This window comes from Onychostoma macrolepis, chromosome 23, assembly GCF_012432095.1.
Source record: "Onychostoma macrolepis isolate SWU-2019 chromosome 23, ASM1243209v1, whole genome shotgun sequence".
Lineage (NCBI taxonomy): Eukaryota > Metazoa > Chordata > Actinopteri > Cypriniformes > Cyprinidae > Onychostoma > Onychostoma macrolepis.
This window is the reverse complement of record NC_081177.1, coordinates 27,387,150-27,531,328: the sequence shown is the minus strand read 5'-3', so window position 1 is coordinate 27,531,328 and position 144,179 is coordinate 27,387,150. Positions and strand designations below refer to the sequence as shown.

Here is a 144,179-nt window from a genome sequence, read left to right as displayed (position 1 = left end):
TGGAGCTGTTAAAAATAGTGGTTTCGACCAATCAGACCAATCACAGCAGATTAGCGTCACGCAAAGGAGGGGTTTGGAAAAATGAATCGTTGAGCGAATCGTTTGGGAGTCGTTGAGCAAATAAGGTTCAAATAAATGCATATTATAAGACAATGAAAGTGTTTTTTGACCTTGCATGCATGCCAACCTGTTGCTGGGGACTCCCAAAACCAAAATATGAACCTTTCATTACCCATAATAGGGGCGCTTTAAATATCACCAATATGCTGCTCATATTTAGATTGTCTCACTCTTTTCTCCACGGGGACTTTGTTGTAGTAACGGATGGAGTCTTTTCCTGGGAAGTCCAGCTCCACCACGTAGTCCTGTCCGTCCATCTGAGGGCGCAGTCTGATGTGCTCCACACGCAGAGAGCAGCAGCCCACCGTGTCTGCCGTCTCCCCCTCGTCCTTCTCATTACCGGCCCTCAGAGCCAACTCCACGCAAACACAAACACACTACACTGTTAACTCCCAGCACACATCAAGAGCTTTCAGTGCAGTACAGAGTCAAGGGCCCAACACCTCGGGCCGTCCTGATGAACGGTCGTTTGAAATCACGTAGAAATCAGATAAATCAAAATACCTGTTTCATTTCAAGGGTCAGACAGAGGGTGGAAATGGTCTAAATTATGATTATTTCAGGAGCATAAAAATGTATTAATTATAATTATGCATTATATGTTATATCATTGGTTCTCAGCTGGTAAGTTGCAGGTCTGTTCTGATTTGTTGCGAACAACAGGTGTAAAAAATAAATAAATTCCAAATATAAATAATAAATACAGTACAACTCAATATATTTAGAATGAAAAAATAAGTCAATCAACTTTCAAATAAATTGCAACAAATAAATTCACTAGGTCGAAGTGAGTAGGTTTTGTTGAATTATTGGCTGCAGATATTTGTAATAATTAATTTTAAAAAGAACTAATATTTATATATAATTAATTTTAGCCTATATAAATCATTTTAACACATTTATTCATGTGAAATAAATGTTTGATTTAGTATATTTCTCTTTACTTATAATTTTGTAATAATTGTATTTTTGTGGTCCAATTAAAATTTGGGTCCTGAAGCACAACCAGTTGAGGACCACTGATATATCTTATAAGGAAAAAATTACTAGGTCACACTTTAGATTATGAAACACATATTCACTATTAAGAGTTTTTCCTTAATAAACTCCTAATTTGGTGCTTATTAATAGTTAGTAAGGCAGTTGTTAAGTTTAGTTATGGGATAGGATTAAGGGATCTAAAATATGATCATGCAGAATAAAGCATTGATATGTGCTTTATAAACAGCCAATATGCTGGTAATATGCACGCTAATAAGCAACCAGTTAAAAGTAAATATTGTTCCCCAATCTAAAATATTATCAATTACTTAATAAAAAAGGGTAGATTATGACCGATATCTTACTTCACTATTGAAAGTTCAATTTAGCACAAGATTAGACCAATTTGAAAGCAAATGCAGTGGATGTAACAGCTGATCTAAACCGGCCGTTGTGATGAAGTGAGACCTTGTCAATGAAGTACAGAGCGACGGCTCTCTGTCTGATCCTCATCTCTTTACTCCTCCAGTCCTCGCGGTACTGCGCTCGGATGCGCTCCACACACTTCTTCAGACGCCGCGCCGTCTCGTACTTCTGCCAGTCCTTCTCCCCCTGAGACGCACGCAAAAATCAACAGCTTGATTTTACTTGTAGTGAATTCATTTCAATGAACTGATTCAAAATCAACTCAATAATTCATTACTCAGAATTGTTGTCAGAAGTTCATTGTTTGTATTTCATACGCCTGTTTGTAAATAGACACTGTCATTCAAAGTTAGCACCATTAATCAATTAATCGACTACTTAATGATTAATGGTCCGTTCAAAATTTGGGGTCCGTAAGATTTCTGAAAGTCGTCTCTTATGCTCACCAAAGCTGCATTCATTAAAAATGCATTAAAAGAAATTTTGTAAAATAGTATTATAATTAAAAATAACTGCTTTGTACTTGAATATATAATATGCTGATTTATTATCAATGTTGGAAACAGTCGAGCTGATCAGCTTTCAGGATTATTTGATGAATAGAAACTTCAAAGAACAGCATTTATTTTTGTTTTCTGTAACTGAAAATCGAGTGCTTACTATTGTCCTTTTGCATTACTGACACTATTTTCCTATTTGATACTGTAAAGCTGCTTTGACACAATCTGTATTGTTAAAAGCGCTATACAAATAAAGGTGACTTGACTTAATGTAAGAGTCGTTGCTGTCACTTTTGATCAATTTAATGCAACACTCCTGAAGCAGCGCATTAATATAGAACGAATTAAAGGCTCTGATCCACACCAGCTCCCAGTATAGGTGTGTGTATTGTGTATTGTAGGAGCTAGATGATGACATGTAACGGTATAGTAGTGGTGTCCCATTTTAGGGGAATATTTTCACCCCTACCCCTTGACACTCTGCTTCAAAAGACAAGGGGAAGGGGTATAAAATAGAATTGGGATTGGTCCTTAGTGTTGGCCGTATCTGACCTTGATTCTGGAGCTGGGGTTGAGCATGATGTATTTGATGGAGCCCTGAATGTTCTCCGTCCACGACACCAGCCACGTGACTTTATTATCATGACGAACTTCCTTCCACCTGGTGCCTGGAGGCGGTTTAGGGTGAACCGAATCTCTGAGGACAACAGACATCAGGAGACCATCATATTCAAAATACAATTTACAGTTTTACTGCTTGTTGATTAAAGTTTTGTTTTAACTTGACAGTGAAATCTAATGTGGAAAACTTGGCATTCCTTCTGTTGAAGATCTGTATGAAAGATATTATCAGAGTTTGAGCATGACACATCTGCCAAAGCAAAACAGGATCAGGCCGGCCACAACACACACAGGAAGCGGCCCTCTGACACGCTCTCAGGATAAACAACTCCTCTATGAGCGGTGAGCAACAACAACAACAATAGCCAGCTAAATATATGGGCTGCCTCAGGTCAAGTGCTGTGATCAGCACAGCCAATTCCTCCGATTATTAACCACTAAACTAACACTTGTGAGAAGGAAGTGTGCTTAATTGCATTGTATGTGCACTTGTAGAGTACTTCAAATCTGTACTTGCAGATAATATAATATTAATGACATAAAATGCCACTTAAATGACTTAAAGGGGTCATATGATGCGATTTCATGCTTTCCTTTGTCTTTGGAGTGTTACAAGCGGTTTGTGCCTAGATAAGATCCCTGAAGTTACAAAGACTAAAGTCTCAAAACCAAACTTTATAAAAGTTAAGACTCTGCCACGCCTTCCTAAAACGCCTCATTTAAACACACCCCCACATGTCTACGTCACTGTGTGGGAAGATTTGCATAACAAATGTATACGCAATGAAAGAAGGTGGAACTATTATTCTCGCTGTAATATTGTTGCTGCCGGCGCCATGTCCTGGAGACGCTGTGTTTCGTTGTGAAAGCAAAACTACTTTGTTTGGGCTTCCAAAAGAGGACACAACTAGAAATCAGTGGTTAAGTTGTATTTACAACACTGTTCCAGAACAGTACTACGCAAATATTAGAGTGTGTGCAGCGCTTTTTACGGAGGACTATTTCCTGAACCTATTAGATTAACTATTAGTTTCTATAAAGTGGGGCAATTCCAACTTTGCAAGGACAGTCTGGCGCTTCTGACTCACAGCCTGTAAGTATGTTTTGATATTTAAAGAATTTGCTACTGATGATTCAAACGCGAGTTTTGAGCAGTGTAGAGTAGCGCTTGTTTGGCGTTTCTCCGATCACAAATGCAGACATGGTAATGTTTATGCAGTGCGGCACAACGCATAAAAAGACCGTATGAGTCATTATAATCAGTAATTATGTCCTCACTGGATGCAACAAATGCCTCGTTAAATCATTATCAATTACTTTGTTGAGCTTCAAAATACACTTATTTTGATGTGTTGACTAACATACTACACGTGCTTACATACACATGAAATGTACTTAATCTTAACTTTAACTGTAGTGTGCTATTTGATATTACTGTACATTTAAGTTAATATATCTTAAATGTACTAAACTGCAGCTTCATCATCACAAATATAACTACAAACGTTTCAATACAAATGACATAAGTTTATTTTAGTTGAGTTTTTTAAAATAAAAACATTTATTGCCCAGTTCAACCCCATTTCAAAGGCAACAGAAGTAACTACAAAATGTAATTTAAAGATATTCTTAAAGTCCTATTAAGTGTGTCAAAATTAAATTAATTATATGAAGTTAATTTGAGTTTAAACTATAACACATTTTCACACAATTTAAATTAACATGCAAAGAAAAGTATATTATTTCTGTAATAAGTACTCATTTAAAAAGTATGCTAAGTGTACTTCTTTTTCACTGGGACCTGTGGCAGAACAACTAATGACGAGAGTATCAGCTACATCACGTGTTTCTGTACATTAGAGAATCTTCACATCAATCTTCATGACTTAATACATTACATTATATACGATTATATATTATATATATATATATACACACTTATACAGACATTGTACTCCGCTGGCCTGGCAAGTGAACATGGTATAAGCAGACAGACAGACAGATAGATAGATAGATAGATAGATAGATAGATAGATAGATAGATAGACAGACCTACAATCTAGACAAGGGACTTTGAAGAAAATAAAATGTAAGTTTTCACTTTATTATCACGACATAATTCCCATCCATTCATGTTATTTCATGAATGGCGAGCACGAGGTTTCGCTTCCGGACGCAGCTCGTCTTTCTCGACCTGCAGAGTTAGCAGCACATTCAACGGACCGAACCGCAGCAGACTTTTGAATGAATGAGCGCAAAACAGCGTTTCCAAAAACCTATCACCGTTGACTGTCTGAGCATATGAACTTGAATGTAGCTCATCTGTAAATACGCACATAGTTTGTTACACAGACGGACATTTGTGCTGCATGATATATAAAATAAAGTAATATAATTCACTGCTGTATAACAGCGTACTGCGGTTATAATTCAAGTTGAAGTGACTGTTACATTGAAGTACTATATCAGAAACAGAAAATATGTAAATGAGAACTGCTTTCTGTATTTGGGCATTAACTTGTATTAAAATGCAGGAGTAGTGTATGCAACAGTTCAGACTATTATTATTAACAATTATTTCAGACCTTTTGGCATTGATGAGAACTCAGATTCGGACCTCTGAATGTAAACTTTGAGAACCCCTGTTCTACAGCATGAAAGCAGTAATAATACTGAATGCTCAGGGACTGACTTGCTGCAGTTGATGATGATGTCCTCGGGGCGGATGCGGCGTTTCAGTTTGCCCATCTTAGGATGATCCCCGCGGCCGCGGAACAGACCCGGCGGCTCGATCCGGAAGTTCCCGATCCGCTCCTTGTGATTATCCATGACGCAGTATCCGTACTCCTGCAGAATGCGCTCGTTCTCTTCTTTGATTTTCTGTAGAAACGTGACGAATTGATTGATAGAACAATAGTTAAAATAGTTTCAGCGTGTGTTCAGGTGCAGTGACAAACTAACCTGTTTCTCCTCCTTTGACATCTGTTTTCTGGCCTCGGATTGTGCTTTAAAGTACTCATGCATCTCAGTGAAGTCACATTTCTTCAGCTCTGTGATCTTTGACTTCTCCTCTGATCTCATTTCCTTGCAAGAAACATTTGTGAGATAATGTGTTTATAAGAACAAATTAACATTTTTGCACACTTCCAGCCGCTGATAAAACTATTCCTTTAAAACTGGCAATTATGAACAGTATACTGACAGCAGTAATGTGTTGAAAAGTGTGTTACCTTCCTCCAATCTTTAAAGAAGTTCTTTCTAAATATGTCTTTAGTTGTGTACTCATGATCAAGCATTTTTGCATAAAACGTGGCCACTTCCTCTGCACCAGGGCTCAGTTTCATGGCCTTTCCTGTGGACCACATGATAATTATCTCAACATCTGAAGATATCCTCATCATACACCACAATATATACTCATTGTACATGCACACACTATTTATTTTTATTTTTTAGAAACTGACTTGTGATTTGTGACTGACATTTATTTTTGTCTTTTCTAATTAATTAGCTCTCTCTTTTAAAAAGCATACTAGGTAAACTGACCCTAGTAAAAAAGTAATATTTAAAATACATTTATTTCATACCAAGTATAGTTCAAATCTATTAACTGACATGTCGATCAGGACTTAATAAAAATTATAATTATACTTTATTTGGAGTATCACTTGTGCACAATGCACATTTCGGTAACACTTTAGAATAGGGAACACTTATTCACTACTAACTACGACTTTTCCCTCAATAAATTCCTAATTTGCTGCTTATTAATAGTTAGTAAGGTAGTTGTTAAGTTTAGGTATTGGGTAGGTTTTGGGATGTAGAATAAGGTCTTGTAGAATAACGCATTAATATGTGCTTAATTTGTACTAATAAATGGCTAATATTCTATTAATATGCATGCTAATAAGCAACTAGTTAAGAGACCCTAAAATAAAGTGTTACCCACATTTCTTAATATTAATCCTAAAATGTGTTTTAATGTCACTATTGATGAGGATTGTATGATTTTTGAATAATATTGGTCTTTAAATGCAAGATATTTAAAGTATACTTGCAATAGTTCCACTTTGGCGCAATCAAATATACTTCAGTACAGCTTTAGTTGGACTTCCGCACAATTAAAGTGCATTAAGCACACAATTAGTTGTTCCAGTTTATGTAAATGTATTTGTAGTATACTTAGCATGAAATAAATGTATATCAAATACATTTTAGTATATTTATTTTTTAACTAGGGTATAAATGAAGGCATCTGGAGAAAATCACACCCAAAAAAATCCTCAGTGCTAAACATTTAACAGAAAACAGCACTTTTTACAGGCAAATTAAGTAATTGTATTGGTTATATTGATGCACGATATATCGGCCACCATATCGGTATCGGCCGATAAATGTTATTTTTTCTGTTATCGTTATCGAACCGATAAGAAAATTTGGCCAATATATTGAAGCCGATAAAAATAATGCATTATTTCCTGCAGAGGCACTTCAGATGCGCACTGTTCGCCATGATGGTTTTTAATTGCTTGAAATATTATTGGAATCACATCAAAAAGGAAAATACAGTGAAGTGCAACATGTGCAGGGCAAGTCTGTCATATTATAATGAGAACATTACTGTTAAATGGAATCTTGTGCGCCCATGTTTTAGCACGTTGTTACGGGAAGAGTGCATCCACAACAGAGCTACACATTCATGACTAGCACAGTTAAGTTTGCTTGTCCATTTGCAGCCTTTTGTGCAATTGTAGGTTGTAATATTGTGTTTATTTTATGCATATATATATATATATATATGATTTATCTCATAGGCCTATAGAATTCGTTTGGTTAATCTAATAGAGCGTTTATAGAGTGCTTCAGTGATCAACTTTAGCTCAACGCATGCAGCTCAAACAACAGCGCACAACATTAATAACTATATGATTGGGACTATCATATATATAATATTATAATGAGAACATATTATTTTAAGACACTTGTGCATTTGCGTCTTTTTGTACACAGAAGTTGTAATAGTTTATGTTTATGTTTAGCTCTTCAGCAGCGCACGCAGCTAGAACTGCATGCTGCTATTTAAAACAATGGTATTAATTTAAGATACTTATTTTTCAAAATCACTGATATATTACCGTAATAATAATAACCACCACTTTTATTTTTATCTTATTATTTTCATCAACAATATGGTTTAATTAAAATAATTTAATTGTCGGTGCGGAGGCTATTCCGTTTAATTTATCCATGGCACATGATTATTTTTTTCTTTACATGTAACTGTTAAGTAATGTTGTCCAGTGACTTGTTTGCATTAATTAAGCACTGTTTTATTTATTTTTAAGGCTGCTTTATGTTTGATTTATGTTGAAGTGTTTAATGCTTTTAGTGGCGAGACTTTTTTTGTAATCAGGCTCAAAAATTATACGGATTTAGATTTATTGGCCAACATATCGGTTATCGGCTTTCATTTATAAAGAATTAGCGGTATCGGCCAAAATTTTCATATTGGTGCATCCCTAATTGGTTATAAAAAAAAACAACAACATTATTGGTCAATCTGTAATGATTTTAGGATAGTATTGTGTAGTGTTTTTGATCAGAATATGATAGCGGACAGGTGGCGGGGTCAAAGGCCAACACTCCTCACCATCATAATAAAACCTGATACGGTCTGGCAGGGGTTCATACGGCGGGGGAAACACAGGCCCTTTATGCTCCAGAAACCTCCACTTGGAGCCATCTGTGTATTTCTCCTCTTCCCACCTGAGAAACAGAGGAAGACACAGACAAACATTGCAGAAAGACAAGAAGGGAGAGACATGTTACATTTTTTTTTAAAGTACAGGTCTGTCTCAATTGCGTCTCACCATTTCCACTTCTCCTCCGGCTCGTTTTTGGCTTTCTTCTTCCCTCCAGTGGAGTCTTTCTTTACCTCTTTGGTCCTCTTCTTTGGTTTCTTTTCCTGGACAGGTCAGATCTGACATGAGTAACAATCCAACGCAAAAGTGAAGGAGTAGATAGTTCAGGAGAAAGAGTGATGCATACCTCCCTCTCCTCATAATCACTGTCCTCCTGTTTACGTTTTTTCACTTTCTTCTCATTGTCCATTTTTAACTTTTTGGGTTTGTGTTCATACCTGCTTTACAAACAGAAATATTATGGGTTTAGCAAACGAGAGCATATGCTGAGGATGATGGGAATTGGTCCTATTGCACATACTCGTCTTCATCCCGCTCTCTCTTGACAGGTTTCTCATGTTTGATGGGGTGATGATAGCCATTGTCCTCTTCCACTTTAATTGACAGAGAGCTGAAACAAGACATAAGCAGTGGGACGCGTCATTTTACATCATTTTAAAAAGATTACACCACAGATCAAATTTATACAACAGACCTGAAAGATTACAAAGTGAAAAACCTGAAATGTTTATCTTGGTGCATATATAAAATAACAGACAATTTATATTTTCCAATGTGCAAATCAAAACACTATGACTTACAGTATACTGTTGTTCTCATAAGTTTACACACCCCTTGCAGAATGGGCAAAATGTTAATAACTGAAACACAATAAGAGGGATCATGAAAATTGCATGTTATTTTTATGTAGTACTGTCCTGAGTAAGCTATTTTACATAACATATGTTTACATATACTCCACAAGACAAAATAACAGAATTTATAAAAATGACCCCGTTCAAAAGTTCACATCCTTGAATCTTAATACTATGTGTAATTTCTTGGATGATCCACGACTGTTTTTATATTTTGTGATAGTTGTTCATGAGTCCCTTATTTGTCCTAAGCAGTTCAACTGCCTGCTGTTCTTCAGAAAAATCCCCCAGCTTCTGCACATTCTTTGGTTTTCCAGCATCTTCTGCATATCTGAATCATTTCCAAAAGTGACTGTATGATTTTGAGATCCATATTTTTCACACTGAGGACAACTGAGGGACTCATGAACAACTATCACAAAATATAAAGACAGTCGTGGATCATCCAGGAAATGAAATTAGTATTAAGATTCAAGGGTATGTAAACTTTTAAATGGGGTCAATTTTATAAATTCAGTTATTATTTTGTCTTGTGGAGTATATGTAAACATCTGTTATGTGAAATAGCTTATTCAGGATAGTACTAAATAAAAAAATAACATGCAATTTTCATGATCCCTCTTATTGTGTTTCAATTATTAACATTTTGCACATTCTGCAAGGGGTGTGTAAACTTATGAGCACAATTATAAATGAGGAACATCGCTTGTCTTACCTTACAAAGCCGTTCTCTTTATCTCGATATTTCCCATCAGAACTATGAAACTTCACAAAAATACAAAAACACACCAACAATAAGATTTATAAACACATAAAGAATGTTCAAACAGACACATTATTGCATTCATTATATTTTGTAACTGTCTGGTATGGCACAAATAAATCAACCATTTCTTCTTTTTGCTTTTCTTTGTGCTTAAGCCGCTCCTTTTCTTTCTCTCGATGTTTCTTCTCAGAAGAGCTTCTGTGTTCACTGTAAAACAAATGAAAAAAAGATGAATTTCTGCTTCAGGACACTAGATAAATGAATCTCTGGTGATGACTAATGCCATTGAAACGGGCAGGACTGCAAACTCTTACAGCAGATCAATATGCCAAAGCTGGATAAAGAACAGAGGTCAGCGTACGAGGAATAATGATTACAAACCTTAATAAAATGTCAAAATAACTGAAGTTATAAAAAGAATCACCTGTTGCCGTTCTTTGAGTTTTCTCGCTCCTTGTCTCTCTTGTGCTCTTTGTGGTTGTGTTCTCGGTCTTTATGTTTGTCCTTGTGTTTGTGTGAATCTGAGCCAAAAACAATAAAGTGTCATAAAGACCAGCGAGAAAACCAGACAGGTTTTAGGGATGCCATAAATCTCAATGAAATTCATAATAATTCATATGAATTAAAGGAATAGTTTGCCCAAAAATGAAAATTTGCTGAAAACTGACTGACGCTCAGGCCATCCGAGATGTAGACGAGTTTGTTTCTTCAAATGTAGCACTGCATCATTTGCTCATCCTCTGCAGTGAATGGGTGCCGTCAGAATGAGTCCAAACAGCTGACAAAAACATTACAATCAAACACAAGTAAGAAAAGCTGTGTTTGTAATGAGAAACTCCATCAAGATGTTTTCAACTTCAAACTGTTGTTTCCAGCTAAAATATTATTGCTTTCTCCAACGAAAAAGTCATCTTGTGTGAATCAGGAGAGAAATATGCACAGATTGAGCATCATTTACAAGTGAAAACAGTCCAGAACAGTTCAAAACAAGTATGTGGGTGGATTTTGTTGTGAGACAACAACATAAGTTTTTACAAACACGACGCTTCTTAAGACATTGACTGATGGACTGGAGTGGTGTGAATTATTGTGATGTTTTTATCAGCTGTTTGGACTCTCATTCTGACGGCACCCATTCACTGCAGAGGATCCATTGCTGAGCAAGTGATGAATGGGAATGTTACACTTTGGATGGCCTAGGGGTGAATATATTTTCAGCAAATTTTCATTGTTTGGGTGAACCTTTAATAAAACATTAGTAAAAGCAATATTGACACAGTGATACACTCTTAACAACACCCCTCAAATATCGGTGATATGCAATTACTTGATACAGTATCATGTAACTGGCATAAATGAAACTATTTCACACTACATGATGCTACATCACAATAATAATTACCATTGCGTTGTTATTATAGGATTTGTGTTGCAATTCTTAACTAACAGAAAGGTACCCTGTTGCACCATGTAAATACCATAGTATATGAATATGGTAATCATAGATTATGATAACATATATTGAGTAAGTGCACCCATTACACTTAAGATTTTGGACACTTTTAATTTATATTTAATTCATTTACACAGAAAAAACATGGACAAAATGAAAGATCAGTCTTTTGTATAGTCAGTTGTATATGACTATTTTTGCAATTATCTAGCAAGTCATGTCAAGCCTACTGTATTAATAACTGATGAAATATTTATAAGTTTCAGTTGAGAAAACGAGCAATAACCCTAGATAACATCATATTATTTAATTCTTCATCACAGAAATAAATAAATAAATAAATAAAACCATCTTTATCACCTGCTTGGCATAAAACACATTATTCATTAGTGCATGCATCGCATATACTTACTGCAGTACAACAGCACATCAATGATCTGGTCATGTACAAACACTATGTGCTGTTCTCATTCAGTTCTTCATGTGCAACTTGCTTTTGTGCTACTGTATCATTTAAGAGCACCTGATAAATGTAAGACCACCATGAAACATGTAGAACGTGATGGTTTGGCAGTGCACGAGATCGTGAAGCCAGTCCAATGACTGCATGGGGTTTGTCTGCCAGCTCAAAAAAACTCATCTTTCTTTTTTTTATTTCAATGAAATGAATGTACTATATTTTAGTTTGATATTTTGGTCACATTTTATTTTAAGGTCCAATTCTCGCCATTAACTATGACTTTTGCCTCAATAAACTCCTAATTTGCTGTTTATTAATAGTTAGTGCGGTAGTTTAGGAGTTGGGTAGGATTAGGGATGTAGAATATGCTCATGAAGAATATGTGCTTTCTAAGCAGCCAATATGTTAATAATAGGCATGCTAATAAGCAACTAGTTACAGATAATAGAGGGAATTGGTCCCTTAACTGTTGACAATATTTTGAATTCTTTGAATTTTTAGGGGATATTATGATACCAAATTATATGTATGCAGTAGTTTCAATCCATTTAATGAAAAGGAAATTAAATTATAATTTTTTTGCAGAACCATTTAACCTTTTCAAATCATGTCCATTATTTTATTAATTTTTTTGTGCATGTTTAAGTGCCAAAACTTTTATCAAGTATGAAGTAAAACATTCTAAAAAACCAAAACATTTTTGGGTCAAAAAAGACCGAAGAGCAAAAGAGGGTTAAAAATAAGCATACTTTCCAAAATAAAATTACTAAAAATAGTTCAAATAATGTAACTTCGTGTACAAACATTGTTCTAACTTTTCTAATCTAACAGGCTTGAGATTAAACCGGAACTCAAAGTGACAAATAGATCAAACTAAACAGAAAAGAAGCAACAAAAAAGTGCTTTATTCCTCTGTTTAAAGTGGGCTTATGGGTGGCCTGATAGCACCACTGCACACCACAACATGCAAGCTTTTCAGGCGGTCTGAAGGAGTGTTTAGAGAGTAATATCAGCGTACATGAGCTTCAACAGGGACTGTAAAGCAAAATAAGAAGAAACCATATTGACTGCAGGAAAAAAACAACATTTGTTTCCATAGAACTGAACTACAAGACTGTCTTTACCACTGCATTTTGCATCCACCTATATACTGAATGATTACCATATTCATATAACTCAAACCATAGTATTACCCTAGTAAACACCAGGAAATATGCCAGGTATACTACATGATGACAGTACTTTTATGTTACTAACCATAGTTTTGTCCAAACACCATAGTGAGTTACCACAATTGTTGCTGACAGACATGACAGAAACATAGCAAAAGCTCCTTTCATAGTACTGTATTGTGATTTTGCATTAGCAGCTGGGGTAACCATGTTATTTTGGTGGGAACACATCTGCTTACCACAGTGAGCTAGCAGTGACAGTGCTGAATATTATCGTTATTATCGCTGCAGTCTCTCACAGAAAAGAAAATGGCGCAGAGACTAAGTCCTCAAGCATCCTTCCCTCACTTTCAGCGCCCAAATTCAGCCCGTTAGCCTTCGAGACAGACACGATGACAGTCGTTTTCCGCTCATCGATATACTTCTCTACACGAATGTGATCTCGGTGTGAGGTATTTCAGGTGTTAAGTGTGATTTCACAGCGCTGTTTTTGAACAATAGACGGCACAGAGAGCGGCGGACGGGACTTAGTCTCTGCGCCATGTCTGCTTCATCTGCTGTGTTTCACTGTAATGAGCGCTTCATCTCTTCTCTTCTGTAAAAAACACTTACTGTAGTCCTCAGACCCAGACTGCATCTGAAACACACATTTATACAGCATTTAAACAAATTAGGTTGCATGTCAATAACACAAACGCACACAATCATTAGATATTCGCGCATAAAGCTGGCGTTGCGCCATTGCAATGTTGTCCTTTTACGTGCAATCTTAACTTTTCGTTTGTAAAGTTTACTGCAATCACGAAGCATTTTTATTGCAGATATATGCAGATATGTCCTGCGAGAACGGTTCAATATAGAGAACATGCTCGAAACTGGTACCTGGTGCCGTTTGTGCGCGTGATCTCCACTCATGTCGAGACTCTGAAGATGAAGAATGTGATGATGATGATGATGAAGGTAATAGCTGGAAATGATGAAGCTGTCTTTAAAAGCTGTGACAGAATGATGGCAGAGTTTAGTCGTCGAGCTAAGTCTGACTGTGGCGCTACTGCGCATGCGCAGCTTGCGTTTGAAAAAAAACTCGCGATTCATAATACTCCACAACCGCTGTCTAATCACAGTATTATGCCAACTTTACACTAATCTTCGCAAGTTTTTAAACCTCTTTTGATGACACCGAAATGTGTGTGTGTATCTGGTATTCCCTGCGTTAAGGGGAACAAATAGTAAATAGTTTTAACTACAGTAAACTGTAGAAAACTAACTTGTATTACTATAGTTGTTATATTACCACAGCAACTATAGAATTACCACAACAAATTAATTCAACTCCAAATTTATTTATTAAGCACTAAGTTGACCACAGTAAGTTCAATTAAAAGAATATAATAACAAATAATAAATAGAATAATTAAAAACAAATATTACCCATGAATAAACATCAATGCACAACATACAAGACAGACCCAGATGTGTAACTACAGCCACAATACCTCAGCACTCATCCCTGATCAAAAGCTAATGTGAAAAAAAAAAAAATGTTTTTAACTGCTTCTTGAATTAATTTAGAGATGATAGTCGCAAAGACACTACAAACTGTTCCAAAGCTTTGGGGCAGCTACCGCAAATGCACAGTCACCTCTGAACTTTACATTTTGATCGAGGAACATGTAGGAGACTTTGTCTATTAATGATCTCTTTGACTCTTGAACATGAAGATCAGCAATGTATACCTTGCAGGGATTTAAATGCAAAAATGTAAATCTTGAAATTAATTGTATAAGGTAATGGTAACCAATGCAACAATCTCAAAACCGGGGTAATGTGGTTGTACTTCCGAGTACCTGTCAGTAGTCTTGCGAAGTTTTGTTTGAGTACCGTAATAAAGTGAGTTACAATAATCAAATCGAGAAAAAATAAAAACATAAATAAGCTTCTCCAAGTCGATATGTGCTAAGAAAGGCTTAATCGTAGCAATCTTACGTAATTGGTAGAAGCTAGCTTTGACAACTTCACTTATTTGGGAGTTAAATTTTAAAGCACTGTCACAGATCACACACAATTTTTTTTACTTGATGTTTCCTAAAAGGGCTTAATGTTTCCTAAAAGGGCTTAATGTTCCAGCGTATCACTCATTGCAGAGGGACCAAATATAATCACCTCTGTTTTCGATTCATTAAGACTCAAAACGTTAGCAGCCATCCATGAATTCACCTCATCTACACATGCCAACAAACGCCTCAAGGAAGAATTTGGGTTAAAAGACAAATACAATTGAGTATCATCAGCGTAAGAATGAAATGACACACCATATTTATCCAAAATCAATCCTAACGGTAGCATATACATATATACAAAGAAAAAAAGTGCTAAAATAGAACCTTGTGGGACACCACAAGAAATGGGTGCTGATTGCTGATACAAACTCATGAAAAACTCTGAATTTTACATTTTGATCGAGGAACATGTAGGAGACTTTGTCTATTAATGATCTCTTTGACTCTTGAACATGAAGATCAGCAATGTATACCTTGCAGGGATTTAAATGCAAAAATGTAAATCTTGAAATTAATTGTATAAGGTAATGGTAACCAATGCAACAATCTCAAAACCGGGGTAATGTGGTTGTACTTCCGAGTACCTGTCAGTAGTCTTGCGAAGTTTTGTTTGAGTACCGTAATAAAGTGAGTTACAATAATCAAATCGAGAAAAATAAAAACATAAATAAGCTTCTCCAAGTCGATATGTGCTAAGAAAGGCTTAATCGTAGCAATCTTACGTAATTGGTAGAAGCTAGCTTTGACAACTTCACTTATTTGGGAGTTAAATTTTAAAGCACTGTCACAGATCACACACTATTTTTTTTACTTGATGTTTCCTAAAAGGGCTTAATGTTCCAGCGTATCACTCATTGCAGAGGGACCAAATATAATCACCTCTGTTTTCGATTCATTAAGACTCAAAACGTTAGCAGCCATCCATGAATTCACCTCATCTACACATGCCAACAAACGCCTCAAGGAAGAATTTGGGTTAAAAGACAAATACAATTGAGTATCATCAGCGTAAGAATGAAATGACACACCATATTTATCCAAAATCAATCCTAACGGTAGCATATACATATATACAAAGAAAAAAAGTGCTAAAATAGAACCTTGTGGGACACCACAAGAAATGGGTGCTGATTGCTGATACAAACTCATGAAAAACTCTGAATTTTTTTTTAAATATGACTTTATCCATCTTAAGGCATTTCCAGAGTTCAAGTACTTTACTATAGTATGGTTCAAAAACACTATAGTATTTACTCTAAATTACTATAGTATTTTTTTTTTTTCCATGTTGGGACACTGCAAAAAAAAAAAAAAGATTTTCTTACTTAGATTTTTTGTCTTGTTTCCAGCCAAAATATCTAAAAATTCTTATATCAAGAAGGATTTTCTAGACAAGTAAAAATTATTGATCAAAAAAATTGATTATTAATTTTGACATTTTTTTTTTCTGAAAACAAGACAATTTTTACTTCTTGCTATAAAATATCCTTCTTGATATAAGAATTTTTAGATATTTTGACTGGAAACAAGACAAAAAAATCTAAGTAAGAAAAGCATTTTTTGCAGTGCATCTTTTATCTCCATGAGGAAAACAGCTTATAAATCATATAAATCAAAGAATTATACAGAACATTTTTTTTTGAAAACCTAAAAATGAAGGGTAGGACTATAGAAAATACAATTTGTGCAGTATTGTCGTGGCCAGAAGTTTTGAGAATGACACAAATATTAATTTTCACAAAGTCAGCTGCTTCAGTGTTTTTAGATCTATTTTTTCAGATGTTACTGTGAAGTATAATTACAAGCATTTCATAAGTGTCAAAGGCTTTTACTGATAATTACATTAAGTTTATGTAAAAGCTCAATATTTGCAGTGTTGACCCTTCTTTTTCAAGACCTCTGCAGTTCACCCAGGCATGCTGTCAATCATCTTCTGGGCCACACCCTGGCTGATGGCAGATCATTCTTGCATAATCAATGCTCGGAGAGTTGTTGAATACACCGAGAATACAGTTGAATTCTCATGCTAAATGAGACCAAAGTCTCAAAAAAATGGATGTATGACAGTATTTCTATACCAAATACACTCCTTCAGGTTTTTTGTAAGTTTCAAAATGCTTTTTTCGAAGATGGTCCTGTATGACGCCATAAAGGGCGGATTTCCTTTTATGGGCACTTCTCCCGGAAGAGCTTCCACAGAACCCAGCGGTAATTTATATCGATGTCACAGCTTGCAGACGATCAATACGCAAAAGCTCATGCTCGGTACAGCTGTATGTGTCTTTTAGAAATCTAATAAAACTAAAGACTCTTCTGAGAAATGAAGAATACAATATACTACTCTACTCAAGATTAACATGAGATTGGCAGAAACTATGTGCGTTACGTCCCATTTAACACCCTCTAAACTAAAATTATTATTAGTTAGGGCTCCGGGCACCAAAGGTGGTGGAACTCTATTGTATTTGTACTGTTTTTCCAATTCTTTTTCTGCCCTAAACATGCCTGTGCCTCAGAGACTGAGGTTGTAGGCCCCGTCCCAAATAGCCCTCTTCATGCACTTGCACTCTTGCTGATTTTATTTATTTTTTTTTTGTACAATGGGTGCAGTGCAACCATGTCCATTAGGTCCAAACAGACCGGGCTGTCCATTTGTTATTTTAGGTTTCAGAAGGCTGCTCACCCTGAGTCCTTATGACCTACATAAGACTGTGTAGCTACTATTTTTGGTGAGAATCGGCCACAAGGTGGCACTATATTAAGCTAATAAAAAGCCACACATTTTCCATCCCAAATTACACAAGAGGAAGCCAAAGATGCCTAGCAGTACACACATCACCAGAACTGAGTTAGCTGCTATTTGCAATTGTTCACTTTAATAATAATTGAATAATTGTTCATTTATGATACACGTTGTTAGTAGCTTGTACTTGCGATTGTTGATCTGTTAGTACACTGTAAGAAAAATGGAAAAGACATATTCCAGGACATTATCCACAATGCGTAATTTAAACAATGCATAATTTAAAATGCAGGTAAAAACCAATATGGAAAATTCTTTCATATTATTAACATAGTAGATTGTGCCCTATTTTTACAGACTTTTCTTAGAGTGTAGCATACTAACTAACTACTAATACACTGCTTAAAGTATAATTGTTGAGAATGCGTAGTATTACTAGTTTACTAGCAATTAAAAAAAAAAAAATAAAAAATAAAAAAAAAAAAACTTACATTGTAATCATTCAAAATGTGTAAGTGTTCAATAATTCAATGTATTTAGTAGTAAATTTGTTAGTAAAATACAGTTATTTATATTTTAATATTATATTAAACATATTTTACAAACATCTAAATTAACATTTATTTTTATATTGATTTTTTTTTTTGCTGAGATTTGATGTGACAATTTTGCGTCGTGATTACGCAATGACGTCATCGCGCAATTACATCATAACGTCACTTAGCAACAAATCGACCTTCCTTTAGCAACTTTCCCATCAACAAAGTATTTCAAAAAATCTGTTTCCTTGTTTATTTTCTATTCTTTCTGATGTTGGCATTTGACACCAATATCTCTTTTTGATGGATTGACAGATTCTGGTGTTGTTTTGGTGACTCCTCCACAACTGTACAATATATTCATATATTTTGTGAGAAAACAAAATTGTATATATTTCTGATCGTATGGAGGGTTACAGCTGGAGTGTATGATAGAAATATGTATATTTGATGTGCTTTTTAACACGGAGAATGAAAATTGGAATTGTAAAGAACAACCTATTATACATTTCATTTTATTTTATTAGGAAAATACCATATAAGAAGTGGACTCATTGTAAACCAAATTTTTTGCATTTATTATTTTAAATTATATGTAAATCTCTTGGAACAAACCAAAAGCAAAAAGCACTGAAAACATGTAATGCTCTGAAATGTCTCTTCTTGTGGCATTGAATTAATAAAGCATGAAAAAAAAATCAGCCATTTACATCAATGAGAGTGAAAAGCTGTAATACTAATGTTGTCCACTAGGTAAAGATTTTTTCATACTGTAGTGTCAGTGTAAAAGATCAATAGCTTCACCTACAATACAAAAAAAAAAAAATGCAAATAAATTTATTTCTGCATCCATGGCTAGTTTGCAAAGAAATCTGTGATCTCCACCATGCTTACAGATCATTAATAGTACCATAATTTGGCACAAAACATCTGTCAGTTGCCAGACGGTATTTTTTTGTTTTTCAATATAACACACAGCATATTTCTTTAAAGGGAGGCTTAAAAGACACATTATAGTTGAAAAGACAATGTATTGTATCACTGAACTGTCTCATGATGAGCCATTGGTGCTTGGACTCAATGACTGACACAAGTGGCTGTTTTACTCTGTAACTGTTTCATGGCATAATGCAGAGGAACTCTGTTATTACACAGAGTTGTGTTTAATTATCACACAGATTTACTTGTATGGTGCATTTAAAGTTTAGCAAATGTACTGAAAACGAAATTATAAAAATGTATTAAACTAAATTATAAACGCTAAATGGCAAGGGGTCTAGTAGCTACTTCAGGCTTCACGTGTTTCTCTGGGGTCTCTGAGGTATCGTATATAAGTTCTAAGCGGAGCGCGCGCCTGACCGGAGCTCGAGAGAGTGACGTCACACACATTTACAGCGCTCGTCACTGTGACGTCACTGAGATTGGCTATAAATATGGAGCGTCTCTTCGTGCACAGTGCTGCTTATATGGCCATCTGAGTTAGCTATTATTGTTATTATTTAGTTTTTTCTTTTTGTTTTTTTTTATTTCTTTTTACTTTTAATTTGTTTTTCTTTTTTTTTTCTTTTTTGATGGATGGGTTAGGGTTAGTTATTTAATTTATTTAATTATTATTATTATTTTTATTTTTTCACATGCATTGAATTAAAAAAATATTTTTTTAATGGATGGGTGGGGGTGGTTTATTTTTATTTTTCCTTCTTTGGGTGGGTGGGTTGTTTTTCCTTTGTTTGAATGGATGGGTGGATGGGTTGGTTTTCTTTTTTTTTTTCGGGTGGATGGGTGGGGGTGGGTTGGTTTTGTTTTTATTGTTATTTTTTGGAAGGATGGATGGGTCGTTGTTTTTTCTTTTTTCTGTTGTCTGGGAGGGTTGGTTTTCTTTTTTTTGATGTGTGGGTTGGTTTTATTCATTTATTTATTTATTTGGTTGGATGGATGGGTGGGTGTTTTTTTTTTTTTGATGGATGGGTTGGTTTAATTTCTTTCCATCCATCCATGCACTCGCACAAATGCGACCACGCCAAATTTTAACTCACACACACTCAAAAAATGGTCGCAGTCTAGAGCCCTGTGATCTGCCGTCAGCGCCAGCACATAAGGAAGCAACGCAAGCACAGGTATTTACTCAACCGTGTTTTCAGTCCCCAAGAATGCTGCCGTGGACTAATGAAGAGGACATAGAACATTATTTAACAACGTTTGAACGCATTGCTCAAGCATGCCGATGGCCTACGCAAGATTGGGCATCGCAAATTCTTCCACTGTTATCTGGTAAGGCGAGAGCAGTCTACGTGGTCATGGATTCTGAGGATTCTCTAAACTACGATGATGTTAAACTAGCTATTCTTGACAAGTTTGAAATTAACAATGAGACGTACAGACAACGCTTCAGATCGTACAGTGCCCAGGAGGATGAGACTCCAAGAGAGCTGCAAATAAGGTTAAGAGACTTGTATGAGAAATGGATGACTCTTAAACATCAGACGAAAGAAGAGATGGGTGACCAGACTGTGTTAGAGCACAGTTAAGTTACTCAATCCAGAGACAAGAACATGGGTGAAACCGAACAACCCTTCTTCATCTAAACATGCAGCAGAGATGGCAGAGGCTTTTATGTCAGCGAGACAATCTTTGTATCAACCCAGACTATGGCGGAACTACAGCAACAGCCCAACTGGTAAGTCTGGGGATGGTTTGAGTAGTGGTCAGACTAATTTTAACTCAAGTACTTATGTTCCCCAAGTTAATTCGGTTATTGACTAGTAAACATCAGGGAGTAGTTAGTTGGTACAAAGGTAAATTTGTAATTGTGTGTCATGCATGTGGTCAGCCAGGACATAAGAAAGTAGACTGCCCCGTACAGAAAGTTTCCAATACTCACCTTTGTTATGTGCCAAGACCATTTCTAGAATTCAGTGAGGTAGAGTTGAACAGACACAGATAGGGAATAAGTTCTTCAAAGCTGTGGTTGATTCTGGTTCGAGTCAAACTCTAGTAAGAACTGAATGTTTGAGTGAATTGGGAATAGCAAAGCAAGACTTACCTTTTGATGTGCATCCTAAAGTAAAGAAGTCTAGACGTGGGAGGCGGCAGAGAAAAGTGGAGGGCACAAAAGTGATTGAAGAGTTGCGTAAACCTGGTACTGATTAAATTGAACATATTCCACATGATATAGTGCAGCTCCAGAGGCAGGACAAAACACTAAAATCATTGTTTGAAAAGACAGTATGACCTCTCCATCAATGTCACAGCAGAAAGATCATTTTGTAATTAAAGATGACAGACTGTATGTTCAGGGTGCTGAGGGAGAGAGGATAGTGGTTCCAGAACCAATGAGACTCAAGGTATTGCAGTCGGGACATTCAGTGCCTTGGGCAGGACACCTCGGGCAGCATAAAACCCTAGCCAGAATTGCCAGTAGATTTTATTGGCCTAGGCTCTACAGGTCATGTCCAGAGTATTAACTAGTAAGCCCAGCTAAGAAGGGTGAAAGAGCGCCTCTAGTCAGTCTTCCCATCATTGATGTCCCATTCTCTCGAATTGCTATGGACACTGATGGTCCGTTGGAAAGATCTAGGAAAGGAAATCGTATATTTTAGTGGTTACAGATTATGCAACTAGATACCCTGAAGCATTTCCTCTCAAAAACAAAGACGAGACAAATTGTTAATGCAATTACAGACCAGGGAACAAATTTTACGTCTAATCAAATCAAGCAAGTGTATTCCATGTTGCGTATACACTAGAGGTGGGAGAAAAAAAAAAAAAAAAGAATTATCCGATGCATCGCGATTCTCTCTTCAACGATTCTGAGCTTGTTTTTTCCCCCCGCATATGGCACGTGCACATTGCTTGACATTGAAATACAATATATTTATACAGGTGCTGGTCATATAATTAGAATATCAAAAAGTTGATTTATTTAACTAATTCCATTCAAAAAGTGAAACTTGTATATTATATTCATTCATTACACACAGACTGATATATTTCAAATGTTTATTTCTTTTAATTTTGATGATTAGAGCTTACAGCTCATGAAAGTCAAAAATCAGTATCTCAAAATATTAGAATATTTACATTTGAGTTTGAATAAATGACCATCCCTACAGTATAAATTCTGGGTACCTCTTGTTCTTTGAAACCACAATAATGGGGAATACTGCTGACTTGGCAATGATCCAGAAAACGAACATTGACACCCTCCACAAAGAGGGTAAGTCACAGAAGGTCATTACTGAAAGGTGTGGCTGTTTACAGAGTGCTGTATCAAAGCATATTAAATGCAAAGTTGACTGGAAGGAAGAATTTGGGTAGGAAAAGGCGCACAAGCAACAGGGATGACCGCAAGCTTGAGAATACAGTCAAGCAAAGCCGATTCAAACACTTGGGAGAGCTTCACAAGGAGAGAATTGAAGCTGGAGTCAGTGCATCAAGAGTCACCACGCTCAGGCGTCTTCAGGAAAAGGGCTACCAAGCCACTTCTGAACCAGAGACAACGCCAGAAGCATCTTAACTGGGCTGTGGAGAAAAGAACTGGACTGTTGCTCAGTGGTCCAAAGTCCTCTTTTCAGATGAAAGTAAATTTTACATTTCATTTGGAAATCAAGGTCCCAGAGTCTGAAGGAAGAGTGGAGAGGCACAGAATCCATGTTGCTTGAAGTCCAGTGTGAAGTTTCCACAGTCAGTGATGATTTGGGCTGCCATGTCATCTGCTGGTGTTGGTCCACTGTGTTTTCTGAAGTCCACAGTCAACGCAGCCATCTACCAGGAAATTTTAGAGCACATCATGCTTCCTTCTGTTGACAAGCTTTATGGAGATGCTGATTTCATTTTCCAGCAGGACTTGGCACCTGCCCACACTGCCAAAGGTACCAAAAGCTGGTTCAATGACCATAGTGTTACTGTGCTTGATTGGCCAGCAAACTCGCCTGACCTGAAGAGAATCTGTGGGGTATTGTCAAGAGGAAGATGAGAGACACCAGACCCAACAATGCAGATGAGCTGAAGGCCACTATCAGAGCAACCTGGGCTCTCATAACACCTGAGCAGTGCCACAGACTGATCGACTCCATGCCACGCCGCATTGCTGCAGTAATTCAGGCAAAAGGAGCCCCAACTAAGTATTGAGTGATATACATGCTCATACTTTTCATTTTCATACTTTTCAGTTGGCCAAGATTTCTAAAAATCCTTTCTTTGTATTGGTCTTAAGTAATATTCTAATATTTTGAGATACTGATTTTTGACTTTCATGATCTGTAAGCTCTAATCATCAAAATTAAAAGAAATAAACATTTGAAATATATCAGTCTGTGTGTAATGAATGAATATAATATACAAGTTTCACTTTTTGAATGGAATTAGTGAAATGAATCAACTTTTTGATGATATTCTAATTATATGACCAGCACCTGTATATTGTAGAAACTTAATATATTTAACTTATGGGAAAATTTGGTAATTCTGTATGTTGTCTGAGGGGTTGGCATCATCTCTTCTCAAGGTGTTTGGTCATCTCAGATCATTTAAGGGTTGGATCCAGTCTGAAGCTTCTCTAATTCCAGCAAAAACAGAGAAACAATAGAGACATAATTAGCGTAGCTGCTGTTCCATCCAAGCAAAAATGATTTGATCAACCCAAGCAAAAGAATAATAATGTGTGTTTGATCAGATATATACAAGATTATAAGATGCATTAACAAGCAAATCACAATCAAGCAGGAACAGGACTCTAACTCCAGGGCAGAAAGTCCTACTCCTGCTGCCCACATCTGACAGCAGATTATTGGACAAATGGCAGGGGCCATATGAAGTGGTGCGAAAATTGAGTTCTATCAATTATGAGATGCTTCTACACGATCGGCGAAAGAAGTATCAAGTGTATCATATCAACCTACGACCCTGGCATGAGAGAAAAGGCTCTTGGTCTGAACAGTTGTGGGCAAGGAAAGTGGATGAAGAGGAGGAAGTAGAGGAGTACTTCCCTGTGGATGAAGAAGCACTTACCTTCCCAGCAGTTGATCACTTGACCACCAAGCAGCAGAGAGAATTCAAAAACGTGTACCAGAGGGTTTGTTCAGTGACAAGCCAAGTAAAACAAATCTTCTGCAGCATAACATTAGCCTTCTTAAAACAGAGCCCATCAGACGCCTTAAAGGAGGAAGTAATAGTGATGCTGGACTTGGGGATCATAGAACCATCAAGGAGCGAATGGTGCAGTCTGGTTGTTTTGGTCCCAAAGAAAGACGGTACACTCAGATTGTGTGTGGATTTTTCAAAACTTAATGCATTCTCAGTTTTTCACCCATATCCAATGCGAAGAGTCGACGAGCTAATTGAGCGTCCAGGCAAAGCCAAGTACGTAACAATGCTCGGCTTATGCAAAGGATACTGGCAAGTGCCATTGACTGAATCTGCTAAAGAACTGACTGCTTTTCGTGTTCCTTCAGGGCTATATCATTTCCGGTTTATGCCGTTTGGCCTGCACGGGGCAGCAGCTACATTTCAGCGCCTTGTAGATCAAGTTCTCTGAGGATTGGACAGCTTTGCTGCAGCTTATATCGACGACATTGTCATCTTGGGAAGAACATCTGGGGCACCTTGCTGAAGTGTTTGATAGAATCGATAGAAACGGGCTGGTCTAGTCCTCAATGCAAAAAAAAGTGCCAGATTGCTAAGCCAGAAGTCACCTACCTAGGCTGTGTTGGGAGGAGGATCCATCAGACCACAGGTAGATAAGGTGCAAGCTATCTTGTCGTGCACCTCCAACGATGAAGAAAAGTGAGATCTTTCTTAGGCTTGAGCGGCTGGAACAGAAGATTTGTTCCCAATTTCTCCAGCAGAGCTACAGTACTAACTGATCTAACTCGGAAAAGTAGTCCTGTGAGAGTCAAGTGGACACCAGAGTGTGAGCAAGCTTTTCAAGACTTAAAGTCCTGCTTGTGTAAAGCCCCGGTCTTGCAAAGCCCTGATTTTGACCTTCCTTTTGTAGTCCAGACAGATGCATCTAAGCTTGGACTAGGTGCTGTACTGTTGCAAGGCGAAGGACAAGATCGCCATCCTGTACAGTGTGACGGATTCTAAGAGGTGGAGTGTGAGCCAATCAGGATGAAGATACAAATGTGTGAGGAAATTGTGAATGGATGTAAAGGTGTTGTTGTGAGACGGGGGTGGTGTGACGTAGTGAGCAGAAGTGAGTGAGGCCAAAGCCAACGCTGAGTAAGAGCCGTGAGCGGCCGAAATCACCTGCAACATAGACTTTGTGAATCAGGAGTATTTGTTTTGAAAAGGATTACTTGCGGTTGATCTGGATTTTGATGGCACGTTCTGCAGCATGTGCCGTTGTCGGGATTGTTCGGCCAGGATGACCGGTTTCGTTTGAAGTGGTGCCCGATGCCATCTGCAGTGCTCGATGGATTTACACACTGGTTTCCTATCGTTGTATACTTCAGTACACGAGACGAGGATCTGTTCGTCATCTTCACCTTTCTGATGTCGTCGGCGGAGCAAGGTGATTTCTGAGCTGGGCTAACTTCAGGTACCCACCGGCAGCCTCGCACTTTCACTTCCACGCAAATAAGTTGCTCGACAGTGCATACAAGCATACATACAATTAACACGTACGCCCAACGAACAAACACACATTTACACTCACGTAAAGTTTTGTTGTTGATGTTTTGTTTTGGGAACTGAACTTTTTTTTTTTTTTTTTTTTTCACCGAGAGTCCAATTCTGATGGGCTTCCTTGAAGTTTTGTTGAAAAGGAACTTTTGTGCAGCATTTTAAACAAAATCTTGCTTTATTATATAACTGTAGCTTATATTTATATTACACATTTTTGTTTTGATTCCAGAGATCATTAACAAAATAAATGATCATTAATATTATTCTTTTGATTTTTGACACAGCTTATGATCTTTATGAAATGTTCAACTGGGCATTATCATCAGTTTATATGATGCTATACCTCTACTTCATGTAAACAATGCACCTTATGTTGTATAAAAAAAACACTATTTCAACATCATTAATGAGTAATGTATTGCTTAATTAGGAGTTTATGACTGTATGAAGACACACATTAGGCATCCATTGCTAAATGCTCCTTTTGTTTATTCTTCAGTAATATCAGGCATCAGTACCTAACCTAATTAAAAAAAGGGACATTTTAAACAGTTAAAGGAAATATTTACTAACAGTAAAGTCTAATAAAACGTTTTACGAATTTAAAAAATCCAATTATGGGTTTCAGGGTACACATGCAGTTAATTAAACTCAACTCAAACACTAAACCAAACCAAGCAACATGTTCCCACTGGTTTGGTGAATTGAGATCCGAGATTGATTTTGTTTTTACATCCAAATCAGACTGAACTTCACAACTAATATGGTGTTCGGTTTAAAAATAAATAAATACAATTCACTAAATTTCACTACAAACTCTACAATCATTAAGGTTACAAATTATTGTCCTCTGAACGGTTCAGTCAAGCCCTACAATATTTTTCATGTGTCTACAAATGTATTTTTTTCCAAATATTTTTATATTTTGAAGGGAAATTTTTTTTTTTAAATTTGCATGAAATCAAGACCCTCATGACAGAATGGCAAAAGAAGAATTTGGTTCTTCTAATTGAAATGTGATACTCCCAAATAATCCTATACCAAAACATTCACTGGAATAAGTATAATTTGTCTTATACTTTTATTGAAGTAGTTGAGGACTATTTTAGCTATGCGAAACATCACTGTGGGTTTGCCTTTGATATTTCTTTAAACTGCAGCGAAGGCCATCATCACTGTGCGCTCCATATGCATACAAACCTTAGTAAAAATTTTCAACATTTATTTCATTTGTTCATGAAGTAAAACCTTAAAACTAACTCTGCAACTGGTGAAAAACATACGTCTAGAACCAACAAGGTGCCACACTGTGAACAACCAACCCAACAAGGAAAACACACAAACACCACGGATAGTTAAATAAAGGAGGAGATAAAAGGACAGAGCGATGAGACGGAGGCGTTCAGATCTCCTGAGAGTCCGTGACGGGACAGCGGGACGGCAGCGAGTCGCACGCCTGCAGTAGATCCTTCTGGCAGCGCACACAGATGTCCTGACTGTACCAGCCACGCATGGCCTGAGTGTGAAGGGAGCTGGAGCTGGAGCCACTCGACACCAGAACCAGAGGAATCCTGACACACAGAGCAGACAAACAAAGCTTCAGTCACACACAGCTAGAGCCAATCGTATACATGATCATTTGACAAGTGATGAAATCACATCTCTTTGTCGAGACACTGCAGTCAAACGTCTGATATTTCTAGAAAAATGGCCATATTAACAGATCTAATCATCTCGACTGATCTGCATAGATGCAAACTCCTCACCTTTTTGAGATCGAAGTAGGTCACCGCCTATGAGATCTGTGCAGATCTGATTTTTCACAAGTTTTATTTAATTTACAAGTTTATTTACAATGCGTAAATGTTTGCTGCGTTGGGTATTGTATCCAATCACAGGCATCTCCAGCAGCTTGTCAGCTTCTCCAAGTGTTTGTCATCTTTTTCACCCATGAGTTTGCATCCCTGGATCTGGCTGAACTCATGAGATGCATGGCAGTATTCTGTGTGTTTAGTGCGTTTATTGTGAACGAGTATTCAGACACGACTAGAAGCAGTGATTCTCAACCTCTGTGACTTGAAGACCCCACATTGGCTAACATAATTACAGCAGAAATATTAGATAAAATATCTTATAATATGACAAAGCTTCTTGTTTTTAAACTTTAACAGAAACTGAGTGTTAATATTAAATTAACCATGATTCATTTTCTGATTCCAGAATATTCAAGACTCTCATAATAATAATAATAATAATAATAACCAACAACATTCAAATCAAATAAAATGACACTTCGATTGGACTGGAAAGGGTGGTGTAGAGCTGAAAAAAAATATCAATGGGAGAAAAAAAAAAAATTGCACAAATTTCTTATCAGATTCAATAATATCTTGTGCATATATTCATCAGATCAAATTTATAATAAAAGCTCGTCTGACATATTTTAGCTCTCATATTAGATATGTCATGAAGGCAAAAATGACAATTATACTTGCAGTAGCTCCAGTGACAATCAACATTATTGGCTTTCTTTCTCTGCTTCTGAATGACGGCTGAAGTTTTGTTCAGAATATGGATTGCAAAGTTTAGGATTCAAAAATAAAGAACTTTCCAAATCTGTAATCAGATCGGATTCAATTAGATTAACAAAAATTAATGCATGGAAACAATCTAGTTTTTGAAATTCTGAATACTGATTTTAAATAAATAAAATAATGGTTAAACTTGATTGATTGATTTGACTATTAACCCCAAAGGGAAATTCAGGTCACAGCAGAGCTCACCACACAATAAATAAATGAATAAATTAAACAAGAGAAAATACTGCATTTCATAAACCAAGATTGGAGCTTGATGTCTTGAGAAGCTATTGCAATTTTTGCATCAGGTGGTCAATGAACGGACAAGTTTCCTGTTAAAGAAAGGTCTTTTGTGTACTTACTAGACCGGTTGATTCTTCTGCATTTCTGTTATTATTTCAAGTTGATATGGTCTACTCACCAGACTGAATTCCAGGACCAGCGCTCGCTCCAGAAGTTTCTCTGGCTTTGCTCGCCATCTTTCATCACGATTTGCTTGAAGAAGCTCAGAGGAAGGTTCACGCAGCGCTTGGAGGGCAGACGCATCTGATACAGGGAACACATGCAAATGAATGGCCAGACAGCATAAACAGCATCTAAAGATTCAATACAGGAGACTCCAGCCTACCTCTAGACAACACCCGGGACACACAACCCTGCGAACACACAGCACAAACGTCACAAAACCGTTTCATCGTGCACAGAATCAGAGAAACGAGTGATCTGACCTCTGACACACAGAGCAGACGTTATGCCACGTGAAATACAGGCTCCTCATTGCACAGCAAGAACAAACCTGAGAACAACAGACTTTTAGACACTTTAGATGACATTTTGAGCTCCTGAATCAGGATTGGAGGAATTCTCACCCGCCAGTCCCCATATCTCTCACACGACAGATCCTTCACATCTCCCTTCTCCTCAGAACTGTGCATTTTCATGACGTCAACGATCGTTGTGAGAACAGACCCCCTGTTACTGCTCTCCACCTTCAACAGGAAGAGATCAACAGTATTTGAGTGATAGCACTACTATACACAGGTTCTGCTAAAGTCAAATACTGGTACTTCTACTCAGTTACATTTACAAGGTAAATAATACTTTTTAACTCCATGTACACTTCCAGCCAAAAGTTTTTGAACAAGAAGGTTTTTGTTTTTTAAAAATAATATTTTTTTGAGCAGCAAATCAGCATATTAGAATGATTTCTGAAGGATCATGTGACGCTGAAGACTGGAGTAATGATGCTGAAAAATCAGCTTTGAAAGATCTTTTAAAATATATTCAAATAGAAAGCAGTTATTTGCTGTACACCGATAAAAATGATTTTTTGTGGTGAAATACTACAGAAAAACAAATGTAATTTCTACATTAAATAATTTAGTTCAGGCAAGAATTTAAATAAAAGAGTAAATTCAATATTAGTACTCAATTTAAGCTTGTAGAATTTAAAGTTTGAACTTAAGTATATTTTACTTGGAATTGTTTGTTATTTTTACAAATATTATTTAAGTAAATATCAACGTCATGATCCCGTTGTTCCCATCATGCACTTGGGCATGAATAATTAATAAGGTGATTTTTTTTTTGCTGTTTGAGATGTATTTACACTGTTTTGTGGTTGCTTTTGTTGTTAGGTTAAGTAACTTGCTGTTTTGTAACATCTGGAGTTCGTTTTTTACTCAAAATGGCCCATTCATACTCGAACACTATTCACTGATTATCACCGTCATGTGCCAAGTATTCAGGTCTCTGTGTTCATTCAGTTAATAACTATATTGAGTCAACATATTACCTTAAAATGAATAACGAGCAGTCTAATTGCTTACACACGTGCTTGTAACTTAACCACATGCTTTATAGGCATTTTTCCCCCAGTGCCATGTTTGAGTAAAGCTTACAAACCGTGACTGAGTGAAATGTACTCGAGTATTGTACGGTAAAATTAAGTAGAATTACTCTTCAAACTTTACCTGGCCACGTTAAATTTACTTATTTCCTTTACTAATTTTAGATAACTAAGTAGATTTTACTTAATTCCGTATTTAAATTTGACTTAAAAAAATATGCGTGCAAAAACTTGCAAAATAAAAATTAAGTAAATTTAACTTCTTATTTTTTTCAAGAGTACTTTGGATCAAATAAATGCAGGCTTGTTGAGCAGAAGGGTCTTTAAAAAAATAAAATAAAAAATATCTTACTAAAACCTTTTGACTGGTAGTGTGGACGTATGACTGAAATCTTTCCTCAATTATTTAAAACTAAAAATACTATTTTGCTTAATCCTAATGTGACTTCAAAAGATGAGAGTGAGTAAATGACAGTTCAATTTTGGGTGAACTATGCATAGAAGGGTTAACAGTTTTTATAATAACCGGCGTAGATGGATGAACTCAAGTCAAGCGTGAACATTCATGATTATCAGTCTAAAATCACTACATTCAAATGTCAAACCAGGACCAATCATTTGCTGATCATTTTCACTGAAAATATTCAGGTAACGGGTTTCAGAAACATATACAAGTTACTTTTTATAATTATGCATCTAATCCACTATTATGATTCTATGTTTCTGAATAAGGATGTTTAACACAGTGAGCTTAAAGACTATTGCTATATTTAACAGCTGTCAGATTTGCAGGGTTACTAAAAAAATATATATATAATTTTGGTCCCTGGGGAGGTGAGAAACCACAAGCTAATCTTATTTGAAGGTCACGATGTGTGAGGTCACGACTGAACTTTGGAACGTGTTACATTTGATGAAGAACAGAGTTTTTCTGCCCCTCTAATGCATAGAAACAGCTTTGTTTAGCACATTGGCCTTTTGTACATTTAACAGCATATCTGATCTAGCAAGCGTCTAAGAAGAGAACGTACTGCACCCCTCTTTACTTTCTCTCTCCTTTCATTTCTCAAACTTGAGATCTTTTATGAAGGTTTTTATTCTCTTCAGATTGTTGTTATTCATTCCAGATGGTTTTTATTAATTCTAGATTGATTTAAATCTTTCCAGATGGTTTTAAATGTCCGGTTTGACTTATAATGGGTCTTAACTAAACTTGTACTAACAGTTCATTTGTATGATGCAGTCATTGCATATGATTATTACAAGTTTATGTTTTATTTTCAAGTTATGATTTACAGTTCTCCTTTTTGAAACTTAAATTTGCATATTCCTTCAACCCAACCGTCTGATTCCAACGTTAGGAAAGAGTGGATGAACTTTATTTTTAATGACGATCCAGACCCCGTCAGTAAGAACTTGGTCCTTTGTTCACTTCATTTTACTGCAGATTCGTTTACAAACAAGGAACAGTTCGACGCAGGATTTTTAAAAAGATTGAAACTGAAAGATGATGCTCTGCGAATATATTGAATCTGACAGTAATGTCGCAAAACACAAGTGTGAGTAACTTTTTATTACGTGATCACTATTGCTTTATTACAGCTCGTTTTAAATGAGTATTTGTGTGTTTTAACCCAAACACACACAACTATCAGCCAATCAAAGCAGAGTGCATTCACTTCCGAGTCTACAATCCTCCTCGCCTACTCAAACAGAGCTTCTGATGAGGGGGTCAAAACTGCACAGAAAATAGCCTATTACTCCTAAATTATGATGTTTTTTGATGTAAAAATCTTGATAACATTATAAAAGTTCAAAATAACAGTACAAATAATAATAATAAAAAAGGCATTTCATGACCCCTTTAAAAAAAAAATTAGACATATTTGGGGCATTTTGTTGATATAAAAAGTGCACAGAGTAATTTGTGTCCCACCACAGAACACAGAAAACACCACTGACACGACTGCAGTCTTCATTACATACAACATTATAGACAAAGTGACGCACCACTTTGAAGAGATCCTGGTTGCAAGCAAAAGATCTGGTCCGGCGCTTTCCTGCACAGAGTCTGAAGTCTAAGAGAGATTGTGTAACTGCATGGTAATATGGAAAGATGAGATGCATCCATGTTTTTGTGGGAAAAATCGCCACCACATTTAAAGGAAACGCCTTTTGATTTCAGATCACATCATTTCAAAATCAAGAGAAAAAAAAAAAAAGAAATGTATCGACACTTTAAAATGAACCCGTTAATCCTCAAATTCTCACTACTAACAGGTGTTATAAGTTAATTGATTCATGTATCATTTATTTGGAAGTCAATGTGACAGACGTGATCTTGTCAGGTTTCAGGTTTTACAGTATTCAAAGCAACAAAACTCAAGATCTGACCTGTGAAGCTGGCATCCTGCGCATCACTTCCTGAACCAACAGCTTCCTGCACAGTCGGGAAAAACTGTTATAAACTTCAGATTTCTAGCAGCAATGTAAACAGATTATTGCAGAGGATGCATACATTAGAGCGTATCCTGTGAGAAGCGGACTTCAGCAAAGAACGCTCTTCAGCTGCTTCATTAATCGTCAAGCCATCTGCAAACAAAATTGTCAGTGATTTACCAAATTCAGAGGTTACAGAAAAAAAGTTGTGATATTGCTCAAATTTACAATTCTTTTGCGAACAAAGTAGTAACGTTAAAGGCCAGAGTTGTGGACTAAAAGGTTTCTGTACTTTTATAGTTCGGCTCTGTGTTGTGTGCCAGACGTTTGCAGTGGTCAGTCGAGCGAATCTCCTCCATTAGCAACTCATGCAGACTGACCTGCTCTTTGGGCTTCAGGCTTATCCTACGCTCGGACGCCTGAGGAAGACGAAATAAAGAAGAAATCTATGGGAATGGAAGCCAAAACCTGTTGAAAAATGTGACCCTGGACCACAAAACCAGTCAAAAGGGTACATTTTTGGAAATCAAAGTTTTTTAAAAATCTGAATAAATAAGCTTTTCATTGATATATGGTTTGTTAGGACAATATTTGGCCGAGATACAGCTATTTGAAAATCTGGAATCTGAGGGCGCCAAAAAAAATAAATAAATCAAAATAGAGAAAAATCGCCTTTAAAGTTGTCCAAATGATGTTCTTAGCAATGCATATTACTAATCAAAAATTAAGTTTGATATATTCATGGTAAGAAATTTACAAAATATCTTAATTGAACATGATCTTTACTTAATATCCTAATGATTTTTGGCATAAAAGAAAAATTGATAATTTTGACCCATACAGTGTATTGTTGGCTATTGCTGCAAATATACCTGTGCTGCTTATGACTGGTTTTGTGGTCCAGGGTCACAGATGTGATCTTGGACAAATAAACCTTCATTTAAAATTAAACAGGCAATACAGAGGGAATGGATCAGACAGTCAGAGTCTATATGACAGGGAGAGGGTTTGTGACATCAGCCAAAAAGGAAATAGTTTTTTTATATGTTGATGAGAAATTATGATGGCAAATTTAGGAATAACGTACATTGATGGATTGGCACAATAAGACATATGGTCACACAGTATCAATTTTAAGTTAAAGGGGACCTATTATGTAAAAATCACTGTGCTTGAACACAGTTGTGTGGCCGCAGTGTGTGAAAACAACCAGCCTATAATGTAAAAATCAACCAACTAATTTTTTTTATAAAACCAATAAATTATGAACAGGCTCTCCAAACGAGCCGTTTCAGATTCTCCCTCTGTTCACGTCACCGAGGGGGAAAAGTCCCGCCCATTTGTGACGCTCTCTGCCCTATTAGCATAAGCCCTGAGTGAGACGCTGCAGTCCGCCATTACTGGAGATATATACAATGTCAGCGCCAAAGAGGCTTTACAAGTGTTGTGTTTTGGGATGCACTAATGAACATAGGAGTTGCCATAATCTGCCCCCAGCTGAGCCGAGGACACTGTGGTTAAATTTCATTTTCGAAGAAAAAAAAAAAAAAAAATTAAATAAAAATCTCAGTAACATCCCCTAAATGTTTAGGAATCAATACCAATGCTTCATGCACAAACGTCAGCTCCAGACAAAGCAAGTATAATGTGTTCGTTTTCCAAATGGCCTTTCTGAAAGAGCTGCTTGTAAGGCTAATTGCTAAAGCTATCATTCAGTACGTTTACATGGACATCAATACTCCGATTTTAATACGATTAAGACAATACTCTGATTAAAGGGATAGTTCACCCAAAAATGACAATTCTGTCATCATTTGCTCACCCTCAAGTAGTTCCAAACCTGTATGAATGTCTTTGTTCTGCCGAACACAAAGGAAGATATTTTGAAGAAAGTTTGTAACCAGGCTGTTTTGGGGCACCATTGACTTCCATAGTAGGAAGAAAAAAAACTATGGAAGTCAATGGTGCCCCAGAACTGCTCTGTTTCCCACATTCTTCAGAATATCTTCCTTCAGCAGAACAAACACATTCATACAGGTTTGGAACTACTTGAGGGTGAGTAAATGATGACAGAATTGTCATTTTTGGGTGAACTATCCCTTTAAGAGTCTACCATGTAAACAGAGATTTTTGATGACCTTAATCTGGCTAAAGTCATAATCGAAGTAAACACAAATCGAATTAAGACATGTGGAGTATTCCTATTTTAGTCGCATTATCGAGGTGCAGTATAGACATGTAAACACCTTAATCACATTATTACCGTCGTGCAGGACTTTTCGCAGCATTTTGCGACAGGATACACACGGCAGCGATCAACCGTTTAACGGCGAATAAAAGAGCTTCAACACCGCTGTCATCTGTATACACGTACAAATAATTAACTGCACTTGAAGCTTTCCTAAAATTAAAATGAAACACTCAAAACTGTATATGGCATCATCACGAAGATGAACTATATGTTTATAGTGAAATTCTGGAGGAGACGTCGGATGGCGTCGCGTGGTGATGTAATGACGTGTGCCATGAATCGATCTATGTACTATAACATGTAAAACGGGAACATGAAAGGATTGTTCTAAAAGCAACTCATGTAAACACCTTAATCATAATATTATCTTATTCAGAATAAGGTAAATAATTAGATTACTGATGTCCATGTAAACGTAGTCTTCGTCTCTGTGTTTTCACTGATGCTGCCTTCAAGTGCTGCCAGAATGATCGTGAATAGTAATGTGGTAGTTAAAAGTCGCATATGAAAGCAATGGGAGTCGATCGCTTGAAGTTGTCGAGCTCATAATCCGAAGTGGGACTTATAAAGTTTGTGATAGCATGAGACCAGCTATGTTGTTATTTTAATCCCACCGTGCTCCCCGTCTGTGTAATTCATAAACATGAATTTATTAGGCACAGTGCAATCAGATGAAACCAACTACATTTTCTGTAAAGATAACAGGCTTGTACTAATAGTGGAGTGTTTGTTTGCAAAGGCTAATGCCTGAGCTTGAGCTCTTGAAGCTCCGCCCTCTTCTCCGGGAGCAACAGCTCATTTGCATTTAAAGCAACATACTCAAAATCAGTGCGGTTTGGCTCATACCCTAAAAGTGGCAATTTTAACAAGCTATAAAAATGTATCTGTGGGGTATTCTGAGCTAAAACTTCACATATATGCTCTGGGGACATCAGAGACTTATTTTACTTCTTGTAAAAAGGGGCATAATAGGTCCCCTTTAAGACCTTTACGTTTTTTTTTCCTGCCAAGTTGGCTTGACTTACAAACGCAAATTCTCACCGGTCTCAACTTTGGCCGTGAGCGGATGAACTCTAGAAGAGTCTGGTGAGGGTCTAGTTTTCTTTGGCCATCTCCTACATCCTATGGATGCAAGAACACACATTCAGATAACAGACATCAATCCAATAAAGCTCCAGTGAAATCATAAACAATATATTGACATAAAAACACACAATGAAAGAAATAAAGCCTGACTGTACAGTTAGCTGAACTTTCCGCAGCGTGTAGCGCCTGCACTGGATGTCCCGCAGAAGCTGGTTAAACGGAGGGGTCTCCGCAGGCTGTGGGCATTTGCTGACAGTCAGTTTCTTTGCTAGCGGCCGCAGCAACACACCTCTGCTCAACTCATCCACCAGATCCCTCCATGAGGACACCTGCAGTGCGATCAATGCCAGCAACTGAACTAATAAAGGACTCACTATGACACTGCATTTGAGATGTTTACCATGAAAGCTAGCAAGAAATATCTAGGATACAATCCGATTATAATGAATAGATTGATGGTGAACAGACTTTAAAACAAAACTAGGCATCATACACTAAACAGCAGAGGATCACACACTACCAGACTTTAAAGTTATTCCAATCTCAACAAAAACCACACTAAATTAAATCAATGTGTTATAAAATCAGCTCAAAATATCATATGAGATTAATATCATCCGACTGGATGGATTCAGAGCCTGAAGCTAAAAAAATAAATAAATAAAGAGTCTGTGACCATCATACACTATGTGATTTTCTATGAAATCTGTCAACTGTAATCTGCAGACTGGCTCTTTAGTGACTACAGTCAACTTCTCCAGACTGTAAACCTGGACAGAAGTCGCAGTGTTTTACACCACATATAAGTACAGTTGTGTATATTTACGCACTGAATTTAATTTATATTGGTTTTAATAAACTAGACAAAGAAATCCATTACATTAATGAGAATGTTTTTACAATGCATGAAATTTCACATGCAAGGCTTATTTTGTGCTTGATCACCAAATCTTCATACTGAATTTCAAACAATCACAATGCAAAACATTAAATCTTTCTGTTCAGATAAAAAAATTAAAATGCACAACGACATCTTTGAAAGTGGTGTTTTATTTTTTATTTTTTTGTGTGATGATTGCAGTGCTGCTTACCCAGTCTGTGGTCACTTGTGCAACCAGTTGGGTCTCTGATTCAAATAGTTTCTGCAGACTCTGTTGACAATTCACAAAAAATAAAAAATGCATCTTTAGGTTTGGTTTGAATAAGCAAACCAGGACTAAAAACAAAAAGTGTCTATTTTTTGGTTCGAAGCAAAAGGACTAAGAACCAAACTAGATGTGTCTTAAAGTCAACATGAATTCACCATCCATTTTACTTCCATACCAGAACTGCACAGAGGTTTGTATTAGGATGCACTGAGTTCTCTCACCTTCCTGGACTGCTGAACGATCTGCAGACACTGACACAACTCAACGGTGTGCGAGAACAGACTGGAACACACGCTCCTGTAGTGTTTAGCTGCCTGACTCGGATCGTACAGGCGCTGCTTACAAACCTGTCCGGAAAACAGTTGACAGAAGCCAGGATCAGGCCACATCACACCAAGGCTTACTCGGCTTCAGTGCATGCAGTAGATGAGTGATTTCAGTACGTGGATGACGTCAGCGATGCTGCAGATGGGCTGATTGCAGCCGAGGTTCACTTTGGTCATCTGACACACCAGGATCTCCAAGGTCTCGCTTAATTCACGCTCCACCTGCGTCTCCAGACCCCAGTCCAGACTCAAGTACACAAGACGGCCCACAAACTCCACAGCCTACAGACACATTGACATCTCTCAACGGCACATGCATGAATCAATGACATATTTATGATTATGTATGTACCTGAAGAAGATATAATAGCCTACCTGTTCCTCTGTCTTTATCACACATGAATGACCTACAGTAAGAGATGTTAAAAATCATTTTGTTTTTATTGTATCGATGAGAAAAATCTAAGACACAAATGTTTAAAAAATAAAATTAATCAAAAACAGCAAACTGATTCACCTTCACAATACTTTTTTTTCCCACATGCAGCCACAGAAAATTATTTTAATCCATGTCTCTTTTTTGAATTAACACACTATAGACAATAAAAGTCTATGGGGCGAGGAACTGCACTGGAATACACATTAAACGTAAAATAAACACAATGTGAATTATGACAAAGTGTGTCAACATGAAAACAACAAACAAACAAACATTCCCTGCAACGACTATAATGTAGATCAGGTAACTTCTGACTCGTGTCACTGCAAGGATATGAAAAAAGAAGAAAAATCCATCCAATACAACAAGTAATTACTTTCATAGAAATATGTATATTAATTTCTGCTTTTGGACTGTCCAGCTTGCCCCACAGACTTTAAATAAGGACATTACTGTAAACAATTTTGATTGCAATGAATGGACTGCACCACAAATACTGCGCCTCCACATGAAAAATAAATAAATAAAAAATACTATAGTGTTTTTGAACCATTCTATAGTAAAGTGTATTATACTGTATAGTATTTACAGCACTTTGTTAATGAATGCTACAGCATACTGTAGTATCAACTATAGTGAACTGATAAACTGTAATAAATACTGTAGTATACTTTAATTTTACTACAGTAAACTGTAGTATAATATACCCTTAGTACAGTATTGGGTAATATGTTTATATTACTATAGTTGTTATAACACCACAGCAACTATAGAATTACCACAACAAATTAATTCAAGTACTTTACTATAGTATGGTTCAAAAACACAGTATTTAGTATAAATCACTATAGTATTTTTTTCATAATTAAATCCAGCATTTCTTTAAACACAAATATCAAATATATACGTAACTCCTAAAGAGTGTACTGTTAAAATGTTAAATACAGACCCAGTGCACTTAACGTTACACACCTGTACTCTTCCCGGTCTCGCCGGTACTCTGCCGCAGAGAGACGCCGCCGTCTCCGGAGAACAGCACCGCCTCCGCGGCGGGACACACGGCTGCTCTCCGGGTTTGTTCACCGGGCTGATGAGAGAGTATGCAGCAGAGCTGATAACACAGAGCCCAGGCCTGCTCCTCGCTCACTGGATGATCCTGAACCTCCAGCATCTCGGCCAGAGACATCTGCTCGTTTGAACACCTGTGGCTCATGGCATATAACTCCATCATCTCCTCTAAAACACGTGAGTTTCAGCTTCTCAGCTGTTACAGAGCCAAACGCTACTAAGTTAGTATTTAAAATGTTGCTTGAATAAAAAGATTACTTCCACAACGATAAAAGCTTCGATATGTGTGCTTCTTCTCTGTAATGAGCGTAATTAACTGCACCTGAGAACTGAGTCAACCTGATTCGATTCACTTGTAATGAATCGGTTCGTTCAGACTGTGAATCAACCGGTTCAAAAATGTAGCTTTGTTTCCGCTGAAAATTTTAAAGCAATTGTATTACATTTTTTTTTTTTTTTTTTAATGTATATATACCTCGGAAAAAAAATCATAATTCTGATGGCACACATGGCTTCTGTTTGTTTCCCAAACAATCGTTGTGGGGTACGTTTGGATAAGTTTGGTGAGCGGGTACGAAATTCCGCGAAAAAAGAAAACACTGCGTATGCTTTCACGTTAGGAGTTCTTGAACACAACAAACCAGTTTTGAGATGAATCACAACATTAAAAACTTGCATTTGAAGCAAAATAAAATAGAAAGTTGTTTTAAATTGTAAAAATATTTAACAGTTTTCCTGTTTTTACTGTATTTTTGATCAAATAAATGCAGCCTTCATATCTCTCACAAACACTAAAGATCCCAATTGGGGTGTGCAGCGTGCTAACCACCCAAGCACCGAGATTTCATTTTTGTAGAAACAAATTTGGCCTGTATTCAACTTCTCTTTCCACTGTTATAAAATGAATACCAATCAACCACAAGGTTTGCATCTATGTCTGACTATTAGCCTATTTAATTAGACTGTGATTTATGTGAAAACAAATGAACTACTTTTTGGTTATAAATTGAAAGCCACTAGCTAATGAACTAAGCACACAATGAGGTCATGTGACAGTATGTATTTTGGGTCTACTGCCTCCATATCTCTGTTCTCTCACCCAACCTAAAGCTCCTGGAGCTTATTCTCTGCACTCACAGGACTTGTATACTCTTTTAGTTTCATATGCACGAAATTAACTCGGAAAACAAGCTTTTCGGCGCCCAGCATTCCATTTTGAACTTAGTACAAGTGTCGTCTTGAAATCCATTCTAATTTGAGATCACTGATATTTTTTAGGTTTTGTTAAATTAAACGCAGGGTTCTTTATTTGCATGTTTAGTGACAAAAACAAGTCAAACGTACACTTGTAAAAATAGTTTAATGCATGTGATCCGGGGGCTAAATGGGTGAACACAGGTGCCGACAGTATTAAAATGCACAATTAATTCATGATATAGCCAACGACATGGGGTGGAAAGTACAAAGTCTGATTCTGTCACATTATTATATTGTGATACTACAGACACGATTCTATTCTTAGTCTGCATCACATGATTAATCCAGAATTGATCAATATTAATAATAATAAAAAAAAAAGTCACACCAAAACAATGAAATACAAACACATCATACACAACTCTAAACGTGATCTCTAGTAGCCAACAACAAAATACAGTATCATGATTAAAAGAAAGAAAGAAAGAAAAAAGAACGTTCTGTACATGGTTATCTTGCAGATAAAAAAAAAAAAAAACAGCAGATAAAACAAGTTCAGAAAACAACAAAATAAATGTACAATTCACAGGTTTATTCATGTGTCATGATTACTTCGACTTCCTTCGTTTTGCCTGGGTGGGACTGGCTCCAGTGTTTGATTCTTGAAAGACAGAAGAAAGAAAAGGTAAATTAGTCATCAAAAACATTCATTTCAGCATTTATGGTAAACTTGTGATTTACAATGGATGTTTTTGCTTTATTAAGATTCAATGTTTTTTTTTTTTTTTTAACATATAGTTACATAGATTCTACATACATTTGTTATATAAATACACTACCAGTCAAAATTTTTGAACGGTAAGATTTTTTATGTTTTTTTTTTTAAAGAGGCCTCTTCTGCTCACCAAGCCTGCATTTATTTGATCCAAAATACAGCAAAAGCAGTAATATTGTGAAATATTTGTACCATTTAAAATAACTGCTAACTGCTTGGTTACAGAAATTAATACTTTTATTTAGCCAAGGATGCTTTAAATTGATCGTGATGATAAAGACATTTATAATGTTAGAAAAGATTTCTATTTCAGATAAATTGCTGTTCTTCTGAATTTTCTATTCATCAAAGAAACCTGAAAAAAAAAAAAAAAAAAAAAAATCTAATTTTTCAACACAATAATAAAATAAATGTTTTTTGAGCAGCAAATCAGAATGTTAGAATGATTTCTGAAGGATCATGTGACACTGAAGATTCAGCTTTGAAATCACAGAAATAAATTACGTTTTAAAATATATTCAAATAGAAAGCAGTTATTTTAAACAATAAAAATATTTCAAAATTTTACTGCTTTTGCTGTATTTTGAAGCAAATAAATGCAGGCTTGGCGAGCAGAAGAGAATTCTTTAAAAAAAACATAAAAAATCTTACTGTTCAAAAGCTTTTGACTGCTAGTGTATATCATGTACTTGCATTCATTTATATGTCTAGACATCTAACCTGTACCTTTTCCTGTGTTCGATGAGGCTGAGCCTGGCCTAGCAGCTCTTTTTCTCTGTCCATTGTCAGATGCTTCCTCCTCAGGTTCCTTGTCTGTTCGTGAGCTTCGTCGACTAGGACCTTTCGCTTTCTCAGTGGTGGCCCTTGTATCCCTGCAGAAGGAAGAAGGGCAATGGGGATATAGGAAAAAAAAAAAAATCTATCAAATGCTCAGATTGCAGACATTTTTATGCTACACATATTCTCTAGTTTTCTTTGGAAATCAATTGTTGGTCTAAACACTGAAGAAAATGATCACATCTGGCCCCTGTACAACTGAGGAATTCACACTTGCTGTTTTTCCTCATCTACCACAGATAACGTCCGTCCTGTTCATGACCACTTTACTAAAATGGCCACGCTGCCCCGTGCACGGACCCGTGCAGGGAATCTACAGGTCTGCTAATATACATACCTTGGGGCTAAGTTGACGGGCGTCTTTCTTTTCTTTGCCCATCTGTTATAGAAGTGGAAAAACAGCGGTAAACTGCTTTGATGCTCAACAACATTTTTTCCTCCTTCCCCATATTTGAGTAATGATCAAGAAAAAGAATGATTTCATGAATCATTCCATGATTATTAGTGTGTTCATGAGGGTGAGTTCATTCAGATTATCCAATAAAATTAATCCTTTTGATTGAAACACAATTAACATTCATTTTAAAATTCAGGTTATGAATAAAATTAAAATGATGGTGAAAAAAAGATAATCAGAGTCACAGTCAATAATATTGCCTTACCCTTGTTCTGATGCAGTGGTAACCCCTTGTCCTGTAAATAGAGACAACTGAAATTAGTTGACTGTGCATAGTGTTTCTCCATTTCTCAACTTCAGGCTTTATCCCTGGGAATTGCTCGGAGTTGAGCTGGTACAAAGCTGAACCAAAAGAGTTGGTTCAGCAGACCAGGAGAAACGGTCCTGGTGCGGGACTGCATCACATAATCTTGAATTAGATTAGCATTCGCTAAAACCCAAAGTATACTTCAGTTTTTCATGTAAACTAGGGTATGCAAACAGTGCATGTTACAGAAATTTCATCAGCCTAATACGCACACCCTCCTCACGATTTTAACAAAATTATTTAAGACAAAATTATTAATGAAAAAAAGTGTGCTGCACATTTCTTTGTGAAATTGAAATAGCTTTATTAAGTCAAAAATATATTGTAAAAAAAATTAAATAAATAATAAAAACCAAAACCAAATCAAATAAATAAATGAATACTACAAATAAAAGAAATCTCTTCAAATAAACCAACTAAGGCTTTGCTTGCGCTCTTTCCTAGCTTGGAATTTTTTTCTTCTTCTAATTTTAAAGAAATATAAAATGTCCACACATTCCAGCAGAAGATACACTGGAAGCAAAAACAGAATGCTCTAACTTTAGATTTGTGAAATTATGCTATATAAAACTACATTAAAGCAGACAGGCTGAATGAGATGCAAATTTACTCTCTGACAGCAGGTGGCACTTATGGAACAGCAGCCATACAGCGTTTCCTTGGCTACCACTGTAAACAAAGCAGTGCTGCGCTTATAAACACTACTTAAAGGTCCACTGAAGTACTTTGAAACACATGCTGCGTCCCAATTCGCATACTATCCATCCTTAATGGTATTCGAAAATAGAATTAATATGTCCCAAATCATAGTATGTTTAAAGTATGCTAAAGATTCCCAGATGGTCTACTACTTCCGGTTAGAATTCGAAGTGCAGATCGATGCACTCTCTAATATTGCCATTGCGCTGTGGACGAGGATTTGATTAGAACTACAAACACGCATAAAAATGTTAAGAAAACTACAAACATGGCAGATATGCGCGACCGACAGACAGGTAGAGAAAGGGATTTGAGTGAAAATAATCAATGTCTAACCTGATGAAAAAACATTTAATGTTATCCACGTTATATTTCATCTGCAGCAACACTGTGAACTTTTATAATGATACGTTTGGTAATTAACTTTGAAATGCATCATTATGCAAACACATGAGCAGAGTTCTCAGCATGAAAGACCCGCGATGTGCTTCTTTATTTCTCTCTAATACGGTAGGAAATCAAATTAAACGAAATGTGGATGCTGTTAACTGTGACAAGCAGGGATGTAACAATTACTGGTTTGATGATAAATCATGATAAAATTCACCACTTAATAAAATTATCATTAAAACCGTATTCGATTACCGCGATTTGAACATCTCATGATAAATAAATACTGTCCAGCATAAAGCACAGTTTTCAGTAACAGTCTCACGTGCGCACAGCAGCAGAGTAACTTTAGAGTAAGTTTGAGTGAGAGGAGAGAGATGTTTTAGGTGTCCGTTTTTGTGCGAGAGCAAAGGAAATCCGTGTGCGCTCGCGCATTATATTAATGTACTCGACATTTGTCATTAAAATAACGCCATGAACAGTTTCATTTTGAGTGAAAACACGGCGGAAAAGCTGGGAGGTTTTAAAAGAGTGCTGAGGGAATTATACAAATGAATATATGAATTAATTAATTATATGAATGTACCTCTGAAGGTTCTGACTGTCTTCAGAAACGATTCGATGGCATTTTGTTTTTATCTTCGCTCCATGTAATGCCTAAAGGAAGTGTTCTTAATCGCAATACTGCTTTGTCCACGGAGTTTACGGGAAACAGCTGTATTCAGCTTTTCCATATAAAGCGCCACCTGCTGTCTTAGAGTGGATTTACAGAGACTTATATTTACATTCAGCCTGTGTGCAGTTTCTGTCTGGCCAAAAACGGACCGAATTTGCATGAGGAAAAACAAGCTTATGTGGATTCTACACATTTAAACAATTCAGATAAGTTATGTAGAATTATTTATGGAGCAGATAAAATACATATAACCATTTATTAATCAATTATCATTTTGACTTAACCCTGAAATGTGAGGGTTACTTTTATATGAAACTTTTTCAAAGCTTTATTTGAACATTTACATTAGCCATTTGAACATGCTATTAAACTGTTTTCAGTCAAGATGTCATTTAAAATCCGAAATCATTGGTAATGTTATTGTTTTAGTGATTATGCAAACAAAAAGTCATTTTATTTGTCGTTTGTTGATTTTTAAATATAAAATTTGGTGAAGGGATTTATGTGTCTGTACTTTTCGAACATTTCCATCACATTTTAATAATACCGTGATAATACTGATCACCGTGATCATTTTGGTCACTATAATCATGATAAGAAATTTTCATACCGTTACATCCCTAGTGACAAGATGATTGACAGGGCAGTTTAAACAGTTGCAGGATGCACGTAACTAAGCAACAGAGCGTCCGTTAAGCCTCATTCAGACTGTCAGCCCAAATCCGATTTTGTGCATATCCGGATGGAATCGGATTTGAATAACTGACTGTCCACACAGCATATCGTAACTGTTCATATCTGATTTGCGTGTCCATAAGCGCTCTTTCGTTTTTACTGAATGTGCATTGGTTTCTATGGTAATGCTGTTGCGTTATGACTACGCTAAAAACAACAGTAACAGTAATACAGTTTGCAATACAGATGTTGTCTTACTGTCGCGGTTGCGCTGTAGTATTATTTTGTCGTGTGAGGCAGCGGCAGAAACGCAGGAAGCTTGAATGTGCGGCTTTCCGTGATGCTGTCTCTGCTACTTTGCTTTTTTTTTTTTTTTCTGGTCTCTGCTGCATTCAAAACACAAAGAGGTACGTATACTACATTTTACATTTACATTTAATCATTTAGCAGACGCTTTTATCCAAAGCGACGTACAATATGAGAACAATAGAAGCAATGAGACCATCGAGAGTGCGGCAGTATACAAGTGCCATGACAAGTTTCAGTTAGCCCAGCACAGTACACGTTTTTTTTTTTTTTTTTAAATAGATAGAATAGGTAAGTGTTAGTATTAGTTGGTCAGGTGCTGGCGAAAAAGATGCGTCTTTAGATGTTAGATACTAGCAGTACATTGTTTTTTTTCCACTTGATTTACACACAAGCTTGTTTTACGACACAAGCTTGTTTCTGCAAAGATGTTCAGCATGTTTTCTGCAAAAACGTCTGACGTGTTTATGTTTTACGTGGTGTGAGGACGTGAAAAAGCTATGCTAAATCCGATCTGACCGTTCAGACTGAAACGGATTTCCAGAAATGTGATTTGAATAGGATTCCAAACCCCATACGAATGTAGCTCGAAACGGATTTGCAGAAATCGGATTTCATGTAGTTCGTTGCCGTTCAGACTATTTAAATATGATCAGATTTCAATCGGATTTGCACAAAAATCAGATTTGGGCTGACAGTCTAAACGAGGCTTTAAAGATGCAGCTATGACGAAGTAGTATGTCCCAAAGCTTGCCTACCATTCTGCTACATACTCAAAAGCATGTACTTTTTCTTCACAAAAAGAGTACATACTTTTAGGGCATAGTATAATTAGGTGAATTGGGACGAAGCAACTGTGTTACTCTATGTGTTGACATCATTTCAACTTAAACAGGAAGACAGGGCGGGAAATATCAAGCAGTCTCACCCCCTTTTTTAAATAGTCAAAAGCGTTGTGTTTAAATGACAGTTTGGACCAGAGCCATTGAGCTCGGTTAAGCTATATTTGACAGCCACAATCTCATCCATATTGCTATAAAATATAGCATTCTGTGTAGAATTCAAATGGGTCCGATACATTTTGTGGTCTGTGCCGATTCAAACATATGATCAAACATATGATAGCACTAAACTAGACTTCTTTTGCCCCAATGGAAAGCATATTTACGCTGTTTGAATTCTTCCCTATCCCCTATATAATGCACTACGTACCATTCACCGTACAGAAAATACTACTTCTGTGAACAAGTAACAGATTTCAGCTGCAGCTTCAGCATTTATTTATAGTGTAGGGGACAGGACGCTTTGGATTCTAGAGAGCATTTGATTGGACAGAAAGTTTGATGAGAAGCTGAAGTGCAGGGTGGTGAGAGACTGCAAGTTTTCAATGCTTATATCTTGTAAACGCGAATTTTGTCATCGTTTTGGAGCACAGTCAGCACACTAGCTTATAGATATCCTTAAGGCTAACATATTCATTCTAAAGGCCAAAAAACTTCAGTTTTGATTTCATGAGGACTTTCAACATGCATGATGTATGCGGTTGTTTTTCGGTCGTAACTTCCAGAGAGAAATAGCACAGACACTGGACAAAGAAAAAACTTTTTAGCGTGCATGTGTCATGCACCTGTGTTCATGTACTCTATGAAATGGAGAGTACTTCGAAACACTTTGCGTTTGGTCATATGCATAAGTATACTTTGGGGTTAAGGTAGTTCACATGACCAGGGGCACCTTAACAGGGAGGAAGGTTAGGACGATTGCAAGGGCCCTGATCATAAGGCACTTGTTCAGCAGGCCCAGGAACCATAGCAGCACCCCTGCATGTGACTACCATTTGCATGGATAGAAACAGATTTTAATAAAAAGGTGTTTACCAGCTTGGTCACATGAAGCTTGGTCTTCTTGTGGAGCTTCAGGATGAGCTGTAAAGTGAAATAAAAAGAATGACTAAGTAAAAATCATTAACGTTTGACTAGACAACAAATGAATTTGCCTTGATACCATCAAGTAGTTACCTGAGATGCCAGGAGGATCTACAATTGCTTTTGTTTCAGCAGAGTCAGGTACACTAGTCTCCACCAGTGAAGAAGGCTGCTGTTCCCCAGAGAGCTGTGCAGGTGTTGCTGTGGAGGGGCCAGAGGTTGTAGTGGGAGTTCCTGGAGCAGCAGTGGGTGCAGAAACTAAAACTGCAGGCAAACTAGAAGGTGGTGAAGAAGTAGCAACAGGACTAGATAGGTGAACCATTCCAGGGGTAGAGGCTGGGGGCGGCATATTAGACGATGGTGTAGAAGTAGGGACTGGAGAAGGAGTGGGCACAGGTTCAGGAGAAGACACTTTTGGAGTTAGTGCAGATTGCTGAGACGCTATTTGAGCAGCTGGAACAGTCACTGGAGCAGTGGGCTGGAGTGCAGATACCGTTTCAGACGTAACCGCACAAGAAGCTTGAGTTGTGGCAACATCCAGAGTCTTTCCAATCTGAGTGACAGGGGTTCGCTCTTTTTGATCATCGGCATTGCTCGAAGAGATGCTGGGTGCGGTATGTTTGCTTACAACAGTCTGGACTGGACTGCTTTTGGCTAACATTGTTGTTGGAGACAGGGGACTTCTCCGGGCAACAGCCGTAGCCCCTGGGCTAGAGCAAGCAGGTGGAGAAGCCAATAGCTGCTGAAAGGGTGAGGACATGCCATAATGTAAGGCCGACTGCCCAACAGGACTAGATTTTGGGCCACTAGCTTCAGAGACACTCTCCTGTTTGGGAACTCCAGGGCTTGGCTGTTGAGGTGGTGGAACTATGTTTACAGGGGAAGCCTGACTTGCAGGTACTTGAACTTGAAGCTGCCCAATGACAGTGCGGCTCTGCTGAGTAGCAGCTATGCTGACAGCAGGTGAGTTTGTCGGCATAGATGTTGATGTTGGTGCAGATGGTGATGATGTAGTTGACACCGGGGTAGGAGTAAGCTGGATATTTGCAGAGACTATAGGACCAACCATAGTGACAGGTTGAGACATGACGTTAGCATTTGATGATACCGGCGTAGCCTGATAAATTGAATATACAGATCCTGCGATGAACTGTGGACGTGTTTGGGTAGGATTTTGTTGACGAACATCAGGAGGTCTTATGCTTTTATTGGGAACTGCCAGAACCTTGGATACAACAGCAGGAGGAACCACAGAAGCTGTGTTGGTAGCAGAGCTAATGGGATTAGTGGTTACAAAGACCGTGATCTGATTTTGTGGCATTGGCGCTGATGAGATGGGCCTTTGCAAGACAGTTTGAGATGCATTTGAGATGGGTATAAGATTGTGATTTGAACTTACTGAAGGGTTGGATATTGAAGTGAGACTTAAGAGCACAGTTTGGTTTGAATTAACACTTGATACAGCACTGACAGACTGCAGGTTTGCACTGCTACTGGCTACAAGATTTGGACTTGATACTAAAGCAGGTTTAGATTTCTGATCAGCTTCACTTGTAGAGAAAGAGTTGCCAATATTTGTGCTCTGTGAGACAACAGGATTGGATTGGTTCTCCTGAGCTGGTGGAGCATGAGGTCTCTCTTTCTGCACAGGTTCTCCACCCACTTGAGGAATATTTTGAGATTTCACTGACAAAGATGGGGTGCCCGTGTGGTCCAATAGCTGATTCAGAGATGTTGGAGCATCTCTAAATGCTGGTGATACAGCAGAGCCATGGTCATGTTGTGGTGTTGTCCGAGGTTGCTTTTTATCTCCAGCACGCTGTTCAACCAAATTGCTAAGCTCTTGCCGTTTGGGTTCCTGAGAAGGCACCCGAGGGCTTGCCATTTTAGAAGCAGACTGCTCTCTAAACTGAACTGCCTGATGCTGCTCTGCTTGCGTAGTCACTACCTGGCCATCTCTTATTGAATCGGCACTACCAGGTTGGGTTTGCAGAGAATTTAAACTTTGCTGTGATTCTCCAGGTCCTGCTGATGGCAAAGATGCAGAGGTAGTTGGGAGCACTGAGTTGGGACTAACCATCACGTTCTGTGGACTAACCATCATTTGCTGTGGATGTGGAGGTGATATCAATGATGCTTTGGCACCCTTCTGTCTTCCTGGGCTTGGAGTGGCAGCTTTTCTATTTGAGGCAGGGCTGGATCGACGACTATTACTGGGACTAGCTCTTTTAGCTTGCCCAACACCAGTCTGTTTGTCTTGTTTTCCTCCGGAGCTTACCATGCCAACACCTGATGGATAAGACTGTGGGCCATTATTGTTGCCACTGGTATTATTGCTGACAGGAAGAGTTGATAGGTTGGGTGGGGCCTGGCCAATTGCTTTAAGTGTGGTTGGGTTAAGACCTTGCTGATCAAAACCTCGATTAAGATTTGGCTGCCGCGGTGGCAGAGGAATGTTAATTTTTGGAGGGAAAAGACCAGCGATAGAGGCATTCAGTCTCTCAGGGGACAAATTTATTTCAGAGGGTTCAGTACTAGGTGGACGGTTGGTTGGAGTTAAAGGGTGGTGATATGGCCGAGGACTGGCTCGGTTAGGGGTTTTAGGGCGAGAACTTTGGGAAGTTGCAGGAGCACTGGAAAAATGAATATTATGTGAGCCAGCCATTGCTGCCACTTGCTGGGACTGCTGTTGGGGACTTGCTCCTGGCTGGTGGGGCACTGATAAAGGCACAGATTTCATTAAATGAGTATTAGGACCTTGATTGGGAATCATTGGTTGATTTCCATTTCCTGACTGTTGACCAATTTCAAGGGGTCCCCGGTCCTGCATGCTATGGTTTCCAGGGGTTTCCTCTGGTAGTGTTGGTTGTCCAACCTCTGAATGAGGTGTCCTTCTTGCTGGTCCAGTGAGAGGTGGATTTACCATGAGTGGCATTCCTCTGGCTTTATCAGGAGAAGGTGGAACACCTCCATGCCCTTGAAGATCGATCATTACAGGCATGTTGCCCGGCTGTGATACAGGCATTCTCTGAGATGGATCATTAGGATTGACTAAACCCTTTTGCATGTGCCCACCTTGCTGTAGTGGCATTCGATTTTTAGCTTCTTGTTGCATTTTAAGCATCATTATCATTTGTTGTTGCTGCTGCTGATGATGTTGTTGTTGTTGTTGCTGCTGCTGCTGCTGTGCCTGTTGTTGTTGCTGTTGTGGCTGTGACTGCAGTTGTTGTTGGAGGTGTTGTGGTGGTGGTTGTTGTTGTTGTTGGTGTTGCATCTGTATCGACTGTTGTGAATGAATCTGGGTCTGGACATGATGGGGTCCTTGTGATGTTCCAGCTTGACCTTGAGGACCCTGCATACTCTGCATCTGCATTTGTTGCATTTGCTGCTGCTGGATCTGTTGATGCTGTTGTTGCATCTGTTGCTGCTGCATTTGTTGCTGCTGCTGTTGTTGTAACTGCTGCTGCTGCTGCTGCATTTGCTGTATCTGTTGCTGCTGTTGTGGGGGCATAAACTGCATTGGCATTTGCTGTAATACCCTTTGATCTCCAGACTGACCAGGCAGACCTAAAGATAAAATAGTAAGTAAATAAAAATACTCTAAGTAAAAGTTATGTAAAAATAATAAATGATCAATCAAAAGGCATTAAATTGTTTACCTGGTCGATTAGAGAATTCAGAAAGTTTAGAGTTAGAGTCAATGCCACCCCCTTGATCACCTCCCAATCCTTGCATCTCTACTTCCTCCATTCCATGAGGCAGTGAATCCAGAGCACTAAGAAAGACACAAACTTTGTAGTTCTATTCAACAGTGCAACAGAGTCATTTACTCAGCTTTTTATTCTTTTATTTTTTACACTGAAGCTCTTACCACAAACCGTCAGTAGACTGTTGTCCTTCCTCTACTTTTGGCTTCTTCTTACGAGGAGGTTTCTTCTTTTTAGGCTTGACCTGGTTAGCAGCAACCGCACCTGTTCCTTGCTTCCCACCAGGACCAAACTGGCTGGCAGAAATATCACTTTGGAGAAGATTTACTAACAAGGGACTGGTTAGTGTCACATCCTTGTTCACTGGAAATCCACCAGCTTGTCCACATGGGCCTCCAATTGCCATCTGACCAGCAAACTGAGGATTGAAGGACATGCCATGACCAGGAAAATGGCCATTGCCAACTTGCATATGTTGAGAATTTCCCAACATACCCTGCTGTTGTTGCTGATTCTGCAGGTCTGGAACCATCTGTTGGCTGATATCAGCATTTCCACTACTATCTCCTAACTGGTGTTGATGCTGCTGACCAGCCTGTTGCTGCTGCAGCATCACCTGCTGTTGCTGTTGTTTTTGCTGAAGCTGTTGTTGTACTAAATGATGATTTCCTGGAAGTCGCATTTGAGGCCCATGCATCCCTAATGCTTGGTTGGGGTTGCCATTCATTGGAATTTGTTGAGACTGTTGTTGTACCATTTGCTGATGGGGTTGCTGTAGCTGTTGTTGTTGCATTTGTGCTTGTTGTGGCTGCTGGTGTTGCAGCTGTAGTTGTTGCTGTTGTAACTGCTGTTGCTGTAGTTGCTGTTGCTGTAATTGCTGCTGTTGTTGCAAATGAGCAATTTGTTGTTGCTGTTGCGGAGTCATTTGTTGCTGACCCATCTGAGATTGAAACTGTGGCATATTACCTTGAATATTAGGTGAAGGACCTCTCATCATCTGGCCTTGCATTACACCAGGTTGACCTTTTGGGCCAAAGGCCTGCTTGTTACCCTGTATCTGACTAGCTACAATGTGTTCCATCATAACATTTTGCTGTTGCTGCTGTTGTTGTTGTTGTTGTTGTTGTTGTTGTTGCTGCTGCTGCTGCTGCTGAAGCAATAAAGCCTGATGTCCCTGTCCTCCACCCAGCTGGTTTTGGTTCTGCATGATCCCTTGACCTTGTGGTGGCATCATTTGCTTGGGAGGGGTCATTCCTCGCTGCCCGGTATTCACTGGCCTGGACAAAACAGTCTGGCCCCCTGTTTGGCTTTGTGCCATTTGACTTTGGGTGGAAGCTACAACCTGTGTTTGATGTTGTGAATGTGGTACACCCATCATTTGAGTCTGAAGACCTTGCTGAGGTTGTCCCATACTACCTCCTGAGGTGGTGCCTGGGGGTTGAGCTGGCATGCCACTGTGGTGGGTCATTGCAGCACCTTGAAGGGGATTTGACTGCATGTGATTTGGCGCTGGGGCTGATGACTGGACGCCTATAATGAGATTTTCAGACTTGTTGAAACTTGATACAGTGGGGGAAAAAAGTTATTTGATCCCCTGCTGATTTTGTACGTTTGCCCACTGACAAAGAAATGACCAGTCTATAATTTTAATGGTAGGTTTATTTGAACAGTGAGAGACAGAATAACAACAAAAAAATCCAAAAACAAAACGCATTTTAAAAAAAGTTATAAATTGATTTGCATTTTAATGAGTCAAATAAGTATTTGATCAAATCTATCAATCAGCAAGATTTCTGGCTCCCAGGTGTCTTTTATACAGGTAAGGAGCTGAGATTAGGAGCACTCTCTTAAACAGTTTGTTACCTGTATAAAAGACACTTGTCCACAGAAGCAATCAACCAATCAATCAGATTCCAAACTCTCCACCATGGCCAAGACCAAAGAGCTGTCCAAGGATGTCAGGGACAAGATTGTAGACCTACACAAGGCTGGAATGGGCTACAAGACCATCAAAATAACTGTCAATCTCCCTCGGTCTGGGGCTCCATGCAAGATCTCACCTCGTGGAGTTTCAGTGATCATGATAACGGTGAGGAATCAGCCCAGAGCTACACGGGAGGATCCTGTCAATGATCTCAAGGCAGCTGGGACCATAGTCACCAAGAAAACAATTGGTAACACACTACGCTGTGAAGGACTGAAATCCTGCAGCGCCCGCAGGGTCCCCCTGCTCAAGAAAGCACATTTACAGGCCCGTCTGAAGTTTGCCAATGAACATCTGAATGATTCAGAGGAGAACTGGGTGAAAGTGTTGTGGTCAGATGAGACCAAACATTAAAACATGGAAACATTATGCTTTGGGGGTGTTTTTCTGCTAAGGGGACAGGACAACTGGACCGCATCAAAGGTACGATGGACGGGGCCATGTACCGTCAGGGCATCGAAGCCAGCCAGGGCATTGAAAATGGGTCGTGAATGGGTATTCCAGCATGACAATGACCCAAAACACACAGCCAAGGCAACAAAGGAGTGGCTCAAGAAGAATCACATTTAGGTCCTGGAGTGGCCTAGCCAGTCTCCAGACCTTAATCCCATAGAAAATCTGTGGAGGGAACTGACGGTTCGAGCTGCCAAATGTCTGCCTCGAAACCTTAAAGGGGGGGGGTAAAATGCTGTTTCATGCATTCAGAGTTGTTTACACTGTTAAAGAGTTGGATTCTCATGCTAAGCATGGACAAAGTTTCAAAAAACTATTTGGATGTATAACAGAGTATTTCTGTGCCAAAAATCTCACTTCCGGGTTCGTACAAGTTTTGGAGAGTTTTTTTCGATCGTGGCTCTTGCTGACGTAAACGACGGTGGAACTCCTTATATGGGCATTTCTCCCGGAAAAACGTGCCTGTGCACACATAGACCAGCTCGAGAGCAAGAGCGCTTCATTCAGCTGCACTGCACAGGACTCACTTGCGAAGAATGTCTCTAAAGAAGTGTGTTTTTGGTTGTGAGGGAAAGATAACCTTGTTCAGCTTCCCGAAGAACTCAGCGTCACGTAAACAGTGGATGCAGTTTGTTTTTCCGGGGCAGCAACGGAGTTTCTTAATTGTGTTTGTTGACGAACGTTTTATAAACAAGGTCCAGTTAGACGCTGGATTTGCACATTGTTTAATACTGAAAGATGGAGTGGTCGACGCAAGTGCTCATCACGCTTTAGCTCCGCTAAAAGAGAGAATTTTTCGGAGAGAATCGTAAAGCTGTATCTTTCTTTTATAAATATGATAAAACTAAAGACTTTTTGGAGATATGAAGGATGCAGTACTACTCTATAGGTACTCAAGATTAACATGAGATAGGGTGAAACTTTGTGTGTTATGCCCCCTTTAATGACTTGGAGAGGATCTGCAAAGAGGAGTGGGACAAAATCCCTCCTGAGATGTGTGCAAACCTGGTGGCCAACTACAAGAAACGTCTGACTTCTGTGATTGCCAACAAGGGTTTTGCCACCAAATACTAAGTCATGTTTTGTGAAGGGGTCAAATACTTATTTGACTCATTAAAATGCAAATCAATTTATAACTTTTTTGAAATGCGTTTTTCTGGATTTTTTTGTTGTTATTCAGTCTCTCACAGTTCAAATAAACCTACCATTAAAATTATAGATGGATCATTTCTTTGTCAGTGCGCAAACGTACAAAATCAGCAGGGGGTCAAATCATTTTTTCCCCCACTGTATATAGAAAGTGGATAAAACTTCATATTAGAATAAAAGATTCAAAACAGTATTAAAACAATCCACACATCTTACCATTGTTTGCCATGCTCTGATTATTTTGTATTTGAGGTGTACTACCTGCTCCAGTGGTAGTAACCTGTCCTTGTCCGAAGTTCTGATTAACAGGAGCATTTGGGAACCCCATTGGCATTCGTTTGGGCATACCTGCAAAATATATACATAATAAATTACATGTAACCAAATTAATAACAATACAAAATCACTTCTACATAGTGCTGGGCAGTATGACCAAAAATTTATATCACGGTATTTTTCAAAATTATACCGGTTTCACGGTATATGACGGTATTTATTTTTATCATGCATGACCGGGTGTTTACTGATTGAGAGGAAAAACTGCAGTAGATTGACTTAGAATGCCCTATTTTACTGTCATGATGAGCGAATATTGTAGAAAAATTCCACACTAAATAGTGACTAAACACGACTCATTAATACATGTTAACCAGGAGTCACTCATTTATAATCACGACATCATCTGATAAAATCAACATGCATCTAACTTTACACTAAAGAGCGGCTATGTGGTGGTTTTGGCTATATTACTTTTTTGTCTCATGCAGCGCACTGCCTGAGTAACAAACTAAAAAAAAAAAAAGTGCATAATATTAACAGACGAACTATGCTCATATTTATAATTCCAAACAGTCAGTTAGCGGCAGGTGCTTGGAAACGCTGTTTTGTACTCATTTACTGAGGAGTCTGCTGCGGTACGGCCAGCTGAATGCGGTGCTTCTCTGCCGTTCGCTGCACAGAACAGACGCCGAGAGACGTGACACTGCGCCGGGAGTCAGATCTCGCACTCGCTGGCCAGCACTGGCGACATCTTCCAACTGAACCATAGGTTTTATCCAAAAAAGCTGCTAGGTTTGTCAGTATATTCTATGGAAAAAAGCCGCTAAAAGGATCTGAAAGTTGCTAAATATAGTGCTAAAGTCACGCTTGTGTGTGTGAGATGCGGGAGCTGATGGCAGCGGGCGGTGGATATTGTGGATGAGTTCTTCTGTGTCATCCATAGACTGTAAAGGTGTGTCATCACGTTCTACTAGTTCTACAGCTTCAGAGCTATCACGCTTAGTGACATGTGTCCTCGCCACAATGCAATAGTATAGAAAAGAGACCCCCCTCAAACAGTGTCTCGTTCCGAACGTTATTTAAATAACACCGATATTGCAGTATTTTAAAAATTCATATCATAAGAAAAATAAACAGGTATTCGGTATGAACCGGTATACCGCCCAGCACTACTTCTACATTGAATATCTGAAAACATACCTCCCATTCCACCTTGGGGAACCGGTCCATGTTGTGGAATGCCCATAAATCCAGGCTGAATGTTTCCTTGCTGGCCCATCACAGCTCTTCCTGGAGATCCAACACCTTGTGGGAAACCCTGGGGGGTTGTGGGACGTGGACCAAGTTGCCCCTGTCCCTGCCCCATCATTGGAGGTGTTCCAGGTGAGCCCTGTTGGAAAGGAGATGACGACGAACCAGGGGACTTGGCTGTGAGACTTCCTTGAGGGGCAGACGAGGGAGGCAGAGGAGGCGGCGCTCTTGAGACAACTACACCTGGTGCTCCCTGAGGGACTTTGGGCTGAGGGGTTGCAAACTGGTTTGCCCCGGTCTGCTGCTGCTGCTGTTGTTGCAACTGATGTTGTGCCATTGTATTGAAAACCTGTCCGGCCTGCTGGCTTCCAAATGGATATGGTGGTGGTGGATGACTGGGCGTCTGAACAGATGCCAAAGTGGGTTGACGCTGCCCCATTTGTGGCTGTGGTAGGGCTTTCCTCCAACCTGGTCCCATAGGACCCTGGACAGGTGGTGGTTGGAGAACACCAGAGGGCAACTGGTTCCAGCCAGGGGGTACAGGCATCTGGTTGGAGGGGTTGAAAGGACCACGTGCACCACCTAGTTGAGCCATCTGAACCTGCTGTTGTTGGTGCTGCTGCTGATGTTGCTGAAGTTGCTGTAGGGCTGCTGGATTTAGCTGTCGATTTGCCTGCATGGCTTGCATGTGATGTCCCTGTGGGCCTAAGTTACCGAGTGGACCATGTCCCACTTGAGGATGTTGGAGTTGTTGTTGCTGTTGCTGTAAGGCCAGCCCTGAAAGCATGGGATCCATTGTGTCTGATAAAAATGTGAACACAAATGTGAAAACGTCTGAAAGATGAAATGAGAACTAAATCCCTGTTAATCAGATTAACACATGCTTTTAGTTTTTAACAGCAGATGGCGCTGCATGCTTTAGAAACAGCCATACTCTGCTTGCTTCCAATTCCTTACACACACTTAAACCTAAAATAATTCATAAAGTTCAAAAAGGTTAAAGTGGGTTGTGTTTACATTAATCTTGTATCAAAAGGATTCTGAGCCAAGATGCAATTACATGACTCAGGCTAATGCACAAACGCTGTCTGATATCCTTAGACTGGATCGAATCATAGTCTGAAGTTAAAAAACTGGAGTCTCCGTCCATTATACACTACTACGCGATTTTCTGTGAAACCTGTCAACTCAAATCTGCAGACTGGATCTGACTTTCAGCAGCTACCATCTATACATCCATCAATTCACCATCAGTAAATCTGGCCAAAAGTCCTAAGAATAAAATAAATAAATAATTCCCCACAGAACATATGAAGCACAATCCTCAAGAGTTCACTTAATACATGTACTAAAACTCCAGCTTGAAACATATTTTTGTGCTTTTTCAACATATAGTAAAAGACTTGCATAGTGACTGATGTATGTAGTCATGAGATCAGAGAACCCACTGAAATCTATGGTCAGAGGTGACATGAAACGCATTTTACAACAAGCTATGAACCAGCTATGAGTCCTGCCTGACGGATGTGTCTTCAAGATAAATCTTAATACACTTTGATTCAGAGAAAACAAGAGTGTGAAAATACATCTCAAAACAAACAGTCCCAATGGTGCTGCAACTACTGCATTTGCCTTTGTAGAGCAGGATGGAATATAAATAAGGGTAACTACATCACTTCTTTGAATGAAAGAATTGCCATTACCTGTCTGTGAAGGTGGCCTTGGTGCTCTTGGCTGCATTGGTCCACCACTATTCGGTACCATTCCCTGTGCTGCCATATTAGCTCCAGGAGGCATCATGGACACCGAAGGGTTATTCATACGCATTCCAGCTGAAAAACAAGTATTTCTTCAGCATACACTTTCCTAATTAAATGATTAAGTAATCCGGAAGACCTTGATTAGTTTGTACAGGTGTGTTCATTTAGGGTTAGGCAGTGCTTAATTTGTAAATTGTGAGGTCCCGGAACAAAGTGGCGTAACGGATCCGGAATGTGATTATAGAGGAGGGAGAGGTAACGGAGCATTCGTGCAATCACTTGGTGGACCAGCTTAAGTGATTAACAGCACATCAGTTGCTTCTATTAGGTTTTGTATGTGAAAAACCTGGAAAAACCATGAAATTTCCAGGCCTGGAAAAGTTTTCGAAAAGTCATGGAATTTTATTTCACAAATCTCTGTATAATAGAGTTATATTTAATCAGGTCCTGAATTTCAGTGGGGGATCGTGCATGTGTATATCGCATAGTTTTACTCATTCCCACAGCTTTTCAGTTTATAATTAGGGACACTCCTGCAAACATCTATTCAATATAGTAGGTTAAATAAGTAAATAAATCCACACAAATTATCAGATTAAATCAGTCATTAAACCGCATGAGTGACTAAACTGTACCGCGTCTTGTCTCTTTCACGCTCTCGAAAAGTGGCTTCACATCATCGCATCTCGTCTGTATAACAATCTGCTGCACACTGATCCAAGACTTTTGCTCACATTTCGGGACAGTTGACAGAACTGTGCCTTGCCTAATCGGGTCATTGTTGCATCGTCACAAAAATGTATCATTTGCACATCTTTTGAAAGTATTTTTAAGCCATTCGGTACTCGCGCACTTCAGAGCCTGTATTCTGTGCGCTCACAGTCACGTCCAAAACGCGCGCGTAAAGCCGCCTCGCGAGTGTCATATTGAGTTATTTTTCATAGTTTGTTGAGCTTAAGCAGCCAAATACACACAAAATGATGGCAAAACGGCCGTCCTGGTGAGTATCCTCGTAAGTAAATGTAAACAGTCGAAAAAGAAAATGCATGTGTGTCCGTGCATTCAATCTTGTGACAGCAGGTAGGGACTGTTCACATGTCGCGTCTTTTGCGCACTCAAATTCGTTATTTCAAATGTAGATGTATGGCTAGCGCACCCATAACTGAAGATTTTAAGGAATATATCATATGCACGCTATGGGTCAGCATGAATGTCTTTCATTGGCGCGTGAGGACGGGGATCCACCAAAATGAGGTGCCGGATTGGTTTTCGGAGGTGCTGGATCCGGATCCGGCTTGTTCCGGCACAAATTAAACCCTGGGGTTAAGCTGATGATACAGGGCAAGTTTTTGAGCAATTTTGTTTGTGCACTTTCCCACTGAGAACGGGTAACAGATTTCTCACCTGGTTGCCCATTGACGCCAACATTAACCAAAGCTGCTCAGCAACATTGCTCAAAAAGTTGCCCTGTGTATCATCAGCGTTAGAGATAACTCTGCATGACAGTGCACCTTCAGGAGTCGAAGAAAGCCGTGTTAAGTTAAGCACTTGTGCATAGTTACCCTGGCCCTGCTGCATGGGGAATCCAACATCCATTCTCATCTGACCAGGAGCACCAAGGGGTCCATTAACCCTTAATTCTTGACTTCGGCCCTGTCCAACCGCAACGTTAATGGCTCCTTCACCTGTATGAACCCAACATGCCGATCAACACATTGGCTGATTGTAGAACAAAAGCTGAAATGGAACTCATATGTAATTAAAAATACAATGTGCCAATGACGTCAAACATTAAATGAGGTCACCGGCAGAACCCTTGCATTGCCAGTGGCTCTGCCAGAGCAGATTCAACACATCCGTACCTTCAATCTGCACAGACAGGATGCCCAGATCCCGTAGCTGCTGCTGGTTGTTTTGAGCCAGGAGGCGCAGTCGCTCGGCTGCCTCTCGGGGGATGTTGAAAGTGACACGTACGCTGTTCCACGGCTCCACACGCTCGGGTTCAAGCCTCTTAGTACCTTTATTAGACAGAGATTGGAGTACTATTAGCCAACTGGGATAGGAAAAAAACATTAAAGACACCAAAAAAATCAAATTAGGCTTTTATTCAATGTCTGTTAGGTTTGAAATACAACAATGCAAGAAAAAAGCTGGACTACTAGCCCATATACTAAACACTGAGCAAAGACAGTATGACTCTCTCTCTATACCTTACAGCATTTAAATTTAATGTATAAACTTCAATGCATCTTTGCAAAAATCTAATTTTCCAGCAGCAATGAATAATTTTTCATGCATACGAGTAATAATCCTAGTTTCAAGCCAAATCTTGACCTAGCAAGAGCATATCTGGCATCCCCTTTAAGATGGTATCCAGCTTCTCCTGAAAGTCCTCATCATTTATGTTCCCTTTGAAGGCAACATAGATTGTGGAGGTTGTGGTAGGGCTGCAGGAGCCATCGTCTCCATCTTCCACTCCGGAGTCGTGATCAGTGAGCGTGATGGCTCGAGGGGATTGTGCATCCAGGAACAGCTGATGTGCCATAGCCCTTCACCAAAAGAGCAGCGTAGCCTCTGGAGACAGTGACACTGCTTAAAGAAAAACAACAAGATCAGTCACCACTGATGAGAAACCCTTGTCCTAAATATTAACTTCATAATTATATACAATATATGCTGCCATGCAAATAAAACTTGTATAGCCTACATTGGAGATAGAAAAAAATAATAAAATTTTTTTAAAGTACGTAGAAATCACCATTCATTACTACTAACCAAGAAACATTTCCATTTGCATCATTCCATATCGAAGCAGAATAATGACAATAGTTTATGAAACAAAGCATGCTGAATTCCACAAATCGAAAAAAAGATGCATTGCAATTAACAGTGCTTGCATTTTAATGCCTTGTACTTCCAGGGTTTGAATTTTTAGGTCCTGAAATTTAACATAGTTGTTTATTTAAGCTGTGAATATTTCAATTCAAAATATTCAATCTGTTTAAAAATACGATGTATAATATTCGACAGGCAAGTTTCGGTCATTTTATTTCACTTTCCAAATTCGCTGCCACAAATTCAGTGATTAAAATTCAGCAGAAAATTCAGCGTTGCGCATCCGGGAACCGCAGGAATAGCAGTAGAGCACCGATGCATGATCTCCAGCCGATGTGGCTGTTGATGAAGGCCATCTGTGGATCAAGTTGTTCATTTACAAAAACTGATTTGCAGAAATGGAGCAAGCGCTAAGTAGAAGTTTTGATTATCGGGGCCAGTATAAACATGTGGAAACGCTGATTGTGTGTATGTTTAATTCAACATCTTCACCGTTTCCCGTAGCCTACATGTAAGCAGCTTTCTCTACCACAAAGGAGATTATAATGCTCTTTTACCCAACGCTGAAGTACAGAACTAACATTACATCTGAGGAAGACATATATTCGGTTGTTTAGTTTCTGTAACTTTGTATCATGGCTTGTGTGAAGCTGTGCTGTAATACTGGGGTTCCCCTCATACGTCACACTCCAGGATTCCCCAACAGTGAACTAATACAGTGATATAAAACCTCAGAATACACTTTATTGATGATTATGCGAACTATATCGACAGTTAAGCAGATGTAGAATATGAACGAACGTGCAAGGTTTCACGCTGTTTCCCTCAGAAATCGGTTAAAAAAAACGCATTAGGCGGCTAAGTAGTGCACTAACACAATGACAGCTATTAGACTTGTTTGAGATGCGCCTCGCCTGAAATGTAGGTGGCTGCAGTGAGGGGAGGAGTGAAATAAGCGCAGTCAAGACGGACAGTTCTGACCTCTCGAAGTGGAACAGATACAATACGAGATCAAAGGCAGATATCATGTTATTCTCACTCATGTGCTGTGATGCTAATAAATGTGATATAATTTCAGTTCTGTTGCTTTTATATGAATATAAATATGATGAACAAGACACTCAAAGTGCTTGCTATTTAATCCCATACGAAAGGCGTATTTATCATCCATTTCTACTATTTTAGATTTTTATAGAAATATGACAACAATCACATATCTCGCACAGAAATCGCACTGTCATAATGTTTGGGAATATTCAAGCATAATTTAAATACATAATAGCATGAAATCAGATAAAAAAAAACATTTTAGAAGAGAACGCAGATTCACGGTTGTCTGAACCAATGAGCATTAAGTGGTGTCATCAGTCAGTCGTTTCCCATCATGCTTTTGATCAGTGCAGTCGGTGGAGAGCAACTGCGCGCGACTGCTCAATCCGACACAGCCGCCTCGCCGTCGCGAGAGTTTTTTGGCACACGTCAGCATGACATCAGAACAAGGCAGACGTAACTCTGACTTTTTATTTATTTATTTTATGGTAACTATTATTTATTTGTTTTTCTCTTTATATTTCTTTCTTGTTATTACTATTATTGAGGTATTTACTGTTTTGTATTCTGGTTGTGTATGTGTTTTATTGCTTTGACTGTATCCCCTGTGAATATTGTATGTTTAATAAAAAAATTTAATTAAATAAAAAACTCTGACACTTTTCTAACCGGCATTCATCTCACTGTGATCGGTTCTGCGCAGATTTTGCTCATCTCAAACAAGCTTATTAAAAGACCAAACTCAGATCTTAATGATGATGCAAACAGATGAGGATATGAAGTTACGGAACGCGCAAAATTGCACGTTAAACATTTCCCATAAAGAAAACACTGTTGCCTCAGTGATAATAAATGATTAAATTCAGCATCTAATTAATAAAATATATTACTGTATATTATGTACATTTAAGCAGATGAGCCCAGAATATTAGCCCACAACCAACAAGTTTCACCAAACCATTTTTTCTCCCATAGAAAACCAAGCGCGATAGTTTTAGGTTTGATATTCGCTGCATATTCGCCTGGGCTGCTTTAGGGACCGTCTGCAAATTTACCTCACAGTACAAAACGAAGTAATAATTTATTAACTTATTTAAATTGAATTATTAAAGTCTCAAGTCTACTTTATTCAAATTAATGTTTACAGTAAGTGAATAATTTACTCAAACTGACTAAATATATATTGCCAATAACTCTCCTTAGACAATAATTTCCCTAAGTATGTACACTACACAAATATTTTTAAGAAAAAAAAAAAAAGTTACAGTAATTCACCAAAATGGGATTTTTCGTGTTCCAAATGTTGTTTGTTACTACACTGTAAAAAGTGATAAGTTGACTTAACTTAAAAAAATTGAGGAAACCTGTTGCCTTAAAATTATTAAGTACATAATTTTAAAAAAAAGTTAAGTGAACTTGACAATTCAATTAACTTAATTATCATTTATCACTTTTTACAGTGTAGTGACCAGATTGACTTACTACAGTTGAAATTTTGCCAACATTTTCCTCACTGTACAATACAGTATAAAATTATTCTTAAGAAATTACTGTAATTCAGTTTGTTTTTTTTCTTTAGTTTTTTTAAATATGCTCCAAAAGTTGTAGTCATTCCTAGTGACTAGACTGACTTACTATAGGTGAAATTTTGCTAATACCTCCCTTAATGTACATAAAGTATATCAATATCCTTTGGAACATGAACAATTCTTTTTGAGGTCTTACAGATTTTTTTGTTTTTGTTTTAAATAATTGACCTATCGGTAAGCCGCTCCCCTCGAACGCAGACTAGCCAATGGCAGTCGAGTATCAGCTTCACGGGGAGCGGAACTCGGACATCTTTAGGTTTCAGCACCATAGAGAAACATTGGAAGAACCGAAGCTCACATTGGTTTTATGGGCTTTATGTTTATTTATATAAACATTTACATACAGTAAGGGAGATATTGGCAAAATTTCACAACTTACTACAACCTGTGGAACATGAAAAACCCTTTTGGTGAATTACTGTAGTTTAAAAAATATATATATTTGTGTACTGTACATACCCTAAGGGAGATATTGGCAAAATCTAACCTGTACTAAAGTCAGTTTTGTATCTAGCAACGTACTACAACCGTTGGAAAATGAAAAAAAAACCCTTTCCAAGGATCTTTTATATGTAAATAATTGTGTACTGTACATTAGAGGCTGACATTTTTTCGGGAATCCCGCGGGATGGGAAACAAAATCGTTACAAATCACGTGATTGGGACGGGACAGGAAAAAATGTCATCGGGAGTGGGCGGGACCGGGAATAGTAATGATACCCAACTTTATACAAATATACCTTTTATATAAATAAACTGTATATTTTACTTCTGAACTCAATTGTAGTTGCCCTGTCTCACTCTCCTGTTTGCTTTGGTGTGGCTGCGTGAATGATGGAGTCCGTGACGGACAGATCATTAACGGCTGGTCTATGTGGTAATACACACCATCATTCATCGACCTCAAATATGGCTTTTCATCTGAAAGATGTATGTAGTAGCAACTTTACATGGCCGCTCAACAGGGCCGGGTCTAAGGGGGGGGGGCCCCCAGATTCTTCTTGTGCCCCTCGATCATCCACTGGATACTTAAAAAAAAAAAAAAAAATCTAAACATTAAATTAGTTACATATTAAAATGACCAGAGATATAGCGCGCGTTCTGCAGCTCCCCCACACTGACAGAATTTCATGTGAAATGTTCAAAGCCTATGGACAGGTTATTGCTGACAGGATACGACATTCGGTAAGGGAATATCATGATATTATCTGTCAGAAACGTTATCAATGCTGTCAAAAACAGTATTTAACACTACACAGATCTGTACAACAGGTTAAATAATGAAATGAAATGAAATGAAATGAAATACGCAAACACTAGCGCCATGAAGAAGTCTATGCTATGTCATTCAGTACAGTAGTTAAATATTCACAAATCATGTTATAAACATTCATAAGAGCACTAGACAAAGTTATCAGCTATATAGCAATGGTTATTAATAAAAACTATAACAGTAATACATTGTTGCATGAATAATAAACAACTGATAAAATTATCCACCCCAAACTATAGTAGGCTACAGTAGGCCTATTAACAAATGAATAGGGTGTGATTTAAAAACGATCATCCCTCCAAAACAGAGAAAACATCTTCCACAAACATCTACATGTCTGTCTTTTAAAGTATTTATAGTGTATATAATGAGTTGTATTTGTTTGTCATTATAGCACGTTGCGCTTTATAGCAAACAGGGTGCGCTTTACGTCTCCGAGCGAGAAACTTCGAAACATCTTTGAAAAATATATCTATACTAGAGAGTGAAATGTCTACTTTCAAATGAAAAAAACTAAATTCAAATAGAAAACGTGTGTTAGCATGGATGATTTATATAAAATTTAATGTGTGCAATGTAGCCTACACTGTGCATAAACTGGCTTTCAGTTCAATATAATAACAAAAAACTACATTTTGGGTTTTTATTCAACTAAGGTGGGCACGCTGTGATCTGTACTATATTTTTACTGTAACTGACAGATTTTGGCCCCAAAAATAAAAATAAAAATGGGAGTGGGAGGGAATGGAAGTAATTCTTCCGGGAGTGGAACGGGGCGGGATTTTCCCCCAGTTTTTTTCGTGGGATTGGGACGGGAGAGGTTTGAAAATACACTCCCGTGTCACCCTCTACTGTACATATATATAAAGGGAGGAATTGGCAAAATCTCATCTGTAGTAAATCACTACGAGCAATACAAGCTTTACAATTTGACAGTGTGTTATTTTAAATGTTAAAAGTCATTTTAATTTAAATAATCTGGAAGTTTTAACCCAGTCGGTGGAATTGTCAGACGGCCCCTTGGGGGCAATAGCGCGTCAATGCTTTCTCCAGTTTACATTTGCAGCAACAATACACCTAGGCGGTTTTGAACTCCTTTTTTATGTCGATATAAAGTGGTTGCTTACTGTTAAAACTAATCGTGGTATTGATATCTTTGTAGGACTGTCGACTCTATAGATCAGTGGTATTGGAAATTCTGACCTCATTTGCTTGCCTGTTTATAGTTCGCATAATCAGTTTTTTAATCGGTTTTATATCACTGTATTAGTTCACTGTTGGGGAATCCTGGAGTGTGACGTATGAGGGGAACCCCAGTATTACAGCACAGCGTCACACAAGCCATGATACAAAGTTACAGAAACTAAACAACCGAATATATGTCTTCCTCAGATGTAATGTTAGTTCTGTACTTCAGCGTTGGGTAAAAGAGCATTATAATCTTCTTTGTGGTAGAGAAAGCTGCTTACATGTAGGCTACGGGAAACGGTGAAGATGTTGAATTAAACATACACACAATCAGCGTTTCCACATGTTTATACTGGCCCCGATAATCAAAACTTCTACTTAGCGCTTGCTCCATTTCTGCAAATCAGTTTTTGTAAATGAATGACTTGATCCACAGATGGCCTTCATCAACAGCCACAGCAGCTGGAGATCATGCATCGGTGCTCTACTGCTATTCCTGCGGTTCCCGGATGCGCAACGCTGAATTTTCTGCTGAATTTTAATCACTGAATTTGTGGCAGCGAATTTGGAAAGTGAAATAAAATGACCGAAATCTGCCTGTTGAATATTATACATCGTATTTTTAAACAGATTGAATATTTTGGAAGTGAATTCTGGAAGGTGAATATGAATTATTTTTAATTATGACAATCTGTGTGAAATATTTTGAATTGAAATATTCACATCTTAAATAAACAACTATGTTAAATTTCAGGACCTAAAAATTCAAGCCCTGGAAATACAAGGCACTGTTAATTGCAAAGCATCTTTTTTTCGATTTGTGGAATTCAGCATGCTTTGTTTCAAAAACTATTGTCATTATTCTGCTTCCATAATTCCAGATATATTTCTGCTTATATTCTGCACTGATCTAAGGCTCAAAGACATTCAAGAGTGTTCATAAAGATAAAATAAATATAGGAAAATTGTTTAAAACACGTGCCAAGTTATTAGAAATGTACTCTTTGTATTCATGTTGGTTTATATGGTTTCAGAAAAATAAAATGACTACAAATGTGTCATGTGGTATAACCATCAAATAAAAAGTAATAACATAGTTTCCTTAAACCTTGAATACACTAATGTTCAAAAGTTTGGGGTCAGTAAAACTTTTATTTAAAAATACTTTAAAAAAAAAAAAGAAAAAGAAAAAGAAATTCAAGGTTTTATTCAGAAAAAATATGCACCAAATTGATAAAAAGTCACAGTGAAGACTTAACATTGATAATTAACATTGAGCATATTATAATGATTTCTGAAGGATCATGTGACACAGAAGATTAGAGTAATGATGCTGAAAATACAGCGCTGCATCACAGAAATAAACATCTTACAATATATTCAAATAGAAAACAGCTATTTCAAATTGTAATAAAATATTTCACAATATTACTGTATGTAGCGTACTTTTTGATTTTACAAAAATGCAGCCTTAGAATAAAAGACTTAAAAATATTAGTGTACATGTGAGTGGACACCTCTTTAAATCACCTAAAATATAGGCCTATCTTCCCACTTTTACAAATGATTAATTATTAATTCATAAGTATAAGTTTTGAAGAGTGACCTTGCCTTGTCATTAAATGGTCAAAAAAAAAAAAGCTCTGATACTATAAGGACTCATTGACCTTGACTCACAAGGGGTCCTCTATATGATATCATTTCCTGTTATCCCCCCCCCCAGTGGCAGTATAGGGAGGGTATCAAATGGTAATACCATCACACTTTGCAAGGTACTTCAAAAATAACATGCTTTTTCAGTACTTCTTTGTTAGTGCACCCAAGACCACTCAACATTTCTTTATCAAACAAGATAATCAACTCAAAAAACACGATACAACAACAACAACAACGACGATGATTAAACGTAATATCAGTGAACTCATGTGGTAATGATAATGAGATGTCAAATACTGATATGAGGTGCCTGGAGAAATACAGAAAAGAGTTTCACTGCAAACTAACCGCGATGTAAGCTGTACATATCTAATACATAACATCTAATAATATATTATTACCCTTGCAATCATTGATGACTTAACTGAAGAGCTTCATATGGGTTTATTTCTCTAGCGTTAGCATTAGCAATATCAAAACAAAGACAAACCGCATCATTTAAGCTCACGACAAACAACACAGCATTATAATAACTTTAAAGCTCATGTCTGGTGCACGCAGTCCTAACAATAACACCGCAATGAATAAGTGAATTATTATAACGAGTTTCCTTCACTCAGGCTAATGTATTAGCTATACAAACACAGTCAGCCTCATTGGTCACTGCCTCGCTAATATTAGCCTCTCGCTTCCATGCAGCGCACGCATTTACACGTTAACTTCACGGTAATGTTTCTGTAAGGTAAGGAGGTGGTAAGATCTCACCGTTGTCAGTCCATCAGGAGTGGTTTTACTGCAGTAAACAGGTCTATGCTAGCAGACGCTAACGGCGCGTTCGCGAGGCGGCTGTGCACGTTAGTTCAACGCTGCGCGCGCGCGCACTCGCGCCGCACGGGACCGCGCGTCCGCGAGAGAGGGTTACGGTCATAAACTGTAAGGTTATGATCATATAAATATTATCGTGACAGAAACATCACCAGCAGCACAAAACGACTAAAGGGGCGGGGCGTAGTGACCGGAAGTGAAAGCGTTTCAGAGCAGCACAGGTTCCGCTTCACTTGATTAGGTTCCTTGAAATAGTTATACATTTTTATTTATAGAGTAACGACTACGCTTCATTTTGAAGCTTCATTTCAACTTTATACATAAATATATTGATTCTTCACTTTAGTTTCTATATTTCAAATTTCTTAATGCAAAGAAAGGTTTTCAAGTTAAGGTTAGTTATCAATAGTTTTACTGTATGCTTGAGTGCAATGATGCAATGCATGCTGGGGGTTATGTTTACTGTAGTTTTTTTAAATTTATTTTTAATTATGCTTACATTTGACACCATTATAAATCATTTTATTCAATTGTATTCTATATTTTCTCTCATATGACATATCCTTAGCTTTTTAAGCACATGCATAGATTATAGGTGCATTACAAAACAATGAATACATCTCAAGTGCATCTGCATGCTGAAATGAATGAGTTTGGAAATAATGCAAAGACACTACACTGTGACTACACTATATTTATTCTCCACCGCAATCACTGTCCTTGTAAAGCTACTAAACACAACAGTGATGCTGTTACAGTGCAATAATATTCAATTGTGGCAGAAAATACCAAATGTGCCCACGAACAGGAAGCTCACTTCACTTATATAATCAACTGATCGTCTCAGAAATATGTGCGTAAACTAAAACTTATTTTACTGTTTCCACACTGAAGAGAAAATGCATTGCAATTACATACATCAACAAACTGACAACCACAATCCAAAATAAAACTGTAAAAGGAAATAATCATGGCATATATTAAACTGCATCTGAAAGCATATTACTGTTTTTATATTACTATTTTACAACTGGCATTCTCTCAGCTTCATTCATTTTCGGCTAATAAAATAAGACATTTCGTTACCACCCAACCCTCAATAATCATTATATAATATGTACAATCCTTCATTCGTAAACGGGAGCATTTATTCATGTAACTTTCACTTCAAGTAACATTTACTCACATTTGTGAAGATACTTCTTCATGAAGACTTGCAAGATATGAAAATAAATCCTCTCATTAGCCTTTATCTACCTCTAATTCGCATAAGGCATAATCCTACACAACCCTGAAGGAAATACCAATTATAATAAAAAGACTAGATACTAAAATATACATTGCTGGTTAAAGGTGTGGACACACTTGACTGAATTTGTTCCTTATGATCTTATGAGTGAAGGAAAAGCAGCCAGCAGACATGAAACACCTTCAATACTGTTTATTTTACTTAAGCATCCCAAGATGCCACATGAGTTTTAATTTTTTTGAGAGAAGTGTGCTCAGCTGGACTTTAGATGAAGGCTGGCGACTGAATAAGCTAAATATGTGATTTTATTTTATTATTTTTTTTACATTTTCTGGTCACTACATATTTCACACACTTTCTTTTGTTATTTCAGTTTTAATTGCTTTACTATAATTCCACAATGTGGAAAATATCAATAAATAAAGAGTAGGTACGTCCAAATGTTTTGACACATACTGTATGTGTTAAAATAAACCTTTCCTGAAACCGTACTCACCCTCAGATCATCCAAGAGGTAGAAAATGTTTGTTTCTTCCTCAGAACAGATTGGGAGAAATTTAGCATTACAAAACATCATCCATCACAAAACTGGTGGATTACTTGTGGATTATTGTGATGTTTTAATCAGCTGTTTGGACTCTCATTCTGACGGCACCCATTCACTGCAGAGCATCCATTGGTGAGCAATTGATGCAATGCATACATCTTGGATGAGCGGAGGGGGAGTAACTTTTCAGAACATTTTTATTTTTGGGTGAACTATTCCTTTAACTTGTCTAGTCAAGTGTGTATTACCAGTCTCATGAAACTCTTGAAATCTTGAGGTAAATAAAAAAAATAAATAAAAACACCGCTAACTGTCTTTTACAATTTGTCATCATCATGTGTGTGCATGTTGCTGTTTTTGTGGCAGGGTAGCAGGGAGCGACTCATTTCCATTTACCAGACACTGTGCATCAATTTTAGTTATCAACTCTGTCTTTAAAACTTGTTAACCTCATAACGTCCCAATTTAGTGCACAAATATTACAGAGTAGCACAGAGTGTGTGTGAATCTAGGGCATGGACATGGACAGCGCCGAGGCGTCAGTGCTGCGCGGGTCCTTCACACCGATGATCAGGTCATTGGTCCTCCGGGTCCCTTCTACCAGTGAGATGATGTCCACCTTACGCACATCATGACCCTTCAGCATCAGAGACTTCACATCCGCCTCTGCAAATTTAGCTGGACAGAGAACAAGAGAATTAAATTGGAACTCCACCCTCGAAATCACACATCTACAGTTAAAAATCACACTACTACGGTCAAAAAAAACAAAAAAACAAAAATCACATCTGCAGTCAAAATTAGAGATGCACCGATGCCAATTTTCTTGGCCGATTCCGATTTTTTTTTTGTAAGTGTGACCTGCCGATACCGATTTTTGCCAATTCCGATTTTCTTTCTAAAAACTATAATTGACAGCATATACAAACAAAAATCTATACTTTAAATGCAAAAAAAATATTTACATAAAAAAAAAAAAAGAAGATTAAACATTAAAATTCCCCCAATCTGGACAAAGTTGCAGATGCTCTCTCACTTAAACAACTCTCAAAATAAAGTACTCCGTGACTAGAAAAGTAGAAATAACAATTAACTGAAAAGGAGTTGCTGTACATAAAACAGATGTCATTTTCCACTATGTTCCTTATAGTGTCATTTTTTCACTAACCTCATTAAATGTCATCTTTTAAATCAAATGTAGTCAAACATCACACATCTACAGTCAAAAATCACATCTAGACAAAAATCACGTCTGCAGTCAAAAATCCCACAAAAATCACATCTAGTCAAAAATCACGTCTGCAGTCAAAATCACATCTAGTCAAAAATCACATCTAGACAAAAATCACGTCTGCAGTCAAAAATCACGTCTGCAGTCAAAATCACACAAAAATCACATCTAGTCAAAAATCACACATCTACAGTCAAAAATCACATCTAGACAAAAATCACGTCTGCAGTCAAAAATCCCACAAAAATCACATCTAGTCAAAAATCACGTCTGCAGTCAAAAATCACATCTAGACAAAAATCACGTCCTGCAGTCAAAAATCATGTCTAGTCAAAAATCACGTCTGCAGTCAAAAATCACGTCTGCAGTCAAAAATCACACAAAAATCACATCTAGTCAAAAATCACACATTTGCAGTCAAAAATCACGTCTGCAGTCAAAATCACACAAAAATCACATCTAGTCAAAAATCACACATCTACAGTCAAAAATCACATCTAGACAAAAATCACGTCTGCAGTCAAAAATCCCACAAAAATCACATCTAGTCAAAAATCACGTCTGCAGTCAAAATCACATCTAGACAAAAATCACGTCTGCAGTCAAAAATCATGTCTAGTCAAAAATCACGTCTGCAGTCAAAAATCACGTCTGCAGTCAAAATCACACAAAAATCACATCTAGTCAAAAATCACACATTTGCAGTCAAAAATCACGTCTGCAGTCAAAATCACACAAAAATCACATCTAGTCAAAAATCACACATCTACAGTCAAAAATCACATCTAGACAAAAATCACGTCTGCAGTCAAAAATCCCACAAAAATCACATCTAGTCAAAAATCACGTCTGCAGTCAAAATCACATCTAGTCAAAAATCACATCTAGACAAAAATCACGTCTGCAGTCAAAAATCACGTCTGCAGTCAAAAATCACGTCTGCAGTCAAAAATCACAAAAATCACATCTAGTCAAAAATCACACATTTGCAGTCAAAAATCACGTCTGCAGTCAAAATCACACAAAAATCACATCTAGTCAAAAATCACACATTTGCAGTCAAAAATCCCACAAAAATCACATCTAGTCAAAAATCACACATTTGCAGTCAAATATCACGTCTGCAGTCAAAATCACACAAAAATCACATCTAGTCAAAAATCACACATTTGCAGTCAAAAATCACACATCTAGTCAAAAATCACATCGTCAAAAATCACACATCTGCAGTCAAAATCACACACACAAAAAAAATAAATCACACATCTAGTCAAAAAGCACACATCTGCAGTCAGAAATCACACATCTACAGTCAAAAATCACGTCTGCGGTCAAAATCACACAAAAATCACATCTGCAGTCAGAAATCACATCTAGTCAATCACATCTGCAGTCACGTGAACAAATTAGTGCTGCTGGGGTTTTTCTCTGAATGGACATTTAAAGAGTAACATATAACACTTTATTCATTAAGAACACAAAACAGGGCTTTAAACCAGGGGCGTCGCTAGACCCCTTTTACTGGGGCACATGCCCAGTATAAATCTCAAGTTTAACGAAAACACAAACTCGTGCTGTCCTTTAGCGCAGAAATCCTCGCCTGCACGTCTGTGTTTCCTTGAAACAACTGCAGGTGTGCACATGACACGTGAATGAGGTAGGCCATGAAAACATGACCAAACTAAAGTCTCTAAATAACATCGATCATCTTATTTTGACTCGATCATTATTGGCTCCTGTAGATGAATTGTTTGTGTGAAGCAGGGAAAGGGAAGCAGAAAGGAGAGATGGTGAGTTTGAGGGAGGTAAGACCTGAAACTAGTGTGCATCTCCAGCCAGACAGGTCTCAGACATTAGAGGAAAAAGTCTCAGGAAAACCCGTCAAGTCTGTAGAATTGCATCGTTACGGAGAAAAACATTTGTGTGTTCTGTACTTTCAGATATGAAATTAATTTAGTTTAGGACATAAGTTGGCAGTAAGTTACTATGGCTGAGATAACTCTGTGCTATTAGGCTATACGCAGTACAGTTTAACGCTCAAAAAAAAAAAATCAACCAACCTTGTTTGGACTTGGCTGGGAAGCCGGGAGAATACCTTTGTTTTGTTTTTTCTAGATTAAATATGCTCTTTATTTAAGTTGCAGCCATAAAATGACTGGTTTCTTGAGATATTTTAATTGTAAATTTTTGAAAATATATAATTATTCATTGTTATCGTTGTGTAATGTAGAAGAATGCAGAAAAAATTATCTCTGCTTTTATTATTTTCATACAGTGTATGCCATTCATGCCTTAATGTTAATGTTGATGTTAAGCATGTTAAAGATACTTAAATATTTTTAATAGCCTACGTTTACCTTCCTCAGTATTGTTGCACTGTAGGAATAGTGGTTTAATCAAGGGAAGTTTGTACAGTGCATTGTGTTGCACACTTCTTGCACACCGCAGGCTTTCAAGAAAAAAAAGTGATAGAAAAAGTAATGGGGGCCTGTGCCCCAGTAGAGCTTTAGGTCCAGCAACGCCCCTGCTTTAAATACAGTTTAATACCCTGATTTGTGCTTTTTTGCTGTTTTCAAGCATGAACAAAATGCAAAAAAAAAAAAACAAATGTTGGTTTGTAGTTATTGATTAATTCCTACATACTGTATTAAATTATATATTTCTGATCTTTTTTATTAGAATTACTTTGCTAACAGGGTTAAATGGTCGAGATTGAGGACATCACAAATTGTGTATTAATTAAAAAAAAAAAAAAAAAAAAAAAGTATTTTCTAGAAAGTGTCTAAATTATGCATTTCCTTGTCTCTAAATGTTTTTTAAAAAAAATATACATTAACGTTCAAAGGTTGAGTTAAATTTTTATTTTTTTAAAGAAATTAACACTTTTATTAAGAAAGGATGCATTAAATTGATTTAAAAAATACAGTAAAATCAGTAAAGAAAGTCAGTAAAGACAAAAGATCTATTGCAAATAAATGCTTTTTTTAGTTTTTTTTAAATAATAATCAGAAATGTTTCTTGAGCAGAAAATCAGCATATTATGATTTCTGAAGGATCATGTGACACTGAAGACTGGAGTAAAGATGCTGAAAATTCAGCTTTGATCACAGGAATAAATTACAATTTAATATATATTCACATAGAAAACAGTTACTTTAAACTGTAATAATATTTCACAATATTACTGTTTTTACTGTATTTATGACCATATAAATGCAGCCTTGGTGAGCAGAAGAGACTTCTTTCAGATACATAAAAAGTGTCAATACATTTGGGCATAATTTAAAAAAGAAATGACTGTATACACTATATTAGAGAAAACGTTTAAATGAACGATGGAGAACTTACAGTCCACCAGCAGGGTGTTGTTTTGGATGAGAGGATGCAGTCTGCCGTAGGACACGCTGTCACTCATGTTATTACGTGATGACAAAACATTGATCAAAACCTGCAAAAACACATCAGACTATGAGTTAATATACACTGATGCTAGTAGCAGAATGAAATGTGCTCGTGTACATCCACGCATGTAATGAACGCTGACCTGCGTGATGCCGCTCAGCGCCCGCTCGCCGTTAGAGGAGCCCAGCGCCACGTATGTGCCACACAGACCGATGGACGGCCTCACCGCGATCGGCGTCAGGAACGAGGCCGGCCTCTTGCCCGGCTCAATGCTATTACGCTGATGAGAACACACAACATGTTACAATCCTGACACATAAGGTCCTTGCACACCCTATCATACACCCGGCGCAGTGTGGCGCCAGGCACGGCGCAAGTGCTTTTTACTAGTTTCAGCCCGACGCAGTTATTTATGCGTCCTGCAGCACGTTGTTTAAATAGCAAATGCATTTGCGCCCATTTGTGCGCCCATGGGCGTGCTGGAGACGCGTTCAGTCTTTGCGCTTGCAAATTCCTCCGTGTAAATAGCGAATCCGCCATGGCGCGAGCGCAGCTGGCTCTTAAAGGGAATGGGAGATGAGACTCTGATTGGTTTATTGCACGTTATGCCCAAAACACACCCATTATTCATTGAGAGAATAGGAATAACCCTTTTAGACCACGGGCCAGGCACGCCGACTGTTTTTCCCGTCGCTAAACTAGCAAAAGTGGATTCGGACACGCCCTAAGTGCACCTGCGCCGCGAGCTTTAGACCATTAAAATAGGGCCCCGAGTCCAAAATTTTCATCATCCTAAAAATGTGTCACGCACAGAGACCTTGCACAGAGTCCGATGTGTATTAATTAATCCGTTGCAAAAAAATTCGCAAAACAGTACTAAATGGAGTCTTCAAGCAGTGAGGATGATTTTTATGGCTTAGTGACGTGCAGGGCTGGACTGGTAATCGGGCATTTTCCCGGTGGGCCGACAGAAGTTTTTTTTTTTTTGCCTAGGACCATCACGCAGGGACTACGAGCAGCCAGTGGCCCATTGGTTTGTCTCCTGTATTGACAGCGTAAACCACCCAATCACAATGCGCTATAGACGGCGTGTTTTGCTCCGCCTCTATAAAGAACGCTTCACGCCAACTTCTTCCTCGTCGGCTTTTCCCACGTTTTCACTGCAGCTTTATCAAGAACAGGCTTGCCCTGCAGTGAGTGACGCGGCGTAAAGAGCCAGCAGGAGGAGGAGAGGAGAGCAGCTGAATCGGTAAAGTGCTTGATAGGCATCTATCCTGTGTGCGCGCGCCATTAGTGCAGAATACGCAAACACTTTTTAATAAAACGTAAATTCGTCCACCGATAAAAGTTAATACTTTTGAGCAAGGATGCTTTAAATTGATCAAAAATGATGATAAAAGACATTTATAACGTTACAAAAGATTTCTATTTCAGATAAATGCTGTTCTTCTGAACTTTCTATTCATCAAAGAAACCTGAAAAAAAATTATACTCAGCTGTTTTCAACATAATAATAATAATAATAATAAATGTATTTTGAGCAGCAAATCAGAATATTTGAATGATTTCTGAACGATCATGTGACTGGAGTAATGATGCTGAAAATTCAGCTTTGATCACAGGAATAAATTACATTTTAAAATATATTGAAATAGAAAACTATTTTAAAAATTTTATTATTTTAAATAGTAAAAATATTTCACAATATTACTGTTTTTGCTGTATTTTGGATAAAATAAATGCAGGCTTGGTGAGCAGAAGAGAATTCTTTAAAAAAAAAAAAACATTCAAAATCTTACTGTTCAATCACTTTCGAATGGTAGTGTGTGTGTGTGTGTATATATATATATATATATACAGTGGTATGCCAAAGTTTGGGCACCCCTGTAAATTTTCATGATTTTCCTTTATAAATCATTGGTTGTCTGGATAAGAAATTTCAGTTAAATATATCATATAGGAGACAAACACAGTGATATTTGAGAAGTGAAATAAAGTTTATATGATTTATGGAAAGTGTGCAAGAATTATTTAAACAAAATTAGGCATGTGCATAAATTTAGGCACCACAAAGAAAAATTAACTCAATATTTTGTGCATCCTCCTTTTGCAGAAATAACAGCCTCTAAACGCTTTCTATAGCTTCCAATTAGAGTCTGGATTCTGGCAGAAGGTATTTTGGACCATTCTTCTTTACAAAACATCTCCAGTTCAGTTCAGATTTGATGGTTTCCGAGCATGGACAGCCCGCTTTAAATCACACCACAAATTTTCAATAATATTCAGGTCTGGGGACTGAGATGGCCATTCCAGAACGTTGTACTTGTTCCTCTGCATGAATGCCTTAGTAGATTTTGAGCAGTGTTTAGGGTCGTTGTCTTGTTGAAAGATCCAGCCCCGGCGCAACTTCAACTTTGTCACTGATTCCTGGACATTGTTCTCCAGAATCTGCTGATATTGAGTGGAATCCATGCGACCCTCAACTTTAACAAGATTCCCAGTCCCTGCACTGGCCACACAGCCCCACAGCATGATGGAACCGCCACCACATTTTACTGTAGGTAGCAAGTGTTTTTCTTGGAATGCTGTGTTGTTTTTCCGCCATGCATAACGCCCCTTGTTTTGCCCAAATAACTCTATTTTAGTTTCATCAGTCCACAGCACCTTATTCCAAAATGAAGCTGGCTTGTCCAAATGTGCTTTAGCATACCTCAAGCGACACCGTTTGTGGCGTGTGCAGAGAAAAGGCTTTTTCCGCATTACTCGTCCATACAGCATCTCCTTGTGTAAAGTGCGCTGAATAGTTGAACGATGCACAGTGACACCATCTGCAGCAAGATGATGTTGTAGGTCTTTGGAGCTGGTCTGTGGGTTGACGGTGACTGTTCTCACCATCCTGCGCCTCTGCTTATCTGAGATTTTTCTTGGTCTGCCACCGGGCCTTAACTAGAACTGTGCCTCTGGTCTTCCAATTCCTCACAATGTTCCTCACAGTTGAAACTGAGAGCTTAAATCTCTGAGACAGCTTTCTGTATCCTTCCCCTAAACCATGATGTTCAACAATCATTGTTTTCAGGTCATCTGAGAGTTGTTTTGAGGCTCCCATGTTGCCACTCTTTAGAGAAGATGCAAAGAGGAGAAACACTTACAATTGGCCTCCTTTAAATACTTTCTCATGATTGGATTCACCTGTGTATGGAGGTCAAGGGTCACTGAGGTTACCAAACCAATTTTGAGTTCTAATAATCAGTGCTAAAGGTATTGAAATCAATAAAATGACAAGGGTGCCTTAATTTATGCACATGCCTAATTTTGTTTAAATAATTCTTGCACACTTTCCATAAATCATATAAACTTTATTTCACTTCTCAAATATCACTGTGTTTGTCTCCTATATGATATATTTAACTGAAATTTCTTATCCAGACAACCAATGATTTATAAAGGAAAATCATGAAAATTTACAGGGGTGCCCAAACTTTGGCATACCACTGTATATATATATATATACACACACACACACACACACACACACACACACACACACATATATACACATATACACATATATACACACACACACACACACACACACACACACAGTGGGTACGGAAAGTATTCAGACCCCTTACATTTTTCACTCTTTGTTATATTGCAGCCATTTGCTAAAATCATTTAAGTTCATTTTTATTCCTCATTAATGTACACACAGCACCCCATATTGACAGAAAAACACAGAATTGTTGACATTTTTGCAGATTTATTAAAAAAGAAAAACTGAAATATCACATGGTCCTAAGTATTCAGACCCTTTGCTGTGACACTCATATATTTAACTCGGGTGCTGTCCATTTCTTCTGATCATCCTTGAGATGGTTCTACACCTTCATTTGAGTCCAGCTGTGTTTGATTATACTGATTGGACTTGATTAGGAAAGCCACACACCTGTCTATATAAGACCTTACAGCTCACAGTGCATGTCAGAGCAAATGAGAATCATGAGGTCAAAGGAACTGCCTGAAGAGCTCAGAGACAGAATTGTGGCAAGGCACAGATCTGGCCAAGGTTACAAAAAATTCTGCTGCACTTAAGGTTCCTAAGAGCACAGTGGCCTCCATAATCCTTAAATGGAAGGCGTTTGGGACGACCAGAACCCTTCCTAGAGCTGGCCGTCCGGCCAAACTGAGCTATCGGGGAGAAGAGCCTTGGTGAGAGAGGTAAAGAAGAACCCAAAGATCACTGTGGCTGAGCTCCAGAGATGCAGTCGGGAGATGGGAGAAAGTTGTAGAAAGTCAACCATCACTGCAGCCCTCCACCAGTCGGGGCTTTATGGCAGAGTGGCCCGACGGAAGCCTCTCTTCAGTGCAAGACACATGAAAGCCGCATGGAGGACTCCAAGATGGTGAAAATAAGATTCTCTGGTCTGATGAGACCAAGATAGAACTTTGGCCTTAATTCTAAGCGGTATGTGTGGAGAAAACCAGGCACTGCTCATCACCTGTCCAATACAGTCCCAACAGTGAAGCATGGTGGTGGCAGCATCATGCTGTGGGGTGTTTTCAGCTGCAGTGGCAGGACGACTGGTTGCAATCGAGGGAAAGATGAATGCGGCCAAGTACAGGGATATCCTGGACGAAAACCTTCTCCAGAGTGCTCAGGACCTCAGACTGGGCGAAGGTTTACCTTCCAACAAGACAATGACCCTAAGCACACAGCTAAAATAACGAAGGAGTGGCTTCACAACAACTCCGTGACTGTTCTCGAATGGCCCAGCCAGAGCCCTGACTTAAACCCAATTGAGCATCTCTGGAGAGACCTAAAATGGCTGTCCACCAACGTTTACCATCCAACCTGACAGAACTGGAGAGGATCTGCAAGGAGGAATGGCAGAGGATCCCCAAATCCAGGTGTGAAAAACTTGTTGCATCTTTCCCAAAAGACTCATGGCTGTATTAGATCAAAGGGTGCTTCTACTAAATACTGAGCAAAGGGTCTGAATACTTAGGACCATGTGATATTTCAGTTTTCTTTTTAATAAATCTGCAAAAATGTCAACAATTCTGTGTTTTTCTGTCAATATGGGGTGCTGTGTGTACATTAATGAGGGAAAAAAATGAACTTAAATGATTTTAGCAAATGGCTGCAATATAACAAAGAGTGAAAAATTTAAGAGGGTCTGAATACTTTCCGTACCCACTGTATATATATATTTTTTGTCCCAGTCCAGCCCTGGTGACGAGTATCAGTGTTATATATGCCCAGTGTGCACTGCAGTGACCAGCAATTTGTGCTCTTTATTTGGTCCCACTTTATATTAGGTGGCTGTAACTACTATGTACTTGCAACAAAAAATAAGTACAATGTAGTTATTGTGTTTTGATGCTATTGAGGTGGGATACGGGCGAGTTTAGGGACAAGTTTGGTGGTCTGGGTAGGTTTAAGAGTGGGTTAAAGTGTAAGGGATGGGTCAACGGTGTAATTATAAATGTAATTAATTACAGAAATTAATTACAGATGTAATCACATGCAGGTATTTCTTAAAATATGCAGTTAAAGTCAAAAGTTTACATACACCTTGCAGAATCTGCAAAATGTTAATTATTTTACTATAAGAGGGATCATACAAAATGCATGTTACCGTTTATTTAGTACTGGCCTGAATAAGATATTTCACATAAAAGATGTTTACATATATAGTCCACAAGAAAAAATAATAGTTGAATTTATAAAAATGACCCCGTTCAAAAGTTTACACCCCCTTGATATTCCATCTAAAGTAGTTATTGCAGGTAAAGCAGTTGAGAAGATCAGTTCATCCAAGTATTTGGGTACAGTTATTGATGATAAGCTAAGTTGGGTGGAAAACACAAATCTCGTCGTATCAAAAGCACAAAAACGGTTATATTTACTGAGGAAGCTTAAGTCCTTTGATGTGGATAAATCTATGTTGATAATGTTTTATAGATCTTTTATTGAAACTGTCTTGACCTTTGCTATGATTTGTTGGTTTTACGGATTAAATGTTAAAAGTAGTGCCCAAGTGGAGGACTGTTAGAGCTTCTGGATCTTTTGTTTCAAATGCAGTCTTGATTGTAAACACTTATTTGAAACAAAGATAAAGGTGTACCGTGAATTTTAACATCATACTTTAATATATGAAGAAATGGAGCACTGTTAATGCCCGGGATTTGTCGTGGTTGTATTTGCTGTGATGTTTTTATTTTATCAGTTTTTGTAATGATGTCTTATAAAATTTGTCTGTTTGTGAGGTTGATGCTGCATAAATTGCCCTGCGAAGGGGAAAATGGATCTAATGAGACATTTCACAAAGTCATACTATAATGCACAGGGAAAAACAGTACAATTACACTCCCAGAATTCTCTGATATTTCATAATGATAGTTTCTCAATTAAATAACTGTACCTGATTGTAAGCTGCAGCACTGTGGGTTTTGTTGGGCCAAGAGAAGTCCAGCATCTGACTGTTCAGGAGAATCCCAGAGGGCGTGACAATGCGACTCCCAAACGGCCGGTTTAGAGAGCTAGGAACAGAGGAAACATGAACTAATTCATTCATTCATTATGCAAGTTACAGTGGTAGTCCAGGAGCAGGACTGGACACCCCTGGTATTGGGTTTACTTATAAGTAGCACAGGTATATTTGTAGCAATAGCCAACAATATATTGTATGGGTCAAAATTATCGATTTTTCTTTTATGCCAAAAATCATTAGGATATTAAGTAAAGATCATGTTTCATGAAGATATTTTTTAAATTTCCTTTCGTAAATATATCAAAACTGAATTTTTGGTTATCAACATGCATTGCTAAGAACTTCATTTGGACAACTTTAAAGGCAATTTTCTCAATATTTAGATTTTTTTGCACCCTCAGATTCCAGATTTTCAAATAGTTGTATCTCAGCCAAATATTTTCCGATCATAACAAAGCTTATTTATTTATCCTCCAGATATAAATCACAATTTCGAAAAATTGACCCTTATGACTGGTTTTGTGGTTTGGGGTCACATATATAAACACTCCATCACCTGGTCAAGTAACGCACCTCATAACAGACACGATCAAGTCATCGGTGCCCATGATCATGAGCTGGCTGGCCACAGCGCCCTCCTGCAGCTCGTATGACGGCGTGTAGTGCACGGCCGCTGACGCCTGTGAATCATTGATCTTCTGCCTGAGCTCAGCAGCCAGGTCTTTACTGCCAGAGCCAGCCAGTGTTATGGAAATGGTATAGAAAGACACTGTGTTGAAACACTTCCGTTGAAACAAACATGTTCACTATTTCAGTTTTGATTCAATAATCACCTGAGCATCTGCGTCACCAACTCAGAAACCGATGAATCGAACATGGAGTCTCCCAATCCACTGGCTTGAGACAAAGCAATCTTCAGAGACTACATGTGGAGGAAATTAAACAGACAGGAATATTTAAACAATAGTGCATGAGCAGAAGAGTTGTTGTGCACCAAGGTTAAAAAAAAAAAAAAAAAAAAAAGTTCATGACTTGAAATCAAACAAATGTTAACTGAAAAACTTAACATTTATTTTAGCTAGTTACCAATGCAACATTTCTCATTTTCATTTAGTTTAACTTGATGCCCTAAAATAATTATAACTGAAATGAATTAAAACCATATGGACATATTAAAAAAAAAAAAACAACAAAATGACTCAATCATTAACTAAAATGAAAATGAAAAATATAAAAACTAATTAAAAAATACTAATAAAAACTATAATAGTATTACACTCGTGCACTTTTGAATTTTCATTTTTAGGTGAACTCTCCCTTTAATCTTAATGAACTGACTGAAGGGCTGGTCACACTATACTTTTCTCTATCCACTGACTTCCATTCATACACATGCAAATGCAGGAGAGCGGAAACACAAGCTCATGTGAAATTGAAAGTTCGGTGAACTCTGTCCTGTGAATTGTGTGGGATTGATTCATTGATACTCCGCTGCGTGAGCTTTTAGCGGAATGAAAATAACTTTAAATCTGCAGGATTGCAGTAAAGTGGAGTGAACTGCATATTTTTAAATTCTGAATGGATTTTATGCTGGATTACGTTTGTAAAAAAGACACCACACAGTGTGATGTTATGTTACATCCAATGTTCCCTCTAATTTTTTTTCCTCGCTGAGCAAAACTTCTCTCTATTGGGTGGACATTTTGGCCACCTGAGCAAAAACACTCTTTATACCAGACCTGTACGGCGCACACACAGAAAGTCTGTAACTTTTAATTTTAACATGCTATTTATATTTGATTTGACCCTTGATGGATGTAATGCACATTTTAGGTTACCTGAGAAAACATTTTTTTACAGTGCTGTTTTACCAAGTAATTCTATTAAAAATCATTAAAATAAAAAATAAAATCTCACACAGAAATTTTAATTCTTTATAATATAATATAATATAATATAATATTAGTCCTCATTTGTAAGTCGCTTTGGATAAAAGAGTCTGCTAAATATAAATGTTAATGTAATTTTAATGTTAATGTACAGTAGTGTCCTGCATTAGCCAAAATCCTGACATATGCATGGTTGAATGAAGTTATTTTTGTTTTCTTTGCGCACAAAAGTATTCTCGTAGCTTCTTAACATTACAGTTGAACCACTGATGTCACATGGACTATTTCATCGATGTCCTTACTACATTTCTGGACCTGGGAACATTTCAGTTGTGTTGCTGTCTATGGAGGGTCAGAGAGCTTAATTTAATAAAAAACAAATATCTTAATTTGTGTTCCAAAGACGAACGAAAGACTTACGGGTTTGGAACGACATGAGGGTGAGTAATTAATGACAGAATTATTATTTTTGTGTGAACTAACCCTTTAAAGTATTTGATACAGCAACTGACTCTATGAAACCTGTAACATATGTTACTTTTTATTTTAAAAGCTTTGGTGGGTAAATTACCACAGTATACATCTAGTTTGTTGACATAAACTCTATTCTTACCCAAGATGCAGATTTTTCTTACAGAGATGGGTCGTTCTGCTTTTTCTAATTATGCTCTGTATGTATGGACCAAGCTTCAAGGTACATTACATATGGAATTTATACCATCTCTCGCTATGTTTAAAATTTTTAAAGTCTATTTATATAGAACAGTGTACATGTTTTAATAACTGACTAGGATTTGTATTGTTTTGTGTTTGTTCACGTGTGGTGATATGTGGTCCTTTGCTGCCCATCTTGACCAGGACTCACTGGTAGCAGAGATATTGTATCTCAACGGGACCTTCCTGGTTAAATAAGTAAATAAATAAATAAATAGCGGCTAGCCCGAGCATTGCAATTATTTAGCATTTACTAGAATTCAATCAAATGGCTTTCCCAATGCATTTTTTGCGTGTGTCTTGTGCGGAACATTTTTTTGAGGGAACATTGGTTACAACTGTTGTGGTGGTGCCTGCAGAAATTCAGCATACTCAAAGTCTAGTGTTACATTTTACCCTTTAAATTACGTTTTTTCCCCCTTGAATAATCATTGCACTGGCTTTAACCAGGATTTCAAGATGTTAACCCAGGGTAAAGCATATAAAATATGCAATAAAGTCAAAATTGACTTAATCTATTGAACAGAGTTAAAGGCATCTAATAAAGGCAGGAGACTATGTAGAAAGCACAAAATACATGATACAAAGATCAAGAAGAAAAAATTTGATTATTAGACACAAATACATCACTAGTGCACTTCATTTAAAGCCATAAATCAATAGAAATGTGAAGTGAGTTATGCTGCAGTACCTCAGCGATCCAGTGGTAAATGCTGCTCCTGGACACCTGGTTTGTGATGTTAAACCCCTCCAGGATGTTGAGAGCGGACAGCAGGGCGGCTCCCGCGTGGGGCGGAGGAGGAACAAACACCTGGAAGCCTGTTAGAGACACGCAAGGCAAAGCACTGCTCAACCTGTCCATTAAAACTTTGCTGAGGTGCTCAAGACTACAGGTGGTGTTTTGTACCGACTATACCGCAGAGAAAATGTGGTGTTCTTAAACCACTTTATAAATTCAAATAAACCACTTAAATACCAAATAAAATAAAATAAAACTGTAGTTTGTTTAGGGCTGCCAGGCAGTAGGGCTGGGCAGTATATCGAGTTTGTACGATATATATTCTTTATAAGCGATACAGTATGAGGCAATACAGTTTATATCGATATAGAGTAGTTTGATACGAGCGCATCTGAAAGAGGACACAGACTGAGCGCCACTGTGGAGAAAGTGCAGAATCCAATTTGTTCTAAACATGTGACAAGCTTTATATGAAGGGCTTTTAAACACCCGTAAGATACAGTAGCCTATAGTTTATAGTTTCAGTTTAAAGTGTCTCTGTTTAATGTGTTTGAGATGTGCTGTTTTCCTCAATGCATAACAATAGGTTACTGTTCGTAACCCCGGTTCTCTGAAACATCGAGTGGAGAGATCCACCTATGGGAAGGGCATCCGCCCCTGACCTCTGCAGAAGCATCCAATTGCACCAAGTCTGGCTTGACAGACAGGACTCAGGAGCGCGTGCCCAATGGCAGGTACGGGGCCGCCCCTTAACCGAGCGCATATAACCCCTGCACGCACTACCATTCCTCAGTGAGCATATTCGCTTCTTGTGCAGCAAGCGGGGCAAACTTGGTGGATCTCTCCACTCGATGTTTCAGAGAGCCGGGGTTACGAACAGTAACCTATTGTTCTCCTTCATCATCTCGTGTTCGAGATCCACCTATGGGAGATATGGACAGCTCCCCGGTTGCCCAGTACACTCACAGCGAGGCCCTGTAAGCCAGAGGACGGTCACCTGGCAAGGCGGTGCTTGACACGTCACCAAGTATCTGACCCCACACAAAGGGAGAATGCAATACCGGCCATGTAAGAAATGACATGTGGTAACATGCATACAGAACCTGACAACACGCATTATGCCAAAGGCATATATTATAGAAATATACATATGAATATATTGACATATACATGCATATAAAAATATAATAATGTGTCAGGGGAGGGTACAGATGATCTGCTTAATGAGATGAATAAACTGGACAATCCAGGCTTAAAAATGTGTAAAGGGTCTAAGGGTACAAGGCTACAAAGAGCGCACACCTAAAACAGTAAGCTACCGGGGTGTGGGTAGCATCAAGCCGGTAGTATTTGACAAATGTGTGTGGAGAGGCCCAGCTTGCAGTGGCACAAATGTCCTGCAAGGAAACCCCTTTAAACAGAGCCCACAAGGCCGCTATGGCCCTAGTGAATTGCACTCTGAGGCCCACATGGCCGCACTCCATTAGATTCATATTCCAGAGAGATGGCTTCCACGAGCTAATGAGAGAGGCATTGCTTAGAAATGGGCTTCCCTGTGTTCAGGGGGCCCAAGAAATGAATAGCTGATCACTCCTCCTGAAAGGGCCGGTCCTGTCGGCTGGTCCCTGCACAACAGGACATAAAGCATTTAGCCTGAGCACTGATATGATATTAGCTGGTATCCCTCGCACCACTCCTCAAACACATGCCACTTGCAATCATAAAGGGAGCATGCAGAAGAGGCTCCAGCCTTCTGAATAGTAGCAACAACATGTGGGAGGAGCCCCAATGTGTTTAAGTTTGCCCTCTCATGGGCCAGGCCCAGAGAGCCACCCGGTCCAGGTGAGGGTGGTGGATTTCCCCGTTCGCTTGGGACAGGAGGTCCGTGCGTAATGGGAGAAGCCATGGCTAGGCATGCAGATAAGGGATTAGCACGTGCATGTTGTATTGGAATTCTGCTCCAGACACATAAATATCACATTCTTGCTCACATTCACTCTGACGCCGAGTGCTGTGACGTGAGCGAGCACACGGCTGTAATCAGCCAATCTTATATATGTCAGGATCTTGAGACCCGCTATTCTGAGCGTGGCCAGGCCTGCTCACGCACACAGAGAGATCATCCTAGGCTTGAGCGAGCCCAAAAGGGAGAACTCTGAATTCTTAGCTCACGCCTTGGTTGGCGAAACGAAAGAAGTCCTGTGCGGAGGATAAATGCTTATGTGGAAAAAAAGCATCTTTTTAGATCGAATGATGTGAACCAATCGATTACTAAACATAAGAGAGAGCAGTGTGTTAACATTCTGAAATTGAATTTCCTCAAATGTTTGTTCAACACTGAGATCCAGAATAGGACGGAGAGAACCGTCATTATTTGGAACTAGTAAATAACAGAGTAAAAACCCGTCTGCAAAGTACGGGGGAGACACTCGAACCAACCCCTTTCTCGAGGAGGAAGGAGATTTCGTCTTTCAGAATGTGAGCGGAGCTCTCTTCCGGATGAGAAGAGAGAACTCCGTTGAAACGTAGGGTTTTTTGCAAACTGAAGTCTGAACCCCTTCATTATTGTGTGAATCACCCATTCTGGAGCTGACAAAGACAGCCAGACTGTTACGTGATTCGCGAGCATCCCCACACAAACCGGAGAACTGCTTAGAGCTGCTAGTTCGGTTGGTTCGCTCATTTATGGTACAAAGGCGCCATCTCGAGGGTAACGAAGGGACGACATGTGGGGCTGTAAGGAGATGTTCTCTCTTATTAAACGAATTCATGTGATTCGTTAGATTTATTATTTATTAATTATTTTTTCTTTTGTTGGGCAACACTGAGACCGAAGCCTTTATATAATTTGTGAGAGACATGTGAAGGGAGCTACGAGGGGCAGAACTGGTGTCCGGAGGGCTGGCCGCCATGAACTTGAACCCAAAGCCACCTGTGGCCGTTCAAGACCGGCCGCTTACTCAGAGGGCATCTGGCGCGGCATAGGCTTCCTAGGAAGCAAAGTTTGAAACCCTCGTGCTTCTCGTCACAGCGCTGCTGTATTAGTGTGACGGCAGGACTGAAGAGAGCCTGGTCAGGCTAGACCGGCGCTTCGCCTTTCACTGTCAGGGAAACCGGAAAGATTAGCCACGGTGCGTGCTCTCCCACCACCGAGAGAGCCATAGAGCGTCCGCTTGTTCGAAGCGTTGATGGTTTGAGCAAGCAGTTTGACAGGCATTACGGAGAACGAGGTCGTTCACTGTGAATAACTCCTACCAGAGAAAGCGGGTGATGGCGACCCTTTCTCCAGTTGTTATACCATGCAGTTCGCTGGTAAGCGGATGGCAGGAGGAGACACTAAGGGCTCTTAAGAAGAGGCCTGATGAATGGATGCAAAAAAACAATCCATTTGATGCTACATGCGTTTCGCACATGCAGAGAAAACGGGAAGAAGCTGCTTCCTAGGACCGGGGGGGGGGGGGGTCCGAGACGTCTCCCGTCGTACGAGTCCTTTTCCTGGTCCGACGTATTTGAAGTGCTGGCCATTCGATATTGAGGCGAGCGGCCGCTCGCTCACAAAACTCGAGGAGGACAGATTGGGACAAAGCTCTAGGAGCTTTAGCCTGAGGGGGCTATGGATGACGGGATGGCCTCCTCGTCCTTCGAGCCGTAGAGAAGGCCTTTATTGTCCACGTCCCCAGAGCTGGGTGGCCCATCAATGAAATGGGGATCGGACGGCAAAATATCCTCAAAATGAGATTGTATTGATCGTCCCAGCTAAGAGAGGCTGCTCCGCGGGAGACCCCCGGGAGCGCACCGGTGTCGCCTTAATCCCATCCGAGTCAGACAACCCCGAGTTAGACAACACAAACTCGACAATCCCTGTGTATCGGCCACCTTGAGCCTTGAGAATATTTATTTATATAATTCGATGGCTTCCTGTGCATGTTGAAGACCCATGCAAACAATGCAAAAGGGATGGAGATCCCCAGCGGCGATGAGGGCGCCGCTCGCGACAGGTTGTCCACTGTGGTAACCGGACTCGGTTTGGAAGGAGCAAATAACAACGGACAATGGAAAAGGACAGGTAGGAGGCGGGCAGCCTAGTAATTAGTGCGAACATGGGCGGCTTGCAGAGTAAAAACAGCTGACCTGGTAAATTGACAAGCACGCCTGGCGGAGGCTGATCCAGAGATCTGTAGACGGTTAAGTCAAAGCCAACGAGCTGTGAGTAAATTTCAGAGGTCGCGAGAAGTGAATTTCAACTGAGGAAAGGTAGCGCGTCTGTTCTAGTCCTGTCTGTCAAGCCAGACTTGGTGCAACTGGATGCTTCTCCAGAGGTCAGGCGCGGATGCCCTTCCCATAGGTGGATCTCGAACTCGAGATGATGAAAGAGAACTTACATTTCACAGGTATATTCTCCATCTGTAAATGTTAGAAAGCCATGGAAATATTTCCATTTTTCTGTAGAAGTGCATGAGCTTTTGCTTTGTGATTCTCCGCTAAACTTTACAGACTTCATTTAGAACAAGCGCCGCCGCACGCATGCGCGCAAAACAGACAGAGCGCAATGAAATAGGAGCGCAATAACTCTGACTAAAATATACATTTCACTGAAATATTTGTAGTTGGACAATAAATGTGACATATGTAGAATTTTAAACGTACAAGTAAGTGTATTTGTATGATAGCACTAACTGTAAAGTGTAATGGGGTAATCAAAACAGCCTTTTTACTCAATTAGTCTGTGCTTTTTTATTATTTTCATTTTTAGTTTAGTATATTTAACTTCTGCTTTAAAAGCATTATTTTTGTTTTTAGATTGCAATGTTACAATGCTAGAATGTAATGTGATTTTAACCTTTTTTAGCAAATAATATATGCCTACATGCTTACATTCACTTTATTTGTTTAATCCAAATACAAAATACCGAAATAAATATCGAATGCCGCAATTCAGCCAAAAAATACCGAGATATAATACCTACCAAGCAGGACAGGAGCTTGAAAAATTTATAAATAATGTGGTCACAGGTGTGCGTTTTTACAACGGCTTCAAATACGGATCCTCCAATCAGAAGTCAGAAACGGATCTACCCACTTTAAGATGCTCATTTTACTAACACTGCATTTCATCCAACACCCCTTATAATTCACAAGGAAAACAATACAGCTTCATCTTAATTAATGAGTCATCACTCCATCTGCATAGCAGGAGTGCACAGAAACAAAGCAGAAACACTCACTGTACAGACGTCAGTGTTTATGTTGACTTCTAATAAACTATATTTGAAAGAAAATTACATTTCTATAGATCCACAGAAAAGCACACACCTGCACAGATGGATCTGTGGGCCACTATTTAAGCATTCCCTTGTGCTTTTAGTACTGAAGTACATAAAATGTCAGTTATTTTAATACATTAGTATTTTTTGTGGACTGTTTTAACTTTCACTCAGTTTCCAAACAAACATCGTTACTTAAGCATAACGATTGTGTACTTTATAAAATTCTGCTGAATTGCAGTGTTGTCAGATTTCCACCTGCAGTTCTTGTCTACCCTGTTCTGAGAAGTCGAACAACAACAGTAATTATGCACTATTATGAAATTAATATAGGGTAAAGCAGAAGGGTTTTTAATTGTCTGGGCTTTGAAGGTCAATAGATTACTACATCTAAACTACTCCAATTCATAAAGTAATAAACTGCAGCATTTTAAACATCTATAGGTTCTTTCAGAGCTGACTGTTGAAAACCGATGTGTGTTTACCCTGGTAAAGGCTTTGCAGTGGCTTCTGTATGACAGTGGTGTAGTTTTTGAAGTCGTCCTCTGTCAACACACCTCTTTTAGCTTGAACCTGGCAACAAAAACACAATATTAATATCATCGTATGATCTGTTATTAAACTGTTAGTTATAAAACAAAGAAAATAGCTACAAACAGTTTAAAAATCCAATGTTTGAAAGATTTGAATGATCTGACAGATCAGACCAGTGATGTTAAAAAAAAAAAAAACTAAATTGTTTATTAATTGAAATAAAGTTAATAAAAAATAAAAATAAAAATTTAAAAAAAAAAAAAGCACATGAAATTAAATTGAAAATAGTGAATTCCAAATATTTATAAATACTCTAATAGTATATCAATAATACTAAAATAACACTGGAGACGTACCACTGATGTCATTTCCTGAGTCAGATTCCCACTGTAAAACTCTGAGACTCCATTGGCTGCAATCCTGTCCAAAACGGCAGCCAAATCCAGGCGTTTAGTGAAGAGTCCCGCGAGTGGAGCCTGACTGTTCGGCAGGAACAGATCTCTGAATGCATCCGACACATTCTGCTCCTTCACTTCAGACAGCGCATCAGCTGCGAAAGATGACGCCAGTTATACCAAACTCAACATAAAATAACACACAAATATTACATTTACAGTCTGACAGTGCACAATGTTATTCCAAAGAAAAAATGCGTCGATAATCAAAACGTAGAAACCTCTGAAACAGAATTTCTTCTCGGCTGGACTCTTATTTTTCCAGACGTTTCCTGCAGACTGCATAAAAGTGTAAATGACATGCGTGATGAAAGCTCACCCAGCTCGTGCGTCATATTGAATCCATTCCTCGCCACATCTGCGGCCATAGTGACGACGTCTTTCCAGGCCATTCTAGAGGAGAGAGAAAACACTACGATGTACTTTTCCATCAGCCATCATTAACCCGTGTGTTGAAAATCTAATTTGGTGTTCCTCGTTAAAAATTATAGGCCTTTTAAACTGCTTGTAAACCTCTCATTATTACACAATATTGTATTCAATCTTTGTATCAATTCTTTTTTTTTTTTTTTTAGTTAGCACAGGTTTTGTATACAGTGGGGCAAAAAAGTATTTAGTCAGCCACCAATTGTGCAAGTTCTCCCACTTAAAGACGAGAGAGGCCTGTAATTTTCATCATAGGTATACCTCAACTATGAGAGACAAAATGAGGGGGGGAAAAAAATCCAGATTTTTAAAGAATTTATTTGCAAATTATGGTGGAAAATAAGTATTTGGTCAATAACAAAATTTCATCTCAATACTTTGTTATATACCCTTTGTTGGCAATGACAGAGGTCAAATGTTTTCTGTAAGTCTTCACAAGGTTTTCACACACTGTTGCTGGTATTTTGGCCCATTCCTCCATGCAGATCTCCTCTAGAGCAGTAATGTTTTGGGTCAGTTCTACAAAACTGTTCTAACTGAAAGAAAACAAGCTGATAAAAAGGCCGAATCCAACATTTGGTAAGTTTTAGGCCAATGCAATAACATTAACTTGTATTTTCAGGGAAAAAATCCAGTCCCACTTTATATTAGGTGGCCTTAACTACTACTGTATGTACTTGCCTTTAAAATTAATCATTTGGTACAATGCACATATTGTGTACATACATGTTTTTACATTGTACTTATATTTTTAAAAATACCTATATTTAATTACATCTGTAATTAATTTCTGTAATTACATTTATAATTACACTGTTGACCCATCCCTTACACCTTAACCCACCCTTAAACCTATCCAGACCACCAAACCTGTCCCTAACCTCACCTGTATCCCACCTCCATAGCAGCAGAAGTGTTTTGCAATACAGTATGAACACAATAAGTACATTGTACTTATTTTTTGATGCAAGTACATAGTAGTTAAGGCCACCTAATATAAAGGTTTTTTTTGCTTTTTTCCCCCCTCGCTTCTCACTTTTAGACTACTTTTATGCTCGTCAGTGTTCTGACTCTGAGTAGCGGTGACAGAAAAAATACTGGTCCTGCACCTGGTTGTTGTTTGAAAGAAAGTAACCTGTGATTGGTGGCTTGTGTGGTCAAAATAAGCTGAAGTGTGAACCAGACTTTAGGCCAACAGTTAAATCTTTATATGCTGTCTGTGAATACACAGCTTATCTTGAACTGTACCTTCCATAGAGCTGATGAGCTTGATGTAGTCCACTGATCATGCCGGGAACAGCCACTAACAGACCTGACTAACAGACAGACACACACACACACACGTCACTGCAGAGCAGATACTGAGCTTGCATTATTAATTCGATTCAGATTTTTAACATTATCAAATGACGCACTTAAAGACAAGATGAAAGCAGATGAAAATAAACCTTTACCCTTTGATTAACATGCAGCATCATGTCCTCGTGAATCCCGGAGGGTGCCGTCTCACGGAAGTCAATGACCCGGCTCTCATTCCTGCGGATGTCATGGACGAGCATCACGCCACCACTGAGAAGAGCGTGAGATACAGTCACTCACTGTTTCTGATTCATCACCCACTAAATCAATTTCTCTAGCCCTGCACATGTGCCTCCTTACAAAACCTTCGACAGGATTCCTGGAATTTCCATGATCGTTCCAGTTATAAGTGATTTACTGGAAAAGGATGTTTTAAAAAATCCTTTAACAGAGATTTCTGGCCAGACTTTCAATATAACATATTTAAACAATCACACCAAAAATAGTCATTGTACACTGTTCCACATTCATTTATGAGCAAGTTTTACTGCTGCAGCAATATACAGAACGAGAAAAATCATGTCTTTTTTAAATCAGGTATTCTAACAGAGCCTAAATTAAGAGTTATAATAAGCAAAATATATTTAATAAAAAAAAAGATTAGGTAAAATATTTTAAAAATGTAGGCCTATACCTAAAGGAGTAGACTAAACAAATACTCGCAAGCAGAGGTTTCTAATAAATATACATTTTAAACAAAAATAAAAATACATTCCCTACAATAATGTCCACAACTTTTGCTTATTTCCATTACTGTTCTAGCTCAAATCATAATTATGATTTCAAATGAACAAATCCTTAATATTTTCATTTTTCCATTACAGTGGGAGCACCGTCTGTAATCTTTAAAGGGATATTTCACCCAAAAATGAGAATTCGGTCACAAATTACACAACTTTCTTTCATTCCAAACTGACAAGTCTTCCGTTCATCTTCAAAACACAAATAAAGATTTTTTTAATCTTCGGTCCAGATAACCAAAACATTCTTGTTCAAGTCTTCTGAAGAGACAAAATCACTTATGTTGAACAGATTTAATTTAGGCTTTTATTCACATATAAACATTGATCACATCAAATATGGTAAGTGGAAGATCAATGGTAATTGCTTGATGCACAAGAACAAACCTTATTGATAAAGCATGTCTGAGCTTCCATTTACCAATTTTCATTTTTGGGTGAACCATCCTTTTAAAGGTTACCTTATAAAATAATAAGGTCTCTGAACGAGCAACACCTTCAATCTTCTCAAAGAGCCCATAAAATCATTGGCCAGAACCTTCACCCTCTCTGTTCCTCTCTGGTGAAACGAGCTGCCAACCTCCACCTGAATTACTGAGAGACCATCATGTTTCAAGAAATAGCTGAAGACACTTTTAACCAATGCACGCACAAGCTCCGTATTTCTTCTCTAGCTCGCTTCCTAATCTAGTTGTCTAATAAAACTGGCATTGTTCAAATATTGTGGCTCATTGATGAATTGCCTTGTTCCACTTTTTGTATGTGGCTTTGGATAAAAGCATATGCTAAATACAAAAATGTAAACAAAGACTGCGGTGAACCACTGAACTAGCGCTCGTACCCGCCGATGCCCGAGGTGTGAGGATGGATGATGCCCAGGCAGAGTGAAGCGGCTATGGCGGCATCAACACTGGAGCCCTGTTTGCCCAGAACGTCAAAGCCCAGAGACGTGCAGCGGGCCACATCCGTCACCACCGCGGCTTGATTATACACCTGAAGACAGAAGACACAAGGATAAGGATCCTTATAGAAGAGATAAGGAAAAGTTCTGTTCTATTGGGGGGAAAAAATCTATCTATCCAAAAAAAAATCTATTGGAATTTTCCCTTATTTTCATCTATTTTATCTTTCACCATCCAAAACGCATAAGCAGTACTCAATAGCTGGGTTTCCATCCAAAGTTACAAATTTGTGCGCAAAATTGGAATCTCACATTTGCGAATAATTTCCATGCAACGAGTCAAAGAGAACAAAATTTATCACTTCCTGATAAACTGGCATTAAATATCACTAAGAAAAGTATAAGAACCCACTGAATACAATAATTTTCATTCATAATAAACTACTTGTGCCTGAGAGCGAGCAAATGAAACAATAAATGCTGTCATTGCTTTCTGGGAACGCAGTCGTAGTTCTGGGAGGCAATTCTACAGAAATACTTTGATGACTGACTTTGCTCGGAATGACCATAACATTTCAGACACCGTGCATTGAGATCAGTCCGCTGGATAGTCAGGTTATGCCGCCACATCACGCAAAGTCACATGACTTTTTTTGATGCGCATGGAGGAATTTATTTGCAAAATGCGTTTCCATCTCCCATTATTTGCATTAACCCTTTTTCGCACAAGACGAAATTTTGTGTTTCCATCCCTCGTTTCTGATGCAATACTTCAAACTGCACATAAAAACAGCATGATGGAAACATAGCTACCAACTAGTGCTGTCAATCAATTAAAAAAATAAAACTAAATCACACATTTTTCTGGAATTAATTGCGATTATCTGCATATTAGTACAATACATTTATATTGTCAATTTCACATTGAATCTCCAAATTAATGTAGAAACATCATAAAAATGTTTAATGGCATCTTTTTACTAGTAGCTTATAATTAATAAAGGCCAGTATCATTGATATCAATACTGCTACTGATCTTTATTAAAAGGGAAATCAGATGCCCATTTTCCACAAGTTGGTATGATTCTTTAGGGTCTTCATGAAATGTCTTCAACATATTTTGGTTAAATTCCTCAATGGTCATGCAAAACAACACCTTTTTTACCTTGCCAAAAACAGCTCTGCTGACAGCAAGCCATTTTGGTGCATGTCTCTTTAAATGCTAATGAGCTCTGTTCACCCCGCCCCTCTTTTCCTGGAAGAGGAAAGTGTGAGGCTTACTTCTTCTGCAGGTACAGCTGGATCACGGACAGTGGGTCCTGATCCATCCTTGAGTTTTAACTTTTTAGCAAGGCCGTGGGCGGGGCTTGAGCAATATTATGTCATATTGCTCAGAAAATCAAAACGGCTTGATAATTGAGACAGTTTAGGCTTTTTGGGGATTAAATAAAAAGTAGCGAACGGATATTTATCATTGTAAGTTGGCTGTGTGCACACACTGCTAAGACACATTCATATCCCCTTTAAATACATTTTCCCTCAATATTAGCCATTAATTATAGCCATTCAACATTACAGTATAACTCAAAGACATTATTTTTAACATTTATTTTGAAAAATTTAACTTAAAGCAATCTATAAATACAATAAACTTAAAACAATAAACTATGAATTGTATATGCATAAACTATATATAAGCTACAGAAGTTAATCAGCGAAGAGCAGTGAGTGATTTCACTTTTTCTTTTGTTCTTTGATTTACAACAATGACAGACTGACTTCGGATGTCTGTGTTCACAGAGAGCTGCTTCACAGACAGCGCAGCAAAACCAAATTAAGCTCTCTTTTTGTCTTATTGTGCTTGATAGTGTGTTCGGCTACTGTAACTAGCCAAAGGATGCCAGAAAAAATGGACGCTGTGTTAATTATGTTTAATTAACGGCGTTAAACAGAAAAACATTTATCGCACAATTAACGTTTTAATTTTGACAGCCCTTGTATTTACACACACTTCTTCAATGAGCAAAGCAAATTTGAGGTATATCATTCACTGAAAACCAACCAAAATGGTGGTAGTACTTCACAGCACCTGTGGGTCTCCAAAGTATATCTGCATTATGAGGGCCACGGTGACGCCCGTGGCGAAGGTCAGGCAGGCGGTGATGATGACGGTCAGCCCGTCACGTGTGCAGGCACAATCCTGTGCCAGCGGGTCTCTGCTGGTCTCTCTCAGTGGAGAGACATCCCGACTGGCCAAGTCAGAGGCAGAGGAGGGCAGCCGCTGCAGTCGGGCCGACTTCAGAAACAGATCAGGGTCTACACAGAGACAGGACAGAATTTAGGGCACTACGTGAAGACTATGTCAGACAGTACTATGATCAAACACATTACCTGTGTCCTGCTCACTGAGAAAGTTATCATCGTCTTTGCGTGATTTGAGCGTGTTGTCGGTTGAAACATCATCTTCTGGTAGTCTAGGGAAGCTGGTGATGCTCATGTAGTCCACAGGGGAGTACGCACTGCTCAGAGCCGCATCCTTCTCCACTACCGTCACTCCCGTTTCGGCTGCCGGAGTGTACATGATTTACCTGAAATCACCAATTGGAATTCAGCGCAATTCTGCATTCATTATGCTGGAAATTCATATCACAATTATTCAATATAACATATAGATTGCTGCAGGGATGAGGTATGTTTGTAGGCCAAAATTTTAGCACATCCGGTTCCATTGTCCTTAAAGGGCACCAATTATGCCACTTTTTACAAGATGTAATATAAGGCCAGTTTTTGTTTTTGGGACTACAGAGGTTGTCAGAAGCTATGTTTCCATCCAAAGACTCAAATTAAACTTGTGCGCAAAACTGTAATATCGCATAAAACATTTGCGAATAAAGCACCGTTTCCATCCAACGAGTCAAAGAGAACAAAATAGTCACTTCCTGGTAAACTAAATATCACTAAGAAAACTAGGAGAAGCCACTGAATATAATAATTTTCATATATGATAAATTACTTGCGCCTCAGAGCAAGCAGACAAAACACAATAAATGCAGTCATTGCTTTCAGAGGTGGATACTGTTTGGGACGCAGTCGTCATGTAAGACAATTATACAGAAGTACTTCGATAACAGACTTTCCTCAGGCATTTCAGAATAACCATAACAACAGATAGATGCTGTGAACGAGATCGGCTTACTGCTAGTCAAGTTATCCCGTCTCATAGCGTGAAGTCACATGACTTTTTCGATGCGCATGGCATTCATTTTCTTTATATTCACGCTCTTGCAAACTATTCAAGCTCGAACCTTTAGGCAAGGCAATTTACATTTACATTTATGCATTAAAAAAAAACGCTTTTATCCAAAGCGACTTACATTGCATTCAAGTTACAGTTTTTACATTTTATCAGCTCTTGCTTTCCCTGGGAATCGCACCCATGATCTTGGCGTTGCTAGCGCCATGCTCTACTATTTGAGCTACAGGAAAGCCTTATATAGCACAAATTTATATAGCACATTCCATACACAGTGGTAATTCAAAGTGTAATAATCACAATAAAAACAAAATGTTATAAAAATTGATTTAAAAAGAAATTAAAACAGTTAAGAATAGAAAATGATTATACATAGTGCAATCAGTTCGGACGTAGCACAGTGCTCATTCAACAAATGCACAGCTAAACAGATGAGTTTTGAGTCTGGATTTAAATGTGGCTAATGTTTTAGCACATCTGATCTCTTCTGGAAGCTGGTTCCAACTGCGGGCGGCATAATAGCTAAAAGCTATTTTGTGTGAACCCTTGGTATTTCTAACTGACTCGATCCTAATGATCTGAGTGGTCTGTTAGGTTTACAGTGGGGCAAAAAAGTATTTAGTCAGCCACCAATTGTGCAAGTTCTCCCACTTAAAAAGATGAGAGAGGCCTGTAATTTTCATCATAGGTATACCTCAACTATGAGAGACAAAATGAGAAAAAATCCAGAAAAAAAAAAAAATCACATTGTAGGATTTTTAAAGAATTTATTTGCAAATTATGGTGGAAAATAAGTATTTGGTCAATAACAAAATTTCATCAATACTTTGTTATATACCCTTTGTTGGCAATGACAGAGGTCAAACGTTTTCTGTAAGTCTTCACAAGGTTTTCACACACTGTTGCTGGTATTTTGGCCCATTCCTCCATGCAGATCTCCTCCAGAGCAGTAATGTTTTGGGGCTGTCGCTGGGCAACACGGACTTTCAACTCCTCCAAAGATTTTCGATGGGGTTGAGATCTGGAGACTGGCTAGCCACTCCAGGACCTTGAAATGCTTCTTACGAAGCCACTCCTTCGTTGCCAGGCGGTGTGTTTGGGATCATTGTCATGCTGAAAGACCCAGCCACGTTTCATCTTCAATGCCCTTGCTGATGGAAGGAGGTTTTCACTCAAAATCTCACGATACATGGCCCCATTCATTCTTTCATTTACACGGATCAGTCGTCCTGGTCCCTTTGCAGAAAAACAGCCCCAAAGCATGATGTTTCCACCCCCATGCTTCACAGTAGGTATGGTGTTCTTTGGATGCAACTCAGCATTCTTTCTCCTCCAAACACGACAAGTTGAGTTTTTACCAAAAGTTCTATTTTGGTTTCATCTGACCATATGACATTCTCCCAATCCTCTTCTGGATCATCCAAATGCTCTCTAGCAAACTTCAGACAGGCCGGACATGTACTGGCTTAAGCAGGGGGACACATCTGGCACTGCAGGATTTGAGGCCTTTGTTACTTTGGTCCCAGCTCTCTGCAGGTCATTCACTAGGTCCCCCCGTGTGGTTCTGGGATTTTGCTCACAGTTCTTGTGATCATTTTGACCCCACGGGTGAGATCTTGCGTGGAGCCCCAGATCGAGGAGATTATCAGTGGTCTTGTATGTCTTCCATTTTCTAATAATTGCTCCCGCAGTTGATTTCTTCACACCAAGCTGCTTACCTATTGCAGATTCAGTCTTCCCAGCCTGGTGCAGGTCTACAATTTTGTTTCTGGTGTCCTTTGACAGCTCTTTGGTCTTGGCCATGGTGGAGTTTGGAGTTGGACTGTTGGACTGAGGTTGTGGACAGGTGTCTTTTATACTGATAACGAGTTCAAACAGATGCCATTAATACAGGTAACGAGTGGAGGACAAGAGGAGCCTCTTAAAGAAGTTGTTACAGGTCTGTGAGAGCCAGAAATCTTGCTTGTTTGTAGGTGACCAAATACTTATTTTACCGAGGAATTTACCAATTCATTCTTTAAAAATCCTACAATGTGATTTTCTGGATTTTTTTTTTCTCATTTTGTCTCTCATAGTTGAGGTATACCTATGATAAAAATTACAGGCCTCTCTCATCTTTTTAAGTGGGAGAACTTGCACAACTGGTGGCTGACTAAATACTTTTTTGCCCCACTGTATATTCAGTGAGCATATCTGCAATGTATTTAGGTCCTAGGCCATTGAGTGATTTATAAATGAGTAAAAGTACTTTAAAATCAATCCTAAATGTAACTGGAAGCCAGTGTAAGGACATGAGGACTGGTGTGATATGCTCAGATTTTCTGGTTCTAGTCAGAATCCTGGCAGCAGTGTTCTGGATGAGCTGCAGCTGTCTAATGGTCTTCTTGGGAAGGCCGGTGAGGAGACCATTACAATAATCCACCCTGCTGGTAATAAAGGCATGAACAAGTTTCTCCAAGTCTTGACTGGAAACAAAACAGTTTTTGAGATGATAGTATGGCGATTTAGTTACTGCTTTGACATGACTACTAAAACTAAGGTCTGTCTCCAGAAACACCCTAAGATTTTTGACTTGGTTTTTAGTTGATTGACCCCTAGAGTCAAGGTATGCATTCACCTTGAGAACTTCATCTTTGTTTCCAAATGCAATGACTTCAGTTTTCTCCTTGTTTAACTGAAGAAAGTTCTGGGACATCCAACAGTTTATTTCATCAATGCATTGGCAGAGGGAGTCAATGGGGCTACAGTCATTTGGAGATAAGGCTAGGTAAATCTGGGCATCATCAGCATAGCTGTGATAGGCAATTTGGTTAGTGGGAGCATATACAGGCAAAACAAGAGCGGTGCAAGAATTGAGCCTTGTGGGACTCCGCATGTCATGGACGTCCACTTAGACTTATGCTCTCCTATACTCACATAATAACCTCTCCCTTCTAAGTATGATCTGAACCATTGGAGTACCATCCCAGAAAGCCTGACCCAGTTTTCCAGTCTCTCTAAAAGTATGTTATGATCAACAGTGTCAAACGCAGCACTAAGATCTAATAGTACCAGCACTGATATTTTGCCAGAATCAGAATTGAAGCGAATATCATTTATTATCTTAATAAGCGCTGTCTCTGTGCTGTGATGCGCTCGGAAACCAGATTGAAAATTGTCCAGGTATGTTTTTTTTTCAAATCAAGACTAAAAGAGTTGCCGAAAGCTTAATGGTGGTGATTTTTAAGTTATGTGACTGTGGCGTAGTTCATTTATAACCTACGCCTAACTTTTCGTTGCTAGTTGTTGTAAATTCATAAATGCTGATTATCTTGAACAAAACATGTAGCCTAAGGATCAACAACTTTTGTTGGTCACAGAGCTCATTTTTCAAAATAATCCAAAAACCAATGGAAAAATCCTGTTGGGTTTTTGTTAAGGGACCCAGGGTGATTTGAACTTTTGAGTTGCTTTGAGTTCAAGCAAAATAATCTGCCAATGGGGTAAGCAAAATAATCTTTTTCAAACAGAAAACAAGATTATTTTTGTTACCCCATTGGCAGATTATTTTGCTTGTTTCAACAAAACACTCAATTTTGACTTGTTTTAGCTGAAAACAAGACAATTTTTACTTGTCTAGAAAATCCTTCTTGATTTAAGAATTTTTAGATATTTTGGCTGGAAACAAAACAAAAAATCTAAGTAAGAAAAGCATTTTTTTTTGCAGTGTAACAATTACATTTTACAGCATCCATGTGAAAACCTGGAAAGAGACATGAGAATTTGGGGAGAAAAAAAAAGAAAGATTCTTAGTGCATTCCAGGGAATTATTCATGGTTTATATTGTAAATTAAATTAGAGAGCAGACCACAGATGCACAGTAGCCTATAAGTTGTCTTTTTTCATTTACTTACAGCGGAATGCAAAGGAACCATGAAAATAATCAGGAGGAAAATAATGCAGCGGGCTGATAAGAGCTATTCTATAGATATCATTGTTAATATCAAGTCACATTAATATACCAAACATAACGTTATTCTCCTGACTTCTGAAAACAGACAATGAATGAAAATTTACAGGATATTCAGTCAAAATGACGGATAAGGATTATTTGTAGCGCAATCTTATGATCTGAAACGATTTGTTGCAGTCTTTTTGAGTGGAACTTCCCCAAAAGGGAAGTGCCTCCCATAATTTAAAACACAGTAGGCTCATCAGGAAAAAGGTGGATAGAACAGGGATCTCCAACCCTGCTCCCGAAGAGCTACTGCAGAGTTCAGTTCCAACACACCCGTCTGTAATTAGAGTAACCCCTTGATTAGCTGCTGGGGTTGAAGCTGAAATCTGCAGGACAGTAGCTCTCAGGAGCAGGGCTGAGACCCCTGCTAAAGAACATGGTTACATTTCTCATGTCTATCTGTATACAGTGGTTCCCAAACCTGTTCCTGGAGTCGCCCAACACAGCAGATTATGAACATCTCCTTTCTCTCACTCATACATTTCAGGTCTTGGAGTCTCTACTAATGAGCCGATGACCTGAATCAGGTGTGTTTGATTAGGGAGACATACAAAATGGCCAGTTGTCTTCTGTAGAGCTGCTTTACAACTAAATTAATTTTGTAATTAATGAATATCGACACTCTTAGTGAACTGAATGAAAATGAACTAAATTGAGCTGAATAATGTCACTATTCTGATCTGAAACCATCATTTCATGAATTTGCTGCATAATTGATTAATTTATTATAACTGATAATCTGATTAATCCTGATGAAGCTGCTTTGAAACAATCTGTATTGTATGGGAGAGTTTTATCCGGGATGTACAGGATTTTCAGTGCTGCGTTTCAACCTATTAGCTACTTTTATTTGTCTTCATTTGACTGCATGTTTATGTGTGTATTCATGGGTAGCGGACTCTCTACCTAAAATAATTTAAGACAGCATTTTGCTTCTCCTCTTCTAACTATTAGTCATACAGATTTTATGACCATACTTACTGATAGCCTACATCCCAGATAGCACACGTACATCTGCAAGATGTCTGTTAAAGATCTCTTGATCTGGAAAGCATCTGTAAGATGTCAGTTTTACACACATTCTAAATCATAAACATCTTAAAGACATCTAATAGATGTCTATTTGACATCTAAAAGGAGACGTCCTATAGACGTATTGCAGATGAGCAAACACTTTAAAAAAAAAACATCTTGCAGATGTAAATTCAGACGTCAAATAGACATCTCTGAGATGTACATGTGCTATCACGGATTGCATTTTCAAAAATGTCACAGGACCATTTTAAACAAAGAAAAAATGGTGACCTGTAAGACCTAAAATATATATTTATATGTTATATTTTAACCTAAAACCTTTAAAAAAAATAAATAAATAAATTTGTAAATTTCCTATTGTAGTATAACTACAATGACTAACATTGCACCCTGAACTGAATTGACAATTCAACATCAATATCTAATACAAAACTCATCTGAAATCACAATTCATCACTTCCAGTGTAACATTATAAATCAAGCCCTCCAAATCTTCTATTCACTGACAGCAATGAAGGCCTGGTGGGTGTTCGTTTATCGAAAGCATCGTTGGCCTATAAGGCGATATAGAGAAAAACAACAACAATCTGTCATGTAAAACAGTCAATATAATAAACACCCCGTCATACCATATAAAGCAGGATGCGCGTGAAAATCAGACGCTTCCTGGATGCATCGGTTTCCCTTCAAATATCACTGTAGTGTTACAGATCACCTCCGAAACACCGCAGAATAATCCGTGTCGTGTGCACGGATGAGGTGTACATATACACGCGTGATTTGCAGAGATCACAATTAAAATAAACCAGAGCTGCGCAGGTTAATTTCCATCCATCCGTGATGCGCAGATCAGAGGCGTGTGCTGTAAAGGTTGTACATGCAGCAGCTGATTCACGCTTTCGGTGTTTTTACACGGATACGGAGCAGAAAACCTGAAGAAGGATCAGCTGACATTATCAACGCAGCGTCAAAGACGCAGGTGTGCGGGCGTTCACGCGTGACGCGTGTCACGTTTAAAATAGCAAGACGGCGCAAACAAAACAAAACAAAACAAAACACAAGGGTCTTGAGATGTTTTATTTGTTTAATTTTTTTAACTGAGTAGTATTTTTAGCTCACACCCCGTTTTAAATCGCGACGCAACGGCCAAAGACGCCCGACTGATGCTTTTGTTTACACCAAAACAATAGCAGTAATGTTTTAAATCCAGCGTGTTCATCATACTTACAGGTTAAATGCGCTGTCCAGTTCTTTTGTCACATATTACTCCAGGTGAATTTCTGCATTCATTTCATGAAATGAATCAAACACTGCGCATGCGCGCTCAGACTGAAGAGAAGCGGTTCCTGCCGAACAGGTTCCTCAAGTCTCTGTTTTTATTAAAGTACGCCAAACACACACCGTGTTTCTCAGGAATGTGGACAATGCCGATGTAATTATTAAGTTTACAGTGTAGCTAACCCTTATTTTTATGTAGCAGCCTGCATTCCTTCTATAAGAAACATGTTCCCAAATGATACTAGGTAATAGTATATGCTATAGTGTGAACCATACTATAATAAAGTGTATTATACTGTATATATTTTAGTTTTTACAACACTTTGTTAATGAACGCTATAGTGACTATAGTAACTATAGTGAAAGTCCTGCAGTACACTTTAGTTTTTACTACAGTAAACTGTAGCGTATTGATGTATAATATACCCTATAGTTGTAGAAAACTTAATACAGTATTGGGTAATTTGTTTATATTAGTTGTTATATTACCACAGCAACTATAGAATTACCACAACAAATTAATTCGCTAGAGTATGGTTCAAAAACACTATAGTATTTATCATAAATTACTATAGTATTTTTTCTTGTGGGGTGTATTTTTTACCATATTTATTCATTTTACATATATATAAGCTATTTTATGTTTTACAGTCATATTTACTTATTTCAAGTCATGTGCATGAAGACAGAAGCAAGAAAAAGCATGCAGGTAAATAATGAGCCCAGATTGCAGTTGCATCCTGAGTGTTTATTGTTATTGTCTGGTACCTGCATTTCTGCATGGATGCTGGAAACCCATCATAGTATTTTGCATAGGTCTCTGATGCCCACGTCATATGGATGAAACAGTCGGCACATCATGAAAACCATGCAGAATAGTGAAAGGCACAATCACCATAGATATCATGTACACCAATCATTTTTAATACTCTTTTTGTACTTTGTTACTAAGGTGAACATCTCTTCTAATAACAATATGAGGAAAAAAAATACAAGCATATTTGTTTTTGTTATCTTTTCTCATTTCATGTTTTCAGTCAACATTCCCTTAAATCACAAATAACTACCGCTTCCACCAACCTCTCGTGAGGCCTAACAGACATCATTCTAGTCCCACAAATTAAATGAATCATATTGAACACACACGCACACACACACACAAAGAAAAATAACACAGAGTATACATTGCCCAGCTGTTGCGCTGAACAGCAGCGGTGGATCTGTTCAGAGGGCAGAGATCACTGAATGTACGTTCATTACGCGATTTTGCCGTGTCCACTTCATCTAACATGTAGAAACAATGCAAACAGAAGACGACCTTCAAGTGGACGATGTTAAGGACCCTTGTAAGGCTACAGGGCTTTGGATTTTCCTAGATACACCACTGACATTCGTACTGCACTCTCTGTGGAGTCAATATGATGTAAAAACAGTCCATTTCAAATGAAATCAAAGAAATAAAAGCATAATTAGATTTACATTATAGTTATATTATTTTGTTAATAGATAGCCCACTACAATAATAGTTTTACAGATTTTGGCAGGTGATAGGAAAAACTACAAGAAGAACTCATAAAATGATTCAACACTAAACTGACAGAAGAAATAACAGAAAATCGCATGTAAAATCAAATCCTCTTAATGCAAAACAGCTCAATGGTGGTACTGACAACATGGCAAACGTTGGTTCCTATCATAAAATACCCAGTAAGAACATGTACTCAAGTTTTTGGAGAAACATACGGTTAAACGATACCATGAAAACAGGAAGGTGATGTTTCAAAATGAAAATAATGCAAACACTGAACTGTAAATAGTTTGCAATTATATACATTTGAATGCAAATAATTGTTTACCTCTTAAGGTAGCTTTTTTCCCCAACTCATGCATGTTGGCATCTCATTCACCATTGCAAACGAAAACAGCATACTGCTAAATACCATGATTCTCCATAAAACGTAAGACAGTGCAAACTTCTCAAAAAATGTACAAACAGTCATATAATTACATACTTTAAGCACCATTGTTAGTCTATTCATTACTGAATACACATATAAGATAGATCACAACGTGGTGGACGCATTTCCTGTAAATGTGCCGAGAGTATTCGCTGACTATCAAGGAAGAGCACATTTTAGTATTCGACGTATGCGTTAGTGTGAGTGCATGTGTGCTGAGACGCTGACCCAGCAACCTCTGACAGACATCAGAATACAATGAAGATGTAAAGCACAATCGTATAATCAATATTTAAGAGGTATGATGAAATGCAAATAATGACATTGTCTGAAAAACGGATGTTTTGAGAAACAGAGAAATGGTCATGGGAAACATTTTCATTCTTTGTCTCTGTGGTCACAGTGATTTCACACAAAAGCATTAAGTGCTGGACAGGGGAACCTTTGAGCTACACTGAAAGCTTTGCAATGGACAAGCACATGTTTTTTTTGTGGAGCATCAGGTCAATCTCACAAAAACTTGACAAATTGCATGCCAAAATCAAAAGTAACTATATTTTGCAGATTATGCAGCCATCTTGACAACTTTTGTGAAATTCACCCTACAGTAATCCTCCATGAAGTAAATAAAGAGTCACAATCGATACTATCCTGCACATTCTATAAGCAATTATATCTATAATCTACGGCAACCTCTCCTCAGCTCTGTAAATTGATCTAAGACATTGCACATTGCTCCGATACTCCTGCGATCGCTTCCTATTAGATCAGATGTTGACAGGGAGCTATCATGTCAGCTTTAGCTTCATGTCATGTTACATGCTAAACAGCTATATCCCAAAAAGATCATTGAAAAATAATGAGTCTTCTTAGTAATACGTTGTTGTTGTTATATGAGTACTATCCATGATGGACCCTACGACAGTTTACCTGAAGGCTCTGTTTCAAAATATAGATTCCTTAAGAAGCTGCCTCAAGAGACATGAATTAAAACAGATTTCAACAGAGTTTGATGGTAACATGTTGCTAAGCTGTTTTCTATACTTTTTGGTACTGAATGAGTTACAAAGTACACATGAGTTTTGATGCTTACAGTTGATTCCAATAGAATTTGATGTTAGCATGTTGCTAAGCTAACACAAGGCAACACTCTAAGAAGCACAAATTCATAGCGCACCTAAATAGTGGGTGTAAATATCTATTTATAAATGCACTGGGGTATCTTTCCCATTCAGACTATGTATAGAATTGGCAGTGCCCACGTTCTCCACCATCTTGAATTGATTTCTTCAGTGAAACTGCCTTTTCTTGGAAGGATACTGCCTTTGAGGAAGCACACCTATAAAATGTGTTTCCTAAATGCTGTTTAGTACTAGGTTTAGGAACAGAGGTCATTCAAAAGTAAGCAATTAAACTAAATTGTTTGGGAGTTTAATTACTTTTGAAAGTTAGCACCGCTATGCTGAAAATCAGGCAGCAACATCTACTTCGAAATGACCTCTTTACAAACGTATCTGGCTAGATTTGTCTTAATCTACAAACTCTCAACTGCTTGAATCTATTCTTGCTCACTCACTTTATCTACATACTTTTTATTCTTGTTGTCTTTAAGTGACCTTTTCATTGCTGTAGTAGCTTTTTGTTCTCTCAGTGCCATGTGATCTTAGGATCATATTTCTATGAAGCATTCAGTGGTTGGTTCCTTCTTTTGACAATTTAACCTGATTATGTTTCAACGAACAGTGCCAATGTACCTGAAGTGTCATTGTTATACATTTAGAGGGATGTATGTAAAGATACAGAGTTTACACGCGTCTCCTTTTCAGCTATACTCCCAGATAGGGAAACTGATTTAGGTGTTATTGAAGGTACATGGGCATTTAAGCAAATATATGAATCGTCTTAGAGTAATTGTGCTTGGTAGGGGGTTTCCAGATAAGAGTGAAAAGAGGATAAACTGGCTTGTGCTCAAAGACAAACCTGATTAATATGAAACTGCATAACATTATGGACATAAAACCAGTAAAAGCAAAAGGAGAACTTGAGAAGGTAAGGGATTCATTGGGAGGTGAGGGTTTCTTGGGGTGGGTTATAATGCCCTCAATGTAAACTTTAATGCATCAGTGGCAGAAGTTGCGCTGGCACGGTTGGTGCAGGAAGGAGTTGCGGGTGTGGGTCGCGCGCCGTTGCACCTGTTCACGCACACGGTTTTGGCGCTGCATGCGGTTGCGTGCCAGGTGGCGACGCTCAGTGCGGGCTTTGGCCCTCTGAACCCTGGAGACCTGGGTGACTTTAGCCAGGGCGCCTGCTTGTGCGGCTGCTCCTCGGGTCACCCGTGTGGGCATGCTGCTTCTGGTCATTATGGGCGCTGCTGATTCAGACATCCTGCTGGAACAGAGCAGATAGGAGGAGGAATAGGAAGTGTTAGAGTGAGAAGCAAATGGACAGAATGGAGTGAAAATTAAATGAGAAGATGGAAGACAAAATTAGGACAGTGTCCAGGTGTCCAGTCCTGCTCCTGGAGAGCCAAAGTCCTGCAGAGTTTATCTCTAGTTCGCTCCAACACACCTTGATTAGCTGGTTCAGGTGTGTTTAACTGGGGATGGAGATCAACTCTGCAAGAGGCCCTTGAGGATCAGGACTGGACACTCCTGGTGTAAATGCTGACATGTCCTACAACATAAGTTTCCAAACCTGTTCCTGGAAGGCCAATGTCCTGCAGAGTTTAGCTTCAACCAACCCCAACACGAACACGCTTGCCTAGAAGTTTCTATTAGGTCCAGCTCTGCACGAAAATGGCCCTCCAGGAACTGATTTAGACACCCCTGTCTTACAATATTAGTTACATACAAATGTTGAATGCGTTGGTTTATAGATGAACAACAATGGTCATCAACAGCCAATTTAAGAGGTCAGTTTTTTCAGTTAGGAATGTCTGATCTTCATGATATAGAGAATATTATTGCAGGGTACAGTTAAGAGGCAGTGTACCAAATTTTGTAAAAAAAATCATCCATCAGGTGGTACTATAATATGTGAATTTCTTATAGGCTACATCCGAAAGCTTAGGCAGCTCACTTGATTAGACCTTGATTGGCTAGTTCAGGTGTGTTCGATTAAGGTCGGAGCAAAACTCATAAGCTGCATTTCCATTACCCTTCAAATTGAAATTGCGAATTGAAAGTACACCTAATGGAAACACGTCAATTTCACAAAAACTCACATATATCGCAAAAAAAAAAGTTTTTACGCTCACATGAGGTGGTTTTTCAGGTAATTCGAAAAAAGGATTATTTCGCAAAATTGCAATGGAAATAGTTTCACATTTACAGGTCACCTGGCATACATAAGTCACATGATCATTCTTTAATGTACTATGACCTCAAAGAAACACCTCATACATGGCTACTCTCAAGTATAAGGGGCTTTTCTTGTCATTAATGCTGATGGTGGCCACTCTAGTCAATGATTGCGTTTATACCAGCTGCGCCGCGGAACGTTTCAGAAGAATCCCAAAAGCGGCTCTCTGCACACCTTCTCTAAAAATACACGCCTACATCTCCTTCGATTAAAAATAATAGCTAGTGCGGTGGCTGCAATATATGTAAACCTACTAACACCTGTCACCATGACTTATCGCGAGAGGGAAAAAAATTTGTCGCATAACATTGAAACGGTGGAAACAATGGAAACGCTTATCGACATTTATAAAATATTGCAAAGTTTTTGCGCGAATCTGTAATGGAAGTGCACCTACAGAACTCCTGAACTAGCCACGACAAAATGTCAACACCAGCAAGCAATAAATCAAGATGCGTTAATCCAGGGGTGTCCAAACTTGATCCTGGAGGGCCACTGTCCTTCAGAGTTTACCTTCTGCTTGCCTCAACACACCTGCCTGCAAGTTTCCAATTTGCCCAGTAAGACATTGATTAGCTGGTTCAGGTGTGTTTAATTGGGATTGGAGCTAAACTTTGCAGGGCATCAGCCCTCTAGGAACAGGATTGGACACCCCTGCATTAGTCCTTCCATGTTTTTGTCCTAACCAACTGTGATGACAAGACATTTTGTCAGTCACCTGGTTTACATTTGTTTTGCGCAACAAACACAAACCAAGTGAAATCTCACTGCAGAAAATAACGCAAACAGCGGAAGTGAAATTTACCTGACACTGCCAGCCAGGCTGGAGGTACTCTCTTCCACCACAGGGAGAGGGCCAGGGGAGACGTACACGGACATGCTGGGGTGCTCGATGAGGAGGTCCTCCATGGGGCTGGTCTCCGCCGTGGCTCCCTCTGCAGTAAAACAGGGGGGAGGGGTGACAAACCAGCTCTCATCCATGCTGCAGGAACACGAGCCCAGCTCGCTTAACAACACATTCACTTCTACTGACTCAAGGTGAGAGAAGGAGGCGGGATCAGGAGGAGAGCAGATGGAAGGGGAGGAATAATGTGCCGCCTGTATCCTGCCTGCTCTAGTCCTGCGGTTTCTGCAGGTAGGAGGAGAGGGGCCGCATATCTGAGATGCATGACATTCACTGCGGGGACGGGCGCATGCTACTGAAGCTGCCTCTGGCCCATCCTCACCTTCAGTGAAGTAGGAAGTGATAGAAGACAGAACAGGGTGTATTTCCAGAATATGAAAGGTTTGGTTGAAGCCATGCGAGTGGGGGATGCCAGTACCATGAGCACACATACCAATAAAAGGAATTCATTCAAATATGGACAAATGAGAAGGGATACAGAAACAACAGAAAAACATAGAAAATACTACCATTAGTTGTTTTAAAACCCTTTTAAATTATCATGATCTACTCACCATGTACTACTGTACTTAATCCCAACAATCTGGTTCCAAAACCTAGTGAGATGCCTACTTGTGCAGCATTTAAAAAATGGTAAGTGTGTCATTTCTCGTAATAGTCTGAACAGCCCAATGGGACACAGTATAACCACACTTACTCAACCATTGGCGACAGTTGTGACGGAAATAATGGCTAAAAAAGGAGATTGTCACAGGAATTACACAGTTAACCAAACTTGGCTTCCTGTCTACTTTTGGCATGAACAAAAAAAAAAAAACTTGCTCAGGGATATCTGCTGCATTCAAATATGTCTACAACCTTGCTATATAGTATGCGAAAACAGCACACCAAAGGAGTAGTATGCAGTAATGTTAAGAAAAAAATGGTAGGTGAGAAGTACCTGGATGACCTATTACTTCTATTGAGGTTCTGGAGCACACATTCAATGTACAGTTTACTGTGCCGAGTTGCGAATGGCACCGACACTGGGTCACGCAGCAGTGACAACATGGTGGAATCTAGTATTTCTGAATTTTATTCATACTACTCATATTTATACTACATTGAACGTATTTAATGCTTTCAAATCAAATGTAGTACCAGGCATCCTCAAATCTGGCCCACTCCTGCAGAGTTTAGCTCTAACCCTAATCAAACACACCTGAGCGTGCTAATCAGAGTCTTCAAGATCATTAGAGCATCACAGGTAGCTGAGTTTGATCAGGGTTGGAGCTAAACTCTGCAGCAGATTGACCCTCCAGGGAAAGATCTGAGGAAGCCTGTGCTAGACAGTATGCAGTTTTGGACTATAGGTCCTTGCACACTGAGTCCGAAATCCTTTTTCAATTCGTCATCCTTTCCTATCAAAATGCTTATGGATGCGAAAACGCAGAAAATCGAACCTGATCCAAATATTTTTATGATGGACAAAAGTTTCGAAGGCAGCGTGTAAACGTGATTGACACAACGTGAGGTCGTATTTATTTTTTAACATGCAAAAATTTTGGACGTGAATTTCGGACTCAAGTATTTCGGACAAGTATTTATATTTACATTAGTGCTGTCAAACGATTAATCACATCTGAAATAAAAGTTTTTGTTTATGTAATATATGTGTGTGTACTGTGTATATTATGCATAAATACACACATACAGTATATTTTGAAAATATTTACGTGTGTGTATATATATATATATATATATATATATACACACACACAAATATAACAATTTTCTTAAATATATACATGCATGTGTGTGTATTTATATATGCATAATAAATATACTCAACACACACATTATGTAAACAAACTTTTATTTTGAATGAATGATTGACAACACTAATTTACATACAAAAAGTATGTGTTGGGCTTTAGAGTATCACATCTTTATCTTAGCAAAATGCTATTTTTAGCATTTGATGATTCCTGTGGGCTTTGCCTGAGGATTGCTATTTGCATGTCATGCATACATGACTGCTAAAACAGTTGCTGGCTATGAAAAGCATTTCAGACCGGGTTCCATGGTGGTTGTTGTGATGATGCCTCACTAGGCTGTTCACTAGGTTTTGGAACCAAGCCAATGTTTTCCAAATTCATAAAAATTAATTCATTACATTCAGTATATTTTTGCTTTTTTACTCCAACATACTCTTCAAACTTGAAACTAACTTAAATATAATTTGTTCCTTGCCTTTATTTTGTAAACTGTATAAATTTAGGTCCCATTAAAGGCAGAGTTTTTTTGTTGTTTGTGTAGGACACTCACCGTGCAGATTGACCAGGAGCCATCCCTCTTCATCAGCCTCAGACACACAGGGCTTTGGTCCCTTCAGATCTGGAGTAACTTCTTCCTCGCTTCCAAAGAACAAACTGGTGAGCCGCTGGAACATGGCTGCCTCGGAGGTCAAAGGTCACAGTTTTTTGTTTCCTGAGGGATAGCTGCCTTAGAAGTTTTTTTTTGTTTGTTTGTTTTTAATAGCTGTTTAATTAACTGAAGTCGCTAATTTTTGTGTTTTTTCAGTGATGTAACAGATGGCAGGTTGATCACAGGTGTATTGGCCTTTTTTGAGTCTTCAGAGAAGGCGCAGTTAATATAAGGTCTCACTTGGTGCAAAGATCTACATTTGACAAAAGACAGAAAAAAGAACAGAATTGGTCAAGAAAACCATATCATGAAATAACATTTCATAAAAATAACATTTAGCAACATCTAGAACAACAGATTTAGTGGCACTATGAGTATTTGGCATTGTTTTTCACATTTTGTAATTTAATATAATAATGTGGTTAATAAATAATTTACATAATTATGTAATTTTATATATATATATATATACATACACACACACACACACACACACTGCATTACAGAATTGGTATTTAGGGTCGAAATATACTTTGTGATAAAATTCATGAAAATAATCATAATGGTCCTAAACATGCTACATTCTTTTAAATGCAATCTTTTTATCTTGTAATTTTAGGTTGAAATATGACCGGTACTTGTTAATTATGACTATGAATATGAAATATAACCAGTATCTATCTCTCTGTCTCTGTTCATCCACATCATTAATTAAATTTAAATGGTTTCAAAATTACCATTATAGTTATATAACTGATTCATGAACTGTATGTTCATATATACATGTATTATTTTATGTACGAACCTTATATTTTACCTCATTTTTTTGCATCTCATTCACTGAACTAAAAAAATAAAAAATAAAGTCCCAATGGCTCCCCTGCAGGCGGGCTTTAACTACCCGTCAGTGGGCGGGGCTTCAGATGCGCAACCCTGCGTGGGGATGACGTCACCGACGCAACTGACCCCGCCCCTCGTAAGACTAGCGGACAGAGTATGAAATAACAGAAAGGAAACAGGGTCATTTTGATAGAAACCAGCAAAAACAACCCCGTTTATGACTACGGCTTTAGCAACAAGATATAAAAATAGCTTTCCCCCCCAAAATAAACCGAATGCATTCACCAAGAAAGAAAATGCGTTTAATAAACATGAATTTATCGTACGTCTGACAGATACTGTTTGAAAAACAACACCGAATCCTGTGTTTACCGATGAATCCAAGGCAACCGTGGCCATATATTTGAAAAACAGTAAAGCAAAAAGTAAACATGAATACAAAACGCATAAAAGCAGTGAACATGAGCATATAAAGCGAAGCAAGCGAGAGAGAGAGAGAGAGAGAGACACTGAGCGCAAAGGGTCACAGCAATGACAGCTCGGATCAAGGGTATTACCAGCTCTCAAATTACTCATATAACCACAGCCTGTATACATCAGCCCTAAAAATCACATTCTCTTCAATAATACAGCCGGTTTAATCAAAATCCGACGGTTGATAAACGAGTTGCTGCATATACAGGCTTGTCCCTAACGTAAAATATCACAAATCAAATTCACTGCTTCTAAACATCGACCTGAAAACACAACATTGAAACGAATGCTATTTTTAAGCGACTTCTGTATGAAAAGATCAGAAAACCATCGACTGGCTTTGGTCTACTGCTATGAATCCCGATCTATAGCGAGAGCAAAATAATAATGAAGCCGTATAATAGGAATGAACCCGAGTAATAACTGACAACAGAATAAAATACTGTTCATACAGATCCATTTATGGTCAATCTACAGTTTTTGGCAGCTGTTATTAGCGCTTGGCAGGTCTGATCTAGTCCAGTTTCAACAGACGGACTAAATTCTGCTACAAACCCGAAGAGATTCAGCATCTTACCTGTCTTACCTGCAAAATTATTCAAGTTGTAAACGCGACGACCACACAATAAAAACAACAAAAATCTTAAAGCATAGCTTTAGGTATTCTTTTTGTATGAGGTAGTAATTTCACACACACACACACAAAAAAAAAACTATATATATATGAAAAAGTCTTTCTTCTTAGAAGAAATCTGCGTGTAAAATATGATTTACACGTCGTTTCAATCGTAGCATCTGCAGCTTGTGTGTGTGTGTTTTCCAGCAGATATAGTTTGTGATGTTATTGCTTCGCCCAGCTGATCCTCAGATCAGAATATAGGACGCACAAAACAGCTGATTGTGACGTCACGGCGCTCGTAGCAACGGCCGGGCTCCGCCCACTCCGGCCGCTGGACCAATCAGAGCTTTCCACCAGCTCCAGCGCTGTGAGTGAAGCGGTGGGGGTTGGGCAGATAGTCTTATTAACGTCATTGTAGTTTTTAAAAATAAATCGCTTATGAAATCGCATAAAACTACATTTAGTCTTAAAGCGGACACATTTAGTAGAGCTTGTGTTGTTTGTTTTGTGTAGAATAATACTGAAAAAGGATTAGGTATGTTTGTATTGTTGATAAAATTTCTATCTAGCAAAGTTGAAAGTCAGAATTGTGTAACTTAACCATAAAAGATTTGGAGCTGATATGAAATGATTTCACAGGCTTGCATCATTCGTTTGATTGTATTGTCATTGCCTTTGGCTTGTCTGAGGTGTTTGTAATATCATTTCACTCACTGGTGTGGCTAAGGTGCATTTCTGGTACTGCAGGTAATTTGATAGGAGTTATGTGAGCTCTGTCTCTTTAAACTGTGTTTGTAAATATTGCCTGTCCCTCCCTCTCCACATTCCTCACTATGGGGGCGGGACTTAGACTGTCACGTGTCACGAGCAACCAATCACAACTCCTGGACTGAAAACTGACTTGTCAGTAACCTATAGAAAACAACTGGTCTTTGGAAAGCCCTTGATGTCTGACTTCAGGATCTTTAGTATATCTTTAGATATATATATATATATATATATATATGAAGAGTTCATTTGCAAAAATAGATAACTCCGTTTTTTCATTGTGCATTCCAATTAATCTCGAAAACACAATAAAAACATAACATAATAAACAAACAGTTATCTGTTTTTGCAAATAAACTCTTCATATATATATATATATATATATATGTAACTTTTGCTAGTTTCCATTTTTACCCAACTATTATCTTTTGCTTCTGAGAAAACACAATCCATATTCTAGAGATAATACTACATACAGTATGTCAAAACAAGGACACCTTTCCCATAATTCCTCCCTTTCTCTGAGTCACCTGGTGATTTGTCTTCTACACCCTGAATGTGGTTGTCATTATTTAAATAAAAACAAAAAACTTGGGCATGATCCTATATAAAACTGCTAATACAATAATTAAAATAAAAACTGAATAAGCAGAGACAAAAGCCTCTAGCCTGTGCTTTTATCTCACACCTGCCCTACAGAATCAAACAGGCACGGCACAGCATGTCCCATCTGGAACGTGATATTACATATTGAGCAAGAAAAGTGTTCTGTCATTAACCGGGATGTTTCACAAGCATAAATGTTTACACACACACACACACACACAGAAGGACTCTCCATAAACATATTGATTTTTATATGATATGACCTTTTATATTTGATCTCCTAACGCTAACCCTAACTCTTTCCAAATCCTCACAGGTAAACAAAACTTCATTTAGTATTGATGTATATACTCTTTTCCTCACAGGGACTGACATTTTGTCCTCACAATGTCAAACGTTTCAAGTTTTACTATCCTTGTGGGGACATTCGGGAACGCATGGACCACACATACACAGGTGAATAAATCTGATGTGTTATACAATACTGTTTTTTGTCCTGTCCCAGAATGATAATGTGCACAACAAAACAGACAATTACGGATTAATTGTGGAATTGCAATTCAAGTTTGAATTTAGGGAGGCAGAAGAACTACAATCACATAACTACTGTATTTAATTTTAAATAATATTTCTCTACATATATAACACATTTATCACATTTTGTTACCATAAACATGCTATCATACACACAAGCAAGCCTATTATTTTCAGAAGCATTACATAATATGAACAACAAATGTCAATAATCAGTCACCTGTATAAATGTGTATTTATTTATATTTGTAGAATTAATTCCATTCCATTCATTACAATCCCATTTCTGCTCTGAGAAGAAAGAACCCTTAAGCCCCGCTATAGTTCTTAAAAAGTTCTCTAACTTTCTTAGTCTCTAGTTTAGTTGGGGAAAGGATTAAAAATCAACATTAACATACAGTGCATTTCCTGAAGATAATGTGGTTCTCAACCTTTTTGCCCCCAAGGCCCCCCTATAAGGAAATATTCCAGGGCCCCGCACAAGATGTTTTGACCTCAGAAAAGCATAAAAGTGATTCAAAACAGATTTTGCCATTCCCATTCATAGCAAACATATGGGAGTGGAGTAACATATCTAAAATCTAAGGAGGAGAATGGTTATGGTTCCACATAGCACCGTTTGTCACCATTGGCCTTTAAAGATATGTGCTATAGCTCTTAAAGTGGTTCCTGATTACAAGCCAGTGAACCACTTTTAGTGCTATTTAGCATTATTTTTGTTTAAAGTGTATATTAGCACCATTTATTGTTTGTTTTGGAATCTGATAGAGCATCAGACTTAACAAGCATATGATCTTTATTTTATGGACCATGGTAAAAACAAACAAACAAAGGACTTCATTTCCCAGAATGCTTTAACACCCCCTTTAACAAGTTTTTAAAATAGTCAAACAACATGAAGCAGGTTTACAAAATGGAAACCTTTAACAGAAGGCCTATATTTTATGTTCTTGCCTATTTTGCGTTGGAGTCCAGTCACTATCTGGCGATCAGTTCATTCAAAATGCACTCTTGAATCAAAAAGGAGCCAATTCTCAAATTGGGAATTTCATCCAACCCTTGTGAAAACACAGTGGTTCCTTGTTTCTTTCACAACATTGCTCTGTTTCTTTAAGCACCGTCAACTTGTGACTCAACCAATAGCGTGACTTTGGGGTGGGGTGGAAGGAGTGTTTGGAAAACCTGTTTGGAAACCACTATTGCTGCAGAAACGTCACACCACAGCTTTAAATGGGTCATGAACTTTTTTTGGCCTTTGTTTTTTGTTTTGTACTGGCAGACTGTAGACTCGGAAGTAAACAGCACTGCTATGACTGGTTAATAGTTGTGTGTGTTTGACAGCCTATATTCCTCATCAGTTGTCATTCCTGTTCCCAAAAAAATCACATCCATCAGAGTTTAATCATTACAGGCCGGTGTCGTTGACCTCAATCATAATGAAATGTTTTGAGAAATTGGCCCAAAATATAATTTTTCCATATGTTTCACCATTTTTGGACTCTCTTCAATTTGCATACAAGCAGAAAAGGGGTACAGATGACGCAGTGGCTTGTCTTTTGCACTGTTTGCTTCAACGCTTGGACACCCCTGGAAATTATGCTAGACTTCTTTTTATTGACTTTTGTTCTGCCTTTAATTCAATTCAGCGTCATCAAGTAATCAAGAAACTACAGGGTCTGCAAGATCCATCGCCATTAATTCACTGGATTTATAATTTTCTGTCTAATCGCATAATTTCTGTCGTAAGTGGTAAAAGTGGACAATTTATTATCACCCACCATTGTTCTTAATACTGGGGCCCCCCAGGGATGTGTATTAAGACCATTTCTCATTTCTCGTTTCTTCGTATTAAGACCTCGTTTCCTTCTTCTCCCGTATCGGAGTATTATTGAGCCAGTTCTTATGTATGGTGCCATTCGTTTTTTTCATATGCTCACAGCCGTTAATAGGAACAAACTTTTAAAGATATCTAATTTGGCTAGTAGTATTATTGGTATTCCTACTCTTAAGCTATCAGGCTGTGTTACTTCAACTACAATCCGGAAAGCGCACATAATCCTAAATGACCCAGATCACCCACTCCATCTGTGTTTCATACTTCTCCCATCTGGCCGTAGGTATAGATTACCTATGTGTAGTTTTGTTCCTACAGCTATACGAGCTTTAAACACATAGGAAATTGGCCATCATCTTACACTCTTGCATTTTTTTTATTTTTTTATTTTTTTTTGTGGGGGATGTAACTGTTTGTGAATGTACTGTGATAAGTGTGTACATTATGTGTAGCTGTCTTCTATCTAGATGGACGCTGCAGTGATTTAGGTTAAAAACGCATAAATAGTCAGTATACACTGTTAAAAATAAAGGTGCTTCACGATGCCACAGAAGAACCTTTGGTAACACTTTACAATACGGGTGCACAAATATGCATTAAATAATGCTTAACTAATGCACAGATAATCATGAGTTAATGTATAACTCATGATGAACTAAACCATTTATTAATGATTACTGCATCAGCAACTAATGAACATTTGATATGATTCAAAGATTAAGTAATCGATAAATTGTTATCAGTTAAATGCGTCATAATATATGAACTACCTAATAACTTATTTTATTAACTAATGAAGTAAATTCATATGTTAATTACCACATTAATTGACCATGCCTTTAAACTTCCAGTTGTCTGCTTTAATTAATCATTAGCTTATGATCTGCATGAGTATCATTATGTTAAGACTTTACTTGTTGAGGCACATGACTGTTAACTAATTGTTAAGTAATATGTCATCGTGGTTATAGATTTTGAATTAGTTAGTTAGTAGAGTGCCTCAACAAGTAAAATCATAACATAATGATACACATGCAAATCATAAGCTAATGATTAATTAAAGCAGACAACTGGAAGTTTAAAGGCATGGCTTCGATTATAAAGAGGTAAGAAAGTGCTGGTTCTTTAAAGAACCTTTGACTGAATGCTTCTTTGTGGAACCAAAAATGGTTCTTCTATGGCATCGCTGTGTTTTAAGCACCTTTATTTTTAAGAGTGTATATCAAATGATCTGTAATAACAGACAAAGCAATAGTGATCATCTTTTAGGTTCAATCTTTTTGTGTCAAATTGTGCCTTGTTTGTAAACGAATTTGCGGTAAAATGAAGTGAACAAAAAAACAAGTTCTTACTGACACAGTCTGTATCTTCTGAAACTTACAGGATGTTTTTATACTACAATAACCTCTCATATGTCAAAAGATCAATCGTGGAATTTTGGTTTCTCAGTTCAGATGTTCATGACATCTGTTTCCACCGCTGCATATTATGTACTTGTTTCCCAGCTATTTCCTCGAGCGTTGTCGGCTTGTTTGGCAGGTGTCTTCTCTCAGGCCTTCACCTTTGCTTAAGGGTGGAAAAGTGGGTGAAAGTTCACTGTGGTGGTGTTATATTGTGAACTTCAGCGACCTGCACACAACACTTGACTAAAGTGACTGTCCTCGCTATTTATGAGCATCACAGAAACCCAAGCCTCTTAAAATGGTAAGAAAATGCATAGTCTGTTTATGAGGATTTGCAAATAGGATCCTAAGTGGCTGTGAAAGACTTTCCGTGCAGATGGCAGATAACAGAGAGATAGGTGGCTGTTTTGAGAACAAACACCACAACAGCTGATTTTCATGCTTTGAAGCTGCCTTCATGGTCCTCTTAACCTTTCCTGCTTCCTCACTAAAAACAGACGCAGTGGCGGTGGCCACAGTGCTTTCTATCTGGGATGTTACGATGAGCTGGAGGAGGAGCCAGATGAAAGATCAACACAAACGCTCAAATAGGACAGACTCTGTGGAAACACATCAACACGAATGCCTGGGAGCTTTTGTTAGGGAAAGGACGATCGTATCTCTTTTTATTCCATCTCACTTACACACCTGAGTTACATTCAATAGAGGCTCTTTCTTATTCCTTATTCAACTGTGTTAGGAATTCAGATGATGACTATGTATTTTGTAATTTGCACAAACTTGTTGGTGCACTAAATGCTTTTTATAACTTACCTTTTATGGTTAATGATTCCTGTCGAGGCATTTTAAAATAGCTCAGTTCCCACCCCTTGAGACACTTTTCTGTCCTCTAAGGCAGGGGGTTTTAAACTTGTTTGAGCCCAGTGCAATGCATTTTTAGGATTGCCTTTTTGAATTGAAAATTGAAAACAAGGCATTTTAGACATGCAGCATAATTTTCCTATTTATCTGCTCATTTATCAGCAGTCATGTTTTGGATCAGAGCTAATACGTATCTCTTTGTTAATCAATGCTGTTAATCTCAATTTACTGTCACCTTTATCTTTTGTATCTACAGAACAGACATGTTTGCAGACAGAGAAAGTCCATTACAAGCTGTACTTCATGCCCCCTCTCTCTCTCTCTCTCTCTCTCTCTCTTTTAGTCATAATTCTTGATAAGGCGGAGGTCATTTCTGGGGCCTGCTGGCTCTCTCTGCTCTCACTCTTTATCTTTAGAGTTCACATGGAGCGTTTTCGGGTCAGAGTGGGATATGATGACATGCGGTAATCTACTGTAGCTGCAAGTCTTCAACCACTTTCTGCATGGTGTTCTTTAAAATACAATAGCAGATAGCTCTTTGAACAGATCTGTGACAAATTACAATTTTATTTACTCATGTTACTCCAAACATGTAAGAGTTTTCTTTCTTCAGTAGAACATACATTTTTTTTTTTTTTTTGAAAAATGTCTCCGTTTAATTTTGTCAAAAAAACCCCAAAAATACCAAATGGTGTACTCTTAAAAATAAAGGTCCAAAAATTTATTTATTTATTTATTTATTTTTCACAGCAATGCTGTAAAATAACCATTACAGAGAACCGTTTTCCCACGTGGCAAAAATGAATAAATAAATAAGCAAGCAAGCAAATAAATAAATAAATAAATTCAGTGAACAGTTCTCCCATGTGGCAAAAAAACCCAAACATTTGTGGCCAAAATATATTTGAAATATATACTAAATATATGTTGCAAACAGTGAAGCTCAATGAAATATATTTTTGAAATAGAAAATATATCTAGTTTCAACCTTTGCATACCAAAATATATTCCTAAATGTATTTAAGGGACATGAATATACATTTCCAGTCCAGTAGCCTACATTTAGGCTAAATACAAATGTGGATGGGCCTACTAGAGATCAAAAGTAGATTTATAATTATTTAATCATGCTTAAAATCTTTATATACTGCAATATTACATTTTTTGAGCATTTAAAATTTATTTTTTTTAATTTTTTTTTACTATTTTTTTCTATATTTTTGAAAATATATTTTAAATGTATAATTATATTTTTAAAACATACAAAAATGGCCAAAAAATATTGTTAGAAAATATATTTACGTAAATATATTTTGAAACATATTTTAGCAAATACATATGGCTATTTTTGTATATTTTTAAAAATATATTTGATTTCTATTTCTTTTCTTTTTTAGCGTGAAGCACATTGTAATAATCTAAACAACATTTTTCCACTAAAAGAACCTTTTGTAGAATGGAACGTTTCCATAGATGTTAAAGGTTCTTCATGGAACCATCAGTTCCAATAAAGAACCCTGAGTACTGTATATCGCTAATATATATGTTAAAATGAGTGCTGTCAAATGATTAATCGCGATTAATCGCATCCAAAATAAAAGTTTTTGTTTACATAATATATGTGTACATACATTATACATTTAATGTATATTTATATATACATTTAAATATTTTCAAAATATACACTGTATGAGTGTGTATTTATATACACAGTACACACACATACATTACGTAAACAAAAACTTTTATTTTGGATGCGATTAATCGTTTGACAGCACTAGTTAAAATATATTTACATCAATATATTTTCAATAGGTTTTAGTTTAGTTTTTTTTTTTTTCAGTTCAGTGCTCTTTACAAGATATAGTTGGCGTATTTATATTTCATTGCTGTATGTGCAGTGGAGTCCAATATTGTTTTCTTCAGTTTAACATGATAAAAAAGACAAAAATAAAAACTCTTTGACTTACACTGAAGGAGGGACCTGGGTCGTATCTAGTAACTGAAATATCACAGACACTTGAGGATGGGGTTGTTGACTTTGGCCCGTAGCAACAGCCAAGTCATCACCCACAACACCCAAACAACCATCCAGCAACACCATAATAAACATATAGGCCATAGGCAACACCCACCATAGTGCTTTGCATAGACTAATAACGCTCACATTTACATCAGAAAATGCAAAAGTCTAGCTGGATTTACAAGAGCTCAAGTAGTAAAAAAATCCAGAAAGGGAAGCAAGCAGGGTAGACTACAGAGGAAGAGTGAAGCCACATTTTATTATCTACTACAGTATTTGCATTGAATTCCACTTCCGTTTGCAGCTGAGTGCTGAGACTCAAGTAAACACAGATGAAAAGGCCCGTTTGTGCCGGAACATGGATCTGCATCCTGCTGCACTGTTGTCTCTGCTCCGTGACTAAGACACACTCGTTCAGTGGCCGTCTGATGTGTCTCTACACGACTGGAACAAACAGTCCCAGAGGAATGCCCTTGGCAGGAATATGAAGCACACAGAGTCACTGGGGATCAGACTCCACCAGAGAATACAGAGGACCAAAGGAACAGCTTTAACCTCTCACAGGACATCACTGACTTCCTTCATGCACATTATTCTAATGAACAAAATAAAAATAAATAGTTTGTCTTCCTAATCTTTCAGCAAAATGTAATGCAATGTTCCTTTGTGACTGACGTCAGCGACTATTTTTCTTCCCCTCCCGTCCAAACACCTGTCATATGGAGACCACTTTTCACCATACAATTAGATTTGAGTAATGAGGCTGACTTATTTGGCCTGTCTCATCAGTGTTGGGTGTTTTTCTGCAGATCAGTACATACACACTCAGCATACTGGCCAGGTTGATGGATACTATGTAGGGGTGAGTTCAAACCTCAGATTACATAACCTTTCTCTGTCCCGTCCTAAAATATCCTGTGTCTCCTCTTACCCTTAGCCTTTGCCTGATAACATAAACCTGCGCTGGGAGCAGAGGTCGCGTGAAGAGACACCACAGGCCAGCAGGTGGCGCAATGAAATACAGCTTACACAGTATGTGAGTGTGTACAAAACCTGCAGTGCCTCTAAATTTCTAACATGACCAAAACTTTGCTGAAAAACCTGTTGCACACAATCTACTACATGCCTTCTGTCATCTAATTGACAGTTTTGTAGCAAATAAAAGGTCTTTTAGTATAATTTTACAAATGTCCACATTCAGCTCGTGCTTCACGTGTCTTTTTATTGTGAAATCTTTACTGGTTTTTGTACAGTAAACATACAAATAATGTTTGTATTGTTAGTAATATATGAACATGAACATTTACTGGACTGAAGCATTTCTTGATTATCCATGCATCCGTTTTTGACAAATCATATTAAAATGTATTTCATTTGTTTATTTGTTCGTCTCTCAGTCTGCATTGCATTATGTGTTTTAAACTACAGAGCTTTGATGATCAAATTAAATATAATCTTTAGTGCTGTCAAATGATTAATCGCAATTAATCGCATCCAAAATAAAAGTTTTTGTTTACATAATATATGTATGTGTGCTGTGTATATTTATTATGTATATATAAATACACACACATGCATGTATATATTTCAGAAAAATATGTTTTTGTTAGATATTAAATATGTAAATATTTTCGAAATATATATTGTATGTGTGTGTATTTATATATACATAATAAATATAAACAGAACACACACATATATTATGCAAACAAAAACTTTTATTTTGGATGCGATTAATCACGATTAATCATTTGACAGCACTAATCTTACAAAAACATATTATTGGAGAAATAGAGTGATGACAGATATTAATATCATTTTATGATATTAATCATAACAGTTATGATATTAATCATAACAGTTAAATTAACAATCATTAATCATACAGTATTCTGTAATACTGTTATAAAGATCGCATTGCTTTACAATACAGGCTATCAGAATTTCATCTTTATTTTGTCAAAATTGCATAATTTTGCTCAGTTTGAGCCTCTAAATAAAAACGAGGTGCTTTTTCTCCTCAAGTATGAGCTCCATATTTTACTATATATGAGCTATATCTTACTATACTATATATAATAAATATTTCTGGCTAGTTTACTGACTTTAGTTTACTTATATATTATTTCATATATAAGGCTTTAAAGGGTTAAAAACACAATGTACAGGTACACAAATATATTATTTCTGTCAGTTCTACAGGGTGTGTTAATGGCCCGAGGCCTAGTAAAGTATAATAAAAAAATAATAAAATTCAAAATGAAGAGAAGTATTGTGACAATTTATTGATTGATCAGATAGGAATCAAACAATAAAAACAGAACCAGCCAACTGCAGTAGTAACAATAGTAAAAGCAATTAAAGGAGACAACATGTGGCAGTACTCACAGAGAGTCACCTAGTGCTGCGAAAGGAAACTGCAGGTTGGGATCTTAGACTTGAAACCATGTGACAAAACCTGAAACTAAACCTAAAGATAAACTCTTTGGCCTGAAAGGGAAGCGCTATGTTTGGCAGAAACCATATGCAGCAGCTTCCAGGTAACACCATCCTTGTCATGCTATGGGCTCGCTTATTTGTATTAAACGCTGCTTTGCATATTTTGTCAACAAATGTCAAATGCAATATGTCTTGTTGGTTGTTTAAGTAGGATGCATAAAATTGAGGGCCAAACCATTAAATATCTTTTTTTTTTTATTATCATTCATTCAACCAGTTCATTTAAAAACACCACCTAGTGTGTTTTGCTTCAAATCCAGAGGAATATCTACCAGCAGGTGCAAACCGCAGAAACAACCATAAACCCTGAGCTTTGACTCTTCATGTTACGGGGCGAACGAGACGTGAGACGTGCGGATCCATATGCAAGAAATTATTTACAAAGGCAAGGAACAGGCAAGGGTCAGATAACACAGGTAAATCACAGACAAGGCAAAGAATATTCCTAGGGCTAGCGTGGGTCTATGATCGACGAACAATATCCAGAGGGCTTGACATGAGGGGTAATCAAATAACACGAGCAAAAGTCCAGGCGAGGTGCAAACAGAGTCCGAAACAGCAGGCAAAGGGTTAATCCAAGATGCACAGGCAGAAGATCAGGAAACAGACAACAAGGCAACACGAAATGACTAGACTTAGACTAGAACTAGAAACTAGGACTGGAAACTTGGAATGGCTCCGTAGTGAAGCAAGTAGGAAGTTCATAGACCGGATTCGTGACATTTCACCTATAGGTATGGAGTTAGTAGTGTTGTATAAATTATGCAACAGTACTTTAGTAAATGTAAAGATACCTTTATGGAAATTGACTCAAGTAAAGCTAAAGTAGCTCATTAGAAAATTACTTGGTAACACTTAATATTACAGTGACCTTGTTATACATGTGACAAGTACTTACTATTATAATAACAACAGTAAATAATGCATAATTACATGCAATTTAAACCTGAGCATAGCGCCCCCAAGTGGTGTTGGAGCCAAATTCTTCAGTGCCAGTTATAGTCCGGGGTCTAACAAGAGAGTCAGATTAAGATCAAAGTGTAGAGATATAGAAAATATAGAATCTGGAATCTAAATCAAGCAGGTTACCCTTAAAATCTTTCCAGGGATTTAAAAAGACTCATTTATTCACTTAAAGCTGCAGTCCGTAAGTTTGCGTCTTTGTCGCCATCTCTGTTTGAAAACCTGGAATTGCAGCTTTTTGTGGAATTATCTTCCTTGCTTGGGGTTGTGCTCCGGTGCAGCTCCAGCGCGGATGAATCTAATGTTTTGAGGTGAATGTGTAGCTGTCAGCGCCGGTGTGGATGTTTGCTGTGCTTCGCAATCACAGATTAGTCTACATTTTGAATATATGACGCAAATAAGAATTTTCACGTATATTGTCATCTGAACAAGTAACAAGTCTGCCACGTTTGTTCTGACCAACTGAGGAATAAAGCATTACCATAAATCGCGCTACCAATGGTGATTAAATGTAACGATCGATTAGCTCATATCACATCAAACTGTGCAAATTATTATTATTGTATTGCAATACTTTATTCTCAAATTATTAATGTTAACAACATCAGCATTGCGTGACTATGAGTATAGTGTGTATTAGTGTGTAGATTTCAATTTCTGTACAGTTTAATATCTAATTGTCATACCATTCGAATGTCATATTAAGAAATTAAAAAGCAAACTATGCTCCCTTCGAACTGGTTTTCTTTAAAATACAAATCTTGTGTAGTAAGGCTATCTGTAATCAGAAGCACATTTAAAACTGGAAAATAATTTAATTTCATTCACATGTGTTGCATAAACACACAATCCTTTCTGGATTACAATCCGCCATCAAAATGATACATTTAATTATTCCAGCTGCTGTGAGAAAAGGCTATAAACGATCCGCCACCTGCAGGATCCTCACATGTGATAGCCTAGTAGTCGGACAGTTTCTTTATGTTTACAGATGTGATGTAATGACGCAGTGCCATGCTCGAATTTCCATTCAAACTAGAAAACATTATTATAAGATAACCGTTGTGAATCGGAATAAAGTAAATGTGCCCTGCCCAAAACACAATAGAAAATGTAATGGTTTTAATGGTTATAATGGGAATTGTATTGGTTTTAATGGAAACTATAGTGGTGTCTACTGGTATGTGATGGATTCTATTGGTGGGATGTTAAATCCTATTGGAAAAATGCCCAAAACACACTCCAAAAAGGAATTTTGTAATGGTTTTACTGGAAAAAGCTAATGGTTTATAATGGTATTTTAATGGAAACCACTGGAATTTCTGTGATGGTTTCTATTGGGCTTCTATTGTTTTTTTTTTTTTAGCAGGGTGGCTGGTTATGTACTTGCTCAAATATTGAATTCGGATCATTTTAAAAAAAAAAAAAAAAAAGTTATGGACTGCAGCTTTAAAGATGACAGAAAATTATAAACACTTGTCAAACAATGAACCGAAACTGTTCATTATTTTTGCATGTGTGACCTCTACTGGTTAGGAATGTCATATAAAGTCACAAATATTGCAGTGATTTGTTTTCTCTTGAAATTTTAAGCCTCAAGTCTGAAAGTCATTTGGTTTAATTTATTCAGTATTTTTTTTCTGAAAAAAAAAAAACAACAACAACAAAACAATTGAAAACACTGACTTAAGTTTGACGTGATACACTAAAAAGTTGCTTTTACTCGGCTTGTCATTTGAATTGCAATCATGTTAAATAAAGAACAAATGAAAGAACACCTTACCTAATATCAATACAAACAAAAATATCCATGTTTCTAGTGTATCATCAGAGCTTTTTGTACCTGACATACAGTTCAGGCATAAGTAGAAGATTTCTAAACAGATAAATAGTAGGCCCTATTTCAGTTTATTTGGGACACAAACCCTCATTTATTGCTGCTTGATCACTCTGAGTAAATCACCTATTTCATTCACTCAGTATTTAAATAAGCTGTCTGTATTCAAAAGGAAGCATCTGAAGTGTTTTAAAATTACATTTGAATTAACCAGCAATTCATTAACTGCTAAAGGCCAAATAGCCTTTTAGTAAATTACCCTGTTTTTAAAGTCTTGATTAATTTATTTGATAGGCTATCATTTGCATAACAATTAAAACAATGTAATATGGTACAAAGGAGGTAAATGCCCAACCTGTAAGGATTAAACGACAGCAGTTTAGCTGTTCTCCTGTAGATGGCAGTGTAAGAAAGAGGCAGGGAGACTCATGGACATTCAGGATGTCCAACCAAGAAGTCAAGGGTTGGCTGGTTAGCCCCTTCAGTATCATCGTTTTCTCTGTCCTTAACAGAATGCATATTCGCATACACCATATTAATTACAAAAAAAAAAAACATTTTTCTGTGCATTAAATGCACTTACTGTATATTTTCCCCTGTCCACTGTTTTTGACGTCACAGCTTGTGATGGTCACTAGTGAGGGTTTTTGGGATGGTGTGTGTTCTTGTTGTGCTGTTACCATTATTGCAGCTCATTACTGCATTGATTTGTCATCTTTAATTTACAGCTCAGGTTGTTTGGCTCGAAATGTTTTGTCTCATAAGCAAAGCCTTTCAAATTGTGTACGTTTGTCCCGTACGAGTCAGGAAAGCTTCTCTGAGATGAATGGGAATGCTAACGGACAGGCCTCTTTGTGTAAAACACCCTTAAGGTGTGAACCTGTGCCTTCACCTCACATGCAGATACAGTATCTGAGGCGTTGACATCAAACCCCAAAAATGTTAATGACAACCTACAGCACACTATTTGAACAGCATACTTGAAAGAAATGCAGACGGACATTTTGACGTTCCCAAACTGAAAAGTAAATTAGATTTAAGTTCTGAGAAGAAAACATCCAACATAGCGCCAGTGATCTTTGACTTCAAAAACAAAAAGGTCCATAAATGTGTCATGTCTAAACTTGTGATATATAAATGAGACAAAACGCTACTTACTAATTCACAATGCCGTTCCTAATACCTTTTATGAATGTTGTTCACATTTTCATAAACCATCTAAAAGGCACCATCTAAAAAAAGGTAACTAATCAAATGTTTACCCTTTTTTGGTCTAAAAATACTCTTATGAAATTTAGTTTCGTAATTATTCTTGTCATGTGTTTTATTCCACATCTGTGGTTATTTTCACACATGGTGAGCGTCACCCAGCATCCAGCCTCTCAGCCGGTCATCTGAGGACGCTGGTTTGTTTGCTTTAGAGCCGCTCGTGTGTTTTGATTGAGGTCGAGTCCAGAGGAACAGCAGAGTCTTAACAGACAGGTCATCAAGGTAGTCAAAGGTTGTTAAGTGAAATTCCTGGGCTCCTCTGACAGAAGGAGCGTTTCACCATATGTTTCAGCTTAAATTCCTGAGGGGGTCTTATACAGTACCTTATCTTGCTCATGCTGTGTCAGGCGGGGGATCTGAAGAACACCCCACACACCCTTCCCCCGTTACACCAGCCGCTCAGAGACTCACATTGATTTCCCTTTTCAACATACAATCAGCTTCTCTAGAATCAAGCAGAAGCCTTAGCTCATCTTTATTATAATGACGTTTTCACAAATTGTAGCACCAAGAGATGTAAAGCAGATAATCTAGTGAAACACTTAAAGAGTATTTAAAGAAAATAGTTTTTTTTGTTAATTCAATTACAATTTTAACAGAAGAATAAAAAAACCTGTATAAATACAGTAAACATACTTCAAATGAACAATTAATAAAAAATAATGATGGATTCAGGAAGTCATGGCATTTTATTGTAAAATACTGTAAGCGTGCTTTTTGGAAGTAAAAAGTATGAATTACCTTATAATTTATATGCCATTCAAAAGTTTGGCTAGATTTTTGTTTTAAGAAGTTAATATTTTTATTCAAGCAAGGATGCATTAAATTGATCAAAAGTGACAGTAAAAAGTTTAATAAAATTGCAAAAGATTTAAATTTGAAAAAAAAAAAAAAATGTTGTAGATGCTTTTGGACCCTCTACTCATCAAACCTTAAATATTAAACTGTTTAAACTGTTTTCAACATTGGTAATAATCAGAAATGTTTCTTGAGTGGAAAATCCTCATATTAAAATGATTTCTGAAGGATCATGTGACACTGATGACTGGAGTAATGATGCTGGAAATTCAGCTGCGCATCACAGGAATAAATTACATTTGAAAATATATTACAGTATATTTCACAATATTACAGTTGTTGCTGTATTTCTGATCAAATAAATGCAGCCTCTGTGAGCCTTCTTTTAAAAATATTTTTTAAATATCACCAACATTTTGAACTGTAGTCTATATAATCTTGTACTCACAGTAAAATGTTATAAATAGTCAAATATTATAGTTTTCAAAGTATTGTTCTGTGTTTGTATGTTCTGTGCAATAGTTGGGCAAAATAAGATTTTTATGCATTTTTAAGTTTACTCCGATATGTTTGTCTATTTACTGAATTATATAGCCTTTACCTTGTTTATTTTACATGGATCAAAACCATGCAAGACATATTTCTCTACTCAGTGTCTCTTAATGTATAAAAGCAATCATACATGTTTCAAACACACACACACACACAAGTTTTCAATGAACTCTGATCACATGTCTGATGTTGATGAAATCATATGACTCATATAGGGCGAGTGCTGAATGAAGCTGGAGCGCTGCTGAGTGTAAATGCTCTTTTCATGACTGTGGTGAGTGAGTGTCTGTCTCCCCGGAGCAACACAAGGAAAACATCTGTTCTCAGCTCGGGACATTTCTGTGCTTTATGTGCTCCCTGTGTCCAGGTCAAAAGATCACGGCACTCTGCTCACAAAACACAACCTGTGGCTGTTTTCTAATGTGTACTGACAGGCATAAAACGCAGCAAATTAAGTGAACGCCAGTTCAACACTAAAAGCTTTTGTATGTGTGAGATGTTTTGGACAAAAATAAAGAGTTAATGCTTGTACTGCAGTCAGAAAACAGAATGTTTCACATTCAGAAGATGTATGCATTAGTGTCCTGCAATGAAAGAGCAAATAACATAAATAACAGAATAACAGTAATACTATAGATAAAAAGACAAACTTTGATGTTGGGTTGAGAAAGCCTAGCCTGAAAGGTTGTATTGTATATAAAATAAATAAAAAAATATACAAAAATAAATAAATAAGAATATATAAAATAAATAAGAATACATACAGTCATGGCCAAAAATATCGGCACCCTTGGTAAATATGATCAAAGAAGGCTGTGAAAATTTATCTGCATTGTTAATCCTTTTGATCTTTTATTTAAAAAATTCACAAAAATCTAACCTTTCATTGAATAATAAGAATTTAAAATGAGGGGAAATCTCATTATGAAATAAATGTTTTTCTCTAATACACATTGGCCACAATTAACGGCACCCTTTTATTCAATACTTTTTGAAACCTCCATTTGCCAGTTTAACAGCTCTAAATGTTCTCCTATAATGCCTGATGAGGTTGGAGAACACCTGACAAGAGATCAGAGACCATTCCTTCATCCAGAATCACTCCAGACCCTTTAGATTCACAGCTCCATGTTGCTGCTTCTTCTCTTCAGTTCACTCATGTTCTGCAGGGTTCAGGTCATAGGACTGGAATCACCAGCAGAAGCTTGGTTTTGTGCTCGGTGACCCATTTTTGTGTTGTTTTTAATGTTTGTGTTTGGATTATTGTACGGTTGGAAGATCCGAATATGGCCCATTATAAGATTTCTAACAGACTCAGTCACTTATTGATTTTTTTTATCTGTTGGTATTTGATAGAATCCATGATGCCATGCGTCTAAACAAGATGTCCAGGACCTCCAGCAGAAATATAGGCCCACAACATCAAAAATACAGCAGTATATTTCATTGTACACATGGGGTACTTTTTATCCCTGTGTTCACCAAACCCATCTCGAGTGATTGCTGCTAAAAAGCTCATTTTTTTAGTTTCATCTGACCATAGAAGCCAGTCCCATTTGAAGCTCCAGTCGTGTCTGATAACTGAATATGCTGGAGTTTGTTTTTGGATGAGCGAGGAGAATTTTTCTTGAAACCCTCCCAAACAACACGTGCTGATGTAGGTGCCGTTTGACAATTTTTTTTTAAGGTTTTCTGACCCCGAGACTCAACTATTTTCTGCAATTCTCCAGCTGTGGTCCTTGGAGAGTCTTTAGCCGCTCAAACTCTCCTTCTCACCGTGCATTAGGACGATATAGACACACGTCCTCTTCCAGGCAGTTTTCTAACATTTTATGTTGATTGGAAATTCTTAATTATTGCCCTGATGGTGGAAATGGGAAATTTCACTGCTCTAGCTCTTTTCTTAAAGCCACTTCACTAATTTGTGAAGCTCAATTATCTTTTGCTGCACATCAAAAATATATTCTTTGGTTTTTAAGTTGGTTTTCTCATTGTGATGGATAATTAAGGGAATTTGGGCTTTGTTTTCCCTCCTATTTATATTTCTGTGAAACAGGAAGCCATGGCTGGATAATTTAATGTTCATAATCACCCTGGAGTGCTCAAAATTGTGAATATGAATGGGAATATACAGAGATATTTTACTCATAAGAATTTCTAGGGGTGCCAATAATTGTGTCCAACGTGTATTTGAGAAAAAACATTTATTTCATAATGATATTTCCCCCCATTTTAAATTCTTATTATACAATGAAAGGTTAGATTTTTGTGAATTTTTAAAATAAAAGATCAAAAGGATTAACAATGCAGATTAATTTTCACAGCCTTCTTTGATCATATTTACCAAGGGTGCAGATATTTTTGGCCATGACTGTGTGTATATATATATATATATATATACACACACACAATATATATATATATATATATATATATATATATATATATATATATATATATATTATAGCATAAAAGTGTCAGGTTTTATGAGACCTGTCATTTTACTGTTGTTAAATACACAACAGTACAAAACAGTTTGAATGTGAATATTGTTTTGCTCTCATAATTTACTGTAAAAGATGTATAGGCTAATACATTTAACAAGACAATAGCCTATGTACTTTATAGTTAATTATTGTTCAAATTTGTCGAAGTGTCATCTATCTATCTATCTATCTATCTATCTATCTATCTATCTATCTATCTATCTATCTATCTATCTATCTGTCTATGATAAATATAATGCATAGTAAATATATTAAAAATGCTAGATAGCCTACTGTTAGTGTTATTATCATAAAACATAACAGTGTTAGATTCAAGACGGATTTTCAATACAGCATCTGGTGTGTTCACAAGAGAAGAACAGCTCCTGCACGCTCTGTGTTTACTGCGGTGTTAATGAAGGGAATGCAGTGCTGTGTGGGAATGTGTGCGGGGTTTTAGGGCAGAGCTGCTGGTTTGACCCGCGTCTGCTCGGCGTCTGCGGATCAATCCGATCCGAGCGCAGGTGCAGCTCCCTCAGACACGATGAGACATGCCTTCGCCAAGCGCCCCATGGACAGGTTAGCACCTCGTCTCCCGGTGATATGTGATGTGAGAGGAGCATTCAGGACAGACTCTTTTTGTTCAGAGAAGTGGGTTAATTTTTAGTTACACACCCGCTGAGCTCCTCTCGTGTCCCGCAGTGTCCATGCTGGAAATCAGTCGGTGTGTCCTCTGATCCCGGAGATGAAGGATAAATAGGAGCTTGTGCTCCAAAGCATTGTTAAATGACTTGAAATTGTGCTTTGTGTCAAATTTTAGCCTCTGGATTCCGCCCTTTGTAGGGGTGACCGGGGCTAGTTGTCACACGCTGAAATTGTGTAAATCTGTATTTATGGTCTAGTCACAAATGCGTTTTCAAAAGCAGTTTTAAATATTGGTTTTAAACTGTAGCCGACAATAAAGGCACACTGCAAATATTTTAAGTAGGCTAGTAAATAAAACAAAGATTGACTGTAGCCTAATAGTAGATTTAGTAGTAATTTTTTGGGGAAAGTTGTTTCTACACCATTTTTTTCAGTGTAGGTTTTAAGGTTAAACTGTATTCAAAGGACATAACTGTTGTACATGTGTTTTACGTTTATCTATATAGAGTTTTATGTATTTGTGCGTTATGCTTTCTTTTACTTTTTCATTAATTGTTTCGTGTTTAAGCTGATGGCAGGTTTCATTGTGACAACTTAATAATAATAATAATTGAAATGTCATCCAAATATTTAGTTTGTTTTATAGGCTATATTTAGGCTTTCAGTTTATGTCTGTGTCTTTAAACTGAAATGTAACCACAGTAATTTACAAATAAAATTCAGCTTTCCAAGGAACAGTTTTACAAATACTTTTATAATAATCAAACAATACTTCCACAACCACCAACCTTTTATTCTGCAAAACATTTAACGCTGCCGAGCAACGCATCTCATTAACATATTTATCAGCTATTTTACAGCAGCTCATCCAATCACATCTCCTTATCCAGTCTAGAATCTGAACTTTTTGTTTTATTTTAATATAAATGGCGTGCAAGGAGGATGTAAGCTGGATGCTGTGGTGTGTTTCCCGCGGGCACCTGCGGGGGGCGGGGTCAGACAGCGGGTGTTCCAGGGGGCGTGGTCAGAGCTCAAGCCCCGCCCCTCGCCCAGCCCAGCCTCATATGAAGAGACCCGACTGGGCTGAATGGCAGTAGTTCATGTGCGACTGTCAGAAAGCTTTCCATCCGCTCTGAGCGCAAAGATTACTGGAGATCTGAAGCAGACTGTGCTTCTGAAGGGATTCGCGCTGCAGCTTCTCCAGAGACTCAGTCTAGAGTTCATCTAAAACCTTCGCTGGAGTTTGGGGAGGATCTTTACAAAATGCCACGTTCATTTCTTGTCAAGAAATATTTCTCCAACAAGAAGCCAAACTACAGTGAACTGGAGAGTCAAACTGGTGAGTGTGCCAAGAGATGTTACTTGTTTTATGTTTGTTACTGTATACAATATCAGCAGGCCTGTGTCAAATTAAACAGCTTATGATTAGTCAAAACTTAGTGAGCCAAAATCTCAGCCATCTAAAGTTGTCATAACGTCCTGCACCACAAATGTTGACATAACTTTTTCCCATACCTTTTATTGTTATTTTTTAAAGCATTTTCATATTTCCAAAACGTGTTACTTTTAGTTATTTAGTTTTTATCACATTACTCTAAAATAGATTAGTGATATTTTTTATTTATTTTTGTACTTTTTCACTATGGCATCTACACAAACTGCAGTATGTAGTTTAACTAACTGCTAAAATTCTTCAGCTGTAGTAGCCTTTTTCACAGTAATTTATTGAATTAACCTGAAGTAGATATTTGTTACTCACCAAATGTGACCCTGGACCACAAAACCAGTCATAAGGGCCAATTTTGTGAAATTGAGATTTATACATCACTAAATAAATAGGCTTTCCATTGATGTATGGTTTGTCAGGATAGGACAATATTTGGCTGAGATACAACTATTTGAAAACACAAATACAAATAAATATTGAGAAAATCGCCTTTAAAGTTGTCCAAATTAAGTTCTTAATCTTAGAAATGCATATTACTAATCAAAAATTAAGTTTTGATATATTTCCGGTAGGAAATTTACTAAATATCTTAATATCCTAATGATTTTTGGCATAAAAGAAAAATCGATAATTTTGACCCATACAATGTATTGTTGGCTATTACTGCAAATATATCTGTGCTACTTATGACTGCTTTTGTGCTCCAGGGTCACAAATAAAGTGTTTTTTGATAAACCTGAAGGCATAAAAACAGAAAAGTATTACCTCAAACAATCTGAAACCTATCATGTAGTCCAGCAACCATCTAAATGGGCATCTTTTCTCTCACCCAGACCAACGCTATGCTGTCTTCCCACAATGCTTCCCTCTGGATGACTTCCCCACCAGAGAAGGCGATTCTGTGGTGCCCAACTATCCTCCGTGCTCGTGTGGACCACCAGTGCCTTACCCCTTTCCTTCACAGCGGAGTCACCCAGCATCCCCTCTCCTCCTGGGCCTCTGGACCTGAGCTCTCAGTCCAGCTCCAGCAGCAGCGGAGAGGAGGACGACTGCCGTACGTCCGACCCTCCCAGCCCAGACCCCACCGACCGCTTCCAGTGCGCCCACTGCGGCAAGACCTGCAGCAGCCCGGCCGCACTTTCTCGCCATCAGCTCACGCACTGCACCGCCGGCCCACAGACCGCCATCACCGCTGCAGGAGCCGCCAGCACAAGCACCAGAGCGGCCTTCCACTGCAAGCACTGTCCCAAAGAGTACAACAGTCTGGGTGCGCTCAAGATGCACATCCGCTCACACACGCTCCCCTGTGTGTGCACCACGTGTGGAAAGGCCTTCTCCAGACCCTGGTTACTGCGAGGACACATCCGTACTCATACCGGTGAGTGAGCCGATGCATTGAGGCTGTTAGAGGTGCATGCAAAGTCAATCCTTAAAGGGATAGTTCACTTGCAATTGCTGGTCACCATTGACTTGCATAGTGTTTTTTTCCAAACTATGGAATCAGTGGGGACTGACCAGCAAACTTTGAAGTATTCAAGTTAGGTATGTAACTCATCCTGCACTGTTTGTGGCATGGACACAAATTATAAATCTTGTACTATCTCATCACCAAGCCCCACATTATGCAGCTTATCGAGAAAGGTGTGCTATTACTTTTCCAAGCCAACAGATTTATCATTTCCGATTGGCAGACAGTAAAACCGGTGATAAAATCTCAAAAAGTATCTATATGGAGACTTTTGTCCACACGACTTATTAATTTGTTCCCTTGTTTAAGTTAAATTCTAGGCACAATTACAACCAGGGCATGGATTAGTACAACTTGGTCACAATCGAACTAAAACGAGGGAACAAATTAGTATAACATGGACACAATTGAACAAAAAGCAAGAAATGAATTAATAAATCAAAAAGCACAAATTCTTGTATCTTTTTTTTTTCACGTCACGTGGGGCTCTGTACTTGAGTTAAAATGGTACATTTGTTATATTCAGTCTTTCATATCATGTCATAGTCTTTTAAATTTGATGAACTTGGTAACTTCTGCACGATACTAAAGGGATAAATGTGAGGAATGTGGTCAAATTACCTTTAAATCTGACAAGGTCTATAATAACTGTAGAAATAACATTCCCATTCTTGTCAATGGCAGTTGCTTGGCTGGTGCACCTATCAACAGGGGCTATCCAAGTAAAACATTGACTATCTGCATAAAGGACTCCCAAAAAGTCATTTCTAGAGACAAGGCTTTTATAGAAACCTAGGGATGGACTCTTTTAAGCAAATACCCAGCTAAACCCTTCCAAAAAAACAACAACAACAACCTATCAGAGTGGCATGAGTTTTGAAGGTTTACCTTTTCTTGCAGAATCTTGTTGTCTATATTGCCTGAATTGCATTTAGAGTTAAACTGTAGATGTTATATATATATATATATATATACGTATGTGTGTGTGCATACTAAAAACAAAATTCTCTTTTTTTTTAAGGTGAACGTCCCTTCTCATGCCCCCACTGTAACCGTGCGTTTGCGGACCGCTCGAACCTGCGCGCTCACCTGCAGACCCACTCCGAAGTGAAGAAGTACCAGTGTGGAACGTGCTCTCGTACCTTCAGCCGCATGTCCCTCCTGCACAAACACACGCTCTCCGGCTGCTGTCCGTCTGCCTAGAGGTCAAGACAGCTGCTTCCCATCTTTCGGCGTTGAGCTGGGACGGGTTTAAGGCATTCAAGTGAATGTTTGGACTCATAGAGAATGTATGATGCCGTTTTTGAAGCACAAAGTGCCTTATATTTGCTTCCACAAGCCAAAGGAGAGATGCTATTTTTCATCCAGTGTTAGTCTTACACACATTCACACACACCATGTCTACAGTAATGGCCTGTTAAATGTAGACTGCAGATTTTTGTCGTGGGAAGGGGCCCACAGACTGGCTCTCGGTGGATTCCCAGGATGCACCTCGGTGCCGGCTGGTCCGGGACTGTGAGGGGGCAGCTGCTATACAGCGTGTGTGGTGAGAGGTCATCTCTCACCAAGATCTCCACAGACGTGCAGGGATGTATTGGGACAGCTGTTGCAGCGCAGGCCTGTCGACAAATGCATTGGCTGTATCTCTAGACTCATGGCTGAAAAGCACACCAAAGGCCTGTTTTAATAAGAAGTTCAATTAGACTCTGGAATTTGTCTCTGTAATATGAGCTTGGAGGTATTAAATCACTGAATAAGGTGTCAACAACACAAAAAGAAGGTCAATAGATGTTGTTTGTGTACAAAGTTTACTCCATGTGAACTGAAGGGAATTTGCAGGTTCGAGAAAGGTCTTCCATGAAGCCTGTTTCATCTGGTCGTCTTCGAACATATTTTTTCCAAAGCCACAATGATATATGAAGCTGCCTGTCTACATATTGTTTATATGTTGGACGTATAACGCAAACCAAATGCTATGCAATCTTTTTTGAGCAAAGATGTGTTTTAGTGTATTTCCACTTGCTGTTTTTTTCCAATAAAGTAATTTATGTCCTTTGTTTAACCGAAAAGTGTCTAATTTGTGTTTTTTATGAAGGTGGGATGTGTAAAAGGAATAGCTCACCCATAAATTAATATTCTGCATGTATTTACATATACTAGTTTGGAATGACATGAGGTTAACTTTTTATCTTTCATGATAAACAAAATGAGATGTTTAGCAGAATGTTCTCACTGCTCATTTACATTTAAATTAAATAAGTAGTAATTTGCACACATATTTAGAAGCAATTTCATGTCAAAAAATCTTTCTTTCATATCATTCATGCTTGAGCACATTCAAACAGACTGCATTACACCAGGTTTGACATCAAATATTGTTGATTCTTACCCATTTTGTTGCGAATTATGCTCTTTTTAAACATTCTGAAATGAACACAAGCGAGCAGAATTTTGAAAGAAATGTGAACTATTCGTTGAATGCATGAATTTACATCCAAGGGTCTCTGCATAGATACTGTGCAATAAATATATAGCGTCCATGTCTAGACGCAGTCAGATATTTTGAGTGATGGTCAGAACACCTGCACACACTTTTTCTGCTTAGCCTAACGCTAATACAACACTACCCTGACGCTAGCTGACACATGGCCAACAAATGTTCGCATCTGAGACACTGCAGGTGGAAAAAGACCAAAAGGGAGGCAGAAGACTTAGAGGAGCACCAGAGAAATGGGCCAGTCCGCACCATTAAGACCAGTGGATCCAGCTCTTAGCTCCAGAACCTCAATCTGTCAAATAGATAGATATGCCTCCCCGAGGGGAAATTTAATAAATGTGGGAAATGCCAACAATCTGCGCTTCCACTGTGGCCAGAGTTTTGAGGTTTTAGGTTTTGTAGACCTCCTCCGCAGCTCACCCTTTCTCTAGGAAGCTGAATCCACAAAGCCCTTGTGACCTGCGCTGACGCCAACCAGTCTTGCTAGAGTAACGATGCACTTCCTCTGCTGATTTGGAGGCTCAAAGCTGTGGGATTTTGGTGGGGGAAGCTAGCTGTAGGGGGAGGGCACGCTTAAAGAGGTATTCCAGGCTGAATGCAACTTAAGCTCTATCGAAAGTGTCTGTGGCATTCTCTATCTACACCAAATTTGTTCATTTGTTCCCGCATTTTAGTTAAATTGTGGCCTTATTGTACTAATTCGTTTCCCATTTTAATGTTGTACTAATTTGTTCTCTTGTCAGTGCTGGATAGCAACTGATTAACATTCCAAAAATTCGTGCTTGTATTATGTTACATTGTAAAACGCTCAAAATCAGATTACAGTTACTTTTTATGGATTATATGATTACATATTATTCACAAAAGGGCAGTAAATGATTCATAATTTATTGATTCACCCCCTTTTTTCCCTCTTTTAAAGTTTCCTTTCCAAAAATCCTACCGTGTGTCATATCATCTAGCTTTGACTTTATTCACAACATAGAACTGTCATGTAAACATCATGTAAATAATTATGTGATCAATGCTTCTGAATTTGGAGGCAAAAAGCACTTCTCAAGCAATTTCGAAGGAAAAAAGCACTTCTCAAGCTTTTTATCAACTTACAAACCTGCTGCAGTTCTTCCATAAAGCACAGTATGGGAAACCCTGGTGTAAAGTATTTAATGCACTTCATGATGTTGATATCAAATAATGGAATATATTTTCTCTTTGCATTGTTTAAAATATCAATATGATACATTTAATAGTAAGTGTTAGATATAAAGTAATCCAAAAGTAATCTAAAAAGTAGATTACAGTTTTCATCATGTAATCTGTATTCAGTAACAGACTATAATTCGTAAGCAATCTACCCAGCACTATCCCTCGTTTCAGCTAAATCGTGTTGTTAGCTAAATTGTAGCCACGATATCCCTACTTGAATTTAAAAAGTGAAGTTTCTTATATTCAGTCTTTCATCTCATGTCATGGCCTTTTATACTCGGTGAACTTGGTAACTTTTGGATGATATGTGCAAGGATAAATGAAAGGGATATGGTGTAGACTCACAAGTTCTATAATACCTGGAGAAAGCTTTCAGTTAACACTCCCATTCTTGCAGTTTCTTGGCTGGTATCTATCTACCAGCAGGGACTAACCAGTAAAACCTTCACATAAGGATTGCATAAAGGACTGCTTACTTGAGGCAAATTTCACCAACAGAAAAAATGCTGACAACAAATTGCATTCATCCAGCAAAAAAGTTTGTCCCACTTCAAAAGACAATTTAGACAACTTTATCCACTGATACATCATTTATGTACAAATAAATTAAAAAAAAAAAAAAAAAAAAAAAATATATATATATATATATATAATAAATATATACATAAATACATACATAAATAAATAAATAAATAAATAAATAAAATTAACAAAATTACTAGCAGCACATTTTGGCTTTTAGACTCTCATTAAAGCCTTGCCTCATAGACTTGATTGTAAACACATTATTGTAAAGCAGTGTGGTAATTGTAAAACTAAACTAATAAAAAAATTGTAGTAATTGAAATAAAGCTAAAATATAATAAGATGTAAACATTAGCTGAGAAATGTAAACTTAAATAGTTTAAAATGAGTTTAAAATATTGAAACTTAAATGCTAAAACTACAAAAAACTTAAGTAAAAATCAATTAAAGGTATATAGAAATATATAAAAATAGTAAAAATGACAAAAGCACATAAAATTACTAAAACGTTAACTAAAATTGAAATGAAAAATTAAAATATATTTACAATAAAGCAAATGCAAAAAACAAAAAAACAAAATGGTATATAAATAATACTAGCACTACTGTAAAATATGCAACAGATCTGATATGTATAGTAAAAATGGCAAAAAATAACAAAATTACTACAAATTAAACTAAAATTACAACAAAAACATAAAAGCTATTTAAAAATATTAATAAATACTGTAATAGTAAATAAATAATACTAAAATAACACTGCTGTAAAGTTGTCTTTTTCAACTGAGGTATGAGTCAAATTGTTTTTTTTTTTGTGGTAAATATTTAAGTTACTCATTTAAGGTAGTTTTCATACTGTGTCATTTCAACAGCAAACCGATAAACTGAAATATGTGTATGTTTGGGTGTATGTGGGCCGACATGGTCAGATATGATTGGTGTTCAGTAGACAAAAGTCATCTGGGCTTTCGGTTTTGATGTGGTTGGCCTGAACTGGAGACATAAAGTCAGACATAGTAGACATGGAGGATTGAGCGGCCCCTCAAACCCACGGAGTCATGTTCACACAGAGTTGACAACTGTGTGTGGGCGGCTGGATGGATGACAGTGGGTGATGTAATTGTCTTTCAACCCTCAAAGCAGCACAAATCTGCAAGAATGCCCGTAAAGTCAGAAAATGTACCTGTGAGGGGGTGAGGTAATGTGTCTGTAATTGACGTGGGTGCAGTGTGGTATGAGTTGCCTTCTCCTCTTTTTTTCTTGCTGGAACAAACATATCTGAGGGCCCTTCAGCTGCATATATTATATATCTGTCAGTAATGAAGACCACATTTGTCAAAGCCTGTATTGGTGTATGAAGTATATATAATTCAAGCTAATTTGAAAGCCACAAGGTGCTAATAGAAACACTGGTACAGTGGCCCAACTACTCATATGGTTGACCTAGTTTAACCTCACTTTTTCCTTTCACTCGGTCCTTCGTTCCCTCCTTTCCTCTCTCTGGGCTGAAGGAGCCCATTGGACACAGGAAACGGCTTGTCAGTCACATATAAACACTGGCCTTGCTGCAGCACTGATAAAAAACATCTGAAGCATCTGGGTAGAGAGAAGAGTCCTGCTAGCTGCAGCCAACTAGAAAGAGAGCTGAAAATGACAGAAATAGTTTGGCCAAAAATAAAAGTTCTGCCATCATTTACTCATCCTGAGGTTGGTCCAAACTCAAATGACTTTCTGTGAAACACAAATGCAGATTAGACAGAATTTCCCTATTTTCCACACAGTGGAAAGAGATGGAGCAGTCCAGGTCCAAGAAGCGCCATAGAAGTATCATAAAAGTGGTCCATATGGTTCATACACTTTATTCCAAGTCATGTGACAGCTTTGTGTGAGGTACTGGTTCAAATTTAGGTTATTCACCGATCATTTTTGACATTAATGACATGCAGTCATGAGACAGGCAAGAACCAATAACGAGTTTAATAATACTGACATCAATCCTGCCTCAATGTGTTTCATGACAAACAGATGCCTCTGTAGTTTGAGTTTGACCAGAAACTGGGCTGAAAGACATGCTTTTTTCTTTTGGGGTAAATGAAGTCGAGACCAAGACATGAAAATATGTTTTTAGCCTCAGACTTGAGATGGACTACACACTGCATTTGAAGTAATGAGAAAGAGTGAATTATAATTTTTGGGTGATCTATCCCTTCTTTCTCCTAATTCACGAACCTCATGTGTTTTCTGGTCATGTACACAGCTCTGAGATCAGTTTTACATTTGGAGACTAGTTTGAAGTGGGAGAACTGGTCATAGATATTCAGTGTGAAGGCCTTTGGCCTGGCTCTAGTCTCTGTGTTCAGTGGTGGCTGTACATTGCCTTTAAAAGGACATATTTGAGCAGTGATGTTCATGTCTTTTCATGTTTGAGGTGGTGGTTTAGAGAGCTGAGTCATAGGGATCATGTTTGAGCCAGGAGCTGTTATGATGGTTTGGATTACTAACAGAGTTCTGGGTGACTGTGCTCTTGTGTGGGGATTACCCACATACTTTGGCTTCCAGCTTTCTTTCTCCAACTTTCTTTCTTTCTTTTCCAGATGTAATTCCCCTCTGGAAGCCGGCACTCATCCCTTCATCTCATTGGTCTTTTTACCCTTCTGGTCCTGTTTCCTCAAATGTTCCCCCTCATGATGAACATGAGTTATATCCAAGCAGGTACCTTTCTGCCATCAATTACTCACCCTCTTGTCATTTCAAAACCTGTATGATTTATTTCTTCTGTGGAATGTTTGGGCATCCAAATTCAAAACTTTTACGCTCCAAAAAAAAACATAAAGATAGTATGAAATTAATCCATACACATAAACTGGTACATTCCAACTACAGACTATATCACTACACACTGCATCTAATGTCATGCTGTTTGGTCACATGATGTGCTATAACTCATGAGGTTTGATGTTAGTTGACGTTTGAGGTTTGTGTTACCATATTGAGCTATTCCAAAGTGGTGACCAATTTGAATATCATACTTATTTATCTCAGTCTGAGTCTTTTGAGTTTTGACCATCAGATCCATCCATCCATCCGCTTGCTTACGCAGTGCTCAAACACATTCCTGGAGCCCCCAGCAGTGCATGTCTCCTCCCAAACACACCTGACTCAGGTCATCAGTTCATTACTAGAGCCTTAAAGACCTGAGACGGGTGTGTCAGACAACAGAGACATTCATAATGTGCGGTGTTGGGGGGCTTCAGGAATGTGGTTGTGAACCACTGTCTTAGCAGGGAGCTGGGAGGCTGGAGCCTATTTAAAATTATAAAATTGCAATTAAAGATGCATAATAATGGATCTAAACCCTGCAAACATGCTGGCTTTTTGCGGGCACAGTGGGCTAGGGCCAGCCCACATCAAACTTAAACAGGCCCGGTGCAGGCTTGCC

The 144,179-nt window shown here is 38.0% G+C and overlaps 6 protein-coding genes across 23 annotated transcripts in view; 1 reads left to right on the top strand and 5 right to left on the bottom strand.

Annotated features, from left to right (window-relative positions):
• The window catches only part of top1b (DNA topoisomerase Ib), a 19,885-nt gene extending 5,597 nt beyond the window's left edge, over nucleotides 1-14,288 (bottom strand). Inside the window, exons 1-15 of one of the 4 annotated variants that reach the window (XM_058763644.1) lie at nucleotides 13,938-14,288; nucleotides 13,668-13,692; nucleotides 10,395-10,491; nucleotides 10,093-10,177; nucleotides 9,920-9,969; nucleotides 8,871-8,960; nucleotides 8,697-8,790; nucleotides 8,519-8,613; nucleotides 8,299-8,414; nucleotides 5,879-6,000; nucleotides 5,610-5,732; nucleotides 5,341-5,528; nucleotides 2,580-2,724; nucleotides 1,570-1,713; nucleotides 291-476 (exon numbers count right to left, since the gene is read on the bottom strand). In XM_058763644.1, the coding sequence (XP_058619627.1) occupies nucleotides 291-476; nucleotides 1,570-1,713; nucleotides 2,580-2,724; nucleotides 5,341-5,528; nucleotides 5,610-5,732; nucleotides 5,879-6,000; nucleotides 8,299-8,414; nucleotides 8,519-8,613; nucleotides 8,697-8,790; nucleotides 8,871-8,960; nucleotides 9,920-9,969; nucleotides 10,093-10,177; nucleotides 10,395-10,491; nucleotides 13,668-13,692; nucleotides 13,938-14,150 (1,773 nt within the window). In that variant the 5' untranslated portion in view covers nucleotides 14,151-14,288. Of the gene's footprint in view, nucleotides 1-290; nucleotides 477-1,569; nucleotides 1,714-2,579; nucleotides 2,725-5,340; nucleotides 5,529-5,609; nucleotides 5,733-5,878; nucleotides 6,001-8,298; nucleotides 8,415-8,518; nucleotides 8,614-8,696; nucleotides 8,791-8,870; nucleotides 8,961-9,919; nucleotides 10,178-10,394; nucleotides 10,492-13,294; nucleotides 13,633-13,667; nucleotides 13,693-13,937 lie in introns of those variants that run through there. The other 3 variants (XM_058763645.1, XM_058763646.1, XM_058763647.1) reach the window with 3 other exon arrangements.
• Nucleotides 14,289-26,639: 12,351 nt separating this feature from the next.
• zgc:114123 (uncharacterized protein LOC569174 homolog) lies at nucleotides 26,640-39,554 on the bottom strand. Of its 3 annotated transcripts, none has more exons than XM_058762674.1 (16): nucleotides 39,113-39,554; nucleotides 38,077-38,108; nucleotides 37,819-37,983; nucleotides 37,597-37,722; nucleotides 37,319-37,378; nucleotides 36,383-36,556; nucleotides 36,183-36,263; nucleotides 33,183-33,309; nucleotides 32,970-33,043; nucleotides 32,846-32,891; nucleotides 32,462-32,547; nucleotides 29,472-29,591; nucleotides 29,331-29,398; nucleotides 29,231-29,258; nucleotides 29,024-29,148; nucleotides 26,640-27,594 (listed from the first exon to the last, which is right to left on the bottom strand). In XM_058762674.1, the coding sequence occupies exons 1-16, from the start codon at nucleotides 39,369-39,371 to the stop codon at nucleotides 27,426-27,428; spliced, it is 1,740 nt and encodes a 579-aa protein (XP_058618657.1). In that variant the 5' UTR covers nucleotides 39,372-39,554; the 3' UTR covers nucleotides 26,640-27,425. The 3 variants fall into 3 exon arrangements, with proteins under 3 accessions (XP_058618657.1, XP_058618659.1, XP_058618658.1); XM_058762676.1 differs by having other exon boundaries at nucleotides 32,462-32,511; XM_058762675.1 differs by having other exon boundaries at nucleotides 26,641-27,594; nucleotides 32,462-32,529; nucleotides 39,113-39,553.
• Nucleotides 39,555-40,551: 997 nt separating this feature from the next.
• Nucleotides 40,552-68,637, bottom strand: ncoa6 (nuclear receptor coactivator 6). 5 transcript variants are annotated; one of them, XM_058762669.1, is made up of 15 exons: nucleotides 68,392-68,637; nucleotides 60,370-60,627; nucleotides 59,898-60,053; nucleotides 59,598-59,720; nucleotides 57,979-58,107; nucleotides 56,225-57,076; nucleotides 54,962-55,093; nucleotides 51,324-52,689; nucleotides 51,112-51,227; nucleotides 47,546-51,019; nucleotides 47,405-47,452; nucleotides 42,680-42,710; nucleotides 42,355-42,396; nucleotides 41,907-42,052; nucleotides 40,552-41,066 (listed from the first exon to the last, which is right to left on the bottom strand). In XM_058762669.1, the coding sequence occupies exons 2-15, from the start codon at nucleotides 60,578-60,580 to the stop codon at nucleotides 41,014-41,016; spliced, it is 6,879 nt and encodes a 2,292-aa protein (XP_058618652.1). In that variant the 5' UTR covers nucleotides 60,581-60,627; nucleotides 68,392-68,637; the 3' UTR covers nucleotides 40,552-41,013. The 5 variants fall into 5 exon arrangements, with proteins under 5 accessions (XP_058618652.1, XP_058618651.1, XP_058618655.1 ...); XM_058762668.1 differs by having other exon boundaries at nucleotides 60,370-60,624; XM_058762672.1 differs by having other exon boundaries at nucleotides 55,007-55,093; nucleotides 60,370-60,624.
• A 493-nt stretch (nucleotides 68,638-69,130) lies between these two features.
• On the bottom strand, nucleotides 69,131-104,042 carry LOC131532590 (glutathione hydrolase 7). 3 transcript variants are annotated; one of them, XM_058764381.1, is made up of 16 exons: nucleotides 103,909-104,042; nucleotides 96,787-96,983; nucleotides 96,485-96,711; nucleotides 94,336-94,487; nucleotides 92,850-92,964; nucleotides 92,644-92,711; nucleotides 91,289-91,362; nucleotides 90,871-91,064; nucleotides 90,466-90,553; nucleotides 84,669-84,796; nucleotides 82,208-82,296; nucleotides 81,948-82,100; nucleotides 81,306-81,423; nucleotides 75,023-75,160; nucleotides 74,827-74,926; nucleotides 69,131-70,925 (listed from the first exon to the last, which is right to left on the bottom strand). In XM_058764381.1, exons 2-16 carry the CDS (start codon nucleotides 96,974-96,976, stop codon nucleotides 70,756-70,758), a joined length of 2,004 nt encoding a protein of 667 aa, XP_058620364.1. In that variant the 5' UTR covers nucleotides 96,977-96,983; nucleotides 103,909-104,042; the 3' UTR covers nucleotides 69,131-70,755. The 3 variants fall into 3 exon arrangements, with proteins under 3 accessions (XP_058620364.1, XP_058620361.1, XP_058620365.1); XM_058764378.1 differs by lacking the exon at nucleotides 103,909-104,042 and adding an exon at nucleotides 103,310-103,653; XM_058764382.1 differs by lacking the exon at nucleotides 103,909-104,042 and adding an exon at nucleotides 102,067-102,131.
• Nucleotides 104,043-104,685: 643 nt separating this feature from the next.
• On the bottom strand, nucleotides 104,686-114,769 carry LOC131532505 (tumor protein p53-inducible nuclear protein 2). 7 transcript variants are annotated; one of them, XM_058764205.1, is made up of 5 exons: nucleotides 114,478-114,769; nucleotides 113,392-113,568; nucleotides 112,488-112,839; nucleotides 110,082-110,502; nucleotides 104,686-108,304 (listed from the first exon to the last, which is right to left on the bottom strand). In XM_058764205.1, exons 3-5 carry the CDS (start codon nucleotides 112,609-112,611, stop codon nucleotides 108,037-108,039), a joined length of 813 nt encoding a protein of 270 aa, XP_058620188.1. In that variant the 5' UTR covers nucleotides 112,612-112,839; nucleotides 113,392-113,568; nucleotides 114,478-114,769; the 3' UTR covers nucleotides 104,686-108,036. The 7 variants fall into 7 exon arrangements, with proteins under 7 accessions (XP_058620188.1, XP_058620186.1, XP_058620187.1 ...); XM_058764203.1 differs by having other exon boundaries at nucleotides 113,404-113,568; XM_058764204.1 differs by having other exon boundaries at nucleotides 113,404-113,568; nucleotides 114,487-114,769.
• Nucleotides 114,770-134,678: 19,909 nt separating this feature from the next.
• snai1b (snail family zinc finger 1b) lies at nucleotides 134,679-138,574 on the top strand. The gene is given in 4 exon segments (XM_058763642.1): nucleotides 134,679-134,936; nucleotides 135,878-135,964; nucleotides 135,967-136,422; nucleotides 137,534-138,574. Coding segments are annotated over 4 exon segments (801 nt in total). The 5' UTR covers nucleotides 134,679-134,860; the 3' UTR covers nucleotides 137,716-138,574.
• The last annotated feature ends 5,605 nt before the right edge of the window (nucleotides 138,575-144,179 follow it).

What these genes read in the sequence shown, in the direction of transcription:
- zgc:114123 (XM_058762674.1), bottom strand. Translation starts at nt 39,371, where the DNA reads ATGATGGAGTTATATGCCATGAGCCACAGGTGTTCAAACGAGCAGATG. An exon ending in TGATAAAGACAGAGGAACAG is followed by an intron (nt 37,984 to 38,076) that starts GTAGGCTATTAT and finishes ATGTGTCTGTAG; the next exon opens with GCTGTGGAGTTTGTGGGCCG. An exon ending in CTCACAGGATACGCTCTAAT is followed by an intron (nt 32,892 to 32,969) that starts GTATGCATCCTC and finishes CCGACTGTGCAG; the next exon opens with GAAGCTGTTGGTTCAGGAAG.
- ncoa6 (XM_058762669.1), bottom strand. Translation starts at nt 60,580, where the DNA reads ATGGCACATCAGCTGTTCCTGGATGCACAATCCCCTCGAGCCATCACG. An exon ending in GCCAGATATGCTCTTGCTAG is followed by an intron (nt 60,054 to 60,369) that starts GTCAAGATTTGG and finishes TGTCTAATAAAG; the next exon opens with GTACTAAGAGGCTTGAACCC. An exon ending in AAGGCCACCTTCACAGACAG is followed by an intron (nt 57,077 to 57,978) that starts GTAATGGCAATT and finishes CATTTTTATCAG; the next exon opens with ACACAATGGATCCCATGCTT.
- LOC131532590 (XM_058764381.1), bottom strand. Translation starts at nt 96,976, where the DNA reads ATGTACACTCCGGCAGCCGAAACGGGAGTGACGGTAGTGGAGAAGGAT. An exon ending in TATACTTTGGAGACCCACAG is followed by an intron (nt 94,488 to 96,484) that starts GTGCTGTGAAGT and finishes TTCTGTCTTCAG; the next exon opens with GTGTATAATCAAGCCGCGGT. An exon ending in CACACCTCGGGCATCGGCGG is followed by an intron (nt 92,965 to 94,335) that starts GTACGAGCGCTA and finishes CGCTCTTCTCAG; the next exon opens with TGGTGGCGTGATGCTCGTCC.
- LOC131532505 (XM_058764205.1), bottom strand. Translation starts at nt 112,611, where the DNA reads ATGTTCCAGCGGCTCACCAGTTTGTTCTTTGGAAGCGAGGAAGAAGTT. An exon ending in GCTCCTGGTCAATCTGCACG is followed by an intron (nt 110,503 to 112,487) that starts GTGAGTGTCCTA and finishes ACTTCACTGAAG; the next exon opens with GTGAGGATGGGCCAGAGGCA. An exon ending in AGCCTGGCTGGCAGTGTCAG is followed by an intron (nt 108,305 to 110,081) that starts GTAAATTTCACT and finishes GCTCTGTTCCAG; the next exon opens with CAGGATGTCTGAATCAGCAG.